This window comes from Ailuropoda melanoleuca, chromosome 11 (assembly GCF_002007445.2).
Source record: "Ailuropoda melanoleuca isolate Jingjing chromosome 11, ASM200744v2, whole genome shotgun sequence".
Taxonomy (NCBI): domain Eukaryota; kingdom Metazoa; phylum Chordata; class Mammalia; order Carnivora; family Ursidae; genus Ailuropoda; species Ailuropoda melanoleuca.
In genome coordinates this window covers 89,219,695-89,363,873 of record NC_048228.1, presented here as the reverse complement: position 1 = coordinate 89,363,873, position 144,179 = coordinate 89,219,695, and the positions used below count along the sequence as shown (strand labels likewise).

The 144,179-nt window shown below is 41.2% G+C and overlaps 3 long non-coding RNA genes across 6 annotated transcripts; all 3 read left to right on the top strand.

The window, feature by feature from the left end:
- The first annotated feature begins 62,636 nt into the window (after positions 1-62,636).
- LOC109490404 lies at positions 62,637-121,291 on the top strand. 4 transcript variants are annotated; one of them, XR_004628913.1, is made up of 7 exons: positions 80,522-80,679; positions 88,848-88,995; positions 89,631-89,745; positions 90,650-90,781; positions 102,377-102,476; positions 102,637-102,887; positions 120,871-121,291. It is a non-coding gene; the product is annotated as an uncharacterized LOC109490404 (long non-coding RNA). The 4 variants fall into 4 exon arrangements; XR_004628912.1 differs by having other exon boundaries at positions 90,650-90,785; XR_004628914.1 differs by lacking the exons at positions 80,522-80,679; positions 102,377-102,476; positions 102,637-102,887 and adding an exon at positions 62,637-62,680 and having other exon boundaries at positions 90,650-90,785.
- Positions 103,540-107,583, top strand: LOC117804451. Its single transcript, XR_004628915.1, has 3 exons — positions 103,540-104,524; positions 104,674-104,878; positions 104,995-107,583. It is a non-coding gene; the product is annotated as an uncharacterized LOC117804451 (long non-coding RNA).
- A 12,326-nt stretch (positions 121,292-133,617) lies between the features above and the next one.
- LOC117804450 lies at positions 133,618-137,442 on the top strand. Its single transcript, XR_004628911.1, has 4 exons — positions 133,618-133,721; positions 135,293-135,425; positions 136,125-136,248; positions 137,033-137,442. It is a non-coding gene; the product is annotated as an uncharacterized LOC117804450 (long non-coding RNA).
- Positions 137,443-144,179: the final 6,737 nt, after the last annotated feature.

Here is a 144,179-nt window from a genome sequence, read left to right as displayed (position 1 = left end):
TGTAAAAACAAAGAGTTGTGTGGATCAAAATAAACAAGAACCGACAAGATCAAGAATGTCCTCACACATTCGAGGCCCCAAACTGGGCGCCCCTGTACAACAGGAGCTTCAAGAAATCCACAAAGACTTGGTTGCCCCAGATTTTATACCTTGTCTTGTTCCCAGTGTTCCTGGCTCAGGCACCAGAAGGTAACTCTCCCCTAACTGATGTTCTTCTCCACTTCCCCTCCAAGAACAATAGGGCTTTCCAGCAGGAGGTGCTTCCCCTGTCAGATAGGGAGTAGGATGGCCAGGAGATTGTATGCTTATCAAATCACATGCCAGCGTTTCTCGGGGAAGGGTTGTTGGGATATGCTGGCCAGTTTATCCTCCCCAGCTTACCAGGCAGATACAGCATCCCATTCCCCTTCCCATCAGCCTGTCTTAAATAAATTTGGGTGCAGGGGACCCCCCAATAAAACTAATATATACTAATGGAACTCCCTACAACATGAAAGGAAACATGAAGAATGGAAAACAAATATTCCTCCAGATATTTTATAAAAGGACTTCAATTTTTTAGGCATCTGCTCCCTTCCATGATCATGCGCTCCAGGGGATGCTGGTCCTGACCTGGGGTGGAAAATCAGTTTGGTCTAAGCCCATCGTGATGGTGCTATTCTAGTGGATGAGGATTGATTTAGGTAGATGTCGGCTGATGAAGATAATACCCCTCCCCCATCCATTGCCACTGCGAGGACTGAATCCTTCTAGTCTGGATGTATATTTCTAATGATGTGTGTTAATTTTTCCATTTCTGTTATCATTATAGTTTTGTTAGCTCATGCTGAACTTGTGTAAAACTAATAACCCCTAGATACTTTTTACATGAACAGTTATCAAACCAGATTCTTGTCTTCCACATTAGTGCCTGTGATTTTGTTGAACTAATTCCAGGTATGATGGTCTTTCTCCAACTTCAAAATACACTAAAATGGAGTGAAATTTACTTCTATACACCTGTTTGGTAACCACTGGATTTTCGGTTTCAGAAAAACAGAATCGTGTGGATTGTGAGTCACTTTTGCCAGAGATAATTAGAAAGACAGAAAATTGGGAATTGGGAATAGGAAACAGATGGCAGAGGAAGGATACAAGTTTTTGCAGTGAATCCTGGGGTAAGACAAAGGAAGATGAAGCACAGTAAACAGAAGGATATTCAGGTGACATCTGTGAGGAGGAGTCGAGGAGTTGAGAGCCTAGATGTGAGAGGATTTGACAGGCACGTGATCTGGGATGGGGTAGGAAGCATCTTCTGAGTCATGTAATCAGGGAGGCATTGATCATTTGAATGGAGAACCAGGCAAAGAAAAAATAAATGGAATTTACAAACACTTCTCTACAATCATAAGAAACTCTCAAAAGTTTCAAGCAAGAAAGTTGAGTGGAAATGAACATTTTAGTATCCGTTATTACTAAAGTAAGATCATTATAATGTCTTTATTCTTGTATTTTTGTGAACACAAAATATATTTTAAATTATATTCAATTCTGATGTCAGCTCCTCAAATTCTATTTTTATACTATCTTAAATTCTCAACCTCAAAATCTCTGACAAGGATGATTTTCTGAACTTCAGTTCTGAGTTTGATAAGGGATGACAATATTTACATTTATCCCTGCTAAATTTCATCTGATTAGAATCCCTAAAAGACAGATTGATAGATTTGATCACTTAAAGCTATAAACTTTTGTACACAAAAATGTATCATAAACAGAATTTACAAATCAAGGAATAGACTAGGAGGGAATATTCACAACACATATGAATGACAAGGGTTAATATCCCTAATCTACAAAAAGCTCTCTCAGATAAAGGAAACAACATGCAAGTCAGCTGAAAACTAGGTAAAGGCATGAATTGGTAACTCGGAGAAGTGATAATATGTAGATGGTAAACATGAAAAGCTGCCCAGATTCGTTGATAATTATGGAAATACAAATAAATGGGATGAGATAGCCATACTGATCAGTAGATTGGTAAAAGTTTAAAAAGTTGCCAATTGCTGGGGCACATAGGTGGCTCCGTCACTTAAGCATCTGTCTTGATTTCCTCTCAGGTCATGATCTTAGGGTCGTGAGATGGAGCCCTGCTTCAGACTCTGTGCTGGGCATGGAGCCTGCTTAATATTCTCTCTCTCTCCCTCTTCCTCTGCCCCCTCCCCACTTTCTCTCTCTCTTGCTCTCTCTTTCAAAAGAAAAATAGTTGCCAACTGCTGGTGAGGATGTGGGGGAAATGGGACCTTGACTATATTGCCAGTGGGATAATGAATTGCTATATATTATTGAAATGTACTTGATTAAAAAAAATGAGCATATCCTTTGGCCCAGAGATCTCCTATAATCTCTTGGTAAGTCATCCGTCAGAAATAAAAGTAAACAGTAATTGAAGATATGTGTACAAAAAAGTTTATTGCAACATTTTTGCAATGGAAAAACATGGAAGCTTCCTGGATGCTCATCAGTTAGGGAGTAGATGAATGAACTATGGGACACCCATATAATTGAACTTCAGTGAATTGTTAAAAATAATGATGTGTTTCATGAACATATTTTGCATGTTGCCCCTAGAATGTTCTTCATCCAGATGGTTGCATGGCTTACTTTCTTACTTCCTTCAAGTCTTTGCTCTATTACAACCTTGTCAGAGTGGTCTTTCTTTTCTTTTTTTAAAATTTTTTTATTATGTTATGTTAGTCGCCATACAGTACATCTTTAGTTTTTGCTGTAGTGTTCCATGATTCATTGCTTGTGTATAACATCCAGTGCTCCATGCAATCCGTGCCCTCCTTAATACCCTTCACCAGGCTAGACCATCCCCCCATCCCCTCCCCTCTGAAACTCTCAGTTTGTTTCCCAGAGTCCATAGTCTCTCGTGGTTCATTTCCCCTTCTGTTTACCCCCCCCTTCATTCTTCCCTTCCTTCTCCTACCGATCTCCCTGCTATTCCTTATGTTCCACAAATGAGTGAAACCATACGATAATTATCTTTCTCTGCTTGATTTATTTCACTTAGCATAATCTCCTCCAGTCCCTTCCATGTTGTTACAAGTGTTGGGTAATCGTTCTTTCTGATGGCTGAGTAATATTTCATTGTATATATGGACCACATCTTAATCCATTCATCTGTTGAAGGGCATCTTGGCTCCTTCCACAATTTAGCTATTGTGGACAATGCTGCTATGAACATTGGGGTGCATATGGCCCTTCTCTTCACTATGTCTCTATCTTTGGGGTAAATAAACAGTAGTGCAATTGCTGGGTCATAGGGTAGCTCTATTTTTAACTTTCTGAGAGACTTCCACACTGTTTTCCAAAGTGGCTGTACCAACTTGCATTCCCACCAACAGTGTAAGACGGTTCCCCTTTCTCCACATCCTCTCCAACATTTGTTGTTTCTTGCCTTGTCAGTTTTTGCCATTCTAACTGGCATAAGGTGGTATCTCAATGTGCTTTTGATTTGAATTTCTCTGATTAGCCATCAGAGTGGTCTTTCTTGATCACTGTATCTAAAATCATTGTCTGCAGCACTCTATTCCCTAGTCCTGCATTAGTTTTTCTTAGTTTCTCTTTTTCTTTATTTTCTTACTAATACTTACAAGACCCTGACCTTGTATCATATTTCTGTGTTTGTTCGCTGTCTTTCTTTCCTAGTAGAAGGAAAAGCTCCATGTGGGCAGGGACCCAGGAGACTTTGGTCACTGTTGTGTCATCGATGGTTAGAGCCTGGCACATAGTAGGCTTTCAGTGAATATTCTTTCCATGAATGAATCTGTAATATTGGCCTAGAGAACAATGCTTCCTTCCCTTCCCTTTCCTCCGTGTTGCTCCTGAGGGCACTCTCCAATACACTTCCTCCACACTAACCTCCGTCTCAGTTTGCTTTCCTGGGAACTTGCTCTGAAACAACATGTACACACATATATTAAGAATGTCTTAATATAAAAATGCAATAGTATATTTTTCTTCTCCTCTAGTTGTTAGCCTGAAGGACCGTCTCAGCTCCAGAGCTCCCTGTGGGGTCAGCTGAGACTTTGGTTGAAACTTTATCATAAGCCAACTTTTCCCTTTGCCTACTACTATTGCCTTCTCTTCCCTTCCACAGATGTGGACTTCTCAGGACCAATATATACCTTTATTGCACATCTCTTCTGCCTATTTGCTTGGGAGGAACCAGTAGGCAGATGCTTTCTTCCATTATCAGCCTTCTGGCCTCTACTGACAAATAATAATCATAAATCACTCACTAGCGACCTCAAATTTGAAACTGCCGGAGTAGAGAGAAAGTAAAATGTGGGGGGAGGACTGGGAGTAGGGAGTTTGCTAAAGGAAGCCCAAGGCCTCATGCAGTGTGGGTGGACACGGGTGGGTGGCCATCCGTTTTTTACAGATGGCTCTATTTTACTTCTCTGTTAACGAGCATGCAAACAGACAAGGAAATACATTATCTGTATTGCGCATCACACCTAGGTCAACTATAGATGTTGTTTCTGTTTAAGGCCTGGTGGAAAGTGAATAATTGATCTTTAAGTTTTCCTAATTCTATTCTATTTTCTTGGCCATGTTTTCTACCTCTTTTTGGGGAAGGAGGGGGGTTAAGACATCCTAAGAAGCTGAGCCACATATTCTGCTGGTATTTGACTATCCAGCCAAGACAGTGAGGCAGGAAGGTGGAAGGACAGAAAGTTTTAATAGATCAGTGTAGCATCCACTTGCATGCGTGCCTAATAAACCGTCGTATTGTTGTCTTGCAAATGGCAGCGCTGTGTTTACACTTACAAGGAGAACACTGCGTCAGCATATTGTTAATTAGGACACTACCCGAGGCTAGTGCAGATTAATCTCCTCAAATATGCTTACTGTATGGAGTAATCATGATTAATTAGCACATCAGATTGGTCCAAAATAAGAGGATTTGAGGGGAGTCTTGCTTTGTTTGTCTCCTCTTGGATAAGCAGCCGAGAAGCTTCCAGCTGAGGCAACCTTTACACGGAGTCTACTAGCTCATCCTAATGGGAACCATGGTGTTAGGTGATCAACAGATGATAAATAGACAGGCAGTAATACCCTTTCAATTACACTTGTAAAGCTGCTACTTAGAGACCTCAAGGGTATTGGATCAAGACACCAGCAGGCTAATGGGCAAGATGCCTATGCAGAGAGCTTGGCGCTCAGGAGTCCAGGAACATAATTCGCTCTAATGTCTGACCGCTACTTGGTAGTGCCGACATTTCTCTGTTAATTTTTAGAGTGCTTGCCTAAAGGTGACCCACGGTGGTTTCCTGGGGAGCAGCGAACTGCTGTTGGTACTAGGTTGATTTTAGTTTTTAGTATTTCTGCAGGCTTGCGCATGGCTTGGGCACCGCTCTCGTGTGATGGTATGAACCGAACCTGCTGTCGGCCCCGCGGTGCGGGCCTGAGCCTTCGCAAGCTCTGGTTGCCTGTGCTCTTCTCCGTGTCACCCGTTCGTCTCAGGTGGTGTTCTGTCAGATGACGAGGAACAAGATTTACTTCTAGACATCGGCAGCCCCAAGGGTGACTTTGGGAGGGAGGCTTTATTGGCCCCCTAATGTCCACCCCTAATGTCACCCCTCTCAAAGCCATCCAAAGTAAACATAAGTGAGGGTTCTCCGGAGAAACATAACTCATAGGATATCTATTTATTATCTATCTATCTATCCATCCATCAATCATCTAACTACCTATCTATGTACCTACTTACCTGAAAGGGGATTTATTACGAGGAATTGGGTCACGATTATGCAAGCCGAGAAGCCCCATGCTTTGCCATCTGCAAGCTGGAGACCAGGAAAGCTGGTGGTATAATTCAGCCTGAGTGTGAAGCCTGAGAAGTAGGGCACCAATGGTTTAAATCCCAGTTCTGGGGACTGAGAAGTTGAGATAAAAGGTCCAGCTCAAGCAAATGGACAGGGAGCGAAAAAGGGAGAATTCTTCCTTCTCTCACTTTTTGCTCTGTTCAGGCCCTCACTGGATTGGGTGATGCCCACCCACATAGGGGAGGGCAACTGACTTTACTAAGTCCACCAATTCCATTGCTAACTGATTCAGAAATACCCTCACAGACACACCCGGAAATGTGTTCTATGGGCGCTCCATGGCCAGCCAAGTTGGCACATAAAATTAACCATCACAGAGTAGAAGTAAACACTGGGGGTTTGCCAAGCCAACAGCTTCAAGCAACTGCAAATAAACACAAAACCCAAGTAGCACCCGTGTGCTTGCTCCACAGATGGGACTGCAAGGTTAGTCCCCAACCTCTTTCCAATCAGATGATCAACCCCTGCCCCCCCACCCCACCTGCATTTCAAGAGCCTCCACTGGGCCCTTACAGGAATGAAAGTCTGGTGGAGGAGGCAGGAGGCAGGCAATTTCTAAACAGCCTTAGTCAAAAGCAGAGCGTGGAAAGGACTCGAATTTAGGTATGAGGTCAGTGCCGTGAGAGAAGACAGTGGGTAAAGAGTTTGGACTTTTGTAATAGATAATATTCAAGAGTGGGTATACCTATTGATCCATAGTAGACTTTCCTTCTGGAACAAGAAAAGGGATCTATAATAGAGGCTGATATTTTGCTGACTCCATAGGAGAGCAGCACAGAAACTCGCAGAAGTTAGCTTTAACTAAGCCTCGAGGAGCCTGAACTGCATTTCATCTTGGAGCACCCAAGGAGGGCTCAGCTGCCTGGGTCAAGTTAAACCAGGGGTGCAGAACTTAAGCCTGAGGTTGAGGCCGCGGACTCATTAGTTGGGAATAAAGCCCAAAAACTAAGCTGTCTGTGCTCGGTCTGAAGTCCTGGCTTTTGACAGCAAGCTAATAGACTCTCCCCATGCCACTGCCAAGAAGGGCCTTTCCTTCAGTGAAAATGGGGGATTATGTCCCTGGGAGGTTATAGAGCTTCTTTTAGGGCAGGAAGTAAATCAATACTGATCCTGGCAACAGAATCAGAAAATTCGGCTGACTTGTAGTGGTGTCTCAAATATTATCCCGAGAGCCATGGAGATACCCTGGATGGAGCGTGGTGTGTGTGCACGCACCCAATACGTGAGAGCTCTCTCTTCACCTTTCTTCTGGTTTCCAGAGTGGTTTGTGTGTGTGTGTGTGTGTGTGTGTGTGTGTGTGTGTTACTCCACTGTTACCTGTACTGAAGTCATTTGTGACCCCNATGGAGATACCCTGGATGGAGCGTGGTGTGTGTGCACGCACCCAATACGTGAGAGCTCTCTCTTCACCTTTCCTCTGGTTTCCAGAGTGGTTTGTGTGTGTGTGTGTGTGTGTGTGTTACTCCACTGTTACCTGTACTGAAGTCATTTGTGACCCTCAAGGTCTCACTGGACCCTGAGCACCACAGGAGCAAGAAAAACAAGTTTTCGACTTGCTTTATAATGCTCACAGTGGCGATGAGACCGTGCACTGGATAGGCAAACAGGATTATAATGGCCATTCAGCCTCTTCTCTTCTCACCTCTGATTAAGGTGATAGTGGTGAGAAACAGTAAGTATGTTTCTAAGATAGATGGATGTAGCTAGAGTTACAGAGGGATATGGGAATTTTACAAAGCAATTATAACAGAGTCACCCATGTAAATCCCCTTAGAATTCAGATATGTCCCCGTAGCTCTTCCCTGTTCAGTCATTTATTAAGTCTGTGTTCATTTATAGATGACAGATACTATTTCACTTTATAAAGAAGCTTGTGGCAACATTGCTCTGATCTCTTGGTGTTATGAACTGAATTGTGGTTCCCCCCCAAATTCATACGTTGCAGCCCTAACCCCCAGCACCTCTGAACATGACTGTTTTTGGAGACAGGGCTTGTAAACAGGTGGTTAGGTTAAAATGAGGTCTTTAGAGTGGGCTAATCCAATGTGACTGGTGTCCTTATAAGAAGAGAAAGAGACAGCAGGGATGCCATGGGAAGACGTGGCAAGAAGGGGGCCATCTACAAGCCAAGGAGAGAGGCCTCAGGGCAAACCAAACCTTCTGACACTATGGTCTTGGACTTCTAGTCTCCAGAACTGTGAGAGAATGGATTTCTGTTGTGTGAGCCTTCCAGTCTGTGGTATTTTGTGATGCAAAGCCTAGCAAAAAAATACACCAAGTTTTTTAATTTACTATTATTATAGAAGGAAACAGACATGATTTGGAGCAATTAGCAGGTAATAATATTTCCTATTGATCATTTTGGCTATCTATAGATACATAAGAAACTACCTTAAAACTTACCTGCCTGAAATCGCAGTTTATTATTATTATTATTAAAGATTTATTTATTTATTTTAGAGAGAGAGTGGGGAGGGGCGGGGGGAGAGGGAGAGTGAGAATCTCAAGCAGACTCCCTGCTGAGCGTGGAGCCCAATGCGGGGATTGATCTCACAACCCTGAGATCATGACCTGAGCCAAAATCAAGAGTCAGAAGTTAACTGACTGAGCCACCCAGGTGCCCTGAGATAGAAATTTATTATTTCTGTTGTTGTTTTTTGTGGGCTGACTGGGCTCAGTTGGGCAATTTTTTTTTTTTAAGATTGTATTTATTTATTTGACACAGAGAGAGTGAGAGAGTACAAGTAGGGTCACTGGTGGAGGGAGAGGGAGAAGCAGGCTCCCTGCTGAACAGGGAGCCCAATGCAGGGCTCGATCCCAAGGTCCTGGGATCATGACCTGAGCCGAAGTCAGATGCTTAACACCTACTGAGCCCCCCAGGCGCCCCTCGGTTGGACAGTTCTTGATGGGGTTCTCTGTTGAGGTTACAGCCAGATGTCAGTGGGAACTGCAGTTATTTACAGAGTCATCTGGGTGAGGTGTCCGAGATGACTTCGTCATTCACGTGTCTTGGCTACAACGGCCAGAAGGACTGGGGGTGGCTGAACATGTCTTTTTGTGTGGCCTCTCTGTCTGCTTCTCGCGGGGCTTTCTCATGTCAGCCTGGTCTCCGAATAGTCAGGGCTTCTTATATGGCAGTTGGCTTTCCCCTAGATGCATGTTGCAACAGACCAATCTAGAAGATGCAAGGTTTCCTCTCACCTAGCCTTAAAACTCACTTCTGCCACAATCTAGAGCTTATGAGTGAGGAAAGGGCCAGTCCAGATTCAGGGGGAGAGCACTCTACAGGGCATGAGTCCTGGGAGGTGAGGTCCATGGGGCACCATCTTTAGATACTATTATTGTGTATTTTTGACTGGGCCATTGTAACCAGATCCTAACCAGTTAATTTCTCGGCATTCACATAGTGATTCTAATCCATTCTTCACTTTGCATTTAGATTGGTCTTCTCAGCACATCGCAATGGCCACTTCACTCAAAACCCTTTGATCTTTCCCATCTATTCAGATCCCGGATGATCTACAGCAGCAGTTTCGATCTCACGTACGACATACTATGACAGCGTATGTTGTGCGCGATTTCTCCCTAACAAGAGTCAAAGAATAGGAGTTTGGGATTTTTATTAATTTCAGAATTCAAATGTATTAGAAGAGAGTCACAATTTTCTCTTACAACAGTATCACTCTCACTTGTATTGTGACATCCTCCTGGAATCAGGAATAATGGGATGGAGCAGCAGAGAGGACAGAGAACAGCTCACAACCAGCAGGTTTTCTGTGTCCTGCCAGCATACATGGCCGCGACTGATGTGGCATGAATAGCTGTGCTATTAATTACTATGTGGCATTATTCAGGGCTCCGTTTTGCATACAGTGGTCAGCTGAATGCTGTTTAGCAAGACGTTAATAAAATTTCTACAAATAAATTAAAAATAACCTAATTAAATAAATAAAAGTTTAAAATGATGGTCTGGGGCACCTGGGTGGCTCAGGTCGTGATCCTGGGGTTTTGGGATGGAGCCTCACATAGGATTCCCTGCTCAGTGGGGAGATGCCTCTCCCTGGGCTTGTGCTCTTTCTCTCTCGCTCACTCTCTCAAATAAAAAAATTAGATCTTTAAAATAAATAAACAAACAAACAAACAAATAAATAAATAAATAAGATGATGGTCTGTGTTCAAGTAAATATAGGCTCCCTGCTCCGTGGGGAGTCTGCTTCCCTTCTCCCTCCCTTCGCCCCTCCCCCCATACGAGACCCTGAGCACGCACTCTCTCTTTCAAATAAAAAATAAATAAATCTTTTTTTTTTAAAGGATACCAGTCAGATTGGATTAGGGACCACCCTAATGGTCCCATTTTAACTTAATTGCCTCTTTGAAGGACTTCTCTGCAAACACCGTCACATTCTGTGGTCCTGGGGGTTAGGGCTTCCAGGTAGGAACTGTGTGTGCGTGGGGGACACAATTCAGCACATACCATTATTCATTTCGGTTTTTTTGGTAAAACCTAGGGACTTCCTGAGCGTGTGGCAGGAGGGAAAATCCTGGGCAAATATAATGCGTGGGCACCTGTTGTTTCTTCCGTCTGTAGTGTTAGTTCTTCTGATAAAGCAGCTTTCCTGCGGGCGCAGCCAATCAGAGTTGGAATGACTGGCTCACAGATGAACACGTGCCCCTAAGCATGGGCCCCAATCAGCCCCATGTTTGTGTTGGAAATATTTGGGAAGGTCCTCTCTCTTTTTTCTGGAGTTGCAAAATTGGTAGAGTACAAACTTGGATCTGCTGATGAACACTGTTTAGTTACAATATGGTGAGAAGCAGCTGGTGACTAAAACCAAAGCAGAGGAAAATAGATACGAGAGTAGAATAGGTAAGAGTCTTGATCATGTTATTTAAGGCCCTGGACATGCTGTCATCTTAAAGTCTAGCTTATGTTGAAATTCCCCAAGTATGGGAGCCGTAAATTCCTTACAATCTTTCAAAGGCACCTGAGTGGCTTGGTTGGTTAAGCATCGGACTCTTGGTTTTGGCTCTGGTCATGATCTCAGCCCTGTGTTGGGCTCTGTGCTCAGCACAGAGCCTGCTGTCCCTCTCCCTCTGCTCCCCCCCCCCAAAGAAATAAATAAAATCTTAAAAATTCATTCATTCATTCATTTTGGGTGAGGGAAGAAGGATTAAACCAGGTTTCTGTTACTTGTAACCAAGAATTCTAATATGGGAGCTCTGGCCAGCCTGTTTTGGGTGTGGCCCATCTGAGATTTTAGCAAATAAATTTTACCTAAGTGACTTTCACCCTGGCACAAATTCAGACCAATTCAAAGCGCATGTCCCTTTGATTACTGTGTGCCTGACAACCTTCCGTTCTGTGTGATCAGGTTGCAACCAAAAGTAAACATCACCTTATAATATTCAACTGCTGGAGTTTAATTCCACTAAAATGACGTCATGGGACACAGGCATTATGAGAGATTAGTAACAAAAGAAAATAGATCTGTACTGGATTCACATTCGCATTTCTTTATTTAATAAGGGATACTTTCAACTCATCAGGACTACTGAAAAAATTAATGATGCCCTTACTCCATGGATTTAGGAACTTTTAAATCCTATGAAAAATTTTAAGTGACCCTAACTCAGGAGATAGGTGGAAAGTTCCATTGTCTGACATTTAAGTTATCCGTATTCTATTCCTGACTGTTTCCCTAACTTCTGTTAAAATCCTACGTCAAGGAATGCTACAGCTAAACAGGGCTATTTCCCATTTCCAAGAAATGACATTTTTATTGCATTTTTAATCTTATTTATAATTTTTTTCCAATTAACATTTCTTCGCCCTTTCTCTTTTTATCTTTCTATTTCTATCCACTCCTTAAGACAGATAAAGATCTTCCTAAAAACTTCTCTAAAAGTCTTGTTTGGGGTCATTTTCCAACATCTGGGTTTCTGTAACTTCTATCTGTCTTAACATTTTGGACTGTGGTTCTCCTTATAGCCCTGGAAAGAGCAGGTTCTGTAAAGTGCAGGCCGAACTTTAGCATCATTTGAACCTCTGTCTTCCCATCGTGTTTATGATCTTGGGCTCACTTTCCTCATCTTTGTACCAGTGATACTCATACCTATTGCATAAAGTTTGTGTACACATTTCATGAATTCATTTCAACTATCAGCCACATAGAAGGCATTCATTCAGAGGTAAGATTCCTTATTTTTTGTCTTACCTGTAATGCTCAGCACTGTGCTTTGGAAAATACATATTCGACATATATTTGTTGAATGACTAAGGGCGTTATTAGAATATGATTGTCTAAAGGTTTTTCAAATAGGATAGACTTGAGTCGGCTTTGTCCTTCCCTGATTAATGACTTCCCTACGCCACGGTAGAACTAAAAACCTTCTGTTTTTTGTGAATTAAAAAACCCTACTAAACTCTATTAATGTCAAGGACAGTATCTGCTGTAGTTTGTGCTTTAATGAATACTTAGTAACTGAATGAACAACTAGACCATTGAGTCTGAAACCTAACAGCTCAGCTCGCTCTGGTATGTAGGCTAGTGGCATCATTAAGAAAAACATTTTAAATTCATGACAACTTACTCTTTTTTTTTTTAAAACAGCTTAATTGAGGTGTAATTGATACACAAAGAACTGCACATATTTAAGACGTCCAATTTGATGAGTTTGGACGTATGCAAACACCCAGGATACTACCACCGGCAATTAAGCTAATAGCCAAATCCAGTGCCTCCCAATGTTTCCTTATGTACTTTATCCCCCCCTTGAGTCCCCTGATTTTTGGTGGTAAGAATATTTAACATGAAACCTACTCTCTTAACAAAGGTTGGAGTGCACAATACCGTAGTGCTAACCACAGGCACTCTATTGGACTGCAGATGTCTGGAACTTACTCCTCTAGCATAACTCAGACTTCAGGTCCGTTGAACAACTCACCATATTCCCCACCTTCAGCGCCTGGCAACCCGCTACTGTTTTCTTTGCTTCTCTGCGTTTGGTTATTTTGGAGACCTCGCATAAGCAGTATCATGCAGTATTAATGAAAGTTTATTCTCGATGCTGCAGCGACTGCTAAGCAGTATGATTTCACGCACCATCCTGTTCAGCTTCTGTTTGAAACGTGCGGCTTGTCAGCCTGACTTCCACTCCTCATGGGGTCCCCCTCCAAGCCTCACTGGAGTGTGAGTCCTAGCGAGACTGAGTTGGGGGGGTGGGTGCAGAGCTGGGAGGAGCGTAGTGGGCTCCGACAAAGGAAGACAGGGATATGCTTGATAAAATGTCTGCTTTTGCTACTGTTTTATTTTTCTAAGTTCCTATTTCAGCATCTCACCCTCTCCTGTTCAACATTCTAAAGTTATTTTTAGCCCATTTCCCAGCCCCCACCGCCTGTCTCCAGAGATTCTACTCATATTCCCACTTGCTTTGAATGCAGTTAAGGCACGATAACTCACACATATGGTGCTTTCTTTTCTGCCTGCGACTTTTATGTGTATTATCCTGTTTAGTTATCATGGCTATGCTAGCTCTTATAACCCTCTCTGGGTGTGTTTTATTATTATTCCCATATTTCAGATGAAAACACAAAGATACAGAGAGGTAAAGGTGATCAGCTGAGGGTCTCAGGCCAGTAGAGAGCAGTGATATCGGAATTAAATCTTTTTTGCTCAGAATTGATTGTCTGTAAATTGCACTATTACATTAAGGGTAATGGAGTTGGTGTTCTCTCTCTCTCTCTGTCTCCCTTTCTCTTTCCCTCTCTTTCTTCTAGTTCTGGCTTTCTGACCCAGTTAGTCCTGGTTGTTATTTTTGATAGGCTGTTTTAGATATTTTTCTTATGGATTTTTCTTATTAGAATATCTTTCAGTTTCTCTCCCAGAACGGGCTAGTTTCCTGGAAGACTGCGTAGGTGACCCGCCTTCATTTTTCTCTCCGTGGTTGTTCTCTTTATCTGAGTTAACTGGTACACCATCCAAGTGCTTACCCAAGCCCGAGTCCTCAAAGTCGTATTTGAGTTCACAAGAAGAACAATTCTGTTGTGTTGGAAGATGTTAAACAGCTGACAGAGTGAACGACGTGTGCGTCCTCTATGGGCCAGGCTCTGCACGAGGCATTGAAGTGATATAGTCATGAGCTACTGTGGGACAGACTGCCAGTGTGGCTGCTTCCTATCCTGGAGGAGGTGGCATCTGAGATAAACCTGGAAGGAGGAGAGTTTAAATAGATGAAAGGGGAGGTCAGCAAACCAGGAGAAGTGCTCAATAAGGGACTAAGAACCATGTAGCAATTAATGGTTGCATTTCCTGTGTATTCACGACATATGTTTTGTGATTAATTCCTATCTCAGATAGGGTAATACCAACGTGCTGCAACAGACCCCTAATAAAACAAGGACCTAAAGAACAAAGCAGCTTATTTCTCTTATGAAGCAGGCTTGATGTGAACAGTCCAGGTTGGCAGGGTAACTACTTGCCAACTTGCTAGTCTGCGGCCCCCGAGGGTGTGCCATTGTTTTCACAGTTGAAGCTGGATCGGTGATTCGTTCAGGTTCCAGCCATTGGGAAGGGGTGAGGACATATGGAGAAGGCACATGTCACATCCTACAACACAGGTCAACAGGTACAAAATGAGCCTAGGAATGTAGTGTAGCTATAGCCTTGTGCTTACATTCAATTCAATTCAATTCAGTCCAATTCAATTCAATTCAATTCATTCAATTCAATCCAATCCCATTTGGGAGGTTGCAAGAATGGATTTGGTGGGCAACCTGCAATCCTGCTGCATTCTCATGATTTCCTCTTTTTGGAGTTTGTTGGGAGGGACAGTGAGCTTGCTGGGAGCAGGGAGGAGTACGTGGCAGGCCAGAGGAGGAAAGTCTGTGGCAGCATCAAGAGTGGTGGCGTGAAGCTCATGTCATGCTCCCTCTGACCACACTGGACAGAGCTGTTCTTCTAGAATGAAACAGTGAATGGGGACTTTTTCTAATTCTCAGAAACAACACATTTTTAGCAATTTGATTAGAATGTTTACAACTGAAGATTGTCTTCTAGTAAGTTTTCATTAAAACTTTGGCACCTCCTAATGCTTAAATGCAGATAATGTGAAAAGATGAGAAAGGAAAGTGAACGCATGACACGAAGACTGTATCCAGAGCATTTTGATGCAAAAACTTTCCCAGAAGCAGGCAGTCTCTTAGAGCAACAGTTCCTATTTTAATCCAGGGGCCTGTGTGTTTCTGTTTGTGATTTTACTCTGCATACATATCATGGAGTCATGTTTCCTGCCAGAGAAAGCATTTCCCATCTTGTAAGACGGAATTAAGCACGTCATTATTTTGTGCATGTGGTCAAACCCCGACGGCTCCTCCACCTGAGTGTGTCTGAGGACCGTTTGTCTAGGGGACAGGGACAACCTGCTGTTTCATTTGCTTAGCATCGTCCCACCATCTGCCTCTGATGCCAGGTGACGGGGGTGCTAGATACATCCTTAGAAGTGCTGCTAGAATCCGCTCACAAGCAGAAGAGAGGGCACGTGTACACACACACACACACCCCCACACGCTTTAATACTTATGTCACAGTCCAAACGGCGGCTGTAGGGTGAGCCTGGCCACCAGATGCTTTGCTCCTACCTTCTTCCCCAAAGCACATGCCGGTTCATGGCAATTTGAAAGTTTGTATTTAAGAAGCTTAATTTTTTTTTTTTTCCAAAGAGCAAGACTCATTGGGGCTGTCGTCTTCTTCAGATGCAGCCTGGTGGGAAGGAATCCCTGTAAAAATGAGAACCAGACCATCTCTTATCATGCCTGAGAGGGTCAGGAAGGGGCACTTGGCTGCTCGGCCTTGTGAAGTTTTCCCTCCAGGTCCCATCTGCCTCATCACATTGTGCCTCTGACTCACGGACACCAGCCCCCTGGGAGTTATTCTCCAGATCCAAAATCAATAAGCGGAGCTGTCAATCCCACCAGGCTTCCTCAGCTGCCTCTCTGGACTGGGGGTTTGGGGAGAGGCCCAGAGCTCCGTCTTCAGAGCAGCTCCCTTGGTTCCCAGTGAGGCTGGATGATTCTCACCACGAATTGCCTCATGAATGGAGGAGATTCACACAGTACGTATGCTTTTAGCCAGGTTGTCAGATAGCTTTGAAAGGGTTTAATGTCAATAAAAGTTTCAACACTGCCGTTAGTTTAGTTAAATAAGAAGTTAACAACTCCACTTGGGTGATTATCGCTCTGGGAAAGGACCCAGATAGGTTATCTGCTCATTTCAATACTCTGCAGGGAGAAGAACTTGGATTCAAGTGTGAAGAGGTTGCTATGTGAGCCTGGGGAAAGTAGGGGCAGCCATGGAAAAACGAAAATGAATACAACCTAGATCAAACTTGGACTTTACCAATGTTTACATAGCATGCAAGTAAGCATGCCATCTGGTTTACTAAGTAATTGGTTCAAGTTTGAAAGCTTCAGTACTAGAATTTACTGACATCCTTTATTACCTTGTTAATATCCTTCCTGCCTCAGGACATTTGCATCTCTTTTCTTGCTACGTGGAAGCTTTTCTTCAGGTCTTTGCAGGGCCCCTTCTCCCACTTCTTTCAGGTTTTTGATTTAAATGTTACCACCTTAGGGACTTCCTCCATCTCCCCAGTAAAAATAGCTCCACCTGTCTTCACTCTAGCCCCTCTCAGTCTTTAATACCCGGCATAGTTGTATGTGCTCATTTGTTTACCGTCTGTCTCCCCTCTAGAGCAGAAGGACCAGGTTTGTCTCGCACTGCTCTATCTCTGGAGCCAGAAACAATTCTTGGCATGTTATAAGTGCTCCATAAATATACGACAATGGAATAAATGAAATACTAACAATAGCAATAGTAATAATAATAAGAAAACTTCCCAAATACTCTCAACCAGAAATAAACATCATTCATATTAGGAAACATCATTCCACATATTCTTCTATACATATTTCTGCAACAATAGGAAACAATGAACTATCGGTGCTATTTTAAGAGAGTTATAACTTTAATTTCATTTGAATTGAACAGAAACAAAAAGTGAAAATAAAGGAAAAGTTAACATTTTAAATGCATTTTTTTGTTGTTGCTGTAAGAGCCATTATTTCCTCAAAGATATTGCTAAAGAGATGATGGAAAACATGAAGAAGTTGGAATCATTTTTTATTTTCTTTTTGTTGAATATATAATTTCTTTTATGATGTCCAGGGTAGACTTCCGCTTGGGCATCTGTAATCCAGGCAATGATTCACTATTTGTGTATATTTAAATGGAGTCCCTACCTCTGGTGGTCCTTTTGTTGTGGTCTTCCATTCCTGAGGTTTCAATTTTGAGGAAACTTCTTATTCCACTGAATTTCATTGGCATTTTCCCAGCAGGCCCATTGGGTGGCACTGTAGCATTGCTGTTAGAAAGAAGTTTCTCATGTCACCACCTGGGGTTAACATCTCCCCTCCCCCCATATCCTAGCTGTGTGGCCTTGGCAAAGTTACTTACTTTCTCTGTATCTTAGTTTCTTTATTTGAAAAGTGGAGATCTCATAGAACCGACTCCACAGGACCACTGAATGGATTCGACGGGATAATTCATGCTCGTCCTGCAGACCTGGGGACAGAGTCAGCCTGCCCCCCTAATTCCCTTTGAGAGGGATCTCATGGCTTTCCATGTTGTCTGCCCAAATATCTCTGCCCCGCCTCAGTTGTGGAGACAGACTGACCAAAGGCTCTTTCTTCCTGAGACCTCACACTTAAATTACACATATAATATCGTTTCCTTAGGTCCAGTTCTCTCCAGTGGAGACTTGCAAGTTCAAAAGCTGTGGTCTGAGACACGTATGGCCATGGACATGAATGGCAGGAGGTGAAGGCAGCCACGGGAGGCCGTGGGAGGCCGTGGGAGGCCGGGTCAGGTGAGGCCCTTTGGAATCATTCTCAGGAGCCAGCGCCCCAGAGGAAGTCTGTAGCTGGGACGTAGCAACAGCCGGCATCTGACAAGTTTATTTCCACAGTTGGATGTGATTTGCCTTAATGCCGCTATCCCTCCTGCCAAGGTGCATGCTGTTTGCTCAGATGTTGGTCACATTTTGATAATCATTTAACCTTTATTTATTCTGCACACCCCACGGTGTAGATAATCATTTCTGGCTGCCGGAGGAGGAGATCCGCGCGAGTCAATGTGGAACTGGAGGACCCTTCCCGCCGGGATTCTTCTCAAGAGATGGATATGTCAATTTAAATCGCAAATCCCTCAACAAAACTGATTTGTAGACAGAACTGGCATTTTTCAATTTCTAGCTAGTGGGAAAAATGGGGAAATTTTCTTACTTTTCCGCTTTAGGAATTCTGAGGAAGCCCTCTGTTTCTTTCTTAACGTTTTGCTTACCATTATGCTTATAGTTTGGTCATTTCTCCATCACCTAACCCTTGACTAATTCAAATATGCTTGGGCTCATCTATTTCCATAACTGGATTAGAGAGATCAGAGAATTCAGAAAAGTAAAATAGTGCAAAGGATTTTCAAATTTCATTGGTGAATCTCTGTACTTATCATGAATGACATTTGACATTTTAAATTTAATTTGCATTATCTTTTACCTTTGAGATCTTTTTAAGGCTTTGATGTAAAGATTATGGTGGCTTGATAAAAATAAATTAGGATGCTTTCTCTGTATTCTTTTGTTTTCTGTTTAGACAGTATTTAAATAGTATTAGAATTATGTATGATTTCTATTTGATTCATGGGTTTTTAAAAATTAATCTTTTTAATTCTAATGAGGATTTTGTATATTTTATTTTTTTCCCCCAGAGACCTAGTTCTTGGATGTACTTATCAATTTTCTACCACAAGACATTCAAAATATATGAATTACTCTTAATCAAGAAAAATATTACTTGAACTTTAAGCTCTTGACTATGAATATCATCTTCTTTTTTCTGTGAGTCTAAAACTCAGGCAAGGGAGCTAATATAGACAGAAGGTAGAGGGGTCCTTTTGTTCCAAATCATCAGAGAGCAAGGTGAATCGACATCTTAGCCTTGACTTTTTTGCTGAACACTGAGTTAGACTTTGGCATTGTGCCCTTAGCTTACACTGAAGAATGTCCTGAAGAAATCAAGTTTTGTAGGGTTATTACTGAAAAATATTATATTCTTTATTACTCAGTATCATCTGTATGAAGACCTAGTTAAGATCTTTTATTTAGACCCTGTACCATATGGCCACTGATCCCTTGAAATATGGCTAGTGCAATGAGGAAATAGATTTTATTTAATTTTTAATTAATTTAAATTTAAGAATTAATTCTACCTGTGTGACCTTGGGAAGAATGAATATTCAACAAAAACTTTTGGAAAACTTTTTAAGTATGTTGAAACAATGTGGGTATGTAAATCTACTTTTTCTACTGCACATTTTATGCAATCTAAATATAGATCAAGTTTTCTAATGAAAATTTAGTGCTTTTATTGAGATGTGCTCTGAGTGTAAAATACACATAATATTTTGAAGGTTTATTACGTAAAAAAACCTCATTACTATTTTTGTATTGATTGTATGTTGAAATGATAATATTTTGGACATAATGGGTTAAATGAAATGTTATTAAAATTAATGCCACTTTTCATCTGGGTGGCTCAGTTGGTTAAGCATCCACTCTTGATGTCAGCGCTGGTCTTGGTCTCAGGGTGGTGGGATCAAGCCCGCACCCGGCTCTGCACTCAGTGTGGAGTCTGCTTGAGATTCTTTCCTTCTTCCACTGCCCCTCCCCCTGCTTGCTCTCTCTTTTCCCCTCTCTCTAAAATAAATAAATAAAATCTTTAAAAAATTGGTGCCACTTTTTTTTTTAACATTTTAAAGTGTGGTTATTAGGAAATTTGAAATTGTATAAGTACCTCACATCATATTTCTATTGGACGGCTCTGGTATAGGCTAAAACTCCAGGAAAAACTTTGTTTCTCCTAAGGATTTATATATGGATATTACAATCACAATTTATCTACAAAGTTAAATTCTTGGTCATTGGAAGCTCACAGTTCTACTTTTGCCTCAGTGTTATTTCCTTTAAGAGTTTATCACTTTTATGTCTTCATTTAATTTTCCTTCCTGGTTTTATCTTCCTTCCCTTGCTGTGATTTAATTTAGTTTACAATTGTCCAATTTATCATGTTCTCGTGAGCAATGCCGAATCATATTATGGAGAACCCGTGTGCCTTACGTGCTTCCATGTGATCCTGCCCAAGCAATCAACATGGCAGGGCATGAACAATGGTATGATCAAAGTCTTCCTTTTGAAAGGAAAACATAGAACTACAAAGGGATTGGCATTTTGAAAGCTCAAAGCTCCACACGGTTCAACACAAGTCTTCTGTTTCTAAAAGCCACTTAGGTTTGTGGTCAGTTTCTGGAACTCTAGAAATTCTTCCTGGAGAGTTTTTAATAGAAGAACCTAGCCTTTCCCTAATTGAATGTTGCCAGTTAACTGATAATGTCAATGTTGTTGAATGTACTCATAAGGGAGTGATTTCCTACTGCTGGATAATGCTGTGGTATAGCTTAAATATATGAGTACAACATTAAAGATATTGATACTATGGCCACATAATGCTTCCATGATTGATTGGCTATTATATGGAATTTATAATACTTCAATCTTTTTTGCCTAGTGAAACCTAGCAGGTTTGGGTTATATTGATTACATTTGGGGCAACGTTAAAAGATCAGCTAGTCTTATAAACTTGTCTATGAAACTAAAAGGACCCTGAACTTTGAAGCCACGAAGACCTAGGTGTTCGAAGTCCAACTCTGCCCCTTCTTAGGTAAGTGACTTTTGGTAAATTTCCTAAGACCTCCATGGGCCTCATTCTCTCATCTTCGAAACGGAGATGGTGTAGCAGTCTTTCATGGCTGCTGTGAAGTCATGTGTCAGTAGAATCTGGGGCAATGCCCAGCACTTGGCAGGTGCACAAAATCCCATACTTCTCTTGTCTTCCCACGTTACTCCCTGTTATATTCCAGGCCACCAGCTGTTACGTCAGGCGCATGAATTTCTGGACTTCCCCCACCTCTCCCGCCTTCCATCTCCACCATCCTTTTCCTAGTAGCTGACATCTATTGAGTGTTTACTCTGTGTCACATCCTTTACTCTTATCTCCTCACACAAGCTTTTGAATAGATGAGGACAGCAGGGCTTAGGCAGGTTAAATAACCTTCTTATGGTTAGAAAGAAAACCAAAAATCAGAAGTAAGTCTGTCTGACTCCAAAGCACACGAACCTTTCATCATCTACACTGATTATAATAAGTCAGTGACTTCAGATCTCGGAAACGTTGAGCACTAAAAAGGTTCTGGAACTGCAGGACAGGATCTCTAAAGAATTTTGGCTGCATTCAGGGAGCAGCGCCCTATGATTGGCAAGGGTCAATCGGGCTTGAACTTACTTCTTTCTGGTGAGGACTGCAGAAAGAGTGTATCGTTTTTACGAGATTATTCTTTTTATTCAGAAAGAGGCATATAAATTAATTAACTTTATCACAAACATAAAATACTTCCATGAGAGTAAGGGTTAAAAAATATAATCTTTCTGGGGGGCACCTGGGTGGCACAGCGGTTAAGCGTCTGCCTTCGGCTCAGGGCGTGATCCCGGCGTTCTGGGATCGAGCCCCACATCAGGCTCCTCTGCTGGAAGCCTGCTTCTTCCTCTCCCACTCCCCCTGCTTGTGTTCCCTCTCTCGCTGTCTCTATCTCTGTCAAATAAATAAATAAAATCTTAAAAAAAAATAATCTTTTTGAGCCCTGGCTTTAGGACTGTGTTTATAAAATAACTAGCATAAGCTCCCCTCTTTAGATATTACTTTAAAAAGTCAAGGACAAAATCCTTGCTGGATTCTTCCCTCTCCAGCAAGCGTACGATTGCTGGTTTGCAAACTGGCCTCTGAACATGGAGGGCAAGGAGAGAGGGAGGGGTAGATCACTGCAGGTTGGCAGATGGCAGGCTTAATAAACGAGGGAACTTATATACAAGGCTTGTGGTGGGCGACCACAAGACCAGTAGATCTCCACACCGGCCTGCCAGAATCTTAAAAGTTTATCTAGAAGCCTTAAGGGGGTTGTTACATATACTGTCCAGACGGTCTCAACAACACATCGCTCTCTCAAGGCGGGGTGTTTGAAAATGGCTCCCACTATAAGAATTGCGGGCAGCACACACATTTCAAGGACAGGGGAGGGGGTGAGGAGCCTCCAATTGCCTGGGTCCAGCTCATGGGGCAACCAGTGGTCATGTGCTCTTGATGAGCTCCTCCAACGCTGATATCATCACCTATTACAGACACTATGTTGTTCAGTAAGCACCTCTTCCAATGCATCGCTTCCATCTTTTCATAGTCAGAATTTGACATGGCCATAGCAAAGCAAAGCAAACCATGCAAAACTAAAACCTGGTGCAAGAAACAATTTTGTTTGGCTCTAGATTTTCCTATCCTAGTCTCCTTCCATTCAGTGTATGGCACTTGACTAAGAAGAAAAGACCCTTATACTTCGGAGTTATTTTGTGAGCAGATCAAGTTTGTTTATTCCAATGGACATAGGAAATTTTATTCATATATTTATTCATCAGAAAATATGTGTTGATCATTCTATTTGACTAAATAGATTATAAACTTTAGGACTGTGAGCCATACCCTGCTCNCAACGCTGATATCATCACCTATTACAGACACTATGTTGTTCAGTAAGCACCTCTTCCAATGCATCGCTTCCATCTTTTCATAGTCAGAATTTGACATGGCCATAGCAAAGCAAAGCAAACCATGCAAAACTAAAACCTGGTGCAAGAAACAATTTTGTTTGGCTCTAGATTTTCCTATCCTAGTCTCCTTCCATTCAGTGTATGGCACTTGACTAAGAAGAAAAGACCCTTATACTTCGGAGTTATTTTGTGAGCAGATCAAGTTTGTTTATTCCAATGGACATAGGAAATTTTATTCATATATTTATTCATCAGAAAATATGTGTTGATCATTCTATTTGACTAAATAGATTATAAACTTTAGGACTGTGACCTACCCTGCTCTAGGCACTAGAAATGAAGAACGACTGGATGCTAGAGCTTTTTTGGGAAATCAGGTTTCGAGGGAGGAGAGAATAAGTGGCCATACTGAGGTGAGGGGTGGACATGGAGGGTCTGAAGAGAGGGGACAGTGTCGTACAGACAGTGTAGGGAAAGATAGAGATACCAAGAAAAGACACCTCTTCTTCCAACTGCCTCAGCTCTGACAGATTCAAAAATTATTTGTTGAATCAATAAATTTTGTCGAGAATTGGTTCCCCTCTAAAAATGGGCCTCACAACAGGCTTATCATCGAAGGGCTTCCCAGTCCCATCGAAGGTGTGGTGGGTAATGGTGGCGTTGGGAACACTTAGGAGTCTCTCTCATGAGAGGCTTGAATATCGTGGTCAAGGGTAAATGAAAAGAGAGGTTGAGAAGGTTCTCAAAATGCTCCTTTACAAAAACTACGAACATAAATATCAGTTTGACTTGCCTCTTGTTTTAAGTCTTATTTATTGTTTGAAAGTGTAGATTTTGAGATCTGTGTGTAAAGGACACTTGTCAGAAGTAAGTCTTAATAATTCAGTGGTTTCCTCTGTGGGGTGCTGCTTATACAGTCTGGGGCACCAGAAACAAAGTTACTTCCTCCTCTACCACGTTCTGTGAAACGCTCGCTGGCATTTGTGTATATGGCTCTGTTGTTTCCAGGGGTTTGCTTACAGCTGTTTTCAGTTCACTGCATGTGGACTGCATAAGGTACAACGTTGGGCTTCAAAGTCTCATCATGCATTTCTAGGCCATTTTTATTTATTTTATTTTTAAAGATTTTATTGATTTATTTGAGAGAGAGAGAGAGAGGGAAAGAGAGACAGAGAGAGCAAGCACATCAAGCCGGTGGAGGGGCAGAGGGAGAGAGAGAACCAGGCTCCCCGCTGAGCAGGGAGCCCAGTGCGGGGCTCGATCCCAGAACCCTGGGGATCATGACCTGAGTCGAAGGCAGACACTTAACCAACTGAGCCACCTGGGTACCCCACTAGGCCATTTTTAATCTCCCGTTATTTTTTTCTAGGTAAGTCAATGTTTTGTAATTTTGAGAAGGCTTTTAAGAGTCTAAATATCCGCTCTTACTTATTACTATTGCTACTTTATTGCTTAGGGAAAATTTATGTAAGATATTTAAAGAAAGCAGACTGACCCCCAAGAGGAAAATTACGTTTTGCTATGATGGCGATCAGGGGATCCCCAAAACATGCTACTTTGGCATACTGATAATTTTGAATTGAGTTACTTAAGAAACAGCTGGTGCAAGAAAGACACTCTGACCCTCTCTGTCCCCCTGAAAACAAGAAGTAAATTCCCCTTGGGAAGGGTACTCTCCCCGCGCCTGGAGGGGAGAATGGAAACTTATCATGAGAGATAGGGAATTCAGGGCTGAGCAGGCCGTGTAAACAAACCCTCTTACTTCTTCATTAATTTGCTACCCCAAGCCCCAACTTCTTCATCTTGTTAATTCTTCCCAAATTTATTGTTTCATTATCTAAGAGGTATAGAAACTGCGTGCTTTGGTCACTTTTTTGGAGTGCCATATGTTTTTGAGCACCCATATGTATGAAATTCAATTTGTTTTTCTCTTGTTATGTCAATTTAATTATTAGACCAGCCAAAGAACTAGAAGGGGAGGAAGGAGAACTTTTTTTCCACTATAGCTGTAAACCATTTTCACTACAAACCTCGGAGTGAATTTCTTGTGTTTCCTTTACCCTCAAGGTTCTTCAGTGAATTTAGACTATACTCATGGTAACTTGGTGTTTGTCCTTTCATAAGATGGTAGCACTGTGGCTAAGGTTTACGCCCTTTTATCATGAAAAAAAATTACAAAAAGGAGTAATTTCTGCCGTGTGTCATGGTGCTGCGTTCTATGTAAGGTGGGCAGGAAGTGGGTGATGAAGGAGTTGCCTATTAGACCCTGTAAGACCACAAGGATTTATTGGGGTCCCACAGCACATCCATCACCATGGTGATGTGCTTCCACTGGTTAGAGCAAGTTGATGCAAGAGCTGTCGGAGTTGGAGAGGGCAAAACTCATTGATTTTTTTTTTTAAATAATCTTTTTTTAGTGTGGTAAAATATAACATTTTCCATCGTAACCATTTTCAAGCACACCATTCAGTGGCATCAATTATATTCACAATGGTGTGCAGCCATCCCTACCATTTCCAAAACTTGTTCATCACTTCCCCCCACAACCACTAAGTAGTAACTTCCAGTTTCCCCCTCCCCCATCCCCAGTAACCTCTAATCTGCTTTCTATCTCAATAAATTTGCCTATTCTAGATATTTCATCTACGTAGATTCATGCAATATTTGTCGCTCTGTGTCTAACTTATTTTACTTGGACTAATGTTTTCAAGGTTCATCCATGTTGTGTAAAGTATTGGAACTTCATTCATTTTTATGGCTGAATTATATTCTATTGTATGTATATACACATTTCATGTATCTCTTCATCTTGTGATGGACTCTTGGGTTGTTTCTACCTTTTGGCTACTGTGCATAATGCTGCGGTGAACATTGATATGCAACTATGTTTGAGTATCGGTTTTCAGTTCTTTTGGGGTATGTAACGGGGAGTGGAATTGCTGGATCATATGATGATTTTGTTTCACATTTGGAGGAAGCACCAAATTGTTTCCACTTCAGTTTCCACCAGCAATGTATGAGGATTCGGATTTCCATGTATCCTTACCAGCACTTTTTCCATTATTGTGATTATGGCCATCCGAGAAGGTTTGAAGTGATGTCTCTTGGTTTTAATTTGCATTTCCCATGTGATTAATGGTGCTGAGCATTTTCTCATGTGCTTATTGGCTATTTGTGTGTCTTCTTTGAAAAAAATGTCTATTCAAGTATCTTGCCCATTTTTAAGTGGGTTATTTTTTGTTGTTGTTGAGTTGTAAGAGTTCTTTTTTTTTTTTTTAAAAGCAAACGAAATCTTTTTTTTTTTTTTTAAATTTTTTTTTTTATTTATTTGACAGAGACAGAAACAGCCAGCGAGAGAGGGAACACAAGCAAGGGGAGTGGGAGAGGAAGAAGCAGGCTCATAGCAGAGGAGCCTGATGTGGGGCTCGATCCCATAACGCTGGGATCACGCCCTGAGCTGAAGGCAGACGCTTAACCGCTGTGCCACCCAGGCGCCCCAAGAGTTCTTTTTTTAAAAAATATTTTATTTATTTATTATTAGAGAGAGAGACAGCCAGAGAGAGAGGGACCGCAAGCAGGGGGAGAGGGAGAGGAAGAAGCAGGCTCCCACAGAGGAGCCTGATGTGGGGCTCGATCCCAGAACGCTGGGATCACGCCTTGGGCCGAAGGCAGATGCTTAACGACTGAGCCACCCAGGTGCCCCGTAAGAGTTCTTTATACGTTTTGGAATTAAACCTTTAATGAGATATATAATATGCAAATACTTTTTCCCATTCTGTATTTTTTTCCCACTTTCTTAATAATGTCCTTTGATACAGATTTTTTTTTTAATTTTTATAAAGTCCAACTTACCTTCTTTATCTTTTGTTGCTCTTACTTCTGTTTTTATATTTAAGGACCTATTGCCAAATCTAAGGTCATGCAGATTTACCCCTGTGTTGTCTTCTAGGAGTTTTATAGTTTTAGCTTCTATATTATATTTACATCACTGATCCATTTTGAATTAATTTTTGTATATGGTGTGAGGTAGGGGTTCAACTTAATTCTTTTGCATGTGGAAATCAAATTATCTCTAATCAGTGATTCTTTACTCTTTTCACAATTTTTTTCTTTCTTGTCCATATTTTTAAAACTTTAAAAATTGATTTTAGCCAACACAGAAAAATAAGACAAAATAAACTTCTTATTACCTCACACTTTTAGAGTTAACTCCATTTCTGACATTTATGTGTCCAGAGAGAAGCAATACCCACAAACTGCTCTTTCTCAGTAGGACCAAAAAAGTGCAACTTCCTTCTCTGAGGGGACTTATGTCTGACAGACAGCTTGTTATGGAATTATAACCTTTTATGGATAACTTGAAATAGAGATTTTCCTGTGTCCTTTAGGGTTAGATAGTCACCTGTACAGTTCCTTCAGAATGTCAGAAATAAGCTTGACCTGGCTGTTTGGAAACTACTGATATCATGAGGTTATTTTAGCATCCAGAAGATAATCAATACGTGTGTATACTGACTGATGGGCTCGAGGAGAGATGCCTCTGGCAGAATCTCTGTCCCATTTTGATTTTGACAGCTCAGGGTCCACAATTGTGTCTGTTCATCTTTCAACAATTTTCTTTGCTCAAGGAAATGTGTGGCCTTTCTTTTTCAGTAGAATTTTTTCCTTAATGAAGGCTTCTAGTGCCTATAGAGAAGCTGCAACTTTCCCAACTCATTTTATTTCAAGAAAATGTAATGAGCATCTGTTATGGGTTAAGTGTTATGCTAGGCATTGGGAATTCCAAAAAGAATAAGAAACGATTCTTGCCCCAGGGTAACTGAACAATACAGCGAGGGAGATAGATATGTATGTAGTACTAAATTATTGAAGACTGAAGATAGTACTTCCCAGATGTATACGAGCTGTGATATTTTGTAAGGTGGGCTTTGGACCCAGAATGTCAAGATTCAGATACTATTTCTACACCTTGCTAACTGCATGTGGGGGAGCTGGTTACTTAACCTCTCCGAGTCTTAGTTTCCATTTATAAAATGGAGTCTTAGTTTCCCTCTCATGCCAAACTGAGAGGATTACAACAAGACGAGAGATTCAGGGATATGATAGGTCAATATTTCTGTTTGGCACACAGTCATCACTCAAGAGCTAATGTTTACAGAGTGCCCCCATGCAATTCCAATGTCTCTATGGAATTATCTTAAACAACCTATGAAGCAGACACTAACCCCATTTTAGGGTTGACACTGAGACTTATGAAGGCTAAGTTGTTTGCTCCAAGCTCCATAGCTAGTGAGTACTGATCCCAGAATTTGAAGCCAACCCATCTATTCACAGAATTTATATCCTTAGCCACTGTTATATAACTCCTTTCCCTGAAAAAAGTAATGTCCTGTAGTCATGCACTTGAAGGACAAATTTTTGAGAGTTGGGACAATCATGGAAGGCTTCCTGGAGGAATTAGACCTCGAGCTTTGCCTTGAGGTATAATAGAAAAACCTTAGTTATTCTTTCTTTCTAAATTCCAGTTTAAATGCACGGTGTTGTGTTAACACTGTGTGGATTGAGAACAGTATTTTGATTTTTTAAAATGCCCTGGGGTTAAAACTTATCTGCCAGCTTCCTCCTGATATTTATGAAACTCGACGAGGCTGCATTTCTCTAACCATCACATTTCACTATTCAAGACTATGAACGACAAGCTCCCACAAGGTTGTGGTGCCAAGGAGAGGATAAGGCTACAGTCCAGGGCCTGTCACTCAGGGTTAGAGCTGTCCTCACCCTCCACAGGATGCATCAATCTTAGGCTAAAAGGGGGCAGAAATGGAATTGGCTTCTTCAGAGCTCTCCCTAGCTATCCAGTAAATACTCTTAAAATTGGAGGAATGTCAAAAAAAAAAAAGCCCCCAAACTTTGCAATCTGATAAAAATGACAGCTTATGCCGCTCAAGTGAGAACTTTTCTAAGCTAGAAGTCCATCTGTTTACTTGTTGATAATGTGCGTAGCTTGCGATCGTGGGAATTAGCCCCATTTGTACCCGCTACGACTGTGTGAGCATATTTTTCCAAAATGATTGACAGCACATAATATATCAAGATCTTTTCATTCCCTGTATTAATATAATATGAACTGTGAGAAGATTAAAGTCTCATTTACATAACCTGAGATAAAAGGAGGTGAGATATTGTAATTATCCTTTCGAGCTAAATTTCACTGCTATTTAAATTAACCTATGTGAAGAGCAAGTTAACCCCAAGGAGAGCTTTTGCCCCACGAAATCTACTTGTGAAATCAGGGGCGTTTATAAGCTGGTCAATCAATTAGCTATTTGCTGTGGAGATGCAGATTTCAAGTTGAAGATGAGGACAACGAACTCGGGGCTGCTCTGTTGTTCTAGGGCATTTAAATTTTTCTCTGATGGTGTTCCATTTTTATTTTGGCAAAATGGAGAAGATTATCACAGCTGGCCATACTGTTTTGATTTTTCTGAGTAGTGAGATGGAAAGAGCAATGATCTGGAGTCAGAAAATATGGGTTTGGGTGTGCGCTCTGCCGTGCACAAATACTATGACCACATGGGGGTCACTACCCCTCAGAGCTCAGCTTGCTTAGATTTCCACAGGTCTAGATGATATCTGTATCTAAATGCTCAAAAATGCTATGATTGCCAAAGAAATCTCATGGATGCCTACCAGAGAGATATATAGTTAAACAGATATTTTAAAATCTGCTATGTCACGTAATCCTTAAAATCTAACATTACTTGAAAAAACTCTGAAGTTTCTGAGTTATAAAAAATCAGAATGTTCTAACGCTTGTGTTCATTTTAGCATTAGAAGAAGTAACAGGGAAAAAGGAAGCTAGAGCTTGTCAGATGCTTGGAATCTCATTAAAAATTACATAAGTTATTAAAATAAAAATTAATTATTTTTTATGATCCTGAAAGTTACAGTGAAATCCTTTGGGGCTTTCCAAGAAAAGAAGTTCAAAAGACACTTGCTTTGGTTGTGTATTCCCGGGTAGCACATCACCCCACTGGTTAGTGCCTTAAAATACAAACATTATTTCACATGGATGTGGGGCAGGAATCTGGGCGTGGCTCATATGGATGTCTCTAGTTCAAGGTCGTGCTGTTGGCATCACACTGTGCTGGAGCCACAGTCTTATCTGAAGGTTCTGGAAGGGGAGGGCTCACATCCATGCTCACTCCTGTGGTTGTTGGAAGGATTTAGTTCTTCGCTGCCTGTTGATTAGAAGCCTCCCCTCTCAATTCTTTGCTTTATGGATGTCATAAGATAGCTGAAAACACAGCAGCTGGATTCCTCACAGTGAGTGAGAGAGTGAAAGAAAATGAACACCCAGGACAGCAGCCACAGTCTTTCTATAATCTGATCTTGTAAGAGACATTCCCATTACTCGTGCCATATTCTATTAATTAGAAGCATGGCAATAATCTCAACTCACACTTAGGAGAAGGGATTGTATAAGGGCATTAAAACCAGAAGATGAGGATCACTGGGGACATAGTAGAGGCTGTCTGCTACACCACTAAATATTCTTTCTCCTTATTTATTTCAGGAACACGATTATAGATCTAGAAAATGCTTCCTCTGTGTCTTTTACTGGAATGGAAAACAATAATCTTTACAATTAGATGCCATTATTTAGGGAAGGTAAATTCCAGCCCTCCCTTAAAAGATGTGAAATATTGGTAACTTCAGTGACTGTAGAGGACTATGGATATACGATTATGAATTATCAAATAACATCAAAGTATAAAGGAGAAGCAAAGGTGGATCACCTTGCAAACTAAGGTAAGTCCTCTAGGTTGGCTACGGGTAGCTTGTAATCATAGTTCATCAGTCTTTGCTCAGGAGTCACATGAAAGCTGGTATCTTTCAGCTTGATTATTACTGTAGCCTTTTTATATACTGGGCATCGTGAGGAGAGATGTTATTCTGGGCCAAATAGCTGAGTGGACACGATTGTCTCTCTGCCTTCATTAACTGTATCTTTCCCTTTCTGGTACTCTCGTCATCTCTGCCAACTCCTGCTGGCAAGAAAAGATATGAAACCAGCATTAGCTCATCTAGTGATATTTGCATTTTAAGCCTGACTTCGTGGAATGAAAGGCTCTGTCCCCTGGTGAAGGAATTTCAGTAAACAGGTGGGAAAGATGTTTTCTCTCCTGAGGGTGTCTGCAGAAGGAAAATGCCTCACTTCTCATTTAGGAGGCAGTGGCCCATCCCTCCGAAAGGTGAAGTCCTGTTTCTGTTTCCAATCCAGGATCATGGAGCAGTGGGCTGAGCTGAAGGTCATTATGTTTCTGGGGCACAGCAGATATAACCTCTGTTTCCTGGTGTTTAGCTCTGATGCATTGTGAAGGGGAGCAGGAAGGGACAATATTTAATTGCTGGAGGAGAGTTCTATTCTTTCTTTTGTTCAGCTGAGTGAAGATTCCTGAGAGAGACAGAAGCTGTGGGAAATAGTGGATACGGCGGGTTTGGCGACGGGGCTAGGAAGGAAGGAAATTGACATAAATTGTGTGTGGTGTATTTCACTATTTTTTTTTTTTNTTCACTATTTTTTTTTAAATTTTCCTTCTTGAGAAGTTGGCATCATTGTTTCTAATTTTTAAATGAGAAAAATATGTGCTTAGCAAAAGCGGGTATTTTCTGCATCCTTAAAATGGGGATAGTGCTGGCCCCTATCTCAGAGGGTTGCTATGAGGATCAAACGGATTAACACGTAAAATGTCAGATAAATGCTTGTTGTTCTCATTACTATGATTGCTGTTTCACAAGGTCACCTAGTTAGGAATTAGCAGGGTAAGAATATGAACCGGGGTACCTTACGCAACCTTTTCTGCTTCCTCTAAAATGAGTAATTTGATAGTTGGCGGTGGGAGGCTGGTTCGGGTGGGGGCGGGAGCAGGGAGGGAAGGTAAAGAATTGCAAGTGGTAGGGAAAGAGGCCGAGAGGTGGTTTATGTGACAAGAGCAACTGAAGAGTGTGGGAGTTGATGTAGGCAGACATGAATTGCTGGAGGGTTTTAAAGGCAACTGTGATTTATTTGAATTTGATATGATATTGAATGCCAAGGGAGGATGTTGGGGAGGGTGCATTATTTGGTCAAAGCAGGGGTGGGGGAAAAGTTTTAGAGGTGACATTCTCAGCCACTGATAAGAAAGGGAAGACAGAGGACGGATGAGAGGCTCTTTTTAAAAATACGCTGAGACCCGGCATAGGAGGGAATAGCAGGCAGACAATAACTTAGAGTGGGCTAAAAAGCATTGGGCTGCAGAATGTTGTGTCAGGTTTTGCGCCCCCCCCCCCGATGTACCGTGGGCTCCAGAGAGGTAGTGTGGTTGGCACCCGGGACGCTGCATTAGCACCGTGGGAATGAGTGGTTCATGGAGCCAGAAATCCAGCAAGGCTTGCCAACACATCTCCCGGGTTTTATGTTTGCCGGGAACGAGCCCCAAATGAGGTGCGTGTTCCTGCAAAAGGCTGCGCGGATGAGCTTGCAGAATTGCAGAAGCAGAATTAGTCACAGGGGCAGGGCGGTTGCCCGCCTGAGAGTGTGGCGCACAACCCTGATTTGTGGCTTCATGACATGCACGGGGCTGAGACGGATTCATGTCAATGAGAGGCAGGGGAAAGCTCTGTGATGGGAGGGGGGGTGCCTGCCGTCACAGAGCGTTCTAGTCTCGAAGGGGCCTATAAAGTAAGCTATGAGTTTGGGCTTTGTTTTGGGGAAGAGAGCCGCAAACGCTAGGCTCCTGTTCTCTGTTGAGCAGAGAAATGTCAACTCCAGCGGGTGAGAAGGGGCGTGGTCTCCCCTCTGCAGGGATTGTACTAATTGGGCCCTTTCCAAGGGGGACACCACCTTCTTTCCGCAGGGCTGCAAGTTTCAAGACGCTAGGTGGTGGGGGATAAGTATTATGTTCACCCGTGTCTTCCCGAGAGTCGGAGACCCCTCTTCCATCCTCAGTCCCATCCAATTTCTGAGTTAATCCAGACCTGGGTAGAAAATACCTCGACAACTCTGGCTTCCCTTCCTGGTGGGATCAGCAATGCATCTTGCTGCTTTGGACACAGAATCATAAGCATCAAAGATGAGCCCATCCTCACTCCCTCCGAGGGACCCGTCTGCTGTTTCTCTGGCTGGGTGTCCTATGAATTGACAGATTGTAAGGAACCTGCTATAACCGTTGAAATTGTTTTTAGTGGAAGTGTTCATTTTGTCACTTGTTGCCCCATTGGATACTTTCATAAATTGGCAGCTACTTGAACCACTTTATTTCACGTATATTTTCTTAGTTCTTGACGCTCCAAGTTAGGGTTTCTTGCCAGTTGCTGGGTTCAGATTGTAGAAATTCAGAAGAGAATGACAAGGGATGGGAAGCGCTGGCCCCCGGGCCTCCCAATCCCTTTTATATCACGATAATTCTTGCACTGCTTGGACACAATGGGATCAATGAACTGATATANTTATGAATTATCAAATAACATCAAAGTATAAAGGAGAAGCAAAGGTGGATCACCTTGCAAACTAAGGTAAGTCCTCTAGGTTGGCTACGGGTAGCTTGTAATCATAGTTCATCAGTCTTTGCTCAGGAGTCACATGAAAGCTGGTATCTTTCAGCTTGCTTATTACTGTAGCCTTTTTATATACTGGGCATCGTGAGGAGAGATGTTATTCTGGGCCAAATAGCTGAGTGGACACGATTGTCTCTCTGCCTTCATTAACTGTATCTTTCCCTTTCTGGTACTCTCGTCATCTCTGCCAACTCCTGCTGGCAAGAAAAGATATGAAACCAGCATTAGCTCATCTAGTGATATTTGCATTTTAAGCCTGACTTCGTGGAATGAAAGGCTCTGTCCCCTGGTGAAGGAATTTCAGTAAACAGGTGGGAAAGATGTTTTCTCTCCTGAGGGTGTCTGCAGAAGGAAAATGCCTCACTTCTCATTTAGGAGGCAGTGGCCCATCCCTCCGAAAGGTGAAGTCCTGTTTCTGTTTCCAATCCAGGATCATGGAGCAGTGGGCTGAGCTGAAGGTCATTATGTTTCTGGGGCACAGCAGATATAACCTCTGTTTCCTGGTGTTTAGCTCTGATGCATTGTGAAGGGGAGCAGGAAGGGACAATATTTAATTGCTGGAGGAGAGTTCTATTCTTTCTTTTGTTCAGCTGAGTGAAGATTCCTGAGAGAGACAGAAGCTGTGGGAAATAGTGGATACGGCGGGTTTGGCGACGGGGCTAGGAAGGAAGGAAATTGACATAAATTGTGTGTGGTGTATTTCACTATTTTTTTTTAAATTTTCCTTCTTGAGAAGTTGGCATCATTGTTTCTAATTTTTAAATGAGAAAAATATGTGCTTAGCAAAAGCGGGTATTTTCTGCATCCTTAAAATGGGGATAGTGCTGGCCCTTATCTCAGAGGGTTGCTATGAGGATCAAACGGATTAACACGTAAAATGTCAGATAAATGCTTGTTGTTCTCATTACTATGATTGCTGTTTCACAAGGTCACCTAGTTAGGAATTAGCAGGGTAAGAATATGAACCGGGGTACCTTACGCAACCTTTTCTGCTTCCTCTAAAATGAGTAATTTGATAGTTGGCGGTGGGAGGCTGGTTCGGGTGGGGGCGGGAGCAGGGAGGGAAGGTAAAGAATTGCAAGTGGTAGGGAAAGAGGCCGAGAGGTGGTTTATGTGACAAGAGCAACTGAAGAGTGTGGGAGTTGATGTAGGCAGACATGAATTGCTGGAGGGTTTTAAAGGCAACTGTGATTTATTTGAATTTGATATGATATTGAATGCCAAGGGAGGATGTTGGGGAGGGTGCATTATTTGGTCAAAGCAGGGGTGGGGGAAAAGTTTTAGAGGTGACATTCTCAGCCACTGATAAGAAAGGGAAGACAGAGGACGGATGAGAGGCTCTTTTTAAAAATACGCTGAGACCCGGCATAGGAGGGAATAGCAGGCAGACAATAACTTAGAGTGGGCTAAAAAGCATTGGGCTGCAGAATGTTGTGTCAGGTTTTGCGCCCCCCCCCCCGATGTACCGTGGGCTCCAGAGAGGTAGTGTGGTTGGCACCCGGGACGCTGCATTAGCACCGTGGGAATGAGTGGTTCATGGAGCCAGAAATCCAGCAAGGCTTGCCCACATCTCCCGGGTTTTATGTTTGCCGGGAACGAGCCCCAAATGAGGTGCATGTTCCTGCAAAAGGCTGCGCGGATGAGCTTGCAGAATTGCAGAAGCAGAATTAGTCACAGGGGCAGGGCGGTTGCCCGCCTGAGAGTGTGGCGCACAACCCTGATTTGTGGCTTCATGACATGCACGGGGCTGAGACGGATTCATGTCAATGAGAGGCAGGGGAAAGCTCTGTGATGGGAGGGGGGGTGCCTGCCGTCACAGAGCGTTCTAGTCTCGAAGGGGCCTATAAAGTAAGCTATGAGTTTGGGCTTTGTTTTGGGGAAGAGAGCCGCAAACGCTAGGCTCCTGTTCTCTGTTGAGCAGAGAAATGTCAACTCCAGCGGGTGAGAAGGGGCGTGGTCTCCCCTCTGCAGGGATTGTACTAATTGGGCCCTTTCCAAGGGGGACACCACCTTCTTTCCGCAGGGCTGCAAGTTTCAAGACGCTAGGTGGTGGGGGATAAGTATTATGTTCACCCGTGTCTTCCCGAGAGTCGGAGACCCCTCTTCCATCCTCAGTCCCATCCAATTTCTGAGTTAATCCAGACCTGGGTAGAAAATACCTCGACAACTCTGGCTTCCCTTCCTGGTGGGATCAGCAATGCATCTTGCTGCTTTGGACACAGAATCATAAGCATCAAAGATGAGCCCATCCTCACTCCCTCCGAGGGACCCGTCTGCTGTTTCTCTGGCTGGGTGTCCTATGAATTGACAGATTGTAAGGAACCTGCTATAACCGTTGAAATTGTTTTTAGTGGAAGTGTTCATTTTGTCACTTGTTGCCCCATTGGATACTTTCATAAATTGGCAGCTACTTGAACCACTTTATTTCACGTATATTTTCTTAGTTCTTGACGCTCCAAGTTAGGGTTTCTTGCCAGTTGCTGGGTTCAGATTGTAGAAATTCAGAAGAGAATGACAAGGGATGGGAAGCGCTGGCCCCCGGGCCTCCCAATCCCTTTTATATCACGATAATTCTTGCACTGCTTGGACACAATGGGATCAATGAACTGATATATCTGGAGATTCTGGTCACCACCCTGGAGGACCAAAGGGATTAATAGTGTGCTAGGCTTCACACTGGTTAAGGAGTTGTGAAATTAATATGATGTTATATGTCCATTATATCTCAATTTTAAAAAGATAGCTGTGGCTGAACTTATCATGGGCAATATAAGACTTATTTAAAAGAATGTGGCCTGAGGCCCCTAAACACTTTGTCCAAGTGAGCGTTTATATATGTGGGGCTGTGGAACTTTCTCCCTGTTTTGATCACTGCGGTCTCTTTTGCTGAAGCCATCTTGCTTAGTTCATTCTTCTTCCTCCTGCTTCTTTAAGTTTTAGTTCTCTCTCTCAACACACTCCCTCATCTATCTTCCAACTCCTAGGCCATTTCCACCAGTTTCTGTTAGGAGTACATTCCCATGGACTGGAATGTTCTCTGCGAGCACATCTTGGTCTCTTGGGGATTTTTGGAGAGCAGTATGGGGGGTAAAGCTTGGCGCAGTTGAAACAGATTTTGAGTCAGACTACCCAAAATTTGGATCTTAGGTCAGCCACTTTTAGCTTGCCCTGTTGGATCCTTTCAGATATTGGCAACTGCTTGAGATTGCTCGTCGGCAAGGAGGGAACTCATTGGAGGGAGGAGGTCCAAGGAGGGAAGAGTCAGAGAACCTCTAGCAAAGTTCTGTGAGAACTGTTCAAACCGTGTCTTAGTCTGTTTGGGCTGCTGTAACAGAATACCAGAGGCTGGATGGCTTAAGCAACCAAAATTTATTTTTCGTACTACTGGGGGTCAGGAAGTCCAAGATCAAGGTGCTGACAGATTGGTGCCTGGTGAGAACAGTCTTCTTGGTTTGTATACAGTCATCTCCTCGCTGTGTCATCACATGGTGAAGAGAGATTATCTCGCTCGTGTCTCTTTTTAACGGCACCAGTCTGATTTATGAGGGCTCCATCTTCAAATACCATCACACTGGGGATGCAGCATAAAAATTTGGGGGAAGAGACACAAACATTCAGCCCATAGCAAACTGAAATGATAGTTTTGGCCGTAGAGCATGCTGAGACTTCAGTGGCAGACAATCCAGAAAGAGGAACAAGTTGAGACCAGATGAGATTAGTGCTCGTGAAAATGTGTCAGTATCTAAGCGGTATGGAAACATAACCGAGTTTTTATATTAATTTTGCATCCAGCAACATTGCCACAGTTTCTTTATTAGTTCCAACAATTTTTTAGTCAAGTCTTTAAGGTTTTGTCTATAGAGTATCATGTCATCTGCAAATACAGACAGCTTTATTTCTTCCTTTTGGATTTGAATGTCTTTTATTTCTTTTTCTTGCCTAATTGCTCTGGGTAGTACTTCCAGTACTATTAAGAATAAAAGTGGTGGGAGTAGATTTCCTCGTCTTCCTCCTAATTTTATTTTCTTTATTTTTAAAGCTTTTATTTATTTGGGGGGGAGGGGCAGAGGGAGAGAGATAGAGAGAATCTCAAGCAGACTCTGTGTCGAGCACGGAGCCCAATGCAGGGCTCAATCCAATGACCCTGAGATCATGATCTGAGCCGAAATCAAGAGTAAGACACTTGAGGGCCATCTAGTATGATATTAGCTGTGGGCTTGTCATAGATGGCCTTTATTATATTGAGGTATGTTCCCTCTATATCTAGTTTGTTGAGAATTTTTATCATTAATGGATGTTGTTCTATGATCAATTAATTTACAGCAAAGGAGCCTATAACATACAATGTGGAAATGACAGTCTTTTCAGTAAGTGGTGCTGGGAAAATGGGCCAGTCACATGCAAAAGAATGAAACTAGACCACTCTCTTAGAAAATCAAGTCAAAATGGATGAAAGACTTGAACGTAAGACCTGAATCCATAAGACTCTTAGAAGAAAACATAAATGATAAGCTCCTTGACATCATTCTTGGTAATCATTTTTTGAACTTGACACCAAGAGCAAAGGTGACAAGAGCAAAAATGAATAAGTGGCTCTGCATCAGAGTAAAAAGCTTCCACACAGTAGAGGAAACCATCAACAAAATGAAAGGCAACATATTGAATGGGTGAGAGTATTTACAAATCATATATCTGATCAATGGTTAATATCCACAATGTCCTAAGAACTCGTACATCTCAGTAGCAATCCTCCCCCCTCCTCTGCCCCCAACAATCTAATTAAAAAATGGGCAGAGGAACTGAATGAACACTTCTTCAAAGAAGACATGCAAATGGCCAATGGGTAAGTTAAAAGGTGTTTGCTATGGTCAATCATCAGGGAAATGCAAATTAAAACCACAATGAAATCTTGCTTCATGCCCGTTAGGATGGCTATAATCAAAAAGATAAGAGAGAACAAATGTTGGCAAGGATGTGGAGAAAAGAGAACCTTTGTGTACTATTGGTGAGAATGTGAATTTGTGTTGCCACTATGGAAAACAGTATGGAGATTCCTCAAAAAATTAAAATTGAGCTATCATATGATCCAGCAATCCCACTTCTGAGTATACATCCAAAGGAAATGTAAACAGGATCTCAAAGAGGTATCTGTGCCCCCATGTTCATGGCAGCATCATTCACAATAGCCAAGACATGGAAGCAACTTAAGTGTCCATCAATGGATGAATAGATAAGACACACACACACACACACACACTGGAATTTACTTAGCCATAAAAAAGGAAATCTTGCCATGTGAGACAACATGGATGTCCCTTGAGGGCATGATGCTGAATGAAATAGGCCAGACGAAGACGAATACTGCATGGAATCACTTAAATGTGGAATCTAAAAAAAAAAAAAAAAAAGAGTCAAACTCATAGAAACAGAAAGTAGGAAAGAAGGGGTTGGTGGAGGCTGGAGTGGGGGACATAGGGAGAGTTTGGTAAAAGGGTGAAGCTTTCAGCTATAAATAAATAAGGTCTCAGGATCTGATGTAAAACATAGTGACAGTAGTTGATAACGTTATCTATGTGCCTTACGTTATATGTTCTTATTACATAATGTATTATGTTATTTTATTATAGATGAGTGGAATTACATAATTAAAGTTTGCTGAGAGAGGACGTAAATGTTCTATCTCTCTCTCTCTCTCTCTCTCACACACACACACACACACACACACACACACAAGATACATATGCTGGGTGATGTATGTGCTAACGAACCAGATGGTGGAATTCTTTCACAATGTAATCCTATCTTGTATCACCACGATGTACACTTTAAATATCTTATAATTTTGTCAGTTATACCTTAGTAAGGCTGGAAAAGAGTCCAGTTCCTTATTGCTGCATCACACTGTCTCCCTGGCTGTGGCTGAGCCATCAGAAAGAAGTTAAATTATGTCCATGAACTCTGCTCCAGAATGTAGGCAAGGAGGTAATACACTTTGGGCATATTTAAACAAAAGCCTGACACTTAATCATGTAAGCCTTAGCTATCGAAAAAAAAAATCACTTAGGTGGAGTAGACAGAGAGAAAAGAGGAGCCACTGTAATACTTTGTCATATCAGGTGGCACCCTCAGCTATTACATCAAATACCGAACAGTCCCTTTTAATTTTGTCCCATGAGCGGTGATATCAGCCTTTGGCTTCTCTCTCTCGGTAGAGATCTGTTCCCTCTGTCCTGGATCTTTGAAGAATCTCTCAGCTCATGGTTCAGATCTAAAATTGACTTTGTGTCCACAGTTTGTGGGCTTTGAAGTCATGATGCTTTTTCTTAAAACAATATCAAGGATATTAAAATTTCAGTAAGTGAGGTTTCACAGATCCAGATAATGTGTTTTCTACAGTACAAGGAGAATGCTTTTAAAATCGATCTCAGAACTGTTTTACAACTGTGTCCATTACAAGCTCATAGACACTTATTCTGAATTTTTTTATCTGATATAGGTTGGTCACTTTTGTTCTCTCAACATGTCTTTTCCCCCTTAAGTTGTATACTTTTTTTCCTGGCATAACATCAATTTCTTCAGCATTGCATTTTTTATGTGTCCATGAAATAAAGGCATGTGCTTCTCTGTATAATCCTCCAGAATAATTTTTGCTTTTTGTATAAAATGCTTTGATTGTTTCTGAAATCATTCTGAAGATCTATAATGTGTCCATTCCGTTTTCCCATTGACACTTAAAGAACTTTCTGAAAACACTGAATAGTAAGGATGGTTACAAACCTATAATTTGGTCTTAAAGCCAGAATCAAAATACAAATTCTGCTGAGACATATTCTAAAGAGCATTTCTATCGACTGTTAAAACAGCAGAACATATTATTTTAAAAACAGCCACTTTGCTTTTGAATGCTGTGTTTGAACAATTTTCTAAGTCCTCCTTTCCTCCCTTCCTTCCTTCTTCCTTCCTTCCTTCCTTCCTTCCTTCCTTCCTTCCTTCCTTCCTTCCTTCCCTCCTTCTTTCCACAAATAGTTATCAAATATCTACCCTGTGGCAAATTTCGTTCTAGGCTGTGGCGAGAACCAGGAAGTCAATTTGGCTGGAGCTGAGTGAGCAAGGAGGTGACAGTAAGAGATGAGGCTAGAGAGATAGCAAGGTGGCAGGCGACAAGATCCTGCAGGGCCTTGTGAACTGTTACAAAAATGTCAACTTTTGTTCTGATGAAATGGGGGCCACTGGAGGGTTTGAGCAGAGGAGTCAAGTCATCTATAGCCTTAAGGGTCACTCTGTTAGTGTGTTGAGATTAGACTGTAGAGGAAGCAAAGATAGAAGCCAGAAGACTAGTTAGGAGACTTTTATGACAATCCATGCAAAAAGTGAAGCTTCTTGGGACAGGATGGAGGTAGAGAGCATCGGGCAGATTCTGGATGCATTTTGAAGGTAGAATCAAGACAATTTACAGGTAGAGTGGATATGGGGTATGAGGGGAAGACAGAAGTCAGGGGTGATTCCAAGGAGTTTGGTGTCAGTAACCATAAAAATGGAAAGAATTGCTATTATATGAGCCAGAAAGAATATAAATTTTGGGTTTGGACGTGTTGGGCATGTGAGTGAAGATATTATCTATATATGGCATTTGTGACTCTAAAATTGATGACTGGGTTTGGACTGGAGATACAAATTTGGGAGCCTTCCATGTGTAGTTGGTATTTAAAGCTATGAGACCGGATGAGATTTCTAAAGCAATGACTGATTGGGAGAATAAGAGGTGCAAGGACTGGGCTGTAGGGATATCTGTGTTTGGAGGGATATACAGAGGAGCTGGCCAAGAAGACTGAGAAGTGGCTGAGTAAAGAGTGTTTCAAAGAGGAGAAAGTCACAAACTATGCCACGTGCTGCCATTAGGTCTACTGAGATGAGGACTGAGAGCATCCTGTTGGATCTATCTATGTGGGAACAGGTAGCAATGGCAAGAATTTATCATTGCATGGAGGTGTTTTGCTGGAAAGAAGTGCAGAAAGATGGGGCGGTTGCCGGAGGAGGGAGAATTCAAAGAACATTAATATTTAATGTCATCAAAATGAACTACAGGAGAAGGTGGAAATACAAGTGACCCAGAAGGTTTCCACTGCCTTTCATGTTGTCCAAGAAGACGAATATCCTAGACACTGTCTTTGTTAATCCTCTGAGATTTACTGATCATCGAACTTGGACTCTCAGGTCTAGAACGTTTGGTGATGAAGAAACCTTGCGAAGAGAATATTTATGTGGTTAATTAGACCATCAGAGCTCAATCTAATTAGGGCCCTGATAAGAAGCATTAAATATGTTACAGCTATTTTGATTGATTTTTTCATTAAATTACTAATACATTTGTTCAAAATATTTACTGAGTATCCACTGTGTATGTGTGAGTCAATTGCTAAGGACAGAAAGATGAGTGTGCTGTAATCCTGAAGGGATAAACATGTAAACCAATAATGACAGTACAAATTGACTTGGGCTATAATGACGGTACGTTCAAAGAGCTGTAGGAACAATAAATAGCAGAACATAGCAGAAAAAGTAGCTGATTTATAGGGCAACTGAAAGGAGAAAGGGGATTTGGACCTCAAATAGGGGGTTGAGAGGTCCTTGAAAATTTGTACTGCAGGGACACAGTGAATACAGTCCTCTCTCCAAGCATGAGGAGCCAGGCTCACATACCTATGGAAAAAATATTTATTAGGATACTGGAGGGGAAAGAGGTGTGCACTCTTGTGCCAGTTAACAGGGTTTGAGTAAGGTCAGCTGATGCTTTACGAATAGCTCGCCGCTGGTTTCCCTTGCCCTTCCATTGTTTACAATAAAGAACTTAGATATATATATATATATTTTTTTTTTCTTTCTTTCTTTCTTTGATGTGATGATGCTTTGTGTGTTTAGCTTTTACCTCTAAAACAGAATTAAATTGTTTGGTGACCTGAAAAATTGAAAATTTTCTCTCTACCAAAAAAAAAGGATAATTTCTGGACTGAGCATGAGTAAATGTTTCCTGGTTATCACTTTCGTTCTTCACCAGTTGAATGTCAGAGATTTGTATTTTCCAGATTAATTATTAGTCTAGGCAAAGACTATGTGCTGTCATGCTTCACAATTAATACTCAGACTGTTTTGAGAAAAGATAATTTGGTGTTTTGAAAGGGAGATAATTTTGTGTTTTCTGGCTCATTCTTCAGGGATAAAAATAAAGTAGAGAATACGCACTTCTAGTCTTTATCGCAGCGGAGACAGCAGTTGATTAATTAAGTTGTCACCTAACTGTAAACAACCCATGTCAGTTATTTTACAACTTTAATAAAGTTTTTAGAAATTTACATCAAAATTTTAATCAACATTCCATGTATTATTTATAATACCCGGGTAGTATCAGTGCGGTGTATTTATAAGCATTGTGCACCGGTGCAGAATTTCAAACTCGACTCTTCATTAAATTTTAATTCCCGAGCTTCACTCCTCTAGGTGAGCACAGATAGGAAATAGCAAAGTCCTCACCCATCTTGGAAAAGAGAGGGCTTCCCAGGCTGTTCGGGGCTTCATGGAGCCTAGAGGGGACATGCCTAGCGGGTGTCCCCCGAATCCACTATAACTTTGACACTTTCTTTCCATTTTGCCTGTTGAATTGCTAAATTTACCAGTATTCCTATATGCTCAGCATCATCCCAGCTAACTGGGGGTAAAAGGACCTTATAAAAACACCAAATACCGTGGAGGAAGTAGATTATCCCAAGTCTAAGGACGATGGGGGAGAAATGCAGAAAACAGCGGGAAGGGATCCAGTAGGTGGAGGAGGGTATCTGACACATAAAAAATTCATGCTGAGCCTTCCTAAGCTGCTCAAACGAAAAGTGATTAAGGCGAAACTAATGTCTTCATGTCATTTAGAGGAGGGAAGACATACTTTTTAGAGCTGACTTTAATTTTATTCTTAGAATTTATGTGAAGGGAAGGGAACATGGGAAATGCAATTAAAATAAAATTTTTGTTCAACATGTGCTGTTTAGATTGGCACTCTTATTAATTCAAAGAATGGGATGATTATCATCAAATATTTAGCATTCTTTTGTGTGAGTATAACAAGTTCAGTAAACACAGTTTCTAACTTTTTGGAGTTATCTTTCGAAGGCAGAATTAAGATACGGTATGCAGAAATTGGACCATTTAGAGGCAGGGACCATATTCACTATGGTTTGAGATAAGCAGAATAAACAAATCTCTACTTAGGCAGGAGCTAGGTTTGCTAGTTTAAAAAGCAGAACTTTTTAAGCCTGAATGTATCTTAATCACACTTCCTGTGGGATAACGGTTCTGTTCATTTTTAACAGCTTTGGAGTGACTAAAGCCCCTTTTCAAAGATTATGAACACCTTGATTAATATTGAGGAACCAGAAAAATATTTCTCAAATTTGCCAATGGGCAAATGGTTTTGCTTTTGGCTGAAACTGTGAATGCATTCCCTAAAAGGGTACAATGTGAATAATGCTCTCTCTCTTTGTCCAACTTAACTGATTGGTAACCACCAAATGCTCTAAGGATGTAACACTTTCTTCAAATTTCCCCTGAGGGTCTTGCCTGTATATTGACAGCTCGCAGGCCACATGGCCTTGGGAATAGAGTTTATTTAGCTTACAAAGGACTTCTGCTGATTTTCTTTTAAAACAAACCAACATTAAGAAATTGGGAACTTTTGTCTAAATACCTAGATGATTGATGTCTTTTGAAAAATATGGCCACACCGTATTTTCACACAGCCACAAGTCTGTTGGAGCTAAGAAATGATTGCCCTTGGAGATATCTAAGTTCTTCAGTTTCCTGATGTTTCTCAACATTTTTATCACTTTTGCTTTCCTAAGGAAAGTTTAGAGACATTTCCCCCCTCCTAATGGTCTTTCCATCTCCATATAGTTTTAATAGCATGGATATACAGTTTATCTGTTTGCGTGCTGTGGCCTCTGGAGGACCACAAATCAGTGTAAATATTCAAGGCTTTTGCACCCTGAAGAACCAATTTTTGTCCCCTCAGGAATGGCGTCACCCCCAGGAGAATGTGTGCTGCTCTGTGGGTCTCCAACACTGACATGAAGTGTGTTTTGTGGGCCTAAAAATAAAATATATGTGACAAAATTGAAACACCGTAAATGCTTCTCCTCCCCTATTTTACTCTTTTATGTGCCTGGCTCATGTGGGCATTTAAGTTTGCAGTCCCTGATATATTTGGGATAAAAATAAATAATCTCTGAGACCTTTAAGGGATTTGAAATCAGACCGTGTGGTAGAGAATGCCCTGTGCTAGATGGCTATGGGCTTCTAGACGGAGGTACAGAGCGGCCATTTTCGTCAATGGTTTCCTTAGGTGAAAGCAAGATGGGTGCTTTTTATTTCTGAAAGAAGATAATTGAGAATGTGTTCTGCTCTTGATCTAATGAATTTCTGCATTTAACTGGTAGCTGTCTGTGCTCAACAAAGAGTTACTGAAACTTATTTTTATGCCAGGCACTGTGCTAGGATAATGACGCCACCGAAATGCTAGGTAGGCGTTGTGAGCTGAGCACAGTGGTTGTATTTAATCATGAGGTTCTTCCTATGCTTCCCCAGACGAACTGTTTGGCTTTGGGTAAAAGTTAGTAGTGAGTGATTTACAATAACCAACCTTCAAATGCTGAAAATAGAAATATCAGCAAAAGTAGGAGAGACCTAAGAATTTGCTAATCACTGATGCAGTTAGTAATTTGATGTGATTTGTCTGTGATAGGTTTTTCCTCACAAATGAAGCTTGTATGTTTATTAGCACAAAAAGATACATAACAATAGAAATTTAAATTAATTTAGGACTTGAAGGATTAATCCAGCTGGAAATTGACCAGCTTTCTAAACTACCTGGTACTAGCATATTTTGATTCTTGGCGTCTGTAAAAAAGAGGTAGGCAATACTATTTGGGAAGGGGTTTTTTTCCTCCTTGTGTAAACATCTTAAGAAATATAGGTGGTCTGAGGGGCGCCTGGGTGGCTCAGTCGTTAAGCGTCTGCCTTCGGCTCAGGGCGTGATCCTGGCATTCTGGGATGGAGCCCCATGTCAGGCTCCTCCGCTGGGAGCCTGCTTCTTCCTCTCCCACTCCCCCTGCTTATGTTCCCTCTCTTGTTGGCTGTCTCTCTCTCTGTTGAATGAATAAATAAAATCTTAAAAAAAAAAAAGAAAAAGAAAAAAAAAAGAAATATAGGTGGTTTGAGCTCAGCTTTAAACAGAATAAGTTGGGGCACCTGGGTGTCTCAGTCGGTTAAGCGTCTGCCTTTGGCTCAGGTCATGATCTCGTGGTCCTGGGATTGGGCTGTGCATTGGACTCCTTGCTGTGTGTGGAGCCTGATTCTCTCTCTCCCTCTGCCTCTCCCCCTGCTTGTGCATGTGTGCTCTCTCTCTCTGTCAAGTAAGTAAATAAAATTTAAAAAAATTAACAGAATAAGTAGAGGTCAACTGGTACTGCAATTAAAAACCATATAAAGACTCATTTGGTTGTTGGTAGCAGAAAATCAATTTAAATGACTCGAGGGAAAAGGGGAATAGTTCACATTCTTGGAAAGGAGAGATTTGGCATTAGGTTCTGTCTTCCTCTATCTTTCAGTTCTGCTTGCCTTTGTGATGGCTTCATTCTTGGGCCACGTCTTCTAAGGGTGGGGAAAAATGGCCTCCAGCAGGTCTAGGTTGATAAACCTACTGGTTCAGCAACTCCAGGGCACAGAGACTTTCTCTTTCCCAAGAAAGCCAGGGAAAGGGCCAAGGCAGGTTCTCATTAGCTAGATTGGGTCATGTGATGAACTCAGAGCAAAACCACTGTAACCATGGGAATCTGACTTTGACCAGCCTGGCAAGGTCGTATATCCATTTTTGTGGTTTGGGGCTTGTGTCAGCACAATCAGAAATGCATGGGCTTTGAATAGGGGTTGTCCTTCAGATGATAATAGAATATAGTTGTCAAAAATATGGAGCACAATTGCAGGGCAAATAAATCCCACAGATGTTCACCCTAGGTACCATAAAATAGGACCAAATATCATTATCTGTGAGTTTTCTGAGATAATAAAATCCACCTTTAATCCTTAGAGAACTTAATAATGTATGGGTAGGTAAGACTAATTTTATTCTCCTTTTATTATCATTAGTGAAAATCATATCTGAATCCTGTATTTTCTTGAGGCAAAATAAAAGTTTCTTATTCCAAAACAATGACAAACTTACTCTAGGCAGCTGACTTTGTACCTGAAAATATTTTTATCATCTTCCTGTTGGTGATTCCTGAGTTAGAAGGAAAAGAGAATCTTTCTCTTTTTTGCAAGATGATCAGTATAAATCCTGAAAAGTCTGACCCTTAAAACAAATTGAGAGCCGAGAAGTCAAGAATGTCAAAGCCTAGAAGATATTGAGGAACCAAGGAGTGAGACTTGGACACTTATTAAAAACTCTGCAAAGATGAATAATAATAATAATAATAATAATAATAATAATGATACTAGCCATTTGTTCAGGGATGAGAACAGGGCAGTTGAAAGACAATGCTAAGAGAGAAAGTTCTTCTGAATATCTTTTTATATTTTTGGCATTTTAATCATTACTATTTAATAATTTATAAGTAAAAATTTACAAGCTCTTGGTCCAGGACAAAACAAAAAAATCTTTCAAGTCATCAGGTAAGCAGGACATGACCTAGTGTCTCTCCTGCGTCGATTCTGATCATGCCTTCGTTTACTTCCTAACAAGCCGTAGCTTCCCCAGAGCTTCAGACCGTCCCTCGTCAGCCTGGAATATGCCTGAAACTTCCGAGTTAGCCTTTCCAGGTGTAAATTTCCAACCCCTCAATGATGATGCTTTCCTCAAAGACAAGAGCCGACATAGAAACCGAGATGGCAGGCTGGTGAGTTACTCCACACAGACAAGAGAAAAATGACATTGCCTAACGAGTAGATCAGAAGTTCTGTTAAAATGTTTGAGGAATGGGGGCGCCTGGGTGGCACAGCGGTTAAGCGTCTGCCTTCGGCTCAGGGCGTGATCCCAGCGTTATGGGATCGAAGCCCCACATCAGGCTCCTCCGCTACGAGCCTGCTTCTTCCTCTCCCACTTCCCCTGCTTGTGTTCCCTCTCTCGCTGGCTGTCTCTATCTCTGTCAAATAAATAAATAAAATCTTTAAAAAAAAAATTTGAGGAATGTTTTAACATACAGCCATCCCTGCTTTCTCTTATGATGAAATTCTTCCTCTTCCCTATGAATTTCTCCTGAAGAATGCAAACTAAAGTAGACAAAAACTCAGAGCATTGGGAGATGCTGTTTTAAAACCAGATTTTGGGAGAACTGAAGCCCACATAAAGGGTTAGCTCCTGCGTAACATACAGTTATGCAGAAACTTGGACGAATGGAAGGATTCATTTGGGAGGATTCCAGAAACCGAGGCTTTGGGAGCAGGGGTGTCATTGGGGGGGGGTGGGAGGGGTAAATGATGTGGTTTCTTGGGCTTCTCAGATGTCTTCTGCCTTTGAATTTTTGGCATTTTAATTCTGTAAGGTCACTTCCTGACTGCATGTTTTCCTTCACTTTCCCCTGATATCAGGTCCTAAGAACCAACAAGGCAAATTGATAAATAAAACTAATGCAATTTGGTAGAAGAAGCAAGATAAATCTCCAACCCAAATTAAATCCGTGTTTGAAAAAGATACTTTGCTGAGGAGGGACCCGTCTGCTCTGAAATCTTCTCGGAGCTGTGCTGACAAAGGATTGAGTTAACCTTGCTTTACCTTTTTGAGGCCTGAAGAAGGCCTCATGGTTGAGAATTCATATCTAATTTTATTTTCTATTCAGAGCTGATACCCCTCTCTCCCCTGTCTTTATTTTGCAGGCTCTCTGTGGATCTGGCACAAGTGTGCAGGTTTTTTAAAATGATGATGTTATCTGTTTACTATTCAAATGCAATTTTAAATGGTTTGGCTCAGCACATTTGAATCAAAAATCCTATTAAAGATGCAATATTCCTCTGCTACCTTTTCGCCAAGTGCATTCACATGACATTCCTTTCTCAATCGGAATATAATACTGTGTACCTGTTCAGAGTGATGTGATTTCCAGCATTGAATTTGTGGTCGTTAAACAGGCTGTTCACCTTCCTATCATGGAAATTTGGTATTCATGCATAATATTCTCCCCTACATTTACAAAATACATTATTAGCCACGTGATCTTGCCCTTGCTCTGCTTTATAGCCTTTTCATCTGAAATCTTCCAACTTATTATTTTTGCTCCTACCATCTGATAGAAATCATGAAATTGCTGAGTTAAGATAAACACCCTCTGTCTCCCCCCAGCCCCCATTTTTCCCCTAAGCATGATTGGAGATGGGTAGGAATGAAGAGAGCGGGATAAAGACAGAGGAAATTGATCATTTACTCTAAAAAGTTCTGACCATTGAATCGATGAGAAGCATGTTTAATTTTAAATATTTTGCATCTATTTAACTGCCTAATTGCATAGTTAAATGAGCTGTAAGAGAAAGAATGTCCTCTGAAACCTCAAATCAATTTCAGCTAGCTCTAGAACACTGATGGTAACAGGAGGCTGTGTTTTTCCTCTGGTAAATTTTAAACTTCTTCAGAGGGCACTGTTTATTAAACAAGGCAGGCTTTCTGCTTGGGCAGCACTTTCCAATTACAGAGCCTTCCCTGCAGTATCTGGAAATGGAATCAGAGACCACACATGAGTTCCAGGCTACGCCAGGCAGCCCAAAGCCGGCAAGTCCAACACTCAGCTTCCCCGTTCTCGGTGTGCTGCAGCCTAGGGTTGTTTCCAAGTGCATTTGACATGTTTTCTGTGTGGCAAATGTGAGGGAGCAGGTTGCCTGCAATAATTGGCCAGCTGGGATTGCTTTGGTGAAGCTCCTGGAACTCACCATCATCAGTTGCATGAAATGAAATAGTTACGCTGCTGTTGTTCACCAAGTGTGTGTATGTGCCCATACATGCACGCCGTGTGCTCATCGTCACACACGCACATCTGTGGCTACTGAGAACATCGTGTTTTGATTTTGTTCTTTTTTCTGATTTTTAAGGTGGATATTTAGAAACCTGGGACTAAATCATAAAGGCACACTCACTGGGAAAGAAATCTAGCGACATGCCTTGGAAAGTGGCTACCATGAAATAGGCTGCTGGTGCGGGTATTCGAGATTCTTTAGGTAATAGCGAAGCAGTGTCAGCTATGGTATTTATGAGCAAAACAGGTATAGTAATACAAGTAATACAATAATAGTAATAATAGCGACAACAACAACAAAACAAGAATGACGACAGCTAACACTTGGTGAGTGTAATCTGTGCCAGGCTTTACTATGCAATGCTGAGAGCACTGATTCTCGAGTTAGGACCTGAATTTGGATCCTGCCTTTATCACTTACTGGTTGCGTGATTTAGAGCAAATTGATTGACCTCTTTGTGCTTCAGTTTTCTCCACTGTACAAGGGAGATGGTCCTTATACCTAACTCCACCAGAGGATCTGCTGTCGGCTTGATGCGTCTGTACTGCCGTCTAAGTCTCCCGTGCGTGGCCAAGAAGCCAGGAATTACCATTTCTAAAATATCCTTTCATGTATGGCTTTGGGGAGAGTCTGCCAAGGAGAGGCACTGATGTGAAATCCTCCTGGCAGGAGCGGAATGGCCATTAGGTTCCAAAGGAGGCAGTTATGGGCAGACGTGTGGGCAGGAAGATGTAAGTTTCAAAGTGGCTTCCGGGTGAGCCTGTTGAGAATCCCCATCCCGGAGTGCTGGCCTCACAGATAATGAGAGTGTCCTGGGGGGCCCCTAGATGTGCGGTAGCCTAAGCCGGGGTTGAGCCTTCTTGCCTAGATGCAGCAGATCTTGGTGGCTTTCTTGAACTCCACTGCCCAGCCTTTCCGGAAGACTGTGTAAGCCCCTAATTCCCTACATTGGAGTTATTGACACTTGGAACATCCACAAAATAACTTCTGTTTTCCTGACCGAATGCAGACCAACATACTGTCTCCTAGTGTGGTTGTAAAAGTTTCATGAGCTAAAACAAATGCTTAGAGTAGTACTTTTCTACTCAGATCGTAGTCCGTAAGTGCTTGCTGTTTGGTCCTTACCTCAACTCCAAGGGGTGGTGCAGGGGGGCGGGGGGTGAGTGCTTAAGAGTCTGGCTTCCAGAGCCAGAGTGACCAGGTTTAGAAAGTCCAGTGCATTGGGATACGGGCTGCCACACACTGGAAGAGTTTGTACGTATGTTGGTGATAGGAATAGCACTTGCTTCGTGTGATGGTTGAGGTTAAGACAGTGAATGCCCACGAAACAAAAGTGCCTGCTACAGAGTAACCCCTAATTAGTAGCACTGTGTCTTGACAATTTGTCCAGAAGACTGGGTTCGCAGAAATTAGAGCTCCACGCATCTCCCCTGAGTCATGTGGGAGACTGGGTTCTTGCTTCTGCAGAGTGTATCTGGGTCGCCTGTAAATGCTCGCACGGTTGCTTCCCGCTGATGGTCACCTTCCAATTAGACTGGCCTACGGTCTGCCCTCACCATCTGATCCTCTTTTCTGGACCTTCCTCGTGTTGGGTGGCCTGTCTGGATCATGCTCAAGAAGTGCTCCAAATTCATGGCACTGCTGGCCCATTTGAACTTCCTCTGGGTTGTCTGTGGTGTGCTGGGATTGGTCAGAGGACAAGGAAAGGCTTTTTATCTCCCACAGACCAGTCACTAGTGCATTATATATCCTTCAAGGGAAATACTTGAACTGAACAAGCAAGTTAAGTGAATTTTTTTCCCTAGCTGGGCCTTGGGCCTCAGAGCCAGGTGTGGGACACCTGTAAGCCTAGCTGGATTGTGAGGAGGATGCTTTTTTTCTTGACCTGGACTTGCTTATGTGGCCTGGCACCAATGCAGGCCCAATGACCACACTAGAATTTTGGATCATTATACTCCAGTCTGGGGGAAAGGCAAGTATACTCTTCATCTCAGCTGCCTCTTTCATGATGAATCCAGACAAAGGGAATCACCACCAAGGCTGATAGAAAAAGATGGCTGACCTTTGACTGATAAGAGATAACACCAGGTCAAAGATGGAGCAGAACTTCAAAGAAGAATTTTTGACAGTAACCTAGAATATCAGCAGATCTCTTCCTAAAAGCAAAGCTAGAGATTGATATTGTGGGACATTGAGAAGTGGAACATTTGGAATCAGACAGATACAAGTTAAAATGCTGTCTTAGTGACCTCACTGAGTGTGCTAACCTTTTGACACTTCACTTTCCTCATCTATAAACATGTCGATCATTGTATTTATCTCCCAGAATTGTGGTTCAGCACTTGAAAGACAATATCGTGAAAAAGCTGAGCATATAGTATGTGTTGAATAAATTTGATCTCCTGTACTATTTAAATAGCTTGTCCAGATATCCTCTTTGACAGTCATGGGGAACATAGGCTTGATTTGAGGATTAACATATGTGTGTACATATGCTTCTAAGCAGATCTTGGAACATCAGAAGTGCTACATATGTGTTAGCTAAAATAAGCATTTAACTTTCATCATTAAAAGAGAAATCCATTTGACAATAAGATGTAGATGATTCACAGTTATGCATCTTAGAGGTTTAGAGATAACTCTTGTGGCTTGACTTGTGTGACGTCAGTAATGGTGGAAGCATTTCTAAATTATATATTTTTTTCTAAAAATAGAAAATTGAATAAATCCTCCCCCCAAATGGAAACTTTACAATTATACTTGAAGAATTTTAGTAAAATCCTGTCCTAAGGCTTCCTTTGAACCAGGTCCACAATTTTAAGGATTCATGGATAGTTGTGGAATTTACATCATGGTATAAAAATTCAAGATGGTGGCCCGGCACAGAGGATTCTGTGCAAACTGCTGAATTTTTGTCATTTGCGGTGGTGACATTTTTCAAGTGGCATCCTTGTAAATACTGAATAATAATATCCCAGACAAAGCCCTCAGGGGACAGGAGGAGAGAAAGAAAATGGAACAGAATTAAAACTGACAAGAGCGAGAGACGGCACGTAAGATAAACAGCAAGCGTGGCTCTGTCAGAGGAACACGGGCTGCAGAACCACTCAGATGATTGCATGACTGATGGAATCAGTTGTGGAGGAAATGTCCAGTAATGTAGCACCAGATCAGTATTGAGAGATAAATCATCCTGCAATTGTATGCCGCTATCTCAACACTAATGGGGTTGAAAAACAGTGCAGTTTTGAGGGATGTCCTGAGATAATTGTTTTCTAACAACCTGTTCCCGTGTATTGGCAAGAAAGTTAAATTAAACTCAGGATAGCCTTGCAGTACCACTGGAATAAGGACGGGGAGGGCCATAGACTTTGGTCATCAACTTAGAGTCTCAACAGTTCTTGGGCTATTTGCCAAGCAAAAGGCAGGAGAGCCTCTTTTGGTTGCAAATGCAATTCAGATGCCCATGGCAAACGGCAGCCTTCCTCTCTTGTCTTTCTGAAGTTTTACTGGTAATCCCCAAGGAACATCTTGGCTGCCAGCCCAGAGCAGGTCTTCAGGGACATCAGGAAAACCGTTTTGTAAAGAATGCTAACCACGGCCTCCCTGAGCTAGCAATTGCATAGGAAGGAGAACAAGTAGGGGGGGAAGGACACTGGCATGTATTGAGTGCCTAGTGTGTGTATAGTGGGCTCAGGGCTTAGTTCATATTAATTTCAGGAATCCCAAATAATGCCATCTAGATAATATTCTAGAACCAGAAGACATGTAAAATAAAGGCACAAAGGATTGTCTTCGAAGCATATGAATTCTTAGCTCCTGACCGTGCTCAAGCAGGCACTGGGAGGGCATGTCTGGGTTAGAGAAGGTGTCATCAGAGAAGGGGACTCTTGAGGCCTTTCTAAGCATGGGATCCTGTGGGTTGTGAGATAGTCTTTGTTGCTTTTTCTCCACAGCAATGTAAGGGTAAATGCTGGTCAGACACATGGAGGGATCTCAATGACCTCTCACTTGCTGTTTTAACCTGGGTGACTGTTTTGGGTTAGTGAAAAAAAACCAGAAGCAGTCTGGTAGGATTTGAAGGAGGTAAATCGAATGGTTCTGGAACTTCCTCCTTCACAATATTTTCTTCTAGTTTTGCATAGCATTTTTGACACTTTGAAATGCTTTTTAGATCTAATGATGTGAAGGCGCAGACTAGGTCTTCTACAAATGTATGTAGATATACACAGACATATTATATGTATATAATATATACATTATATAATACATAATATAATATATCATATAATTTCAACTATGGCTCCAAAACAGAGTCTAGGGTTGGTTTTCTATCACAGCTTCTGAGCAGAACATTTTCTGTACTGGGCTATGTTTACCTAGCACTGAGTGGAGAATGGTGGTACTTAATTGAAAGGAGTGGCTTAAGTTTAGATTAAATGATTGTAATTATTGGGACTGTGTCAGGATTTCAACTTGGTGTTACTTTTATTTGTGAACAGAGATTTGCAAGAAGTTCCCTATACCTTTAGACCATTTTAATTCTAAAAAGGTGTTAAATTCACTCTTAGAATATTCAAACTGGAAGATAATCCTTAGAGATGATTGAATGTTTTTAAATTTAATTTTATTTAAATTCAATTAATTAACACATGGTGTTTATTAGTTTCAGAGGTAGAGGTCAGTGATTCATCAGTTGTATATAACACCCAGTGCTCATTACACCACGTGCCCTCCTTAATGCCCATCACCCAGTTAGCCCACCCCCGCACCCTTCTCCCCTCCAGCAACCCTCAGTTTGTTTCCTATAGTTAAGAGTCTCTTATGGTTTGTCTCCCTCTCTGATTTCATCTTGTTTTATTTTTCCCTTTCTTCCTCTTTGCTCCTCTGTTTTGTTTCCTAAATTCCACATATGAGTAAATCATATAATTGTCTTTCTCTGATTGACTTATTTCACTTGGGAAAATACCCTCTAGTTCCATCCACATCATTGCAAATGGCAAGATTTCATTTTTTTGATGGTTGAGTAGTATTCTCTTATATACATGTACCACATTTTCTTTATCCATTGAGATGATCTAATTTTCCACCTTTATTCTACAAATGTGTAAACTGAGACCAAAGGTTTTTGAAAAGTTATCAAAGCTCACACAGAAGATTGTCAAAGGCCAAATCTAGCCATTTAATGGAGGATTTGAAACTCTGACTTAGTTGTGGTTCCAGGTCTCCTGCCAGAGTGACCACCTCCATTCCTATTTGCCCAAGACTTTCCCAGTTTTGAAGCTGAAAGTCTTGTGCCTCAGAATCCCCTGATTTCTGGGCAAATTGAAATAGCTGGTTACCCTACCCAATGCATGCCCCAAGGTGTCAGTTTCTTATTTCACTGGCATAAACGCAAAATGGACAGGGTTGGAGGGGAATCACATGTTGCGGTTGTTGATAATATTCTAGAACCAGACAGACCGATTCCAAGTGTTCTGTTTGGACTGTCTGGCATGGAACACTCAACAAACATTTGTCACATCAGTGAATGGATGGATGCAAGCCCCTTAAAGTAGGAATATTGGCAGTCTATTTTTCATCGTTGTCCTTCTAATCCCATTAAGAGGGTATCAGTGATTTTTTGCTTTTAACCTGCCCGGATTTTCTTCTGGAGTTACTGGGTAAGATTAAGCCACGTGTAACCTATAGAGCCGCTGTTTTGCAGGCGACCCTTCCCAAGGTGTTTTGCACAATGTTTTTGAACTTCCCTGCCAATACTTCAGGAAAAGTGGCACAAAGGAGAGAAAGCAAAGCTATTATAATGAGAAGTGACAGGAAGGCAGCTCCCTCATAGAGGTTGTCAGGGAAAGAATTGTTGAATAATTCAAATAACAGATTTACTTATTCGAAGCCATTTCACATCCCAGCTTTGGAAACGTCTGTGGAATAGCTCTGGAGTAGAATGAGCCAAGAGCGGATTTCAGTGCAGCCCGGGCAGCAGTTCGAAGGGACAAGCTCCTTCAGGTGGCTTGGGGAAATTGCTGTGGTTTGAGGTCACTCACAGAATTTTCTGGGTTGGCAGGCCCTGGTTATTTCTCCCTTGCTGCAGGAAAATGTAGGTAGGGCCGGCATCCCATAGGTCTTTGGGTACAAAATGTGCTGAGCTTTCTCTCGGATAGATCAACAATTTTTATGGCAGCTGTTCCAGCATTTCCTCTAGCTGTTCTTTGTTTCTTTGAGGCTGTATCTGGGCATGGATCGAGGTGGAAACTGGCAGTGAAACTCACATAGGTTATGAGTCTAAGTTAAAGTAATCTGTCTCCATTTAAGGAATTTCTGCAAAAGTTTAGAGATCGTAAATGGTGAAAGTTATATTTTTGGATAATCTGTGAAATTCGTTTATCCATATTATCCCTGGCCTTGTTATCACAGGTCACTGAGGTTTGGCTATACTTGTTCCTTATCTGCCCCAAGAGGAATCAGGGAGGATTTATTATCTCTTCCCACTAAATCCCTGACCATATGTGTATCAATTTGCCAAGCAGCCTCACATACGCTCGGAGACATCCCTGAGAGATGGGCCTGTCATAAGAGTGTTTCCTAAGTGCGTATTATTACAAATGCCACCTCACATGTGATAAGCTTTTGCTTTTTTTTCAGAGTAATTTCTCGGGTATTTCATTTTTATCCACAAACTCTTCAAGGGAGGTAAAAGAGGCATTAATATCCCCATCCTCTACAGATAAGATAACTGAGCAATAGAGGAATGAACGGATTTTTCAGAAGCTCTTCCTGTCAGAGCTGGTCTGGGAACCCAGGTCCCCAGCCACCCAGCCCTGTTTGCCAAGTTTCATGTGGGTATCAGGAATTTAAAAGTTGGCCGTTTTCCACTGTTGTTTTCAAGCTCTCCTAATATGACCCATTGAATGGCAACCATTTGATGAGATGGATAGGAAGGAAGCTCTTTGTTGGACGTTCTTACTGGAATAGTCCATTACACTGAAACAAAGACTAGCGTATTTTAAATCTGAAAAGTAAAGAACTATTCAAATTAGGCTGAAGAGCTTGTTTTCTTTAAACACTACTGGCTGCTAGTCACTGTGATCAATGCTTCCTATACGTTAGCCCCAGTAATGCTTGTGAGGTGTTTGTGGCAGTGCTTGTTCTAAGATGCACAAGGGCTACCAAGTGCAAGGTGTTGGAAATGACTTGGTTTGAGTACAAATATGTATTTGTACAAATACATATATTCTCAACTGCTAAGCCAATTCAGTTTAAATCAAATTCAGTAGATGTCACCGAGGAACTCCTCATCCTGCCGGCCACTGGATGAAACATAACCCCCTTCCCCAAGAAATTTATGGTCCAATGAAAGGGAACACCAACTAAAATAGGGCCGAAAAGATNGACTACGGGGGGGGGGGGGGGGGGGGCGCCTGGGTGGCTCAGTCAGTGAAGTGCCTGCCTTCAGCTCAGGTCATGTTCTCAGGGTCCTGGGACTGAGCCCCACATGGGGCTCCCTGCTCAGCGGGGAGTCTGCTTCTTCCTCTGCACCCCTCCCCCAGCTCATGTTCTCTCTCTCTCTCTCTCACTCTTTCTCAAATAAATAAAAAAAATCTAAAAAAAAAAAAAAAAAGACAATGCAGGGCCATGGATGGGTTAGAAATAGTCCACAAGAGGGTAGACATCACAAGGCAGGAGCCATGATTGTATTTACGGCCATGTCCCCAGAACTTAGTTGTTTCTTAGAGTTGCTGAAGGAAAAAAAAAATGAGTGAATGAACAAATCAGTATTCTGGAGAAGCATGTTGGGAAGAGACTCGAACTGTTCTAAAAGGCCTGGGAAAGCTTTCACAGGTGAGGGCTGAACTTCATATTAAAAAGTGAGCAGGATGTCAATATATAGAGTTAGGAGTTTCCGGAAGAGAAAAGAACTAACAAGAGACATGTTTGTAAGTGCATGGAGCACTGGGGACTGCAGAGGTGACAAATAATAGGCCTTGTGGGTGGGCTCTAGAAGGCCAGAAGGGATGAGGCGGAAGTTTGAGAGGTGTAACCGGACAGGGAGGAAGTACCAAGCCCAGGCTTTAGATTAGTTTGTGCTGTGAGGAGCCATCATGTACTTCCAGCGGGAGAGCAGGCTCCCATTCACGCTTCAGTGAGACCACCTCTTTCTTCTGTGTGTAGGAGAGATTGGAGGTGGGGGGCCTGGGGTCAGGCCAACCACTTACTCACTTAAGAGGTAATGAGATCTTTAATTGCTTTTTCAACAGTAATGGGGAAGAGAGGCGGGGGAGTAGACTGCAAAGTCATTAGAGGTAGAATGGGTAGGGTTTGTTGACTCACCACATGTGGGTGGGGAGGAGAGGGCGGAGGAAGGGATGACTAAGGTTGCTAGTCAGGCACTTGGGTGGATACACTAAAACTGCACATTGACATAGTATGTAAATTTCTAAAAAACCCAATGATTTTAAACCCTGCCAACTAGATGGGACACTCTTAAATTAGAAGTACAATTTCAATCCCAAATTCATGAGTATTTTCTCTTACAGCCTTGCTGTCTTTGGTTTCTATTAGTATGTATTAAAAAGGGGTCAAGATGATGCCTCTTCATTTTGTGAAAAAATTAGAGATGATTACAATTTTGTTTTGACATTTGCACAGTTTAGGCATGCCTCCTCGCTAGATTTTTTGGCTTCAATAAGTAATGCAGTGACCAGAAGCCCCAAAATGGGATTTAGAAATTTCCAAATGATACCCAATTAAAAAGGGTTCCAGGGAAAAAAGCAGCAAAACTTGCTTTGAAACGTACTCACAGTTCCATTTCCCTAAGGTAAGGAGGGAGCTCAAATCCAGCCAGATGTTAATGCTAAAAGCATGTGACTGCAGCTGTAATTATGGACAAGTAAACTATGAACCAGAATTAGGATTATTGGCGATTATATCGTATGACTCAAGGCATGATGGGTTCATGGGTTTCTGTCAACTATTTTGCTGGAGGCACAGAGATAGACAGAGTGCCAGACTGACACAATTCAGCGCTGGAGAATAGACTGGGAAAGAAGTTGCCTTCATGAACTACTCGAAAATATAAAATCAGGTTTGTCTAAGGACAATGAGTTGATCACCCTGGCTCTTATCATTAAGACCGCATTGAGTAAATGAGACACTGAGTCAGAAAAACTTAAGTTAGGATGAATTTCAAAGTTAATTTGTTTTAAGCATTTTATTAAGGAAACTGAGGCTCAGAGAAAGAAGGAAATTTGCCCGTGGTCACATAACTGGTTGGTCGTAAAACTAGAATGAAAGGGTGGGCGTTCTAGATTGGAGGTACGAGATTTGTCCAAAATGGTTTATCGAGTTTTATAAAACATACGCAACGCACACAGGTGTGACTGCTGTTGGCATGGTTTATTATTGTTGCTGTTAACTGTGGTAGGAAAACATATAGCACAGGATCCTTCCCCTTAAAATTTTAAGTACCCAGTGCAGCACAGTATTTTTAACTATATGCGCAATGCTGTCTAGCACATCTCTAGAACGGCTTCATCCTGTATGACAAACTCCATAACCACTGAAAACCAATTCCCCATTCCCCCCTCCCTCCAGCTCCTGCCAACCACTATTCTACTTTTTGGTCTGTGGGTTTGATGGCTTTGGATTCCTCATAGAAGTGGAATTTTGTAGCATTTGTCTTTTGGTGACTGGCTTATTTCACTTAGTATAACGTCTTCAAGTTTCGTTCATGCTGTAACATGCGTCAGAATTTCTTTCCTTTTTGGGGATGAGTCGCCTTCCTTTGTAGGTAGGTACATTTTCTTTATCCATTTCAATCTGTCATTGGACATTTAAGTTGTTTTTACCTCTTGGCTAATGTGAATAATGCTGCAATGAACATGGAGATGAGAATACTTCTTCAAGACTCTGTTTCCAATTCTTTGGGATAAATACCCAGAAGTAGGATTTCTGGATTATACGTAGTTCCATTTTTAACTTTTTGAGGAGTGTCTGTACTGTTTTCTATAGGAATTGCACCATTTACATTTCCACTAACAGCGCATAAGGGTTCCCATTTCTTCACGTCCTCGCCCACACTTTGTGTATGTATGTTTATAATGGCCATTGTAACAGGTGGGAGGAGGTATCTCATTGTGGTTTTGATTTGCATTTCCCTGATGACGAGTGATGTTGAACATCTTTTCAGGCGCCTTCTGGCCATTTGTATGTCTTCTTTAGAGACATGTCTATTCAAGTCTTTTGCCTATTTTTTAATTGAGCTATTTGATTTTTTGCTACTGAGCTGGAGAAGTTCCTCGTAGATTTTAGAGATCAATCCCTGATCAGATATATGGTCTGCAAATATTTTCTCCTATTCCAGAGGTTGCCTTTTTATTTCTTTTGATGACCAGAAGATTTTGGGTTTGATGTGGTTTTTTGGTTTGATTTGTCTAGATTTGCTTTTGCTGCCTGTGCTTTTGGTGTTATATTCAAACCATCATTGCCAAGGTCAGTGTTATAAAGCTTTGCCCCTGTGTTTTCTTCTAGGGGTTTCATAGTTTCAGATCTTACATTTCCATTTTTAATCAATTTTGAATTAACTTTCGTGTGTAGTGTAAGATAAGAGTCCAATTTCATTCTTCTGCATGTGGATATCCAGTTTTGGCAACATCAGTTGTTAAGGAGACTATCCTTTCCCTTTCCTCATTGTGTATTCTTGGCACGCTTGTTGAAGATCAGCTGTGGAGTATATGCAGAGATTTATTTCTGGACTCTACTCTGTTTCATTGGCCTGTGCATTTGTCTTTATGCCAGTGCCATGCCATTTTGACTACGGTAGATTGTGAAGTCAGGAAGTATGAGGACTCAGCTTTGTTTTTCTTTCTCAAGATTGTTTCAGCTATTCAAAGTCCTTTGTGGTTCCATATAAATTTTGGGATTGTTTTTTTCTAATTCTGCAAAAAATGCCATCGGATTTTGATAGGGTTTGCATTGAAACTGTAGATCATTTTGGGTAGTTTAACAAAATCAAGTGTTGCATTCCATCAGCCTGGGATGTCTTTCCACTTTTTTGTGTATTTGATTTCTTCAACCAATGTTTTATAGTTTTCTGCATAGAGGCTTTTCACCTCAGGGGTGCCTGGGTGACTCAGTCATTAAGCTTTCAGTTCAGGTCGTGATCCCAGGGTCCTGGAATCAAGCCCCGCATTGGGCTCCCTGCTAGGCGGGAAGCCTGCTTCTCCCTCTCCCACTCCCCTTGCTTGTGTTCACTCTCTCACTGTGTCTCTCTCTGTGAAATAAACAAAATCTTAAAAAAAAAAGAAGCTTTTCACCTCAATGTTTATATTTATTCCCAAGTATTTTCTTCTTTTGATGCTATTATAAATGGGATTACTTTCTTAATTTCCTTTTCAAATTGTTTGTTGTTAGTGTGTAGAAATGCAACTCATTTCTGTGTGTTGTCTTTGTATCCAGCTACTTTGCTGAACTAAATTGTGTGTGTGTGTGTGTGTGTGTGTGTGATATGAGATTATGTCATGTGCAAATAGGGCTAATTTTACCTCTTCCTTTCTGATTAGAATGCCCTTTATTTCTTTTTATTGCCCTATTTCTCTGTATATGAGTTCAGTACTATGTTGAATAAAAGTGGTAAGAGTGGGCATTCTCGCTTTGTTTCTGATTTTAGAAGAAAAGCTTTCAACTTCTTACCGTTGAGTACAGATATTAGCTGTTGGATTCTCATATACTGGCTTTGTTAGGTTGAGGTGTGTTCCTTCCATATCCAATTTGTTGAGTTTTGATCTTGAAAGTGCATTGAGTTTTGTCAAATGCTTTTCCTGCATCTGTTGAGATGATCATGTGATTTTTATTCTTCATTCTTTTTATGTGGTATATCACGTTTATTGGTTTTTCATATGTTGAACCATCCTTACATCTTAGGGATAAATTCCACCTGGTCATGGTGTATAACCCTTTTAATGTGTTGTTGAATTTAGTTTGCTAGCATTTTGCTGGGAATTTTTACATCTACGTTCATATAGTGGGTTTTTAAAAATCCATCCAACTACTCTATTTCTTTTGATTGGAGAGTTTAGTCTATCTACATTTAACACAACTGCAGTAATGGAAACACTATTGCCATTTTGTTAATTGTTTTCTGGCTATTTTGTAGCTTTTTTTTTTTTTTGAGAGAGAGAGAGCACACACATGCAGATGCAGGTGGGGGGAGGGGCAGAGGGAGAGAATCTCAAGCAGGCCCCATGCCCAGGGCAGAACCCAATGCAGGGGGCTTGATCTCACAACCCTGCGATCATGACCTGAACCAAAATCAAGAGTCAGATGCTTAACCAACAGAGCTACCCAGGCGCCCCAGTGTTGTAGCTTTTTTGTCACCTTTTTTCTCTTTTGTTGTTTTCCTTTGTGTTTTGATTTTTTTGATAGTGACATGCCTTGATTCCTTTCTCTCTCTTTCTTTTTTGCATCTTCTATAGGTCTTTTTTCCATGGTTACCATGAGGCTTCCATTAAAACTTCTTAGGGTTATAACAACCTATTTTAAGCTGATAACAACTTCAACTGCTTACAAACACGCTGCTCATTCACTCCCCTCTCACAGCTTTAGAAAGATTACTTGCTGAATGACTTCTGTCCAAAGCCTGAACATTACCACTCTCATCAGAACAACTGTCTTTTTGCTGGGCTCTTGCCATAGCTTCTTTGGTGGCCTTCCTGCTGTCCTCTCTGTTCCCCTCTCTTCCACTGGCCTCCTCACTTTGCAAGTTATTCTCTACACAGCAGCCAGAGGGGTCCATCTAACACTAATTCAGATTATATCATTCATTCTCTTATAACCTACCAGTGGTTTTCTATACCATAGGGGAAAAAAAAAAGCGCCAAAGTCTTTTCAGTGGTTAGGTGGTCTCTGTATAATCAGTTCCTGACTCCTCACCCTTGAGGTCACTCAATTCCAGTGACACTGGCTGATTTGCTATTATGTGATCATGCCTAATGTGCTTTCTCCTTAGAGCCCCTGTATTTGCTGTTTCCTCTCCCTGGGAATGATCCTTCCCATATGCACATGGTTAGCTTTCCCGTTTCCTCCAGGTCTCAACTCCAATATTGGCTTTTCTGGCCACCCTGTAATTCTCTACATCTTCTTCACAACTTCAGTTTCCTTCATAGCTATTATGATTCTCTAGTCTAACATTATTATTGTTGTTAATGTTATTATTATTATTTTTTTAAAGATTTATTTATTTATTTATTTGACAGAGATAGAGACAGCCAGCAAGAGAGGGAACACAAGCAGGGCGAATGGGAGAGGAAGAAGCAGGCTCATAGCAGAAGAGCCTGATGTGGGGCTCGATCACATAACACCGGGATCACGCCCTGAGCCGAAGGCAGACGCCCAACCGCTGTGCCACCCAGGTGCCCCTGTTAATGTTATTATTATTTGGTAGTTCATTCTCACAGAGAATGCAAGCTTTATGAGGCCTAGTATTTTGTTGATTACATTTATTGCTATAGCCCCAGTGCCTAGAACAGTGCCTGGCTTCCAATAAGCATTTAATCACTCAATAAATATGTACTGAGTAAATGAATGAAAATACTAATCCATGGATACAGTTAGATATAAACGGAGGGAGCTCAGGGCAAAGCAGCTGGGTCCCAGGATTCCAAAAGTAAGAAATTGTTGTTGATTTTTAATTGTAGTTAATGTTCCCCTCTTACTACATGTGTGGAGCCTGGAGAAGAGGAAGCCTGGTGAGTGGCTTTAAGTATTTGAAGGACTGGTTGGTGGAAGAAGAGGTGAATTTATTCCATGACTTCCAAAGACCAGAACCTCAACTCACAGGAAAGGAGCTACAGGGAGACGTGTTCCTTTTTTTATTTTTTATTTTATTTATTTATTTTTTTTAGATTTTATTTATTTATTTATTTATTTATTTATTTATTTATTTATCTATTTGGCAGAGAGAGAGAGACAGCCAGCAAGAGAGGGAACACAAGCAAGGGGAGTGGGAGAGGAAGAAGCAGGCTCCCAGTGGAGGAGCCTGATGTGGGGCTCGATCCCAGAATCCCGGGATCACACCTTGAGCGGAAGGCAGATTCTTAATGACTGAGCCACCCAGGCGCCCCCAGGGAGACGTGTTTCTTAAGCAAAAGGAAGAGAGAACTCTTTAACAATTTGTACTTTCATGGAATGGACCATTTTGTTATAAGCAGTGAGATCCCCATGATAAGAGGAGATCAAATGGAGGCTGGATAAGTAGTTAGTGGGAGGTGGAAGTAAGATCCAGAAGCTTTGAGGCTTCTTTAAACCTTGAAATTCCGGAATTTTACAAACACGAGGGAGGGAAGCAAGAGTGTCTCTAACAAAGTGGCTTACTATAGTGTGATGGCTATTTATTGCATATTATCTACTGTAACAATCTTTCATAGTTGGAGAGTATTTCATTACATGGAAAAATAAAAAAATTAGCAAACATCTGATGTTGGACATTCAATTTTCCCCATTAAAAAAAAAAATTTACCAACATCAGTCCTGCATTGCCCCCTGCCCTAGCTGGATGTCCTGACAACAGTGGTCTGGGGGACTCTCAAGGACAGCTCCTCAGAATGGGCACAGACTCAGGCAAAACTGAGAGTAAGTCTTTAAAGTCTTCCATTTTGGTCAAACCCTATTCTGTGTTGAATATCATACATCCAATGGCTAAGCCCCAGATCTATGATGAAATAACAAGGAGAGGAAGATATTTGGGGCCCTGAATTTTTCCCAGATCTCCTATGTGCAAGCAACCACTGGGTTTTATTTTGTTTTGTTGTTGTCAAAATGAAAATTCTAATATAGTACGTCTGGTATGGGGTCTGAGTTTTGGTACTTCTAACAAGCTGTTGAGGGCAGCGGACCATTTTGGCGAATAGCAAGGTCCTAGTTCATATTCCGTAAGGGGCCATCTATGAAATTGCCTGTTTTTGAAGTCAGAGGCAGCAAATCTCATCCCAAGCCTAAAAACATTCTGAATCATTATAATGTTTACTGTGCATCAAGAAAAGCAATGACAAGTGCTTACTAATGAAAATAAGCTGTTGAAAGGAACTGCCAATTAGATAGAAACAATTCAGCTTGCATCGCACTATCAAGGACAAAATTAATCATCCATGGTATTTCCAATAAAAAAAGTGCTTTAAGTAAATTATTCAGTATTTATATTTTGTAGTGGTGCATGCTTAATAAAAATTAGTGGTGAAAGTGGATAGTTATAGTATATTCCTGGCATCACCCAGAATCTAGCTCTGTTTTGTGAATCTTGGTGCTTGAAAAATCCTGGCCCTCTGTGGAAGGGACAGAGACTTTCAGTACGTTTTCTCTGTGGCTTTCCAAGGTGTGGTTGGGCTATTTGCAATTAGTCCAATCAGTCTCTTTGCTTGTGAAAAGTGCATGCTCTCAGGGAATCCTGTGCTCACCTCTAGTCTAGTGGTGAACCACCATATATGACAAGTGGCTTTTTATTTGTCTCTTTCTCCCACTCTGTCTTGGGAATGACGCGGGCAAATATCAGGGAATGATATACACGTCTTTTTGATGAAAGAATGAAACCTCATTTGGAAAGAAGATCCATCTGAGAGCCCCAGTCCTGCCATTGGCTGCCCTGTGGATCCCGTCCTAAGCTTCCTCCACTTACCGTTCTTCCTGCACCTGCTCCAAAAGGCCTGAGTCTTTGCCTTCTCACCCCATGTGGGCATTAAATGAGGAGACTATATATTAAAGTACTTTGAAGAACTGAAAGACAAATCTGAGAAAGAAAAACAATGACAATCCTTGGGATATGTGTGTGTGTGTGTGTGTGTGTGCATGTGTATGCATTTTTAGATGTTAAGAAAATACCATGAAGGTCTTTGTAATTAACATACTATAACTAACTGTTATAAGCCCAAGAAACAGACCTAAGTATTAGAGAGAATGGGTATAATTGGATGGCTTAGAAAAAAATGGCTATTTGGTACAACGACTAAGTTAAATCTGCCTTTCACTTTAAATGCTAAAGTAAACAAAAAAACTGGATGTCTTAACTAAAGAAATATTAACGAAATGAAACAAGAAAATATCTAAAAGACAATATGAATAAATGTACTTTTGATGTTGGTGTAGGAAAGGCATTATTTAAAAAAGAAAGAAATCAAAAAAGGAAAAGGGGTAGATTTGAATACATAAGAATTGAACACTGAATTAAAGAAATTTAAAAAAGATTTTCATGTTTGAGACAATGCTGGCGAATTTCTACTGTTGGTAAGTGTGTGAGAAATAGAGACTCTCATATGTTGGTTGGATGGATTGTGAAATGTACTTACATTGCCGGAGTGCAATTTGACCAAAATAGATCAAAAGGCTTTAAGGCTTACATACTGTTTGGCACAGCAGTTTAATTTCTAGAAACCAATCTTGAGAAAATTACTTCAGATGTAGACAAATACTTATTTTTTTAAGAAAATAATTAAAAGCAATTAAGTATTCAACGAATAGGGGTTGACTAAGAAAGCATCATGCAGCAATGTGATGAAATACTATTTAGGCATTAAAATGATAGAGAAGAATATTTAATAATGAGGAGAAATGTTGACAATACATTGTTAAGAAAAGAAGTTCAGAAAGTTGTTCAGAAAATGTGGGTTCCCTTGTTCATTTTCTGTTTAGATGATCTATCCATTGATGTAAGTGGGGTGTTAAAGTCCCCTACTATTATTGTGTAATTATCAATTAATTCCTTTATGATTGTTATTAATTTTTTATATATTTGGGTGCTCCCATGTTGGCTATGTAAATATTTAAAATTGTTATAACTTCTTGTTGGATTGTCCCCTTTGGGATTATATAATGCCCTTCTTTGTCTCTTTTTACAGTCTTTGTTTTAAAGTCTACTTTGTTTGGTATAAGTATGGCTACTTCAGCTTTCTTTTGACATCCATTTGTGTGACAAATGTTTCTCCACCCTCTCACTTTCAATCTGCAGGTGTCTTTAGGTCTAAAATGAGATTCTCATAGGCAGCATATAGATGGGGTCTTTTTTTTTTTTTTAATCTGTTCTGACACCCGATGTCTTTATCAGTGCATTTGGTCCACTTATGTTCAAAGTAATTATTGATAGATATGTATTTATTGCCATTTTACTATGTGTTTTGTTATTTCTGGAGATCTGTCTGATCCTTTCTTGTCTTTGTTGCTTTTGATCTCTCCTTTGCACTTAAAGAGTCCCCTTTAATATTTCTTGCAGGGCTGGTTTAGTGGTCACAAACTCCTTGAGTTTTTGTTTGACTGGGAAACTCTTTATCTTTCCTTGTATTCTGAATGATAGCCTTGCTGGATAGAATATTCTTGGATACAGATTTTCCCCATTCAGCATATTGCATATATCGTACCATTTCATTCTGACTTGCCAAATTTCTGTTGAGAAATCTCCAGCTAGCTTTATGGATTTTTCCCTTGTAAGTTAAGGATTACTTTTGTCTTGCTGCTTTTAAGATTTTTTTCTTTATCACCATATTTTGCAAATTTAATTACAATAAGTCTAAATGGGTAGGGGACATACCCTAAATTAACAGTTGTTATCTCTCAGTTTAAGGAATAGAAGTAATTTTAAATTTTCATTGATGTTTTTGTATTTTTATATTTTGTTCAATAAACATATTTTACTTTTGAACCAAAAATAAGTGTTAAAAAGTGAAAAATATCTCTTACAGATAAAAACATTGTTGTAATTATTAAGAATGAGCAGATGCCAATATTAACAACTGCACTAGTTAAAATCATGCTTACTACGTCCTGTTGTCAACTATTCTTTTTCTCTGTTAAATTAGGTTTTGAAAAAATTTTTAACAAAATTACACGAAGAAACATATTGAATAATACTTGAGTAGTACAGAAAAAATGACTTTTAGTAGCGATAGGCCCACGTATGCTGTGATAACAAATGACCCTAAACTTCTGTTTCTAGTACATAAAGACTTATTTCTCATTGAGGATGCGTACTGTGGGTCTTTGAGTGGGAGGAAGAGTAGGAGATCTGCCCATCTTGGGGTCTTACAGATCTTTACCTTGACTGATTCAGATGCTGTGACAGAGTCAGAATGTAGGAAAATCTCAAATGTGTCAGAAGTGACATATAGTTTTGCTTACAACTCATTGGCCAGAGCTAGTTATGTGCCTCCCCCAATCACAAGTAGCCAGGAAGATGGAAAATCAGGAATATTTGGCAAACAGTACTAATGTCTTCACCCTCTTCTTTTCTGATCTGGGCAGGTGCGTTTAGAGCTAAAATCTGAAAGCTAGGAGGGTCATGAGCTGGCAATTACCATACTCCCGGCTGAAAGGATTAACGTGAGCAAAAGAACAGGGATGGGACAGAGAAAATACTGAGCACGTTTCAAGAGGAGCTTAAAAAAAGTTCTGCATTTCTCTTTTCTCACTGTGATTAATGTGGAATTCTAAAAGTTGTTCTTTGATAATGTGAAATGATTCTGTGATTACAATTAAAAGTTATACAGTGGTGGGTTTTGTTTTGTTTGTATTTTTTAAAGATGCTCCTTTCCCCCTGTTCACCAGCAGTATTCAATAACCTTTAATCTGGTAGCCATTCAATTAACTCTCTTCAATGAAAGAATAAATTTGAATTCAAATCTTGCCTCTATCATTAGCTGGGTGACTGGTACACCTTGTATTTTCTTTCTTCTGTAAGAAGATTAAACAAGATATTTTCTAATACTCCTTTCAGCTCTGAAATTCTGTTTCCCAAGTGCCTATATTCTATATCCAGTAAGAAAATATCCCAGATTTTTGCATCTATCCTGTGATTCAGATTTAGTTAAATGCATCCCCTGGTAAATTAGAAAATGAAAGGTTTTGATGTGGCTTCTGATATGTAGCTTTTCATCTAGGTTTCTAGTTTCTTCATCTCTAAAGTAAGGGGTTTTGATTTCTGGGACACTACAGCCCTTCATAGCTTAAAAATTCTGTATCCCATGCATAATGGAGGAATACTAATAAGAACTAACTAGGATTTTGTACCTTTTGTGGGATTTGTACTTTTCCAAGTTATTTCTTGGGATTATCCATTTGTTATGTGCTGAATTGTGTTAGGTCCAAAATTCATATGTTGAAGCCTTAACCCCCAGTATAAACAGAATGTGACTGTATTTAGAGAGAAATTCTTTAACATGGGTATGTTAGGGTGAGCCCTCATCCAATACAACTGGTGTCTTCAATCACAAGAGATGGGGAGGGGGGAAGGGAGAGGGAGAGAGAGAGAGCACAAGTAAGCAGATACATGGACACCTAGAGAAATGACCATGTGAACACACAGCGAGAACGTGACCATTTGCAAGTGAAGGAGAGAGGCCTCAATAAAAATAAAATCTGCTGGCACCTTGATCTTGGACCTCTGGCCTCCAAAACTGAGAGGAAATAAATTTATGTTGCTTAAGCCAATCTTTGGCAGCCATAGCAAAGTAATACATCATGTAATACATATAAAAATCCTATGACTTTGGTAGTTTTCTTTTTTTTTTAAAGACTTTTTTTTTTTAAATTTATTTGACAGAGAGACAGCCAGCTAGAGAGGGAACACAAGCAGGGGGAGCGGGAGAGGAAGAAGCAGTCTCCCAGAGGAGAAGCTCGATACGGGGCTCGATCCCAGGACTCCGGGATCATGCCCTGAGCCGAAGGCAGACACTTAACCACTGAGCCACCCAGGCACCCCCGATACTATTTTCTTATCCAGTTACAGATGAGGACACTGAGCTTAGTGAAATAAACTGATTTGCCGAATTGATACAAGTTGCTCATGGTCCTACTACTCTACCTTAGTTGAAGCAGTGAACGTAGAAGTGAAGTAAGAAAGCAAGTGTTTCACCTAATAATAGCTGACCGTTTGCTGGACATTTGGTGGCATAATTGTATACACTTTATAAGAATGCATTTGTCATAGCAATAGTCATTAACTACTTCTGTTTAACAAAGTTATCACAAAGCATAGTTGCTTTAAACAATAAACATTCATCACCCTACAGTTTTCTTTGGTTCGGGAATCCAGTCAGCTCTTGGCTGGGTGTCTCACGCTCAGGGTCTGTCACAAAGCCACATGGAAAGTATCAACCGGGACTAGGGTCCTCAAAGTCTTGACTGAGTCCAAGCTTATTTTAGTGGTTGTGGAAGGGATTTCACTCTTTGAAGAGTGTTGTACTGAGAGTCTCAGGTCCTTGTTGAGTGTTGGCCAGAGGCCCTCAAGTTCTTCGCTATGTGTACCTCTCCATATGGTATCTCTCAACATGGCAGCTGGCTTCCATTAGAGCAAGTGAGAACAGGGAAGAAAGAGAGATGAAAGTCTCAGTCTTTGTACAACCCAATCTCACAAGTGATGTCCCATCACTCTGCCATATTCTATTCACTAGAAGCAAATTATTATGTCCAGCCCACCCTCAAGGAGAAGGGATTATACGAGAGCGTGATTGCCAGAAAGTGGGGATAGTGGTTACCTACCATGAATGAGCAAACAGAGGCATGGAAATGGTAGACAAGTTGCCCAAAGTTACACAGAGTCAGGATTTGAGGCCAACTAGTTAACCCTAGGGCCTGTGCTTTTAAGCTTTATGTGATAATAATACTCACTACCCATAGCAGATAAAACGTTATCAGAAAATATGTCTTCAGACCTCTTTAGACTAGAGGAGACAGGCCAAATCCAGAGTCGTGCAGTCCTATACACAAAAGTTGGTTACAGTGTTTTGAGGGCCGAGGGGTCCATTATTTATGTCAAGGTCAGCAAAACAGTTTTTGTAAAGAGCCACATCGCATTTTGAACATCGTAGGCCTTGTGGTTTCTACTGCAACTATTCAACTCTGCTACTAAGCATGAAAACAGACACAGATACTAGTTAAATGAGCATGGCTGTGTCCCAAAACAATTTTGTTTACAATAATAGGTAGCAGGCTGGATTTAGCCTGCATACTACCAGGTGTTAACTCCTGGTCTGAATCACTGTGGACACACTGGTGGACCAAGGAATCCTTAACATTGTAAAAGCTAGTTACTTGCTGTGTTGAGATCTCATGAGTCATTGAACCGAAAGATGGAATAGAAGCCATTTTGAAGCAGTAGAAATAGAAAAAGCTCATGTGTTTTTCCATGGTCCCTAAGCCAAGACACCAATGCATTCAGCCATCACCATTCCTTGTGGAATGACTTGTTTCAACCTGGTGAAAAGAACACTTGCTTGAATTTGTCTTCGGGCTTTCATTCTGCTGTATTCTGGCTAATTATTTCTTCTTTCTGCCTGAGTCCTTTTCCTTTCTTATCAACTCCCTGATCTTAAGCCCAGTATTTTTCACATTGTTGACAACCTCACATAATTCCATGTCTTCTCTTGTAGTTCCCGTGATGTTCTCTCAGGTGAAGGGGCATCATGGCCCCCGGGAATTCCGTAAAATGGTTACGTTCCCTCACTCCTGAACATAAATACTTGTGAACTCCAGGAGAAACCCTGGGTGGGGACTCATTATAGAACTTTCTTAACATTAATAGTTAGCTCTAGACTCTACTAAGTTCTAATTTTGGAAGTTGTCTTTATCACTACAGACAGGATACAGGAAGCAAGAGGGCAAAGTGCTTTGCCTCCTCAAGGAAGCAGGTCCAAGAATGAGAAGTTTCCTGAAGTCCACAGCAACCTCGTAACAATGTATAGCCTTAAAACAAATCTCTAGTAGATTTACAAAACGTAGTTTAAAATGTGAAATACTTATATCGGGATCTCATCAAATAGCCAACCAGCAACTCTATTTTTAGTACGCTTTCTTTCTTACTGGAGAAAATTATCCGCTAGGGAAAAGAAAGAAAGAAAGAAAGAAAGAAAGAAAGAAAGAAAGAAAGAAAGAAAGAAAAAAATATTTGCAGCCTCCGCTTCAACCTTTTAATTCTAATGCTGGTAACAGTTTCAGTAACAATCTGACCAGCAGTTCCCTAGCCCTTTGCCTAGGGCATCGTTAGTCTTTTATACATATTTATTTTATTTTGTTTTATTTTGTGTCTTGGACCTCCTGACACTTAATAATATAATTTACCTTGATTATACTGCAGATGGGACTCTCCCTGAGTCAATTTAAAAAAATTAATGCATTTAATTTTAACAGAAGTGTGCGACAAGACACCAGGTGACTCAGCTAAGTGAAAGAAGAGTTCCTAATTACACTTCTAAATCAAATTGTGCTCTGAGTGCCCCTCTGGGCTTAAATTCTGCAGAAGTCTAGGGTAATTGACGATTGCTGACTCAGTTTTCCCAAAGTGTAAAATGGAGGGTGGGGGGTGATGTGTATTCAACACACCTTGAGGTTTCTAAATATTTAAAATTAATATTCACTACTCTTCCTAAAGGACAGTGTTTAGAGATGCTTAGTAATGAATGAATCTCTTTTTTTTCTCCCCTTAGACAGTTTTCCGAATTCCATTTGGCATCACCTGCTGTTTTATTACACATTTTCTTATAATTGCTTTTGTGAAATCAGGGTTTGTGGAATAAAGAAAAAAATGACTAGTCTTATCTCAAGATGTGGAATCCAGGGTGTACCCCAGCATTATTTTAGGATTATTTAAAAATGGAAGAACTGCATGCCTTTCTTTTTTCTCATAGCCATGTAGTCTCATTAGAATGGATTTATTTATCACATTTCTTTTTATGTTAGTTTGTGACATGTGAATGAATTAGAGACCTTTTCAGAGGGACTTTTTAAAATGAGTAGATGATGCTTTCTCCCCTGTGCCATTTGTTAGTGTCACAGGGATGAAGAAAGCAATTTTATAATGATTTTTCTGAGATATAGTCCTGGGAGGGGTGTGGATCATACTGTCAATAGGCCAGGTCTAATTTCTAAACTTCAAGGAGGAAACAATTGAATTGAGATGAGGCCTTGACTTGATCTATTTTGGTGGAGATGGTGATTTAGAGGCAACTGACTTGGTCATTGCAACTGTTTCAAAAACCTTCCCGCCATTCAGTTGAAACAAGTTTAATGGGTTGGAATCTTTGAATTCTGGAAACCTAGGTAGGGAAATCAAAGAATGAATTCAGAGATGGGTGTGAGTTGATCGTAAATGTTCTGAACTAACAAAGTAAAAAAAGCTTTCACCTAGACGTTTCAAAGCATGCTACTGACTTAAAAAGTGGTCCTGAATAAGTAATTAACATTGTGTTGTAGGGAATTGAAAGTGGAATACAGAGATCATATGGAATTTTCTAAATAGAAGCCTCAAGAGTCGTTGAAATGGGAATTCAAGAAAGGAAGACAATAACGGATCTTAGAATACTAGAGGTTCCCTGTGATCCTGAAAAAATGATGATAGTTGAAAAGGTATAAAAAGAGTTTTGGTCCATTATGTCTTTTTTTTTTTTTTTTTAAAGATTTTATTTATTCGACAGAGATAGAGACAGCCAGTGAGAGAGGGAACACAAGCAGGGGGAGTGGGAGAGGAAGAGGCAGGCTCATAGCGGAAGAGCCTGATGTGGGGCTCGATCCCACAATGCCGGGATCACGCCCTGAGCCGAAGGCAGACGCCTAACCGCTGTGCCACCCAGGCGCCCCTTGGTCCATTATGTCTTGATGCCCAGATTGCACTCCATGAACCAGCCCCATCAACATCACCTGGGAGCTTATCAGCAAGGCACCGTCTTGGGTCTCACCTGAGACTAATTCATTTAAACAAGATCCTGGGGGCGATTTGTGTGAAAGTTCAGCTTTGGGAAGCTCTGCTTCAAGGTAAGACATTATGACAATTTTCCCTTTACCAACAATGCTTTTGTAGCATGGGATTCCACTTCCAGCTCCATGCTTGGAGCCACATTATTTGACTCATATGTTGAATAATATTTGCATAATCATAATCATAAAAATGCTGTTTTATAATTTTAAGTGTGTGCATTAATATATAGGCAAAGCCTGCTACACTTGAGATTAGAATTGCAGAATGTAATGTCAAGGTGATAAAACTTGGCGATTTAAAATAACACCAAAAAACAAAAAATAAACGATAGAGAAAGGAAAGACAGGTGAAAAAAAAGAGCAAATAAAGGGAATAATTTTTTCATATTTTATTTCAAGGAGTCAACAGATTGTTGTTAAAAATTATTTGTTGTATTTCAAGTCACAAAAGAAATAAATGTAATAATATAATCAACAAAATTTGGGGAGTGAGGCAGGGAAGGAAGGTGGAAGGCAGTGTAAATGAACCAAATTCTTTATCCTTCACAGCAAGGAGCTAATAGGTGCTATCCAGGGTTGATAAGTCACAAAATAAAGGCAGTAGCATGTAGCAAATGTGGATGACTTAGAAAAACCCAGCTGTATGAAAAATGTCATATTACTTTATTCCTTCAAATCTGGTTAAATAGAACTCTACTCCCTACCCTGTCAATTTGACAAGAATTCAATCAGAGGATTAGAAATGATCTCCCCCACCTATACCATGCAGTTTTAGATTAGGTGGAATCCACCTCCTCGTCCCCTGGGATACATGGCTAGATTGTGTTTCCCAGGCTCCTTAGCAAATGGTCATGGCTGTGTCCCTGAATTTTTGGCTATTGGAACATGAAGGCCAGTTCCCCTCATTCCTCTTCCCTCCCTGCTGATTGAATCAAGGGGCCACTCAGTTCCTTAAAAAATCTTGTATTTATTTATTTGAGAGAGAGAGCGAGAGAGAGAGGCAAGAGCAGGGGGAGAGGTACAGGGAGAGGGAGAAGCAGACTCCCTGCTGAGCAGGGGGACTGATGACATGGGGGGCTCAATCCTAGGACCCTGGGATTATGACTTGAGCCGAAGACAGGTGCTTAACCTACTGAGCCACCTAGGTGCCCAGAAATACTAAACTTCTATCCTTTGGCCTCAGAAATCATAAAATTATTTTATAATTACATTTGCCTATTTGAATAAAACAAAGAACATGGGGGTTTTACACAAAGCTGGATTTTGGAGGAGTCACTCTTGCTTCTACCCACAAGTCATCATGGTCCTTGATGTCAGCTATTTCACTGTTTTCATGCCATGCTAGGGGATGGACATTTTTGCTGAGGTGGAGAAACCCAGGGACTAGGATCTAAACTGCAGAGGGAAAACCTGAGAACAAATTGCTACCCTGGGGGACCCGGATAGCAAATGGAGGGAGAATGTTCCCTTCATTCTGTGCTTTATTGTATGCATTTAAAAAAATGAAGTGCATGTGATATTTTATGGGATTATCCTTAAAAATACTTCTCTTGTCTCTAGTCACTGTAATACTTTGAAGTTTAAAGAAATCCAACAACAAGGAGATAGATTTGTGAGCTATAAATGGAAATGAGGTGTTGAGATTCTGATTTTTAGCTTAAAGTTTTTTCCTGGAGGAAGGTCAACAGCTAATAACAAGGGTCAAAGAAGCAAATGACAACTTATAGAAGAATTGTACAACGAGGGATCTTGTCTGCGAAGGTCCTTCTACTTTTCTGAGCCTCAGCCTCCTACCCAGTGTGCTGGTCATGCCACTTCTTGCCTCGCCCCTTCCAGGACAGCCATGAGGATCCAATACCATTACATTTACAGAACATTTACTTAGGACTTCATAAGAAATTGGCATGAAAATAGAGACACAGAAATAAAAACCATACTTCTACTCACAGAGAGTGTAATTTCTAGTGGGTGGGATAGGAAGACATGTACAAAAACAAACAAATCTAAGTATTTAAAAGAATTTTGAAAACTGAAATATGATTGTAAGATGTTATTAGTTTTCTCTAACATCATCTAGCTGCAGACTTTCTAGTTGTTAAGGAGACAGAACAATGGGTCCATGTAAATCTCCTAGTTCATAATCAGACGTGAAAAAAAAAGTTGCTGCAATTTTGGCTGCTCACAGAATGAATCAATAGTTCAGGAATGAAATTCTCTTGAAGACAAAGGGAGAAACGTCTTAGTCATTTTTTTAGAATCCGTGTGTTCAAAGCACTTGCCACCTTGTCCCCCTCCCCTCGACTCAGTTCAGAATTAGTTTTTCTTCCTTTCCATTTAGGGGAAAGATTTAATCTTGAAATTGTGTTCTCATTTACTAGCTGAAAGAGACAGAAAAAAAAAAAGACATCATCCCTTTGCCCTTTTAGGGCCTTATCTTCTTCTTCAGGTTGTATCAATGGAACATTTTTTTTATTTTTAAGGTGCCAGGCCTATGTTGGGTCTTCATGCCCATTAACTCATTCGATGTCGTTCAAAATGGGGTTGGGAATGCAGGATGATGCGAGGTGGGGCCAGACAGTGAGGGGCTCTGTGTGCTGTGTTCAACAACATGCTTTTTATTTTCTAGGCATTGAAGTGCTTTGGAAAGTTTTCGGGACTTACTTGTTAGGGAGATGCAAAACATATTCATGAGAGAGATGTGAAGTTCTATTCCAAATAGGCCCCAGGAGCAGTGACTTACAGGCTACGGGTATGGGTTTCCTCTCACTGTACATATTCGGGGGCAGCTTGTTCTATGGGGTCCCTTAGGGTTTGAGCTCTTGCTAAGCCATTCCTTCTTCATCCCCTGAGCATTGTCTTAGCCCCATTAACTGCTGCGTTCTGGGTTCCAGGGAAGAAGAAGGAGAATGTGGGGAAAGCATACACTGTCTGAGCTCTCAGACATAGGAGTGGCCCATGTCACTGCCACTCACTTTCCTTCCACAATAAGATAACCTTGTGGTCACAGCTAACCACAATGTGGCTGGAGAACCAAGACCTGGCCACAAGTCTTTTATTAGGTGTGACTATGGTGGACATCAATAATTGGTTAATAGATAGATAAACCCAAGACGAGATTTGAGGGCCATCTCATCTACTTAAGTTGGCATGTAAAGATCCACAGACGGCACCTGCCCAGTGACGCCTCCCTCAACACAAAGGAGGAAAGGGGCTCCCGAAAGTCTGTTCTATTTTGTTACTGGCATGTCTGGGAATTTATGTCGTGAGACAGAAGGGGAAGATTCAAGACCCAAATCAAGAGGTTGGGAAATGATACAGTGTGCTATTCTTTCTACTGCCAGAAAAGGACTAATAATAGTTGCTATATTACATTTATACTGCCACAGTTTGCAGGAAGGGATTGTCTGTGAAAGTCAAAATAGGGTTTTTCTTCTTTTTAAAGCACTCTTTTTCTTCCTTTTTTCCTTCTAATCGTGAACCAAAAGAGTGTGTGGTAGCTACAAGCCTGCTGTAGTGGGTAGGAGTATTTTCTTTTTCTTCTTTTTGCTGATATTGTTCAGAACAGCTGTCCCCTGGTAATAGTATAAAGCTGACTGACTTTTAGTCAGTTTTTTTTTTTTGTTTACCATTTAAAAATTCTCTGTACCATGTTACTGCTTGCACCACAGCAGACGTCTCACCTCTCCCCTACTCCTTGGTATACCACTCGTTCCTTCTTCCTTCCTTCTTGTTTTTCCAGTCTCCTTTCTTGACAACAAAGCTCTTTGAAGATTTATCTATTCTCACCATCTCCTTCTCCTTTCCCATTTTTTTCCTAAAGCCCCACTGGTCAGACTTTTCCTCCAACCAATTCATCCAAGTAGGTCTTGTCAAGATTGCCAATGACCTCACTGTTGCTAGATGCAGCTGTGGGTTCTCAGTTCCTGTCTTACTTGACTTATCAGCTTTTGTCATGCAAGTTCATGTCTTCCTCCTGGAAACTCTTGCTTCGCTTGGCTTCCACGACACTGTCCTTCCCTGAGAAGACCTAGCTGGGCTCTCTTTAACATCTTTTTTTCTTCTTGATTTCCACATGTTGGACTGTTCCAGGACTCAGTTCTTGGTCCTCTTTTTTTCTCCATCTACACTGACTTTCTTGGTGATTTTATCTAGTTTCAGGACTTTCAATATCATCTATAACCTGACAACTCCAAAGTTCCTATCACTAAGCCAGACTTCTCCCAGTACTCCAGATTCACACATCTAACTCTTCCCCTTCCATCTTCATTGAATAGACACCTCAGACATTACAGGTCCACAGCCTGACTCCTCATCTTTCTTCATTTACAGTCTTCCCATCTGAGTTAATGGCAACTCTAATGACTCAGGTCGACAATCTAAAGAATCATTTGTGACTCACCCTTTTTTTTCCTTCCATACCCATATCTAGCTGTTTGAAAATTATGGAGGATCTTTTTTGAATATGTACTAAGAATGTGACAGTTATTACCATCTGCACTGCCATTACCAAATCAACATTATCTTTCATCTTTCAACAATAAGTTACAGTAGGCTTCTAGATGTTCTCTACATCCCATCCTTTTCTCTCACGTCTGTCTATACACAGAAGTGAGGGGGTGGAAGTCAGATCAAATCAGTCTTCTGCTCAAAACCTTACCTCGGTTTTCCTTTTTACTCAATGGAATTGCCAAAACCCTACGAGCTGTAGCTCACCAGACCTTTCCAATCTCATGTCCCAAATCATTTTCCCTCTGTCACTGTTTCAATCGTCCTTGCTTCCTTTTTGTTTCTCTGCCCCAAGCACGTGCATTGGCCGTTCTCATTCACATCATTGATCTTCCTTCAGAAATCTGCCTCACTTGCTTGTTCAACTTTTCAAGTCTTTGCTCAAATATCGTCTCAGTGAAGCCTTTCATGATCACACTAAAAAAAAATGACATTTCTCATTTTTCTCTGCTTTTCAGCATTTGTCACCTTTTTGTGTAGCACGTGCTTGGCTAGTTTTTTACATTTATTATCTGTTTCCCCCACTGGAATCTAAGCTCCACGAGGGCAGGGATTTTTGACGTGGTATCCCCAGTGCCTAGACAGTGCCTGGCGTATGGTAGGAGCTCAGTAAGCATTTGTTGGATAACTGAATCATTTTCCTGCTTCCTATCTGCTTGCCAGTTCACCCCCCTTCCAACTCCTTGCCTTCCTCCAACACTTTCCCTCCAATGATGACTTGGTAATTTTTCTCTCACCAAAAGTTTAATACTTTCTGTTCGCCATCCATCTATCTGTCTCTACAAGAATTATTTACTGAGTGTGTTCTTTGCATACTGAACTGTGCTGAGGCTCTAAAGGGAGTAAGAAACGGTTTCCATTTCTGTCAAACAGTGGACTGAATCCACCATCTCCTTATAATTGTCTGGAGTCATTGCCGCAAGTGGGTGTGCAGGAGCTTATGGCTGGGTTAGGAAGAAGGGCTGGAAACCATTTGTTTATAGTAGTGAGGTTCCTTTGGGAAATGCATGATCGGCTGACTCGAAGCCTCACCATCATCATCTGTTACCTTGGCCTGTGTGGAAAAGTTGACAGGGACTCCCTTGCATTTTTGGTCAGGCCAGGTAATCACGTGTGTGCCCCTGCTGGGTGTGGGCCTTTGGGGGAGCAATACAAAGAGGCCCTTGTTTGTCACAAGAGGACACTGCTGTTCCCTGAGCAGCAGGTCCTGTAGAGATGGTAGAGCCCAGGCTAACAACGAGGACTCTTCTGTTAGGACTCAGCTCATTGGTCTTCCTTTCTTACCAGCCCAGGTCTGATTCATCCCTGGAGGCCAAGGAGCCTGTGATATGTGGACTAGAATAGGGAGCTTCGTGCAGGGTCAGTCAGCCCCCCACCCCTGTATCTGAGCATCCACCATCCAAAGGCCAGCTCTTCATTCCTAGGGGAAGGAACATGAGCTTTGGAATCAAACCTAGGATGGCTTCTTGGCCTTGCCACTTTCTAACTCTTTGGTCTTGAGCCAGTTAATTGTTCTCTTTGAGCCTTAGTTTCTCCATCTATAAAATGAGGAGAGCAACAGTTGCTTTGCTGTCGTGCTGAGAGGATTCAGTGATTGGATGCTAGCAAAGCACTTACTTCGGGGCCTGGTGTGTAACGGTCATGAACTATATGATAGTTATTATTATGATTGAAGAAGTCACTAGTATTTCACTAATTTGAAAAGTGAATAGTTTTTGTTGTGTCAGTTGCTTTTAGAAGTGTCTCAGAAACACAGAGCTCAAAAATATTACCATTGCCACAGAATAAAACAAGAGTAAGTCATCCTAACAGGGTCCCCAGGCTGACGCTGATTTTGGATCCTTGTGGCTGTGAAAAGGAAAGAGAGGGGCCAGCAGACCCCTTATTCTCTTGTGGTTCCCCACCCTTCCCCCCTCAGCAGGGCAGGAAGCTTCTCACATTTGACTAAAGAAAGGATCGTGCTTGCTGGCTTCTGTTCTCCCCCCACCACCCTGGTCCTCTCCAAATGCCTTCAGCTGCTTTGCACACGTAGGAGACAGTCTCTGGGCATCCTGCCCTATTTACAGTGCCAGTTCCCCAAATGGGCCCAGATATCTGAGTAGAGCTCAATCCCTGCAAAAGCAGCCTTCAGAGCTCAAGGAGGAGGAGGGCCATGGGAAACCTCCCATCTCCTCACTTCACCAATGCCCGAGTCCTATCCTTCTTCCCAGTCACCAGAATCTTCCATTCTAGCTTAGAGCAACATTGGCTCTGAGATGGTGCTGTTAACTGCCAGAGACCAGAAGTCTTTGTGTGTTGTTTTAAGTACCCTGAAAAGTTGTTCAAGGGAGTGCAATGTGGTAGAACGTTTTGTACGGTAGCATGCTTGGGCGCTGACTTAATTCCAGCTCTGCTGCTTTCCAGCTGGGTTTCCTTGGGCAGATTCTCAACATCTCAGAGTTCTAGTGATAATATGTGCCTTCAGGATTGTTTAAGGATTGGGTAAGATGGTTTATTAAAGATCTCAAGAAATATTAGCTACTTTCTGCTATTTCTCTGTGACCTTCCGTAAAACTAAATTCCTTTGAAGAGGAGGGAACACAGGTAAGCTAGAATAATGGCAGAGGGGAGGCGAGTACAGAATCAATGTAGGTGTTATATTAGTTCCCTAGGGCTCCTGTCACAAAGTGGCACAAACCGGGTGGCTTTAAACAACAGGCATGCATTGTTTCATACTTCAGAGGCTAGAAGTCCAAGATCAAGGTGTCAGCCTGCCACGTGGTCTCTGAAGGCTCTAGGGGAGACTCTTCCCTTACTTCTTCTAGTTTCTGGTGTTTGCCGACAATCCATGGTGTCCCTTAGCTTGTGGATGTGTTACTCCGGTCACGTGGCCGTCTTCTGCCTGTGTGTCTGCACATCATCTTCCTCTGTCTACATTTCCCTTCCTTATAAGGACACCAGTCATATCGGATCAGGACCCACCCTAATGACCTCATCAGAACTCGATCATCTACAACGTTTTATGAGATGTATAGCTTTTGAGTGGTAGGACTTTGTTATGTCTTTCTAGAGGGTACGGCTCAGCCCTGACATTGTCAGAAGGACAGAGCTAACGTTTTTTCGCAATGCCTGCATGACGCGTCTCACTTCATCTTATCACACGGGCATTTTATCCTCTCACATCATCATCAGAAGAAGGGTGAGTACAGTACAGTAAGAAATTTTGAGAGAGAGACCACATTCACATGCTTTTTATCACAGTATATTATAATTTTTCCATTTTATTATTAGTTACTGTTGTTAATCACTTACTGTGCCTAACTTATAAATTTAACTTCATCATAGGTATGTATGTATAGGAAGAAAATAGTGTATATTGGGTTCAGTACTATCTGTGGGTTCAGGCATCCATGGGGGGTTGTCCTGGAACATACCCCTGCAGATAAGGGCGGACTGTTGTGTTTTATTTCCTTCGTTTTGTTTTCAGAGTAATGTAACCTTCTTTTCTTTTTTGTCTACTCTCTTTCCCTTGGCAGTGCGTTTTATTTGCTCTTTCTGGGAGGTAAAGAGACTGACCCCTTAATTAGACTGTTGTATTTCAGTTTCTCTCTCTCCCTCTCTGTTTCTCCTCTATCATCTATCAGCCATCTGTATCTATGTATCTATGTGTCTATGTTTCTATGTACCTATCTATCAATCATCTATCAAGCTATCTACATAAAATTTTTCTTTTTCCATTTGGAACTTTTCTTCACTGGTGACAGATATATGTGTGAACTTTATGAAAGATTAACATGTATTATACTGCACTTACTGGAGGGTGAAAAGACACTAGAAGTAATAATGATAGTTAATTCCACTGGAGAAAAATATGCTTTCCTTAAATAGTGAAAGATTCTTTCCATTTACAATATTGTCGCCTAGTGAAAGAAACAGCTCTATCAGTTGAAACAATGTTACTTGTGAAGCAGATCGTTGGGCAGCGTTTCCTGGGCCCGCCAATAACATTGGGATATACACAGCAAATCATTTCAATTTACCAACTGTTCTGAAATTATCTGACCAAGCAGAAAGCATTAATGCGAATCCTGTTACAAATGGACATTGAAATAGGGTCATGAACCTTGGGGAAGATGAGGAAGAATCATCTCTCTTGATTTGGAATGGCCTCTTTTATCATTGTTCGGAGTTTTTCCTCTTTTTATTTGTAACTAATGGCATACCGCAGTTCAGGTCTGCTGGTCGTAATCTACAAACTAGGCCATTAGCAGCCCCAGTCTGCATGATGGCATACCAATTAAAATTAGGAGATTAAAGAGTAATGTTCCTTGCCTGAGACCGTTTGCATACCAATGACAATTACTGCAGCTATTGAATGAAGAAAACTTAAACAGCAGTGAATATCTTTACATTTAGGGGACATTGAAGAGTGGGAGGGGGGCCAGTCTGTTAGAAAACTGAGAATTAAAAGCCAGAGACAGGCGTTTTAATACTTGTTTTGCTATTTAACATTTATCCATTTATTTTGATTTTCAACAGATATTAAAACTCCGTCTAAATTAAAAGGAGGTCAGGCTGAGGGAAACGATAGTCAAATCCATTTTTCTCCATTCCAAATAGAGCTTCAGAACTCTGGTTTCCCTCTCTGTGAAGTAAGAACAAAGGGAACCTAGCTCTGTTTTGCTGCAAAGGTGGGGGGATGGCATGGAAATGAGATAAATTCAGGATTCAGTCTTGGAATTTAAAAGAAGATATTAAAGGAGGGTTCAGGAACAAGAAATGGGCATTCACTGAATTTTGCCTAAAAAGTGGAAAATTTAATATGGGTTGAACTCCTATCAAACCAGGGCCCTGAGATGCTGTGTCTCAGTATCTAGTCATTTCTATGCATCAGCATAGTTTGGCATCCAAAATATATCAAATAAGAAATTATTTCCTCGGATCTTTTGAAGATGATTTAAAAGAGTTTTATTTGTAAACTATAACAACATTGCCACAAATCCTCTATTTGTGTTGACCGTCAGCCCTCTCCAAACTCTTTCACTTCAACAAACTAATTCTAGAACACTTCTTGACACCCAGTGCTTCCAGAATTTTTTTCTATCTTAGTCCATGTTCTCTGGCTTCCTCCCCTTCCCCCTTTCTGATTCAAGCAAGAATTCTTCCCAGTTCCCTCCCATCTTGTCAGAATTTCACCTATGCTTTCAATTGGAAGGAAAACTAGTTAGCAAAGAGATAAATGTCCTTGAAGTACAGAGAAGGGAAGGTAATCAAAAGAGACTGGGTAGATAAGAGGGGATCGCTCAAGGCATCCGCGTGTTAATGCTACTCATCTCTGATGCCCTTGGGTCATTGGGAAGCTCTCAGGAACTGGAACAATGTCAGACAACGACTGCTTCAATCTCTCTTGTTCTTGGGTATATGGTCTATCATCTGTGTATAGATCTGCTGGGTTTTTATCTGACGGAAGTCCAGGTTCTCTGTCATTCATCTGCCTGCATATGGTTCTGCACAATAGATCACCTCAAAATGGTGGCCTGAACACTTAGATTTTTATAAACTTTTAGAGTGAATTGCTTTAATTAAGCAATTCCCAAGGGAGAGAATCTAATAGCCCAGTTTGGTTCAGGGATTTACTTCTGGTCCAATAAGCCATGGTCAAAGAGGCAGGGATCATGTGGCATGTGCATTAGGACATGATATTGGGGGTAGACTTGGCAAGGTGGAGGAAGGGTATGAGGGAAGGTAAGTGAGGTGGTATGCCTGGTCCAGAGTTTTTACTTAAACTTCCGTAGAGTATTAGGGCTATTTCAAACTCATTTTAGTCATCAGTTCATTGGGCTTTGTGCTAGATCCTGATTCTATACTGACTACCTTTGGACACAGACATCTGGTTTACTTGGACTTAATTGAAAAGTCTGTTTGGAAGTTTCCCTAACTCAGGAATCAGTGACCTGTCACCTTCTTCCAAGATTATGAAAACTCCTTGTGACAGTTGCAGGAAATTCATTGTTGGAGGAAACTCTCGGCAGGAGAAGACAGGGTTAGAGTAATTGGAATAGTACCTAAAATCAGGGAAAGCTCCTAGCCCCCAGTGGTATGTGCTCTGGAGAAACTAAAAATTTTATTTCTCATGGTCTGGAGATATTTCCATTTTGATCAGCAGGAAAGCATAATTCTCAAGCTATAATTATCAACTTGTTGAACTAACCTCAACTTAGTTATGATATAGGTACTTTAAATTCAATAGAGCACAAGTGGTACTCTGAATTCCCTTTCACGCCCAAAACAAAACAGAAAACACTCCTACTCTGCATTTATTTACATGATTAATGCTATCTAATTATTCAGGATAGAAAGTGATGAAAGCAATCAGAAAGTAATTATCCAAGATCCAGTGAAGCTGATGACAATGAATTTTGCTTGGACCATTGCAATAGCCCCTTAACTTTTTCACCTCCTGAAAATGTTCTCTCTTTGTGATCTGTTTCTAACACAGACCAGAATCGTCTCTCTGAAATTAAAGAATAAAAATTCTACGTCTCCTTGTTTTTTAAAGGACAATGTCAAAATTGCTTCCTTGATCTTACCTTAACCTACTTTAAGAGTCTCTTAAGTCTCGTCACCTTTTCTCCTTGTAGTCTTATTCATTGCAATATCCCCAGAGCTCAGGACAATGCCGGGGACATGTAGGCACTCAATAAATGTTGTTTAATAAATTCCTTTTTACCATTGCCATTGTCATCCTCTTTCCTTTTGAAATTGATCTTTCCTTTTGTTTATATCAGTCTTTAAGGCCTTGTCTTCTTCTCTTAATTCTCTATATGTATGTGTTGATTCATATTCTCCCTGTTTTTCCAGTCCACGTACGTGTGTACCTTTACTTCTGACAGCATGATGGAACCCCAATAAGAAAGGATTTGAGTCTTCTTTTATATTCGTGTCATGAAATATGGCCAGAAATGTGGCCACATATTGATTTTAGTAAGAATGACCCTGAAGCTCAGGCTAAGAGGGCTGGGCTCTACCACTGATTGATGAGAGAGTGGACATTTGTCTACTTGTTCTGAGCCTTTCACGATCTGGCCTCTATTAAAGCTCCCCTGCTTTACCCTGGCTAGTTTCCATTCCCCTGCCCAGTGTGTAATTTGTTACTGTGGTTTCTCTGGCTGCTAAGCTTGTTCTCAACATGGTGGTCATCTTGCTGGTGCAAGGAGGTGATTTTGTTCCCCGTCAGTGTAGCTTTATTCTCTTAGTTTTTTGTAGGTCTCCAAGTGTGACATTTTACGTTATTACCAAGAGACTAGTCTTACTTTTTCATTTCCTTAGAGTCCCCACCATAAGAATCCCAATTCCTATCTCTCATGCTTGTGTAGAGGTGACAAAGTCTCTTCTTTTTTTTTTTTTTTTTAAGATTTTATTTATTTATTCGACAGAGATAGAGACAGCCAGCCAGAGAGGGAACACAAGCAGGGAGAGTGGGAGAGGAAGAAGCAGGCTCATAGCAGAGGAGCCTGATGTGGGACTCGATCCCATAACGCCGGGATCACGCCCTGAGCCGAAGGCAGACGCTTAACGACTGCACCACCCAGGCGCCGCAACAAAGTTTCTTCTTGACCAGACTTTAGTTTGGTTCCTGTGAACCGTCTTTCAGCTAGACCTTGACCTTTGGATGTCTGCGTCCATCTTCATATCAGCCAATTTCAGTAAAAGTCCTGCTAAGTGAGTTTGGAGAGAAGCCCCCACCCTTGATATCTGACCGCAATGTCTGATCATCCTGCATGATTCCTCAGGTGACACTCATCACCCTGGTCTGCCTTTACCAAGAAGCCTATGAAGTCTATTTAACCAGGGTCCCCCTCATCTCTAATATTTCCTCTTAGTAATTTTCTCTCCACTGACGCCCCACCCTGCTTCTTGGCTAGACGAATTTATTTTCTTTGTTATATTTGGAATTGAGGCCAATTCTATACTGGGGTGTATTTTCCTGTCTTGCAGTAGTTCCTGAATACTATTTTTACCATTTTATCGACTTTTGAGCTCTGTTTTTTGTTTTTTGTTTTTTTTTTTTCAAAAGAGGATACTTGTCTAATACTTTATGTGGTTGCATCCAAAGATACCCTCTACATTTAGTCAACCAGAGTGGAGAAACTAAGCCTCTCAGTTACCTCAGGGCAATTTTCTAATCCCTGTGAGACAATCCGTGGCTGTTCATCTTTCTCTCTCCTCTAGGGTTTGACTGGTGCATGGAATCTTATTGATCTAGGCCCAGTGATTCTTTCAGCCGTAGGAATAGAAACTGCTGTGGCTATTTTTTAGCAGAAAGAGGTTTAATGTAAGGATCTAGCGCTCGAAAAATCTTTGGAAGTGCTATAGGTTTCAGATGTGGGCCGGGCCTTTGAGAATGACCTCCACCACAAGCATACTAGACTGGCTCTCAGGGAACTTGCGCCTTTTGTCAGGAATATGGGGGATCAGAAGGCTGCCACTGGAACCATACTCTCAGCAACGCGTCACCTTGCCTGTGATTTGGGCCGGCTTCCTGACTGCTCCTACCGCCACTCACACGGGGCTAAGGGGTGGGCATCAAATTCTGCCACAGTAAATAAACCCTAATATTTCCATGGCCATATTTGCAACAGCAAATCCAAAGCGGAAGGAAGACCGCCACCTCATGCTCACCTCCCAGAAGTTCATGAGAGTGCTTCTAACTTAGTGGAAACCAGTTTATATCCAAAATCTCTCTTCAAGGGGGTCTGAAGAATACAGCTTTTAGCCGTTTGCAGTAGAAGGACATTGACATGAATGGTGAATGAGCTCATCCATCAGAGCACATTGGAAGCTAATGTCAAATATCAGGATTATAATTCTGGTTCTTACTTGGATTCCAGAATTCAAAAGTGTGGCTGAAGAGTAGGCCATATTCTTTGCACGTGGAACTCTTATGTCCCATGGGACCCTATCTCCTAGCTATGGCTGAGTGGGCCAGAGAAGAATCTCTAAGCCAAGGCTAGTGAATTCATTGTTTTACTAGTAGCTAATCAGATTGTTTCTGTTGGGACGTTGAACTAAGCCACCCAGAAGGAGGGTTGACTAGGAGACCCAGTGTAACAGAACAGAGCTGAAGTCCCCATTACACGTCATGTGTAAGGTGAGTGAACAGAGAATCTTAGGAAGAGAATCAAAGAGGACAGGACACATAAACAGAGATAGAGACAGGCCTCAGAGAAACAGAAAGGGAAGACTCAATTTTTGAATTTACAATTTCCAGAGAAGCCCTGATATATTTAATTTTCTGATGTTGGATGCTCAAAGAATGCCTATTGTGTCCTTGCACTACCCGCTCCCCCCATTTTTCTCGAGCTAGTTTGAGTTTCTGTTCTTCACAATAGAAAGTAATTTAGAGCAAAAAAGTACTCCTCAGTTTTCCAGCTTCTTCTCTCAGTACTCCCAATGAGAGGGGAGATTCTTGTTGGCTTAGAGAAATCTAGGTCAGTCTACACTCCTGACACCTGTAGAAGCCACAGAGGCCATGTGAGAGAGAAAGATTTGGGCCTCTTGAAAACGTCACTCTTGGTGGCAGATGCAGGTGAGGGAAAAGCGTAGGGAAAGGCAGCGGGCTTTTGGTGCTCGGGTGGATTATGATGGGTTTGAAGTACTTTGTAACAACTTCGGTAGTTGTGCTATGTTTCTTTGCAGTGCTCTGATTGAGCCATGTGGCTGTGCAGATTTGTAAGAGCTGCTTCCACAAAGATCACACATTTTTATGCAAATATTTCTGGTATATTTTGCCTATAGATTACTATTGGGATGTAATATTCACACACACACACACACACACACACATGCATGTCAGTGTTCTCTTCAAGGTAACAAGAATATTTAGGAAGTCCCTCTATCCCTCCCCGTCATCCGTGGAACATTGACGTCACATTGCTTTGGTGACAGATTGTGGGGAGCATTTGTCTAGAAGGTGTTTTGTGGTCTATCTACAATGATGGAGACTGTTCTGCAAGAGAGGCCTGGTTCAAATAACTAAACTGGCTTTGTCTATAAACATGATTAAGTTCCATAATAACCATGAAAACAAAATTTTCCGTAGGAGTTAATTGTGGCTTGGATAGGGATAAATGTTAGTGACTGGAACAGATGATCATATCCTTTTAAGATAAATGCTTGTACGAACAATGAGCAAGTACACCTAAAAACCATTTCATGAGAATTTTTTTCACTGACTCATTGCCTGGTTTTAATAAATATGGTGATTTCTATGTGTGTGTGTAGGAAAATTGAGATGAGGCTAGAGTCTTTGGGATAGAAGACAACAGGATTGCTTTTTGATATGTTGGCGTGAATTCCAAGCAGAAGTGTCTGGGGAACCATAGCTGTGGTAATTTAAGCCATGGAAGCAAGTGAATGCCATAGAACTGGATGAAACATAGTTAGAGAAGTAGGAAAGAGATCTAGAATTGAGTTTGGGGGAAGATATGTGGGCAATGCAAAAAATATGTGTAGCATATCATAGATTCTGCTTATAAGAGAATCAGAAATGAAAATGAGAAAATGTTCAGTAAATCAAGACTGAAAAAATTAATTATTATTGTTTTTTGCCATTTTAATCCTTCCTTTTTACTGATAGCTTTCTCTCTTTTATTTTTCCTTAACATTTGGAATACATGATACATGATACCTGTTTCTTTTTCAAGGCAAAGCAGTTGATAGTTAATGTATGAAATAGTTTGTTGTATTCAATAAAGTAAAATAATGAATTACTTAATTCTTTTATCCTAATGCAAATAGTTATTGTACAAATTTTTGATCCATAATTTATGTCTTTGTCTGTATCTCTACATAAAACTATAGAGATCTAATACTATGAAAATCAGATTTCTCATACATACTTAATACCCTACTAAACGAATGGTTTTTAATTTTACCAAATTTACTTGGTTCTTTCTAACCAGTCCTTTAACCATCATTTTACTAAAAATTACTGGATAAGTTATGACAATCGAGCAGGCTTGTGAAATGGATTTCCTGCCTTGAGATGTTCATTCGCTTGCGTGACTTTTACCTGTCTTGAAGGCAGATTAACAACAATTAACAACCTCAAAAGAAAAGTAAAATAACTAATAATGAATTTAAACAGATGACAATATAGCTAAAATGTGTGTAGGAAGCAGAAGGGACTGGTACTCAAGAGGAAATAATTTTGAGACACTTTATTTCTCTCGGTATGTTGCATAACTGAGGGACTCTCATGATAGACTTTGATGAAATCCTCTTAGTTTAAAACCTCTGATAGGAACGCACAAGTGGGTTTCTTTAACCACTGACTCCGAACTATATCTCTTGGTTTTTCTACAGAAAAATATCAGTAAGGATTTAATAAAAAAGAAGATTAGAAGAAAGTATTTTCTGACACAAGTTGTTTTAAGCGAACGCGGAGAAACGGGGTTCAGGTTGAGGAAAAGTAACCTTCTATTACTCTCACAAATGTGAAAAGTTTCCTGAGGTACGTGAAACATGAGTAGAATTACTGTATTTTTAAGGAAAGCAGATTGTGTTTGAATGTGTTGTGATAGTTATTGGGTGGAAATTTTCCCTGGGAGGTTTTCCGATGTGTGTGTGTGTGTGTGTGTGTGTGTGTGTGTGTGTATGTAAAGAGTTTAAAAGACCGGAATTTAGTCAACACTATTAAATTAAACATTATAAAAAAGATACTTTGCTTACTAGTAAAGACAACACAGTTTCTTCTTTTGATTCCTTGTGTGCCCAAAAATAAAACAGAGAGCAATGGGAGAGGCTCAGGTAATGTTAGAAACAGAATGTAACATATACAAACTGTTATTTTCCGATGTGTTTTTTTTTTTTTTAATTTAACAAGTATTTAACAATTCCCAAGCGTGACTCCAGCTCTAATTCTGAGCGTCCAAAACTTGCATAAGAATTCTGGGTTATTGAGCATGAAAGCAAAGACAGCTGAGAACATTTTATGTAAACTAATTTTGAGAATGTGTTTTGAAATATCTTCCAATAATAAGCTGAAAAGAGAACTAGTATCTATATTTTGGCCTTCAGGTTAAAACAGTTTAGTTTTCTTATTTATTTTTCCTCTTTTTTCTTTCTGGCCTTGGATGTTGATGGAAGGGTGTTAACAGAGAAACGCTTCGGCCTCTCTGACTGTCTCAGTTGATTAGAAAGTTGAGCTGTACCCATCAAGAGGAGAACGACGGCAGAGATATCTGTACAAAGACCTCTGGAGGTTAGTACGAGTCTCAGGGTGTGGAACCATTCACATTTGGAGAAGCTGCTTCTAAGGATTTTTGAGAAAAGGAGAAGAAGGAAGGTTCCAGGCAGAGCTTGGAAGCTATTGGATTAGGGGAACGCATACAAAGGGGAGAACTGGGGCTTTGGAGCTCATGTGAGTTGCTGAAGGAACCGACATCTAGTTTCAGAAGTACCAGAAGGATCAGAGATAAAAAACTAAGGAAAGCCACATGTGACTTGGCATTGTGTATTACACTTTGAAAATTTAGGAAGGTCTCTGAGAGCATCTAAGCCTATATCATTACTTCATGGTTCGGGAAACTAGGATAAATTTAGACTTTGGGCTTGAGCGTAGGTCTACTGGCAGATCCCACTTTGCAGTGCAGAATTAGGGCTGAAGGTATGGACCGTTCAATAAAGTATTTCTACATATCCTGAACCTGATTAAGAGCAGCAGTTGTGCCCTAACTGAAACCAATGGAAGAAAGGTAAACTCAAAGAATTTCAGCATCTGAAAACCTTGTGTATGGGAGTTCAAATGATAATGAGGTCTCTAGAGAACAAGAGGCCATAGAAAAACAAGGAGTAACCAGTTGTCTGAACTTCTAACATTGTTCAGATTCAAGGTGATGCTTGCTTGCTGGACCCAGGCAGGGATTCTGGGAGTTCTGGAGGAGTATAGGAATGGAGCCAGACAAATCTGAAGAATGAGGAGCTGAGAAAGATCAGGAATTTGATATCCTTGGGTAAGAGAGCTCACACAGACAGAATACAGTAAAGGCATTGGTCTGAGCAGTAGAAACTGAGTATGTGGCAACTGGGTAGAAGCTAGTTGCCAGAGATCAAAAGAGGCTAGCTTAGCTGGAAGATTATAAGTTGACTGTGCATTGACATTCCAGAGACTTTCAAAGAAGAGCCTGATGCCACATCAGAAGGTGGTGAGAGAAATCTTGAGCGCGCTGAACCAGTTTGGACTCGGCTATCTGTGACCACTTAAAGGAGGCTGAGTCATGAGATGGCGGAATGTGGCAGTGAGTAAGTATCTTAAGGTTTTCTTTGATGCCTGACTTGGGGAAATGTCTTCCGCCCACTGGGTAGGCGTGAGTCAAGGTGGTTAGAAAACAAGATGGTGACTGGGAAGAACTGTTGACTGTGCCTTTTTCATTCAGACAACCAATATTTATTGAGCACCAATTTTGTGCCAGGCAATGGACATACAACTGTGAACATGACAGGCAGGGTCCCTGTCTTTATGACATTTTTTATATTTAGATACCTGAATAAAAGTAAGTACAAATGTGCTATGAAAGACAGAAATAATAGAGTGTCATATGGAGAAAGTTCTTTAAAGTAGATGGTTTGAGGAGGCCTTTCTGATAGGTTGGTGTTTAAACTGACCAGAAAGATTTACCCATCTGGAGAACTGATGAAAATCATTCCGGGCATAAGGAAGAGCATATGAAGAGAAACTGAGGAAGGAAATATTTCAGGGTATTCCAAGAACTGCCAAAAGGCCATGTTACCTTTTATTTCTTTTTGTTGTCCGATTGCTGTGGCTAGGATTTCCAATACTATGTTGAAGAGAAGCAGTGAGAGTGGACAACCCTGTCCTGTTCCTGAGAGCTTTTCCCCATTGAGTATGATGTTCACTGTGGGTTTTTCATATATGGCCTTTATGATGTTGAGGTATGCTCCCCCTAGATCTGCTTTGTTGAGGGTTTTTGTCATGAATGGATGTTGTACTCTGTCAAATGCTTTTTTTTTTTTTTTTGCTTCTATTGAAATGATCGTATGGTTTTTATCCTTTCTCTTATTGATGTGATGTATAACATTGATTGGCTTGTGTATATTGAACCAACCTTGCATCCCAGGAATAAATCCCACTTGATTGTGGTGAATGATTTTTTCAACGTACTGTTGTATTCTGCTTGCTAGTATCTTGTTGAGGATTTTTGCATCTGTGTTCATCAGAGGAGATATTGGCCTGTAGTTCTCTTTTTTTGTGGTCGCTTTATCTGGTTTTGGTATCAGAGTGATAGTGGCCTCACAGAATGAATTTGGAAGTTTCCCTTCTATTTTTTGGAATAGTTTGAGAAGAATAAGTATTAACTCTTCTTTATTTATTTTTATTTTTATTTTTTGTAATTGATCAGTGAGTCTATTTTTTTTAATTACTAAATATTTCAGGCATACAGAAATGCAGATTACAAAAACAAATACCTTTGTATCCACTACTTAGAGCTTAAGAAATAGAATCTTACAAACCATTGGTGTCTCACGTCCGTCCCTCCTCATTCCACCCCCTCTAAGAACCTCTATGAGAACTGAGGGTTGGTCTGTTGGTCTTTCTGTTTTCTACCACCCTCTTATTTACTTTAGAGTAACTTACTTGGAAACTCCTCTCTTTTTTATACACGTAGAAAGCTGCAATGCTAATGAAATATCAAAGCTATAAACTGTATCATTGTGCTTTACACTTGGAAACTATCAAACTGGAAAGCTACTTTAAAGTGCTAATATTTTAACTCCTGTATGTTAGCTGGATCTGAAGATACAAAAACTATGAAAATCATAAATATTTAAAATTAAATGATTTACAGATAAGCATTTTAGAAATTTGGGGGGACAGTCCAAAAATTTTGCATTTTTGAGTACCAAAGCTCTGAAAATTTTTTTTTTATATTTAATAGACAATCTCCTGATTATTTTGAGCAATAAATTGAACTCTTCTTTAAATGTTTGGCAGAATTCACCTATGAATTGATCTGGTCTGGAACTTTCATATGTTGAGAGGGTTTTTTTGTTTTTTGTTTTTGTAAAGATTTAATTTATCTATTTGAGAGAGAGAGAGAGAGAGCACAAGTGAGAGTGAAAGAACACAAGTGGGGTTAGGGTCAGAGGGAGAGGAAGAGGGAGAAGCAGACTTCTTGCTGAGCAGGGAGCCCGACACAGGGCTCTATTTCCAGAACTTGGGACCATGAGCTGAACTGAAGGCAGATGTTTAACCAACTGAGCCGCCCAGGTGACCCTTTTTAAATTTTTGATTACTGATTACCCCTTGCTGGTAGTTGGTCTGTTCAGATTTTCTATTTCTTCCTGCCTCGGTTTTAGTAGTTTATATGTTTCTGGGAATTTATCCATTTCTTCTAGCTTGTCTAATTTGTTGGCATATAGTTTTTCATAATATTCTTTTATAATTGTTTGTATTTCTGTGGTATTGGTTGTTATTTCTCCTCTTTCATTAGTGATTTTTCTGAGTCCTCTCTCTCTCTCTCTCTCTCTCTCTTTTATGAGTCAGGCTTGAGGCTTATCAGTTTTGTTGATCTTTTAAAGAACTGGCTTCTGGTTTTATTGATCTGATTTACTGTTTTTTTTTTCCAGTTTCTATATCATTTATATATGCTCTAATCTTTATTATTTCCATCCTTCTGCTGGTTTTGGGTTTTGTTTGTTTTTCTTTTTCTAGCTCCTCTAGGTGTAAGGTTAGGTTGTTTGAGATTTTTCTTGTTTCTTGAGGTAGGCCTATATTGCTGTAAACTTCCCTATTAGAACTACCCTACAATCCAGTAATCTCACTACTAGGTATTTACCCCAAAAATACAAAAACACTAATTCAAAAGGATACACGTACCCCTATGTTTATAGCAGCATCATTTCAATAGCCAAATTATGGAAGCAGCCCAAGTATCCATTGATAGATGAGTGAATAAAGAAGATGTGGTGCACACACACACACACACACACACACACACACACTGGAATATTACTCAGCCATAAAAAGAATGTGGTCTTGTCATTTGCAATGACGTGGATGGACCTAGATAACGCTAAGTCTAATGCTATATATAAGAAGCTAGTATAAGACTAAGCAAAATAAATCAGTCAGAGAAAAACTTGATTTCACTCATATGGGGAATTTAAGAAACAAGAAAAAGCAGCAAAGAGAGACAAAACAAGAAACAGACTCTTTTTTTAAAGTGAAATTTTGAAAAATATTTTATTTGTTTATTTCAGAGAAAGAGCAAGCGAACGAGCATGAGTCAGGGGAGGGGCAGGGGGAGAAGCAGACTCCCTGCTGAGCAAGGAGCCCGATGTGGGGCTTGATCCCAGGACCCTGGGATCATGACATGAGCAAAAGGTAGATACTTAACCAACTGAGCCATCAAGAAATAGACCCTTAACTATAGAGAACAAACTGATAGCTACCAGAGGGACGGTGGGTGACACAGATGATGGGGATTAAGGAGGGCACTTGTTGTGATGAACACCGGGTAATGTATGGAATTGTTGAATCACTATATTGTACACCTGAAACTAATATAACACTGTATGTTAACTGTACTGGAATTAAAATAAAATAAAATTAAATTAAAAAAGAGCCATGTTGCTTAAGCATAGTTTGCATGAGACCAAGGCAGGAAGATATCATGTTGGGCATTATGGGCCTTGATAAGTGTGGTAGCAAAACTCCAAAATGACTCCCGATGATACTCTTGTGTGGTCCTTTCGTACATTGCGGTGGGGTTACTCTGTATGACCAACAGAATATAGCAGAAGTTGTGGTTTGTGACATCTGAGATTAGTTATGAGACATTGTAGTTTCCATTTTGAATGTGTGCTCTCCTTCTTTATCCTTCCCTCTTTTGTGGGTCACTTGCTCTGGGGGAAACCAGCTACCATCTTGAGAATAACATTACGATGAGGCTCTCAGGGTGAGCAAATGAGGCCTCCTGTCAACAGCAACATGAGTAAGCTTGGAAGTGGGTCCTCTAGCCCTAGTCAAGCTATTAGGTCACTGCCGTTCTAGCCAACGGCTTGCTGCAAGCCCTTGAGGGACCCTGAACTGGAACTACTCAGCTAAGCCATTCCCAGACTTCTGACCCTTAAAAACTGTGTGAGATAACAAGTAATATTGTTTTAAGCTGCTAAATTTCAGGTCATTTTTTTATGTAGCAGTACTATTTAATACAGTAAGGAATTTGGGTTTTATCTAAATAAAATGCCTTTTTGAGACAAAGGAAAGGGGTGAGGGTGCTCTTAATAACTATAATAGCTTGTAATAATTCACTGGTGTGAAGGGTGATAGAGTCATCTCTTGAGATTACTGCTCAATGGCTATTTGCTGGACCTCTTCCCTACAGACAGTGATATATTCAGTCTCCTTGTGTTTAGGAATTAAGTACCAATAAAATAAAGAAGTCATTTCTATTTGTAGTCACCTTGAAAACAAAGAAAGGACTACATTTAGAGCTTTTATAAAACAGTATTACCCCTTCAGTGCCAAACTAAGAAAAGGACATTTAGTGTATCGATGTTGACCGTAATTCAAAGCAATAAACATCTGTGGAGCAACTTTAAGGAACAGTTCTGTACTCTGCACTGGGAGGCAAGGGCTATGCCCAGAGTCCTCTAGTTACTCACCATGTAGGGTAGAGATGGATTATTTTAGGCCTTGTGGAAATTGGTGGTACCTCTCTTCTCCTGACCAGAGAACACTTGATTCTTGTGATGATGAGGAGACTAAAATTGTAAAATGCTAAAGGACAAAGACTGGTAAGGGTTTTCCCCATTCCTGTTTCCTAACAAATGCCAAGTATTATTTGTATTGCTTCAGAACTCTGTGGAAACTGGGACTTCTTTGGTCTGAAGACTGTTGGACCCAGGTGTGGATAAGGTGTTCTTGCTGTTAAGATGGGTGCTGAGAGTGTTGGCGACATCCAATCCCTATTTTGTATGATCATATTTAGGTTATAGAGAGACAACTTTCCCCCAGTTTTACATATCCATAAAGAACAAGCAATTTGGGTTTAAAAACAAAGGGGCCTTGGGATTGGGATAGGCCGGTGATGGGTATTAAGGAGGGCACGTATTGCATGGTGCACTGGGTGTTATACGCAAGTAATGAATCATGGAACTTTACATCAAAAACTTGGGATGTACTGTATGTTGACTAACATAACATAATAAAAAATTATTATTAAAAAAACCCAAAAAAACCCAAAGGGGCCTTGAGAATTTACAAATATTGCTCTTTGTTGCAGACAGTCTATCTCTTAACGATTTACAGAGGCCTTTGTACATCTCCCCCCAGGCAAAGAGACAATAGCCATTGTACTTAAATTCTTTCTGATCTCTGGGAGAAGCAAAAACCATTACCTGGCAGTGACAGGGGGTGTCGGGCTGATGGTAGGAACTATTTCCCAAGGGCCTCCTAAAACACAAACATACCCAGAACAAACACCAATATAAAATAAAGCCTGATAGAAATGTCATCAGAGGTGCATATTTCAAGGTGCCTTTGAGATTTTGAGACTTCATTTTAGCATTCCGAGCAGTCTTAATAAGCAGGTCCATCATCTCTGTGAAGAAGGAGGTCAGCTGGGTGCACCGAGGTGGAACTGATTGGCTAAATTGCCAATGGCCACAGAATGATCCAGCAAGAGTCTGGTGCCAGGAGGACCGAAGCAGCTGTGTCCAAGCTGCACTGAAATCTGTCTCTAATTACATCCATCCAATAAAAGCTTGGTTATTTACCATTGGAAACGGGTTCATAATGGCGCTTACATTTTTCATCTTTCCAAATAATTCTGCCAGGTTTTTTTTCTTCCCCTAGTTTTGAGGCGCCAAATGTTGAGAAAGCACATTTCCAGAATGTCCTGTTTCTTGCCCGATGCAATGTAAAATCATCTAGCGATTACCAAGGGTAGAGTGGTGTCTACGTCTTGAAAAAGAGAGGCAGTCCGTTCACCGGGGCACTGCTTTCTCTGTGGTGTTGCCCTCAGAAGGTTCACCAGCCAAAGTTCTTCATTGATCTGATGGCAGCCAGCCCAGGTTAACTCTGTGTTTCTGGGTTCGTCCTAGTGATTGCCATTGGATACAGGTTTCCACAGTTCCATTGTAGATAATGTACTACTCCGTCAACCCTGGGAGTGACATTAACAGGTCAGTAAAGGCCTCATAAAGTGTTTTATATGCCAGTGTCAGCCAGTACATAGCAGGACACTGTTAGTCGTTAAACAGGTTGGGTCTGCTGAATGGTGTTCATTTTCAGAGACTTGTCAGTATTATGTTCCTAAACAGAAGTGTTACTGTGACACATGGGGATTGTATTGTTTTCTGAAGCTTCAGTCTTAGCCCAGCTGCCTGGCTGTAATTTGAAAAATGACATTTAGCAGTTTCTGTATAGCATAGTGGTTCCTATGTTTAGCTTTGGAACCAGACAGACTTTCTTTCTTATGTGACATAAGCACAAGTTCCTTAATCTTACTGAGCCTTGATTCCTGTCATGTGTCATGTGGGGATAATGATACAAATATATAAAAGGGGGGTGGCTTTTCACCATTCCTGATTCCAAAGGAGATATAGTCTTGGCTTTGATAGAATATGCAAAATGTTTACCCCATTGTCTAGTACACACTATGTGTTCGAGAAGTGATTGTTACCATTATTGGAAGGAGTTCTGACCCTCGGTTTACTAAAAGGGATCTTGAGGAGTGGCTGATATTATCTCTGGTAACTCTGTGAATTCACTTCGAGGGGAGGGTTTGATGATCTAGTTCTTTCTGTCTGGTGTGATGTGGTTTTCATAACCCTTATTTGTCTTAGATGGTTTGTACTGAAAAGTTCTATGTAGGAGGAATCTTTGCAGATTTTATGGTAACAAAACAGATAGGACAAATTTCTTCTTTTTCTCTCAAAGTAAGTAGCTTGCATAGGCCAACCCACCCACTCCATTCTTTCCATCCTTCCTCAACCCACACAGGCCTACCCTTCATTGCTACCGCCCTTGAGACTGGAGATTTTCAGCCAGCATCTGTTGACCTCAAATGCTCTCGTTTTCCTTCATTAGGACAGAATCCCGAGAAACATAATTAAAAGGAGAGTAGTAATAAAGCACAGAATGTGCTTCTTTTTTGGTTTGCTGCTTGATTCCTTTCAAACTCATTAAATATGTTAGTAAGTCCCATAAATGGGTGATTGGGGTTCCATTTACTTCACCAACTTGGATCAACTGACAATGATTTTCTGGAGCATTGTCTTCTGAAGGCTTCTGATAATGTGTCCAACAAAACAGTGAAAAATGACAGTGGTCAATTTAAAATGACTTCCATGAGAAAATGAAGGAGAGGTAGTGGATGCCATCTATGCCTTGAGATTTTGGGCCAGTCACAATGCTAGAAGCTCTTAGAGTAAGCATCATTGTTGATCTATCTTCATACATTCAATGCTTTGCACTTTGCTTGTCAAACTTACATATTTATTCAGCAAATATTTGTTGAGTGCCTACAACATTCTAGGAATCTGACAATTCAACCAGAAAAGTGGGTTCTACTGTCAATATAAAGGTGTATTCAGTTCTGAAGCTTACCATCAACTTGTTCTATTTCTTCCTCTTCCTTTCATTACCACTGTCTCAGTGCAGACCCTCATTATCTTGACCTGGATTGTTATTACCATGGTTTTCTAGGAAAAGGGAAAAACACTCCACTCCACCAACTGTGCAACTGCTCAAGGTGTTAAAGCATACTTCTGAGTTCTCCCGAGGGAGGGATGAAGCAACGGTGAGGGAAGAGAGACAGAGAGCAAGGAGAGACATATGGCGGAAGCAGGTGGATAAGCACTTCTACTGAGAGATTACTGGGAGGAAAAAAAGGATAGTTTATCTGAAGGTAGTTTTCAAATAACCACAGACATCAAGAAAGACAAATTTTCACTCTCTTGGAATTTGGCAGTTGGACACATGCCCCTTCTTGTCTTTCGTTGTAAGGTTGTAACAGCCTATAATTGCTACGCTCTCTTAAATGCTGTCCTCAATATCATTTTGCGCCATTAATTCCATCCACCTCATTGTTCCTAGGAATTTTTTTCTAACGTTTGCTGCAACATGGACGGCACTGGAGGAGATAATGCTAAGTGAAATAAGTCAAGCAGAGAAAGACAATTATCATATGATTTCTCTCATCTATGGAACATAAGAACTAGGAAGATCGGTAGGGGAAGAAAGGGATAAAGAAAGGGGGGGTAATCAGAAGGGGGAATGAAACATGAGAGACTATGGACTCTGAGAAACAAACTGAGGGCCTCAGAGGGGAAGGGGGTGGGGGAATGGGATTAGACCGGTGATGGGTAATAAGGAGGGCACAATTGCATGGTGCACTGGGTGTTATACGCNTACGCAACTAATGAATCATCNAACTTTACATCGGAAACTGGGGATGTACTGTATGGTGACTAACATAATATAATAAAAAATCATAAAAAAAAATAAACTTTGCATCTCTAGTTATGTCATTCCCTTGCTTTAAATTCTTTGATGGCTCCCAGTGCCTGTAGTAAAAGTTCTTTGTCAGGACCTATCAGTGGTTTAGGATCATTTGTAAAGTGTGAATTGAACGTCTGCTACTAACTGAGTTAAGGAATTGAAGATTAGCAGTGATTTACTTTTTAAGTTGGAATCTCACAATTTTGGCCTCCAATATTCTTTTCTGAATAGACTTGAAAGAGATGAGGTTATGTGTAAGCTGCAGCCGATCTTTTTTTTGTCATGGGATACACCGTGTGACAACCANGATTAGCAGTGATTTACTTTTTAAGTTGGAATCTCACAATTTTGGCCTCCAATATTCTTTTCTGAATAGACTAGAAAGAGATGAGGTTATGCGTAAGCTGCAGCCGATCTTTTTTTTATGTCATGGGATACACAGTGTGACAACCGTCGTTAGGGATGGTGATGTTGTCATTGTTATTTCACTCAAAATCTGGGATTGTCCAAGGATATATAACAATTTCCATAGGTTTTATAGGGGAAAAGCCCCTAGCCCACCAAATAAAGTTCAAATACCATGAAGACTATGTAAGGACTTCTCTGTTATCTTGCTTATCTCTTTAGACAAATCTTTGAGAGCATTACCCCCGTCCCTGTCTACGTAGTCAACTCCTCTCTGCNAATAAAGTTCAAATACCATGAAGACTATGTAAGGACTTCTCTGTTATCTTGCTTATCTCTTTAGACAAATCTTTGAGAGCATTACCCCCTGTCCCTGTCTACGTAGTCAACTCCTCTCTGTGTCTGAAATGCATTTCATTCCCTATTACAATCAATCTGGTAAACCCCTCAAATATTTTAAGATCACACTTCATTTCAAGCATTACTTCCTTTATGAAGTCTACCTTGATATTCCCTCCCAACTCGGGCTGGAAGAGTGAGGTCTTTTCCCGACTGCACCTCTCTCTTTTCATTTCTTATTCATTTCATTTGGTCCCGGTAGGAAGTATATATTGTAGGCGTAAGGATAATTCAGGACCTGCTACGGAAACAGACAACTCCAAAATCTCAGTGGCTTGCAACAACGAATGTTTATTTATTGGTCTCAACCATGCCCGTTGTGAATTGCCTGGGATTTCTTTCTACATCATCATTCAGAGACTCAGGGTGAGCAAGCAGCCACCACCTTGTGCCTGAGGGAAAAGAGAGGGTCTCCCATAATTCATTAAATCCCAATGTTACTTGTATTCCTGATCCATTAATTATGACGAATAACATAGTCCCATCAAAAAACACAGAAAAGCCAGGAATTGCAAGACTACCTTGTACATGTAAGGCAGAGAGCCAGAAGTATTTGACTAATAGCTCTAATTATGATCATATGTACCCAACATAAAACCAATCATGATTATTTCCTAGGTTATGGGAGCGGTCTATTTTCCTGGCATATTTATATGACATATCTGTGTGCAACTGACATTTCCCTAGCAAGGAGAAGGGGTGCGGGTTGGCTGTTGGATAGAAAACTAATACTGTCTATCACACTTTGTTCCTTTAACTCCTGCACCTAAGTTCTGGGGTTGGAAGGGCCTAGGAGCTCCACAAAGCACACAGTGTTTTCAGTTCCATGGAGAACCTTGGAAAGCTTTTCATAGCTAGAAACTCTTGGTGAACCGTTGTTTTGGGAGCTTCCTATATAACATCTCACTCATAGTCCAACAACCCTATTAGCTGGGCATTATTTTCCAGATGGGGAAACAGAAGACCAGGCAGGATAAACAGTTGTGTCAAGGTCACCGGGTGGAATCAAATTTAATGTCCACCTGCCTCCTGATCCTAGAACTCTTGATCGTTTCTTTATTTCTCTGGTATCTTATATGGAATCCCTGAAATTGTATTAAACTTTTTAAAATTTGAACATATTTTTAAGCTATACCCAGTACCATCAGGGGATATTCTAAGTCTTGGGTTTGTTTCTGCTATGTAAACCACATGTCTTTTTGTTTTAAACACTTCTCTATCTACAGCTTTAAGAGAGGGTATCAAGGGTTTATCTTCTTACACAGTCCTGTTTTGACAACATGAGGGCATTTTGTAGTGACAGTGTGTTTTAATTCAGAAAAATGGATGGCACACTGCTTCTCCTGCAGTAGGAGATTTATACTTATTTCCTCCTCTCTGTTAACAGGATTTATTCACAGGCCCTGAACAACACATGCCAAACCTGCCCCCCCCCACCCCGCCGCCATCCCCCAGAAGAGCTATTGATATTTAATAAATAATCATTGTTATGACTTGAAATGCTTGCTGTAACCAGGTCAAACACGGCAATCAGGTTTTATTTTTTAAAGCAATGAAAAGTACTGCGTTTATTGTGTCTCTTTCAGAGAGTTTGGGTGGGGGTTTCAGCCACAATGATGCCACTTTATTATGAATTTCTATTAGTTGAAATAGACTGAAATTAACATTTGATGACTTCTTCATTGATATCTGACATTTTTTTCCCAGGCAGCCTCTAATAAAGAAGTCAGTTAGAGCTATTAGACATATTTTAGGGGAATTTTTTGATGCATATCTTCACTTAGATTAAGAAATTTAAATCATTGCTGCTATCAGTATGAATACTAATGATATAGCCTGCCAGATGGAAACCTTTCATAAATTTTCACTTTTCTCTTGCAGTTGGCTGTAAATCTTAAGTAAATGACTTCTTGGGTGAACTATGTTGATGTCAGCTTTAATGCCTTATGTCCACACTGATTTCAATGTCATAAGTACCTGGAAGGCAGGCAACTCTTAATTAAATGTCATTTTCTTTTTCCATTATTGAACTACAGCAGAGTGCAGACTCCCCTTGCATTGTCTGTGGCTCCCTGGCAAAGAGCTCGGCTCTGGCTTTGTCACAAGTGCCCTTTGGAGGTTCTTAAATGCTTTGGTGTCATGCGTTTTCTCCTGTCTTCACTAAAACTGTCTTCTCAAAGTGTCTTTCAGAGAGTAAAACACCGTTTCCTTAGCCCTTTTTTCTCCATTTCGACAAAACACATTCTGTAGGTTCTTGCCTCATTTTAAGAATATTTTTTTCCTCCAGAAATTGATGTTTTAGTTCTCTTCAGGCGTGCTAATCTCCATACAAGAACTACACTGCATAAAACTTCCTTTTCCCCTATGGGTTTATACATCAGTATTCAGACCATATCTTCCAAAGGCCCTTTCTTACCAATTATTAGGAGCTTCTGGTAGTAACTTGTGGTTGCTTATCCCTTAAATTCCTTGTGCAGTTTTTTCTTTTATTTTCTTTTTTAAAACAGAGCCAAACTTTGAAAGGTATTATTACTTTTTTTTTTCCTTTTAAACAAAACAGGAGACAAAACAAAATAAAATTAAATGAAAGATTGTTCAAACTTTCTGGGCTTTGGAAACCCAAAGGAAAAAGATGATAAAATCTCAACAAAAATACTTAGGTGAGTCAATAAATATTCCTGGTAGAAATCTTAGAAATCCTACAGGTAAACAACTTTTTCCACTTATTGAGTTATTTTCTCACCAGTTGTTTATTTATTGATTTGTTTTGCCATTAAACCTATGAACCAAGTGATAAATGTGCTTCCTTTGTTGTTACAGTGTAATGCATTGAGCCTTCCTTGAAGCTTCATTAAAATTATATCTAAAGCACCGATTATAAGAAAATGATTAATAATACAATAACGTGGAACAACTGTTCTGCAGAGCTGTTTGGAGTTGTGGGCTTTTCCATCAACACTCTGTTTTGTTCTCTGCTTCCATCCACACAGGGAAGCAAATGCCCGTCACCAATTTTTTTTTTTTTTGTTCTTCTCATCAGCAATAAGAACCATCATTCGGTAAAAACAAAGGTAACAACAAAACATTCTAAACCATTAAAATAATTTTCCAACATGGTTTCAGTAATTAGTGTATTTCAGTTTCAACAACTGTAATTAAACCTGACCTTTAAGCTAATTATGTCTTGACATTTATGATTTTAAACTGGCCTTCCCTGCGGTGATGGCATGTTATATGCAGGTTCTAATGAATAGTTTTGTAGTATTTACCTGTTGTCCAAGGGTCTCTGTTGTGAGTTGGAGGGGACCACTCCACGCAGCATCCTGTCATTGGACACCTGATGGTGCCACTCTGAAGGAGCGTTATCTGCTATAATATCAGTCTGATGTTTAATTTTTGTAAGAGTGTTTTGATATAATTACAGGTCCAGCAAAATCCCTGCTGGAAATTTTATAGAGAATAGGCCGAAAATTAACTAAGAGTTTGAGTGCAGATAAAGTGGGCTTCCTTGGGATCTAATAATTTGTGGCAGGTCTGTAGGATGAAACTTCCTAACTGCCGTTAAGAGAAAAGCTAACTCAAAGAGGAATTGGTGAGGGGGGAGAAACCACGGTGGTGGGCCCGGTTTTGTTGGCTTTCATTAAGCTTGAGCAGTGGTGGAGTTCTCCCTGTGTTTTGTTTTGTTTTCTTCTGTGTTCCCCTAGTCTACTTCTNTTGGTTGGAGAAGTCCAGCCTCGGGAAAATATTTCTCCTTTCATGAAAGGACAGTCCATGTGTGGCCACTCACTCCATTGTTCTAATCGCTGTCACTATTCTGATGCCTAAGGGGAGTCAGCTTAATGAGCTGTGAAGGCTATAACCCCTCCAAGAGAGCTGATCCGTGTTGCTTGGGCATCTTCTGTTCCCATCAGTATGAGGACAAGGCAGCGCAGCTGGCTGGTGACCCCAGTTGCACCTACTGCGAGGGAGGACCCCCGACCACTCCTGTGGTTGGATTACAGAGGAACTAGGTGGATGGACCAGTGCTTAATCTGTTCTTCCTCTGAGCAGCCTTTATAGCCATGGGTCTGCTGCTATTCAACAGCACCTCACAGGATAGACAAATCCTATCAGCCCACACGTGTTTCATGGGTTAGTGTCTAACATGATCCCTGTAGCTCTGACTTCTGGTGGATTTATTATCTGGGTCTTACAACTCCTTGGTGTCTTAAGGACCATAATCTGTAAAATGTGTGGTGGGTAAAACAACTAGCCAGATTGCCATTCCTATTGTGTTATTGGCCATAACTCTGCCAAGGGGGCTCAGAAAGCTGTAAATCTGACGTGAATTTATAGCATCAGGCTGAAGTAGAGCCAAAGACAAGAAATCCCCATCGCTTACTAACAGGTGATGGCCAACATGCCAAAACCCTCAGAGCTGGCTTATTGTGAGTTAAAAGTAACATCCAGTTTCAACTGGCCTTAACCCAGCCCAGTTCTAAACATTCAACGTGCATTTATTTGCCTCTACAGCTCAGACCCTACCTGACCTAGATCTTTACATTTCTGTGCTAGCAGTTCATTCTTTATCACTAATGATCTTTCTGGAGCCATTTGATTTGTCTGTGCAGTGACACATGCTATTTGGATAAACCACGATTTATTCCCTCGCTGGCTCTGCACGTGGAGTTTGGTGACATGTTTCACAGGAGATCACCTGTGTTGAAAGGTCAGTGGAAAGCTGTTCAAACAGAGAGGTTTGGCCTCGAGGAGCCCATCTGAACCTCAACTCTCGACCTGTTCATTGACCGTGTTTGCTAATTGGGTCTTCAGTGCAAAACAGGAAACGATGCTCAGCATTGCTAACTGTTTGTTTAGCCTGAACATGAAAATCAATCTACCGATGACCAAAAGGGCAGAGCAAACAACATCCCTGTGGAGTTGGTGTTTTTGGCCTTGCCGTTCAACAGATGTGATCCGAGAGCTCCCACAACCCATGCGAAGATGTGGTTCACATAATTAATGCCAGGTTGGCTTCTTGCATGTAGGACTGCGGAGATGGAGAGAAAGCGGGCAGCCCGAGGTTAGTAGGAGTAAGTGACCTGCGAAGGTTGCTTGGATTGAGTAGACATGATGGTGCATATTCTCATGTCATTCCACGTATTCTTTTCTTTAATCACTTCTCACTGATCTTTGCAGCTTGTAAAGGGAAATAAACAACACAAAACAACAACAACAGCAAAAACCGTTTCTCTGAGTAAATTCTGTGATTAGACTCTAAGGAACCGGCTTGTCTGGCTGGCTGGGGACTGAGGAAAAATAAACCTGGCAGCTTCTGGGTCCTGAAGTTTCCCCTCGCAGCTCTCCTCTTGTCAGCATTTGAGAGAAAGAAGTCAACTGATGTCATCTGAAAATCACATGGAAAGTAGGCATGTTTTCATCACACGGAAAATGAAAAAAACAAGCTCTTGACTTTTCTCAACTTAATGCTGTCAGATCCAAAGGAAATTAAAGAAAGATATGTTTGAATTTAGGAACCTGATTAAAGAAACACCTTGGAAAGTAGCCCCTTTGTGCTGGACTTTCTTAGGTAGAATTTATTAGAAGCATCCCAAGTGGCAGGCATCCCTTTTATTTTCTTTTTCTCATGTAAGTTGGGAAGCTCTTTGTTTCTTTCTCAGATGCTTAATGCTAAAGGAAGTACAAAACAGGAAAGCTTCTTTTAATCAGGGGGCTATTTTCAAAGCTTGCAACAGTATGTTACATTGTATCTATCCAGGAAGACATTAAAAAAAAAACAGCACTTCTTTTTCCTGCTGTAACTGTTGAAATTCATCTCCAACCAATCCAACTTCACATACGTTCTTTTTAACAAAGGAAGGAAAGAGAGAAGAGAAAATAAAGAAGGAATAAATCGACTGTAATGTGGCAGATGCCTTCCTCGCTGCTTATAATTGTATAAAGAAACAATATGATGCAGTAAAACTCGGAGGATTTTATTTGGTTTATTAGCTCTGACTGCATCCCAAGCTGTCTCAGTGCTCCAATTTTAGACAACACATGACATCATAATTGCTTCTGGCACTTTACAGTAATAGATACTGGTGAGAGTTTTAAGCACCCCTCCCCAACTTTATGAGTACTTCTTTGGAGAATAGCAGCCTCTCATCCTTCTCATTTGCAGAGCATGCACATTTTGACGGAGGTAGCTTTCCACTATGTTGCTTGCAAAGATATCTGCCCTATTTAAGTTCGAAGGCAGCTTTCTTCAATCCACCAAATAGACTCTCAGGGTTTCACATAACACCTACCAGCTTACCTGGTGCTATACACCTGGCCAGGGTCCTGAGGTGGGCAGGTTACCAAAATTAGCCCCGACCAGGGCAGCAATTAATCTATTCTCAGAAAACCCAGATCCCGAAAGTAATACCCTGGACCACTTTGTTGTAGTCCTGAGATAGTATTTAGATCCTCAAAATATATGGAGGGATTTACTTTCCTTCTAGCTTGGATGACCTATGCTGTGGGCTTAAGCCTCAGCTAACGAGCCAGTGGCAGGGAGATAGCTAAATGAAGTTACCGACACAAATGTGAGTTTATGACTGACCCAAGCACTGGATGATAAGGGCATCTTTATAAATATGTGAAGCTGATGTGGGCTGTGACTGCCACACAGCAGATTAGCATTGTTAAACTGTGTCGCAGTCCACACGGTGCCTGGCTTGAATATTTATTACGTTCTTTAATCTTGCTGAGCAAACAGGCTATATTTATCAGCAAAGGGAAGGAGCTCCCCTTTCAAGGGTCAGTGTGTCCAGAAAGGCTTCATAAAGACATTCATTGTTAGAGCTGGCAGGGTTGGTGATCATTTAAGCCCCTTCTTTATATGTGGGGAAAGAGAACCAGAAATGGTAAGTGACTTGTCCAAGGTCACGTAGCTATTATGTAGTGGTGGCGAGACTGGTCTTCTGCTCTTCTGATTTCTAGGGAATGTTCTTTTCATTGACCCAAGCACCCTCATAGCTGGGGAGCAGCCTATGAACTTACAAATAGTTTCTGCTGTCCTGCAAAATCACATGGTGATGGCGATCTTGAGTTATTTTATGTTCTCTCTCAGATGTCGCTTCGCACTGGCCTCTGGGAGGAACAGAACAAATTTCTCCAGTCATCCCACTGCCTGGGCCGCAATTAACATGTTGTGACATGACCTTCTCTTCGCCTCATTGAAGTTCATTTAAGGCTCATTTCTTTAAGACCCTCTCCTCACTTGTGGCTATGAATGGTGCAGCCATAAATAGTTACATGTTGCAATGTGAGGCCAGAGCCAATTGGAAATAAACCCTCTTCTGGGTCCAGGACTCTATATGTGTCTTTTATGGTTTTTAACACTTTCTACTTTGAATCACCATCTTATGTTCTCATATAATACTGCTCTTTACTATATTGCAAATGTCCAAGACTGGTATTACTACCTCTGTTTTACAGATGAGTAAACCAAGAGTTTAAGAGACTTTTGTAAGATAAATGAAAACAAATTAGCCGAATGACTGAGGATCCAGTATGAAAACCAAGATATCTAATTCCTAGTCGGATCTCATTTCTACCCCCACACAATGCCATCTCCCTCCAATGTCTTGCACATAAACAGGCGTTAATACATTTGTTTTGAATAAATGAGGCAAATTCTCACTTCCAAATGTTTCCAAGTTCATATTTAGAGATACCTTAAACTCAGGGTCCTAGAATGAATTTATTATCTTCCCCTACAAAACTGCTTTCCATCTTTTGTTCCTTATTTTACAGGAGACATCTTGCTTATCTCTCTGCCGAAAGCAAAATCCTGCAAGTCATTCAACACCCAGGGAATCATCCCCCAAGTCTGGCTAATTCTCTTCCCTTTGTATCTTGTTTCCCATTCTCTCCCACCTGCTGCTACCATCCTAGATCAGGTCCTCATTATCTCTGAGCCGCACTAATGCAATAATCTTCTTAGAGGACTGTCTCCCGAAGGGCTTCCCTTTCCTCTAGCTTGTTCCGCACAGACCTGTCAGTTCTAACTCATGAATCTGATTATGGCACTCTCCACCATCACGGGTCCCCATTTTTCCAGGATCATAATCTTAAACTGTTTACGGGGCATGCCTTACCCTTCATGAACTGGCCACTGCTTGCTCTTAGGGAGTTCTCTCTTGCCAGTCCTAACTCCTTACTCTGTACTCAAGCATAGTTGAATTCTTGTTATTTGTCCCACATGCTCTTTCATATGTTCAAGTTTTTGCATGTGCTGTCTTCTGGGATGTCCTCCATCTTTGACAAAGTTGTACCTAAATAAATGATGTTGTGAAGGCATGTAACCAGTTTTTCTACCACTGCAGTTCACGTTCTTTTCACAATGTTAAGGTGGCATTTAAAAGCATCTTGTGGGACTTTTGCATCAGGCAAATGAGATACCACTCCTACTTGCTAATGGTTAAAATTAAAAAGATGGACTATATCAAGTGTTGGTGAGGATATAGAAAAAGTGGAACTCTCATATTTGCCAGTGGGAATGCAAAGTCATTCATTTACTTTGGCACTTTCTTTAGAAGTTAAGCATTTATCTACCTGGCCCTTCTATTACTCAGTATTTATCCAAGGAAAACTGAAGCGTATGTCTACACAAAGGCTTGTACACCAATGTTCGTAACAGCTTAAATATTATAGCCCCAAACTGGAAACAACCCTAATGTCCATCAACGGGTGAATATATAAAGAAATTGTGGTCTCCCCATGTAATGGAACACAACTCAGTAATAAAAAGGAATGGACTGTTGATATACTCTACACTCTACAATAATATAAAAATACTTATGGTAAATGATAGAATCCAGAGAAAAAGCAGGGCATATTGTGTGGTTCCGTTTACATAAAAATCTAAGAAGTACAACCAGATGCATAGTCAGAGGCAGTGTGTGTGGAGGATAGCACCAGAGGTGTTGTTTAACCCAGGGCTGGAAGTGGTGAACCTCACTTTACCCAGATACCCATAGCCCATCGGCCAGAAGCCATCCTCCAAACCACTCCCAATACGAGCTCTGTGTCTGGGAGAAAAGGGAAAGAGTTACTAGTCTGTATGACACTTCTCAATATCATCGTCACCCCCTGCGTTTCTTAGGGAGCCAGCACCACTATTTGAACAAATACACTCATTCATTACTTAATAAATATTTTTGGCCTATTTCCTACGTGAAAATACACAGTAGGCCTGGTCCCTGTCCTCATTCTAATGACAGTGTCACAAGGGAATATAGCATACACAAGGACAAAGGAATATTAAAAAGATACATTTATAAATGATTCATTACAATTAAAGTATTACAAGAAGAAAGATCAGACAGCGTCCTCAGGGTCTCTATAGGAAAAAGGTGAACATTCACTCAAGCAACTCTTTTTCATTAAACACTTACGTGTGGGGCACTGAGCTGTCATGATGCAAAATGTCCAGTCATCCTTGCACTTCTGGAGTTTACAACAAGTTGAGGAAATAAAACACCTATGCAAGAAACTCTGAGAAAAAGTGCTATAAGAATGTAGAGTGATGACAGCCAGTTATCCACAAGATCTGCTTCCCCATCTTCTGTTGAGAAGCTACATTTTCCGGCTGTGCTGGTTAATTTTATGTGTCAGCTGGGCTAAGGATATCCAGAGAGCTGTTAAACATTATTTCTGGGTATGTCTGTGAGGGTGTTTCCAGGAGATACTAGCATTTGAATGGGTAGACTGAGCAAAGAGTGCCCTCACCAATGCATGTGGGCACCATCTAATCCACTGAGGGCTTGAATAAAACAAAAAGGCAGAGGAAGGGCAAATTTGCACTTTTTTGGCTTGAGCTGAAACTCCATCTTTTCCTACCTCCATGTACTGGGCTGTCTGGTTATCAGGCCTTTAAACTTGAACTGAATTACACCACTGTCTTTCCTGGTTCTCCCACTTGCAGACAGCAAATTGTGGCTATCTTGGCATCCATAACCACATGAACCAATTCCTATAATGAATTATCTATCATCTATCTATCTATCTATCTATCTATCTATCTATCTATCTATCTACCTACCTATCTATCATCTATCATCAATCAATCATCTATCTATCCCATTGGTTCTGTTTTTCTGGAGAACACTGACAAACACACCATCCTTCTATGCAGTTGGGTATAGCTGTGAGACAGTTTTTACCCATGGAATGTGAGCAGAAATGATATTTTCAAATGTTGCCTCTTTTGTTTAAAAGAACATCACCGGGGGCACCTGGGTAACTCAGGTAAGCTTCTGACTTTCGATCTCAGCTCAGGTTTTGATCTCAGGGTGGTGAGTTCAAGCCCTGCGTTGGGCTCCACACTGAGTGCGGAGCCTACTTAAAATAAATAAATGAATAAATAATGAATAAATAAATAAATAGATAAAAGAACATCATGGGTCCTAGATCCCTATTTCTTTTTTCTCCTGAGCTGTGCCTGTGACCCAACTTCAACCAAGTGAAAAAAGACAATGACTGAAAGTATGGTGGGGCCAAAAGATGGAAGAAGTCTGGGTCTCTAAATGGTGGGGACTAACCTGGACTGCTCATTTCAGGGATCTTTTGACAGCCATAAACTTTCATCTCTTTCAAGCCTCAAGATTTTTGTATCTTTTTGTTGCAAGAGCTTAGTCTTTACTCCTAAGTCATTCTGAGAAATACAAGAAAATAGAATGACTTTCAGAGGAAAAAGATTCCTTCCTGCAGTGATCAAAGGATGTTTCATGGAGAAGGTGGCATTTAAATCTTTTTTAATTGGTGGAGGAAAGAGGGATTCAACAGAGGAGTGTGCCTAAGCAAGGGGATGGGATTAGTAAAGCATCAATTAACTACAGAGCCACATTATCACACACAGCTAGAGACAAATTCACCCGCTTTTCCCTCCCAGCATACAGGATGTAGAGTTCTCTAATATTAGAAGCCCTTTTTTTGTTAGTTCCAGTCTAAGGATGTTCAATAACCTGTAGGGTTGGCAACATACTTAAAATTATTTTTAGACTTTTTTGGTGAAATTTGCCATTATAATTAATCTTCTTTTCTAAGACTGCTCATAATCCCTGAACTATCACTGTGGTGAAATGAGGATAATCAAGATAATTGGCTGTATGATGCAGCTTCAAGTCTCATGACAACCTGGGTGATCTGGGCTGTTCAGAATTTGGGGCATACATCCTCTGGACATCTCCATGTCACCTACATGTATGCACTTTTTAGAAAAAAGATATATTTATTTATTTTAGAGAGAGAGATTGAGAGAGAGAGCACAAGCCGGGAGAGGGGCAGAGGGCGAGGGAAATAATTCTCAAGCAGACTCCCTGCTGAGTGCAAAGCCAGACATGGAGCTTAATCCCTGGACCCTGAGATCATGACCTGAGCTGAAATCAAGAGTTGGATGCTTAACTGACTGAGCCCCCCAGATGCCTCTACTTGTACCCACTTTCTGTGGGGCAGTGGGTATAGCTAATACCTCCTTTAATTTAAAGAGATTTTCTTTGTTCTGGGCTGAATTGTCACTCCACCCTCAAATTCATATGTGGAAGCCCCAACCTTACAGGTTGTATTTGGAGATGAGATTCTTTAAAGAGGTGATTCGGTTAAAATCAGGTCTTTAGGGTGGTCCCTGATTCAATTTGACTAGTGTCCTTAAAAGAAGAGGAAATCTGGATGCAAAAGGAGACAACAGGAGTGCATGCACACGGAAGAAAGAAAGAGCTAAGAGGCCATCTGGATGCCAAGGAAAGAGGCCTCAGAAGAAGCCATACCTTCTGACATCATCGCTCTTGGACTTCCCAGGCTCCAGAACTGTGAGAATATACATTCCTGTTGTGTAAGCCACTCAGGCTGTGGGAGTTTGTTATGGCAGCCTGAGCAGATGAATGTATCCTTCTTCTTACCCTTTTCCCAACCTTAATGTTGAGATTCTATTTCCTTGGAAGTCATGATCAAGAGGGTTTTCTCTATAGTTTAGAAGGTGTTTCTTATATATATGATCTCATTCCAGTCTGGGTAACTGTGAGGTAGATTCCGGGCTGGCATCATTATCCCCACTTTATAGTTAGGAAAACTGAGGTCCAGAGAAGGTGACTTGTTTGTTTGCCTGAGGTTTCACCAACGTATCATTATGGATTCAGGAATCAAACCCAGGTCTCTTGATGTAACTCTAGGGCTTTAGATAACAGGCCTTCTCTCCTTATAGCTCGTTGTTCCTAGAAGACTGCTAACAACGTGTCCCCTGCAAAATAGAGAGGTAGGTGTTGGTCTGGAGCCATACTGCGTGGGGCTAAATCTTGGTGTGTCATATCCCAGCTGCGTGACCTTGGGCGAGTTAATCACTTTGTGCCTTAAGTTCCTTATGTATAAAATGAGGTTAAGAACAACGCCAACTTCAAATTTTGGTGAGATTAACCGATTTATTATATGTCACATGCTAACTAGGTATCAATTGTTTTATTATTATTATTACTATCATTAATTATTGTTATTATTTCCTGCTCTATTCTGATCATCTAATTCCTGATAGTTCAAGATTAAATCCATTCAAGTTTTTAGGTTGTAAATTTCAAATGAGGACCTCCTGGGAAATTCCAGCTTCTGTTAAGTTTCAATACTCCTTTTTGAAAGAGGAACTTGTAATACACAGTAGAAACCTTAACACCTACAAGACTTCAATTCTTCAGAACCCAGTGACACCAAGCCCTAAATCAACTAAAATTTCTTTTACTTTGTGTTTTGTCTTTGAGAAAGAATCAGGAGAAGCAGTTGACATTTATTCATGCAGTAAATATGTAACGAGCACCTCCTCTGTGTAACCTATTCTGTTAGTCGCTGTAAGAGACACAGGAGAAGACTCAAATCTCAAATGCTTAGTCTGTCCTCATGCTGTTGACAGGCTAGTAGCTAAGATAGGACATGGACATATAAGTTTAATGTGAGGCACACATAGTGAGAGCAAGGAAAGGGATGGAAGTATTTCCCCAACATTGTGGAAATCTGGAACTTAACTTTTTTTTTTTTTAAACAGGCAGGTCATAGGCTCAGTGACTTTTGGGCACTATCTTTTACTGTCTGTACAACAAAACTACTGTTAAGAAGGTGATTCCTGAGGGCCAGCTGGAAGCTCACTTATTATTGTAAGATTTACTTATGGTTTTTTGGGCTGATGTAGAAAAGGTCTGGGGCAAAGAAACAAAACAAGATTTTATCCTGCACTGCCCAGAATCATGTCACCAGGATGTTCTGTTCCTGGCTAGGAACCTCCCTGGCCCCCTGCAGGCCAACAACATATTTTTTTAGTGGCTTCAAAAGTTCTCAGTGTTTTGGGGATTTTGAGGAGGAAGTTACAAAAAGTTCTTACTGTTTGACTAGACAGATAGGAAAGGAAAAAAAGAGAAGTGCTAAATAAAAATAATTAATTCTTACAATGATTTAATAGTGGGGGCAATATTACCACCCCATTTTATAGAGTAAGACACTGAGGGACAGAAAAATCCAGCAACATGCCCTATATTACATAGTTGATAAGCACTGGGGCCAGGATTTTAGCTAATTCCAGCAGTATGTGGAGAAGTCATGCTTAACCTTATGTTATACTTTTTTAAAAATAAAGATTTATTTATTTATTTGAAAGAGAGAGCGAGACAGCACATGAGTGGGAGTGGCAGAGGAAGAGGGAGAGAATCTCAAGCAGTGAATTTAAATTAAAAAAAATAAATAAAGTAAGAGGAAAGCAAAGAGGGAGGCAAACCGTAAGGGACCCTTAACTATAGGGAATAAACTGAGGGCTGCTGGAGGGGAGGTGGGTGGGGGGATGGGGTGACTGGATCATGGGCATTAAGGAGGGCAGTTGATGTGATGAGCCCTGGGTGTTATATGCAACTGATGAATCGCTAAATTCTACCCCTGAAATTAACACACCATATGTTAACTAAATCGAATTTAAATTAAAATTTTTTTTTCTTGGAAATGTGATTGCAGGGCAGGGATGAGGAAACAACTCATAGAAATGAATGGAATCTTTTTCTTCAAGTTTTTGTATTTTTGCTGGTGGCAACAGACTTCGCCATCAATTAGAAATGAGGGTCTCAGGCAAACTCCAGATAACAGTCAAAAGATACCAATTCTTTCTGCTATCTCTGCTGCCTTAGGTGCCCTTTCCTGCATGTGAGATTAGTTGAAAATTCATGTGTGTCTGGCTTCATAAACATTTACTATCCCCTATCCATCTCATCAGAAAACAGGAGGTTAAAACTGTGCTTACACCCTCTGACCTCTCTGAAGTTTGGCTTTTCTTTTATTGAGCAGCAGGCTTCTTGAAGGGGGAGTAACGACATCTGACCCCACAGATGCGCATGTCCAGAGATCACAGAACATACTGCTCGGCTTAAGAGCATGACATTCAGAATTCATGCTGTGCCCAAGGAAAAGCCATTTTAAGGACTAACATCCTTTTTTTTTTTTTTTTAGATTATTTATTTATTTATTTGACAGAGAGAGAGACAGCTAGCAAGAGAGGGAACAAAAGCAGGGGGTGTGGGGGAGGAAGAAGCAGGATCCCAGCGGAGAAGCCTGATGCGGGACTCGATCCCAGAACGCCAGGATCACGCCCTGAGCCGAAGGCAGACGCCCAACGACTGAGCCACCCAGGCGCCCCTAAAGACCAACATCCTAAACAGATTTTGTTCAGTCCTCACCCACCTAAACAGCACTCTGTTTTTTCTCAGCTCTTTACCCTCTCTAATTCTTCCCATTGAAAGTGTTTGGTCCTGGCATTCAGATGATTGGATTGACTTATGTCGTGTGTGACTTGGGAAAATCACCTCAGCTTTCTCAACTCTCGTTTATCTCTTTGCAAAATGGGGATAATGGCAGCATCATCGGGAAGCTGTAGAGAATTGACGTTTGTTGAGTCCTGACATGTGCCATGTATTTTTCATTGTAGGGATTTTTGTCGTATTTCTGTCCCCTTGGATGATATGTAACATCCATTCTTCTTTCCTCTGATAGCATTCAGTTTCCTCGGGGGGATCTCCCTCTCCCCTAGTGTGGGTGCTCTTGGAGGGACTGCAGATCTAGGAGCCCCCTTTCTCACCATTGCAGTGGATGGGGTCCTTTTGCCAGATTGGTTTTTTTTGCTTCACCCAATATACCTAAAGGGAAGTCACATACTCCACATATGGTTAAGCAGACTTCCAGGCTTGGGGATCTTAAATATTGAACAGAGTAACTAGAAGATACAGATAGAATTCATTCCCCAGAGGAGCAGCTCTGCTGTGGGGCTACAGGGCGCATTGTGCCATGAACACTCTCTGGGAGTCTCCGGGTTCTTATCTGGGGAGAGCCCTGTCCTTCACTTTCTCTTTAATCCTTTTACTTCCTCCATATTTTCTCCAAATCATTTCTTTTCTTTGAGTCTTTTTTTGTTTGTTTGCAAACAAAAAAAATCCCTACTTACCAACACACACATTATTTTATTTGATCCTGACAGTAATCCTAGAGGTGGGTACAATAATTGCTCCCACTGTTCCTGAGAAAACTGAGACTCCAAATGTCAAGTCATTTATTCGAGTCGTATAGTAGGAGGAGAAGCGGGAATTTCAACCCAGATGAGGAGAGAAAGATTAAATAAGATGCAAGCATTTGAAGGCACCTTGCGTAGTCCTTAGCACGCAGTAAGCACTTAGCAACGTTAAGTAATTCTAAAATTAATTCTGAGTCTTTGTGGTCAGTGAGAAGTGACTGCTGACTGTGAGGGAGACAAGTGACATGTCCAGGATGAGAACATGTCAGACAAAGCGTTCCGCAGCAAGCAGCGGCCCCCTCCGAGCCTTCTGACTATCCTTGAGAGCATAAAGCCCTCACAGTCAGGGAAAGGTTTCCAAGCTAACTGCTTAGCAGAAATTCCACAAGATAGCAGTGACTATTCACCAGGTGTTTTAAACTGGTAGAAATCTAACTGCATGGCAACCATTTCGATAAATGCTGTTATTAAGTTTTATTTGGACTTCCCTCTGTGTTTCTCAAGAGGATGGTTTGATTTCTTTTCAGGGATATTTTCATTCAAGCAATATTATCAGATTTAGATTTATGTTTTGTATATGCCTGGTGCTGTACCGATCCACAATAACACCTTGGGCCCTTGAGTGTCCATCGTACATGAAACAGTTTTTAATATAATGAATTCCTAGGAGAAAGTCGAACAGCGCCTGTTCTTTACCCTTCCTTCTTGAAGTGTTTTCTACTTCTCTTCTCTCTTCTCTTCTCTTCTCTTCTCTTCTCTTCTCTTCTCTTCTCTTCTCTTCTCTTCTCTTTTCTTCTTTTCTTTCTCTTTCTTCTCTTCTCTTCCCCTCCCTTCCCTTCCCTTTCTCTCCTCTCCTCTCCTCTCCTCTCCTCTCCTCCCCTCTCCTTCCTCCAAGACTAACACAGAATGGACTCCAGGCTCCTTGTGGATGTTTGTGTAGAGTTAAATCTGACCTCTTCCAAAAGGTCACTCTGGTCATCAGGAAACGATGGAAGGAAGACCTCTCTGGGGCCTGGGCTCATTTAGTACCATCAGCATCGTGCTCTCCAGCTTCCTTGCAAGGATATTTTCCACTGCAATAAAGCGTTGTGGATTAGGAAGACTCAGGGATGGCCTGACTTTCTGACTGTTTCATCTCCATCAATATGTCAATAATCAGTGGGGGAGCCCCCACTGTGGAACTTAACCCCTGGTCTTCGCACATACTCACTCTTCAGCTGAGTCCCTGATCACGCAGGTTGGGGGGTCCAGCTTTCACAGGTACCTCTTGTTAAGCTTGTGGCTATGTTTTAAAGTATGAGACAAGCTTGAACGGAGTGCTCTGGGGAGGGAGCAGGCTTCTCTGGGGTGGCGCTCAGTGACACTTGGGCGAGGGATCCGTCATTCTTACAAAGTTCTACTCTTGGGATTTCTGGGATTTCGCCATAGCCTGACCTGCCCCAAGTGCTGAGTGTCTCTTCTGATGGGGGACAGTTTTCTTTATTGGATGGGTGTCCTCAAATGTGGTTCACAGGTTTTCCCGGAGGATCTGCCTGCTGAATCATGACATATATGTGTCTTCTGGTTAAAGGAACCCCTTTAGGGAGGACGTGTTCTACAGAAGACTGCGCCCAGATGAACTTGAAAGAGGACTTGAGGTGGTTGTGTTCATTTTTCATATAAAAAGAAGTAACATTCCCTCATAATGATCAGCATACTGAAAACATGTCTTAAACCAAAATACATTGCTCTCAAGAGCTCCAACGTTGACAATCTTTCTTTATGTGGGGAATTGCAAACATAGAGTTTGTCAGTATTCTTGAATGTTAGCTTATGACTTTGAATTTAAGGTGCATTTGTAGGAGTTAAAGGGAATAACTTTTGTAACTACGACAGGAAATATAAAATATTCTTAAAGCACTTAGCATAGTAATCACATAATGAATGTTTGTTATTTTTGCTATTGATCTCTTGAAAGATAGAATTTTTGGAGAAATACAGTTGAATTCATTGCTTTTAGATATTGAAAGGATACATTTTGATACATTTTTGAATCACAGCGCCCTCGATGTTAAGAATTGACCAAAGCCAATGTGGAGGTTTCAAAAATCATGTTGTGAATCATTGACTCTTCTCCCATCAAGAAGTAGAGTTGAATTCCTTTTTTCTTGGATAGGGACAGGCCTTAGTGGCTTGCTTCTACTGAACAGAGTGCAGCAGAAGTGAAACTATGTGACTTTCCAGACCAGGTGGTATTAGGCAACACAACACATCTGGCTGTCTCTCCTACAGCGCTCTCTCCTGGAATCCAGCTGCCCTGCCGCAAGAAGTGCAAGCTGCGTGTCAGTATTTGGCCAACACGTGTGCTGTGCTGAAGTCCCAGCTAAATGCCAGTGTCAAGAGCTATGCGTGGGAGTAAGGAAGACTTTAGGATGACTCCAGCCTCAGCCACCATCCGACAGCAATCGCACTGCACCTGCACAGGACCCATTTCCCGAGTCCTGAAACTTCCAGAGAGGAGTTGCTCAGAACTGATTCGTGTTGTATATGCCACCAAGTTTGGAGTGGTGTTTAAACAACCAGGAGATAACCAGCACACATAATAGGAGCACCAGAATTAGAACCCAATCTTTTTGACTTTGTCCATTGCTTTTATGACTGCATTAAAATAATCTCTTGACTTTCATTTGGTTTAAATTAGAATTTACAACATGCTTATATTTTAGGTATACTGAAGGTCTTAGTTAATTTTTGGAAAATGAGATAGCTGGGAGGTTATCAGAGATTATTTATTTGAACCTCCTAATTATGCAGACATATAAATTAAGCCTCCGAGGGTTCATTATTTAGGACCATTGTAAGTGGTGAGATGCAACGCTTATTTAAAACTTGTTAAGTGTCTAAATGCTGCATGGTAGAGGGCAACGATACCAGTCACAGGCAATGGCTCCAGACCAAGTTGTCCCCACACACAATTGACCGACAGTGCGTGGTTAGTTATTATCAGGTTCGCTTGATCAAATAATTTGGGCTTCCGCTTGATTTTGGAAGGCCTGAACTACGCCTGAGGAATACATTTATTTTCTAGTATCCACTTCATTTTGTGCTTTGTCGACAGAATCAAAATACTCCCTTAAATGCCTCCAGAAGTGCACACACAAATAGTTATCCATTTGTATGCTTTTACATGATGCTTTGAAAGGTTTCTTCCTTTTCTCTTGGAAGCTATTGGAAGAAATGGATTAGAAAATTGAAAAATATAAAAGACAGAATCAAGGTGTGTGAATAGCTATGTGTTTACCAAAGAAGACAGTCTTCTGGGCTTCAGGGGAGGGATACACATCGCCACCATCGACCGCATAGTGGTCTCAGAGAATCCTGGGGGAAGAATGTAAGAAAGTGATGGGGAATTTCTATTTTTCGCTTCTGCCCACTCTGCATATATGTGCCTGAGGGATAGAAAGTGAATCTCAAGTTACCCAGATTTTTTTTTTTTTTTTTTTCTGCTGCTGCCAGTGCTCTTCAGCGGCTGAGGCTTTTCCAGTTCTCTGAGGCTGAGTGAAGGATGAGGCCTGGGGAGGCCCAGCGGTCGCACCGGCTGCACGTTTCATACATTAAACAAAAGCCCCCCTTTCTCCTCTACCAAGGACTCAGCCATCGGGGTGCAATTTTATTGGTGCTCCTTCCTTACATTTTTAAATCTTTTACACTTTCAAGTGTCATTTTAGTTGAATTGTTTTGGGCTTTTAAGTCCCGTTTGTTCTGATTTTGGGGTTGGGCTGTTGATGGATGGATTTGTGATTTTCACGGATTGTATGCACTTTCCCACCCGCTCTCGGGAAGGAAGCGTTTTCCCTGAGAAAGAGGATGTCATAACTTCTGGATTTGTCTGAGGTCTTGGCGTAGAGGAGGGCTTGGTGTTTTTCTTCTTTATTTTCTTGGTCATTGGCTCAGAACCTAGTAGACACGTCTCAGATTATGAAGGGAGTGAAACTAGCTACCTTTTCTCTGGTCCTATGATTCAGAGAGTTGACTCTTATGAGCAAAAGCCACTCTGGTGTCGGGAGACCAAGGTTCAATCTTACTTCCATCATTTAGGAGACTAACATGTATCATTTAACTTCCTGGAACCTCAGGGTCCTCTTGCATAAAATGGGAATAATAGCAATCACTTTATCAATTACTAAATTATAATTAGCAGTTTATCAATCCAGGATTTGGATTTTTTTTGCTTTGTTTCTTCATAACATAACTCAGGCCAAAATTTGAATTTAATGTACTGATATTCAAGTTGAGAAAGAGAAAATAGGATAATTCCATTGTCATTTTATATGTAAAATAAAGCTTCAAGTTTAAGAAATTTTCGCTCAAATGAAAACTGAAATTTTATCGGTCTGAATCTCTTCTGTGTTAAAAGTTGTGTTTCAAAAGTCTCTAAGTTTTCTCCTCCCTTCTCCCCACCCATGGATAATTTCCTGGGAGATGCAGTGCTTTAACCCATTCAGGATAAGTGGGTTTCAGATAAACTTGAAACACGTCCTTCTGACAGCAGTATCACTTTCATAGCAGGGGATGAAAGCACATTACTAATGCTATGCTCATTTTTTTTCAAAGAAATGACTCCCGCTGAGTTCTGCAAACACTATATTCCATGTAGAGAATGCAGCCAGAGTCTTGAGACTGAAGGTTTAGTGCCCCAAGTATGAGATGAACACATGTGGTTGTTAGGATTGGTGAAGCAAGGGATAAATAGTTGTTTTTTTTTTTTTACAAAAGGTTACAATCTTTTAAATCATGAAAATACAATCCGATTAAATTTATGGGTGAGAAATTAGAAGGCTTGACCTCTAGCATTACAGAAGGAAGACTAAAGTTTCTTTTTCTAGGTTACACTGAAGATCCAGGGAGGAAACGTTGTTCTAGAAAATCTAAGAAACAGAACAATGGAGTTGCCTAGAATGTGAAAATCTCCTGCTGTTAAGATTACACTTAAAAATCCTTAGGAAGGCAACTCATTGGAGGCTGCCATCTGTGCCGGGAAATCCACGGCAGCCAGTTTCTCTTCCAATATTGGAGCAGATGGCTCTTGCTTTCGTTGGGCACCAGGGGAAGATGTTGGCTTGCATTTGGGGGCAGCTGTGTGAAAAGCAGTTTCCTGTTAGTTAGCCTTACATTCACACTCATCGTGGTGAGGTGAGAGCTCATGGTGGGGAGACACATGGGAATCTCCTGAAGGGTAGCAGAGTCATGGCCCCATGTCACTTTCATTCACAGGAGTAGGGGTTAGAGAATTTTGTTTGGAATCAATTACATTCCATGTATAGTTATTTCTCTATCCCTCTGTCTCTCTGACTTTCCTTCTCTCTCTTTACCTGAGAGCATATATTTAAAGCATAGTAAGTTAAATGTGCATATAATGGAACTCCCTGAATATGCATTGAACTTCTGTCATGATTTTTGAACTCCTCTGTTTTCAGACTCAACATTTATTAATGTTTCTGATTGACTTCTTCTTTTATCCCCAGAGCTCAGAGTCACCGAAGCTGATAGAGGATGATGCAAGTTTGCTGAATGGCTGACGTATAGTCTCGGTTCTCTGAGACATCGATCCCTACTGGTGTCTGCTCAACTCCACAGGGGACCATGGAGCTTTCTTAGGTGGTTGAGGACTGTCTCTTTTGTTCAAAATGTTCAGGCTTTTACTCTGTCATAGTGAATAATTTATTTAATACAGTCAACTACAGCTGGGCGAAAAAAAAAATCATGTGCGTTTCATCAAAGCAGAGACAAACTTTCTATTCATTCTAGTAAAGATTTTTTAAATCAGTGCCAATGAAGAGAACTTGTGGTTTTTGGTTCAGAAACTGGACATCTGATGATGGAAGTTGAGCCTGTGAACTCTAAAGTTTTGAAGTAACACGGAGCAGAAGGATTTGTAGGCGCACTTGAAAAGCGTGNACAGAGCAGAAGGATTTGTAGACGCACTTGAAAAGCGTGCAGGACTTGCAGCCAACTGAATGTCACTCATGTGCCAGGCTTTGGGTGATGAGACTGATACTATAAGCCAGATCCTGTTATAAGAGCTTTTCCTATATTAGCTCCTCCTCAAGCTACCCCCAAATCCTATGAGGTAAGCCTACTGTGTTTCTCTCCATTTTAAAGTCACGGCAACAGAGGCATAGAGAAGTTAAACAACTTGCCCCAGTCCACCCAGCTAGGAAGTAGGAGGGCTGGGAGTCGAACCCATGCAGTCTGGCTCAGTGCCTGCGTATTGAACTGCTGCCTCCCTGACTCCCCTCTACTCTAGTACTCTACTCATCTAGTCCTCGTAAGAACTCTGTCACGCAGCCCATTACCCACACTTCACATGTGAGGTTATAAAACGAGCTCAAATTCACCTGCTTATAAGCTGACGATTCAGGCCTTGGGTCCAGGTTTCTCCAAAAAAGCAGAAAAAAATATCAGAATCCTGTTTTAAAGAGGCACCTGAATTTAAGCTGTGGTTATAATGGCTCATACAAGCTCTGGGACCTCATGTCAGGCCTTTATCCTTCTGGAAGCTCGGTTTCCTTATCCATAAAGTGGACATGATGATACAGGTCTGCCTGCCTCATGGGTCTGAGGACAGGAGCGGGTGAAGTAACAGAATAGGTGAAAACTTGTTTCTTTCCAGTGTTCTTGACATTGAACAAGCGAGCCTGTTTGGATCATTTCCCTCTTTCATTTTCTGAGAGACAATATAGTGAGCTGCAACCTGGAAGAGTTACTGTCCCTCCTGAGCATGGAAGTTACTTCCCAGGAGGGACTTGAGCGCTGAGGTACTTGGATCTTCCTCATCAGTCTGTGCGCTGGAGGGTTTTCTAATTTTCCTGAACTTGCTTGGGAGCCCAGGCTCAGGTAAACCTGGAGGAAGAGAGGAAGGCGCTTAAAATAAAAGCAGATATTTATTGCAAAAATTACAAAATACCTTGAGAAAGAAAGGTGTCTCCTCAGAGAAGCTACTCTGGTGGTTCCTCTTGATGAAGGGTTATTCCCATGACACACGTACAACTTTATCACCTGGGAGAGTAGACTACAGAAGGCCCAAGGATGTATTTGTGATGTCATGTAAGGTCTGATGTTACTTCAAAACTCATTAAAATGGACAAACATAAGATAAGATCCTCATGGTATGATTTTGGGAGACTCGGGTGGAGGCAAGTGAGGGCAAAAGTTGGACTATGATTTTGAAGAATGGGATTTATGAGAGAGAATCCAGTACCAGTGGAGGGAACTAAAATGGCAGGCTGGTTAGATGGGGAGGTAGGCTGGCTCCAGGCACTGGAAAGGGTCAATTCAATTGGAACTTACCCTCATCTCTCAATAACTCCTGGGACTCTGCTTTTACTAAATTCCTATTTCAATTATCTATTGCTTTGTGATTATTCTGGGATCTGGCTGGGTAGTTTTCTGCTGGGTTTGCCTGTGCTCATTCACATGGCTGTACTGAGCTACAAGGTTGACTTGGAGGTTGGGCTCAGCTGGGACAGCTGAAATGGTTGGACCTTTTTCACTCCATGGTCTTTTATTTTCAAGGAGGCTAAACTGTGCCATAACGGGGACAGTATTATAAGAGGACAAACCCCAAACTTAAAAGTTCCCTTCAAACCCCTATTTCTGTGATATTTGTTGATATCTTATTTCTGTCATGTTTGTTGATACCTTATTGGCCAAAGATAAACATGTAGTCAAGCTTGGAGTCCATACAAGGAGACTCAACAGAGACGTGGGTACTGGGAGGTCTGATTCATTGGGGAGATCAATTTGATAGTCTATGATAGTCTGCTCTCCAGGCTTTCCCATATTCAAACACACTCATCCCTTCTAAGACCCTCAGAGTCTCACCTAGTCCTTTGGGTGCAGCTCTTCTTCGTCTTGAGATCCATGAACTAAAAAGATGTTACCTGACCCCTACACCAAATACACAATGGTGAGACGGAGGACAGAGTCAAGATAACCAGAGTTGAAAACCTAATTCAAAAAGGACAGCTAGGTAGGATGTGAGGCTGATCTGGCTCTGACATTTGTCAACCTACCAATCACCAGGGTTGATCTGGCTGCTCTGGCTGGCAAGGTGGGTGTCCCCTTCCTCTCCTACGGTTCCTTCTGTGTCCCTCCCAAAACTGTGTGCTTGATGGAAGANCTCCTACGGCTCCTTCTGTGTCCCTCCCAAAACTGTGTGCTTGATGGAAGAGGATGACCTTCCCCAACAGAAGAGAGTTGTTCTTTGGTCAAGGTTGGATGTATATGAGTAGCTGTGTCCCCGTGCCAGACCCTCCAAACAAGCTCTCAAGGTCTGTTTGTAGGAGAATGTAGGGTGGTCAAGCTCCCAAGACTCCAAACACATCCAAATGAGGTACTGCACGTGGCGGTCTGCCCTTCTTAGAAAAACAAAGCAAAAGAAACAGAACAAAAAATAAAAAAGAGAGAAGTAGGAGGAGGCTCATAACAGTCGCTGGTCCTTAACAATTCTGAACTCCTGCCAGGCACACAGCACAGGAGCTCCTTATTCTAGGAAGGAAGGGAATATTCCCTGACTAGGGCTCAGTTCTTCTCCATGGGAGTGGCTCCCCAGTTCGTTGTTCTCTGTGGACCCTGCATCTGTCCGTTGGACTTGCCTTTTCTAAAAGAGATGGCCTGTGTTTGCAGCTAAGTAGCTTTCTCAAGTTGCTCCCTGCTTGTAGAATGTTGGGGGCCCAGAGCCTCTTTTCATTTTGAACTGTCTCTGCCCCTTTTAGCCCAAGCTGATACAAAGCTTTTACATTTGTCCACTCAGTGGGAATTCTATGAATCCGACTGGGTTCACCTCATGCCCCTTAAGTCACATCCATAATTCTTTTTGAGACAGGCCTCTCTCTATTTTGGGCTAAGTGTCAGGGTGCTGTAGAAGATAGCCTTTAAGATTTTTAGAAACTCTTTATTCTAGTTGAGAGGGTCTAACTAGGCACTCTGCTAAATCTTTCTGAGGTCTTTAACAAAAGGTCTTATAGATAAACTTTTGATTTGATCTCAACCCTGAGGTCATTTCTTCATTTTTGAATCTTTTACTGACTAAAGATAGTGAAAATGTTTTCCAACCCAGTACATCCTGGTTCTTCTATATTTCCTTGAAATTCTGCTTGCAGACTGAACGGTTCTGTCTGTAGCTAATCTCTTTCTTCCTTATAGAACACAGCCTGTTGGCCCTTTCAGTGCTCTGCCTGGAGATCACCTTAGTAAGACGTACAGGTCCATTTTCTCTTTTCCAAATTAATATAGGCAATAGTTTCGCAAGTTGATTTTTCTAAAACCAGAGCCACTAACTTTCTAGCCCCCAATGGCAGTTTCTTCACTGTGATAAACAGAATAATGACCCCGTTAAGATGTCCATTTTCTAATCCTCAAAAACTGAATGTTATTTTACATGACAAAAGGGATTTTGCAGATGTGATTAAGTTAAGAATTATGAGCTAGGGAAATTATCCAGATTATCTGGTGAGCCCAATGTAATCACAAGTGACTTTGTAAGGGGAAGGGAAGAAGGAAGCAGGTAAGCAGAGGAAAGGAGATGTGATAATGCAAGCNGGGGGGGGGGGGGGGGGGGGAGAGGGAGAGAGAGAGAGAGAGAGAGAGATTGTTTTAAAGACAATACCCTGATGGATTTGAAAATGGAAGACGAGGCCACAAGACAAGGAATGCAGACAAGAATGTTGGAATAAGCAAGACAATGTCTTCCCTGTAGCTTCCAGAAAAAAATGCAGCTCTGTCAACACCTTGCTTTAGTTTCCTAAGATGCTTTGGACTTCTGCTATTCAGAGCTGAAGATCATAAATCTGTGTTGCTCGAAGCCACTAAGGTGGTGTGTTACAGTAGGTGATTGGATCCAGCCCATGTAATGAGTTCAAGTAGACAGAAGTCTGAGTTGAGAGATTCCCAAGAGCATCCGGACTCAGAGAAATGCAAGTGGAATTGTATTTTCTTTTCTTATTTTAATTTTTTGAGCCCAAGCAGCAAGTTGGGGTTTCTGAGTTTTTATTAGAATGGGCATTTGGCAAAGACAGTGGTTTAGTATTCTATTAAAGCTTTTGTGAGCTACTGGTCATTCGTAGGATATTTTAAGCATTTTCTACACATGTTGGTCCCTATTCAATTCCTCTTTTCCACTAACAGAAAACAAAAGACTCAAAAAAGATACTATTTGGTAATAGTATCTCACAGAGAAAGTATTAAGAGAAAGTATTAAGATCTATGTAAGTTAGCTTAGCTAAAATTTGTATTATCTTAACCATGAAATTTTAATGAATCAATGAACAAACGAGATCGGTGTGATAGAGTCATAACCTGAAAATCTTTTGTCTGTCAGTTTCATGCTTGGGTGATTATTAATGATGGCCATTTAATGCATTCCTGTGGGAAGATACTGATTCATAGCAGGGAAGCGGCAACTCTCACTTAAGATCTAACTCTGGGTTTTCTGGAATATGAGCCGATCAAATCACTTGAGCACTAAATGTTTACTGGGGGCTGGACATCAGGGATACAGGTACATATAACCAGAACATCCCAGGGAAGAGTCACAGCTCTTCTGAAAACTGTAGTTTGATAAATGGACATCGGAGCAATTTATATGTGAGCTGCTCAAGAGTTCCTAATTTAATTTCTTATTTTAACTACTGTGAGAGTGCAGGGTGTCAAAGTGTCTTGGGAATATTAAAATGAAAATGAGAATTATAAGTAGAATTTCCATCTTTTCTTAGGATAGAAGAAAATGCCTATCATTCGTGAGTCTGAGATTTGTCTTTTATTAATTAATAAAGAGCTACTTCTTGAATGTTCCAAAGAGCATGTGTGCACACTGCTCTAGGGGACTGCGGTCAGTAGAGGTGAATTACTGGGCTGTGGGCAAGGGCATGGAGCAGCGAGGTGTTGGTAAATGTTTAACAACTGGCTTTCAGGAAGAAAAAAAAAAAAAAGAATCCCTGATTAGTAACATTTGCCATTCTCCGTGATGTCAAAACTCCTACTGGGACCAGTGTCAAGCTCCCTGAGTATCACTGAATACGGATTTGGGAAGAGATGTGCCCTGTTGGCTTTCATCAGCTGGTACAATGTGGCATCAACAGTCACATCACTGCAAAGGGATTTCAGGGACAGAAGCCACACAGAAGCTGCTTCCCCCTGGGGCTCTTCTAGACACCTGCATTTGGACTTTAAAACATTGTAAATACAAGGAAGGTGAGCAACATAAGGATGTATCTTCCATTATTTTCATTTCTGTTTTTTAGTTTCCAGACGAAAAATACTTTAAAATGCACTGATCACATGAACGACAGTGCTATTCATAGTCTTCTGGGTATGTCTTACATTAAACACCACAGAGCCCAAGTCCTGACCTGCCTCAAGTGTGGGGATGCCTAACCAAGCGGCCACAGCAAAAGGCAAATCCATCGAGGTGATTGGAACACTGCTGGATTTTTTTTTTTTAATTGAACCGTGATTCCAGTTTTAATTTTTCAGAGACATGTTATGTGGAAGATTAAAGGCCTTTTTTTTTTTTTTTCCCAGTGACTCATTTAAATCAATTATGAATAAGTCGACATCCCTGGGAAGCCGTTGAATATTTTATTATGTGTACTGATGGCACTTCTAATTGGAGATAGTTATACTTACCGACTCCAGCTCCCTCTTTCCCAGTTCAGGCTCCCAACCCCATCAATCTTAAGCTACTATATTAAAAATTATTCTAAAATTATTCAAAACAGAGTGGGAATAAGAGAACCATACGACATGATCTCATTGTTCTGAATTCCTTAAAGTGGATGCTGGAAGCTTCTGTTCTGACCTAGATTCATGATAGGTTGGAGTGGAGTTCATCTGAGGAGTCCCCCCTTGGGCTGTGCTTAGTAGGCTTGACTCAGCTGCTCTGTCTGGGGGAGCACACGCTCTGTGTGTTCCCCACAAAGCAACTATTCAATCATAGTTTGAGGATGACGATGGCGTCTGAGCTTCTGAGGGTACCTAGAATGACCCAGCTTCTGGAGGTTTATTGAGTCAAGTGTGTGGCATTGTGCTTTCCTTTACCACAGGCAACAGCATAGGCCTGCATCGTCTGTCATAATCTAGCATTGAAACTAGGGACTGGGATTGGAGGGATGATTAAGCCAACATGCCCACCAGGATGTTTAGAACAATGCATTAACAATGAGTGTTCAAGAATGCTCTTCTCAGCTGCTTATAATAGCTAAAAATTTGGACACAATGTAAATGTCCTCCAATAGGAAACTTAAAAAAAAAAAAATTATGGTTCAGTAATACAATGGGATTTTATGCAATCACTAAAAATATCAAGGTAGATGTATACGCATGTATTAGTTGGGGTTCCCTGGAATACTTTACTTAAGACATATATGATGAGATGGAGAGACAGAGAGAGAGATTATAAATTGTCGGTTTATAGGATTATGGAGGGTGAGAAATCCCATGATCTGCCATCTGAAAGCTGGAGGATTGGGAAAGCCAGTGGGAGAGCTCTGGCCAAAGACTGAAGGCCCGAGGACCAGGGGAGCCAGTGGTGTAAGTTCTAGTCCTAGTGCAGGAGAAAACCAACCTCCCAGCTCAAGCAGTCAGGCAGGGAGAGTGAATTCTTCCTTTCTCCACCTTTTGTTCTATTCAGGCCCTCAAAAGATAGGGGACTGGCCAATGCCCACCCACAGTGGGAAGGCAATCAGCTTTACTCAGTCTTCTGAGTCGGTGCTAATCTCATCTGGAAATGCCCTCTTAGACACGGCTAGAAATAACATTTAGCCAAATATCTGGGCCCTCTGTAGCCTAGTCAAGTGGACATATACAATTAAACATCACCATTTATTAGTCCCAAATGAATGAATAATGTACATAATTAAGTAAAGACCATTTACAGTATAGCTCATGTACATAAAAGATGCATATACATGTATAGGAATATAAATGATGAGAAAGATTTGGGGAGTTGGGGTTATGGATAATCTTTCTTGTATTTTGTCTCTCTACCTTTCTCCATGGAATGGACACCATACACTAATGAAATAATAGCAAAAGTTTAAAAATGAAAAAAAGAAAGTTCTTATAAAGTTTAGGAGAGATGTTGATGAGGCTCTGGCCATAGCTCTGTCTTTCTGGACTTATTCCAACTTCCCCCTTCCCTGTATGTCTCCCATTTCCCCCACCTTGAATTCTCCCTATGCGAATGCAACACCAACCCCACATGGAAGATTGAATGGTTTTACTTCATACACCTAAGGGTTTTCCTCGGGACCACACTGGGAAGGTGAAGACCAGGATACCAGAGTTTTTTCGTGATGGTCAGGGAGGCAGGCACTATTTTAAACATTCCAGCGGGGAAGGGAGCCGCTCTGGAATCCAGCGGCTGGCATGCAGGTGATGGACAATCCAAGCTGACATCGTCACTGACTCAGACACCCAGGCCTTGTTCTCAGTTTCTCTTGGCTTCTCTTCTATTCCTTCCATGATGCGCTCCTGCCAAGAGAGCCTGCGGAGCCTGGAGGAATCTTCAAGTATCAGTATGCAGCTGCCTCGCGGCTCAATCCTACTTAATGTCTATGTCAGCATCTCTCTCCCTTCCTAGGTCTCAGTCCTCAGAGCTGTGTTTTCAGCTTTCCTAAATGGAAGCACATCTCAAGAGGGGGATTAGCCAATTGGCTAAAGAACAAAGAATCAATTTAGTTTAAAATAGTTCCTTTAATGGTGGTATTTTGCATCCACAGTAACTTTCCAAGGCACTGTGTGCTTTTGTTTGAAATCCTCAGGGAGCCCAGAGTGGGTTGCCTTCCGCCATAAGGCAGGGAGGGGCTGCAGTGGACCTCCAGCTCGCTGTGGGAGTGGAAGGTGGGGCAGAGAAGGCTATCACTTTTAAACCATCAGAAATGTGATGGCAACTGCCTAGGGTGTTTCTTGGGTGTTTTATCCTTAATAAAAAAAAGGAAGAAAATTATCAAAACCTAGAGGGAGAGGACAGCTAAAGAATTTATAGCCTTGCCTATACACGCACTAATTGATTATGAGAAATGATCTAACAAGGTCCCCTGGCACTGAAATATAGCCTGAGCAACATAGGGACTTACAACTGATGTTTTAAAGTAAAAAGTCTCTCATTGCGTGGTTAGCCAAATAATTAGGTCATGTATCTCATTTGAAGTAGAAATCTGAATTTAGGCAACACTATCTAATAACTGAAATCAGGAATAAAGGCACGCTTTGAGATATATGAAGAAGGTACTGGTTAAATGTCCCAACAAAAATTTACCTTCCCCACAGGTTTAAATGACACATACAATTCTACCATTTTTGTTTTGCTCTTCAAGAGTTTAAAGTGTAAAGCAATCAATATGTTGATAAAGATGAAAAAAATACAAATTTCTGAGCAGCTACTAAGTGCCAAGCACCAGATATAAGTTATTTCTTTTCCAGGGCGCCTGGGTGGTGCAGTCCTTAGGCGTCTGCCTTTGGCTCAGGGCGTGATCCCGGCGTTTATGGGATCGAGCCCCACATCAGGCTCCTCCGCTGTGAGCCTTCTTCTTCCTCTCCCACTCCCCCTGCTTGTGTTCCCTCTCTCACTGGCTGTCTCTCCGTCAAATAAATAAATCTTTAAAAAAAAAGTTATTTCTTTTCCATACAATAATTGTGAAATGTAGACAAGATTATTCTTCCCACTTATTGGATTCAAAAACTGAGGCCGAGGAGTTTCATCTTACCCAAGACCTTCCAGCCAGGCAATAGTTGAGCCAAGTGTTGAATTTGCTTTAAAGGTGCCTGGCTTCTGATGAGCCACGTGACCTTCCAGATATGTAAACAGCATCCACATACAAAGAGAGAGTTGTGTTTTAGACACCCTAGAGTTGCGAGTGAAATTATCGAAGAAGGATTTGTTGGACTGCAAATGTCAGGTGCATGAAGTATGTAGGCTGAGACGAGGAACGGGTCAGGGTAATAGAGTCTATTGAGAACCCTGCCGAATGTTAAAGCATCTGACAACTTATGGAGAATGTCAAGGTTCGATGATGAACAGAAATGTTATTGTGAGAACCAAGACAAGGGGGTTAGTCATGAGTTCCTTGGAGGACGTGGAACAGCCAGACTATTTCTTCAGTGCCCAGCAGAGATTTTCTTGTATAGTCTCCATATTCTGTAAAAAGCTCTCAAATGAGGGAGTGGAGTACTTCAGGACACGGATGTTGAGGGCCCAGACTAAGGCTGGAATTACCAAAATATAGATTCCAGAGAAAACACAGCTGATCCCCAGAAAGAAGCTGATCCAAGAGGGAGAGGGCGTTGGGTTCAGTGAGCCCCTGAGTCCCTTCAACCTGTGCTATTTCTTGGCCTTTATTGTTTACTTGAGTCAATGACTCTAATGCCCTCCCCCAGCCTCCATGCTCTGCTTTTCCAAAAGAGCTGGTTAGTGGGGTGCCTGGGTGGCTCAGTCGTTAAGCGTCTGCCTTCAGCTCAGGGTGTGATCCCGGCCTTCTGGGATCGAGCCCCGCATCGGGCTCCCTGCTCCGCTGGGATCCTGCTTCTTCCTCTCCCACTCCCCCTGCTTGTCTCTCTCTCACTGGCTGTCTCTCTCACTGGCTCTCTCTGTGTCAAATAAATAAATAAAATTAAAAAAAAAAAAAAGCGCTGGTTAGAGCCAGGTACCTGTCTAGGCTCCCGGAGTAGCTCTTGACTAATACAAAAGGGCAAGAGCAAAGTTAGCTATTCAGTAAGAGAAAAGACAACTGGGACACAGGTGACTTTTTCTTTTTGTGTTTTTTTCCCAACCAAAAGAGAAACGGAAGAAGTCATAGAACTTTAGAGAGAAGGTAGGTGGCAGGCATCCCATGGGGGCTTCCTGCTAGAAGAGAAGAGACAAACACCCTTATCTTCACAAAATTTGAGGTGCGCATATACTCGTAGACCACGGAGTACCCAGAAGTTTGGGGGACGCACTCCAATGCAGTGCAGTGTTTAGGCAAATGTCTGCTCCGATGGGCTCTAATCCCTCAGGAGGGGGCCACAATTGCAGCCATGTACGTGTGTGTTTGTGTGTGTGCGTGAGTGTATGTGTGTGGGTGGGTGCATGCATGTGGTGGGGGAGGCACTGATTACAGGAAGCGACAGCTCTTGGGGGAACAGCCATGGTGACAAGGAGAGGTCTCAAGGCAGAGAGGAGCACCTGTGAAGGAGTAACTGCTGAAGCCTGGTGCAGCAAGAAGAATTCAGGATCCATCCCTTTCACTCAGTTAAGAAACTAAAGCTTTGGGGGCTGGGAAAACTGGGGGTCCATCAATTATGCTGATAGCAGTCTTATCAAACAGATTGGGTTCTGTGGCCATAAAAAGAAGGTTACATACATCTTTAGAATCTAAGGCTTAGATCGTCTTTTCGTCCAGGGAATAAATGTTACCTAAATGCCTAAGCTAAAACCCTGAAGCTGTAGTCAGGGCTTCTGCACGTTTGTGGGCACGTACACGTACGGATATGAGGGCTGTTATATATGTATATGGCATCTACATATCATGTATCTTGGCACCTACAAATATATACATGACTTGGTCCCAAACAGCTTCTTCTCCCCTCTGCGCAGACCATCATTTCATAAAGCTAAGGTTGGAGTGATCTGGGAAAGGCTGCGTTTTATGTATTTTTCAGAATAAAAATTTGCCCTCTTGGAGGCAGAGCCCCAGGGTCTTCTGAGGAGACTTCATTTTTAAACAACTGATTTTAGAATAAATGATTACGAAAGTAATGAATGTTCGTGTCAGGAAATCTGAAAAAAAGTGTATAAAGGCCAAATGAGAAAATGAAAATCACCTGCAAGGAGACCTTTCGGAGAGGAAAGGGATCCCTTTGCTATTTCAATATAAACTCCTTTGCATTCAATTCCATTGGAAAAGCATCCCCTGTGCCCTGCAGACCTGAGTGCAGGGCACTGCGGGGCGGGGTGGGGGTGCGCACTGGAGTAGCACCGGCCCTCTTCAAGGACCTGGTAATCAAGTAAAGGCTATAAGGACGCCGCTTTATGAAATGCTGAGCTGCCTCAATGACTGTATAATGAGGTTCCAGCCTAATCACACTTGTCATATTTGCCAAGCCACTGAGGGCTGTGGCGAAGAAAAGAGGCCTGTACAACTCCAATAACAGGCTAAATAGAATGTGAAAACAGCCTTTTATCTTTTGTTTCTATCATCAAGCTCCAAATGATGAAGTTCAGGAGCCAAGACAAGACTGCATTGCAGTAAACATCTCGTGGCAGAAGTGCACTAACTTGCCTTTGCGTTTGAGTGACGTGGGGAGGAGGCCATTGCCAGAAAGATCTGATGCAGATTGGGGCCGACTATTAACCAGCTGGGTGTACCCCACGTGTGGGTTGAAATCACCCTTACCAAATTGCCTGAGACAGGTTGTACAGAAGCTATCAGGGCTACTAGCTTCTGACTTGCCGCTGTTTTTTTCTAGTCATTTCTTATTATTGTCTTCGTGCACAAACACTTCTGTACAGATGACTGCATTTATTCTTTGGGTAATGCATATTCGGGAGGAACTTATATTTTCAGGGGACAGTTTGGGGGCACACAAGGTGGGGGTGGGCGGTGTGGAGACTACAAATGAGTTGAACAGTTATAGGTGTGCGCAAGGCAGCCATGTTTACAAATGATTCCCAGAAATCGGGTGGCATCTGTGCCTCCCGGAGGTTGTTTTACTGCCTCTGTAGGGGGATCTCTGCGTGGAAGTTGATGGGGCCATAGGTGAGACAGGTGCAGTGTAAATGTTGCCATGTGTGCTTCCCCTCAATGTCCCACAAACCCTTCATCAAGCTTGAGCAGAGCAGTCAGAGAAGGGAAAAAACACAACATGACACAACAAAACAAAACACTAGCACAGAGTCATGAAGAAAATACACAAGCTGGGGAGCAAAGAACTATACTGCTGGGTTTTGGGTCAGCTGTGTGTTTTAAATTAAAATCTGAAAATAAATTGCCATCACTTAGGAAGAACAAAGTAGCTCCTTCTGGGTTGTCCGCAGCTGCTTCGATGCTGATTTTCTTTTCTGCAGGCATTCTGGGGAAATAAGCATGGAATAAGCCCCACCGTTTAGAAGCTTCCTTTGGTACATGCCACCTTGTCTGAAGGGCATGGTCACTTCAGACGGCTTACTGGGGGGAGGGGATTTAAATATCTGGGCCTTTTACCTGTGTTTACTGTAGCCTTTTTGTCACGTGTAGGTCAAAGGCCAGGAACTTCAGGAGACCGAACGCGTCTTTCTCCTTTGAAGATTCAGGGTAAGAAGACTCCACAGCCGCCCACGTTCCTTTTGACCACAAGAGTAAGTTTGATCTGGTGGTGGTGGTCTGTGGCCTTGGTTCAAAAGAATCCACTCTGGAACTCTTATCTTATTCCAGCATCTCTTCCAGAATGAAATCCTCCTGACTTTTTAAAGATTTTGTCCCTGCCAGCTTCATTTGGGGTCATCGACTTTGAACTAAGTTGTGGTAGAGATATTTTTTTCACAGTCCTTGTTCTTTGTCTCTCCCCTCCATCTCATCCCTTTCCAATCTTGGCTCCTTCTGTATACACCCTCCTACTTGGTGCATCCCGGTTTTTGATGGCGTGCCATGAGAAGTCAGCAATTAGGAACGAGCAATGCTCCAGGAATCAGAACAGAAGAAATGGGTTCTAGTCACTAGTACGCTGCATCCTATCACCTTGGACAACCCCTTTAAGTTCAAAGCCTTTAAAAAAAAAGACAAACTTATTTGTAATATGGAGCTGATAATCTCCATCACAGGGATTGTGAAGATCAAATATGGTAATGAATTATTTAGAAACCTATGAAGACAGAAGTCTTCTGTGCAATTGAAGTACTATGTCTCGATTGCCTCTGCTTTGACCCAGTTTGGTGTTAGAAAGAATGGGGATTTTTCTTACAAACAGATCTGCACTGTTAGGGTTTTGGTTTCAGGTTTTGGGTTTGAGCTCAGTTAAAATGCAGGCTGTCATTCACCTCTAGACTCCAGATAATGCCCTTGGTTGTGTATTTCTGTGGTATCCTCCCATTTTCTCCCATTATTGGAGCCCAGTAAAAAGAAAGCTGCGGACTGAGGGCAATTTTTTATAGAGTGAGCTTCAGACAGCTCAAAATCAACAGTTTTCTTTGTTGAAGGCACCCAGGAAAGTAGAGCACAAAGAATCATAGGGTTTTACTATTGTTTTTTGAGGCCAATGGCAAACTTTACGGTATCCTCATAAAATGCATGGCTGAGTACAAGGGAAATTGTATTTCATTATAGTTTATCATTGTCTGATGGTGGATAACACTGCATTTTGTAACACTTGACATTTAGTATATCTGTGGTAGAAGGACTGAACTCTGTTTCTCTCCTCCTGGTAGCTTAGGATTTATAAGGCAGCTAGAGGACCTGAGGGTGGGATTGATGAAGGGGGTGAGACTATGTGAAGGTGGCTATGGCCTTTCAGAGACCCAAGGGATCCAGAAAAAAATTTTTTTAATGAATGCACTTGATATAAAGATGAGTAGTGGTAATACTGGTAAGACTAGTAACAGTATTAGTAATGATAATGCTAATAAAAACTAAAGCATACTTATGGTGCACTAAAAGAGCCCAGGCTTTGTACTTATCATTTTATGGGCATTATCTCATCTGAACCTCACCTCACATCCTCCCTGTGGGGCAGAAGAAGACTGGCCACTCATCAAACCTGTTTTTGCTTCTTCTTGGTCACACACGTGGGCTGCATTTCTCAGCTTCCCCTGCAGCTGGGTGTGGCCACGTGACTGAGTTCTAGCCAATGGGAAGTGATGTGTGGAAGCCCTACTGGAACTGATCTATACAACCAGCCATAATCTATTCTCCATGTTCTCTTTTCTTGCTTGAGGTCTGGATTTAGGGGACTTCTGACCTCAAGGGGATGGCAGAGACATAAGACTGAAGGAACCTGGGAACTTGAGTGACCACGTGGGGGAGAGCTGCCTGCCAACGGGGAACATTAGCTTCCTAAATTCAACCGTGTAAGTTAGAAATACGTTTCTATTATGTTATTGAAATATTGGTGTCTATTGGTTACAGCAGCTTTTTAGAATCTGTCCTTAGTCCCCCATCAGTATATACCTGGGAAAAGATATCCTATCAAATAGCACATTGCTCTTTACTTTCATGTATTGTTATTGAAAGAGTTTCATTTGCGAGGAAAAACTAAACCAACAGATCTTACATCTTCAATGCATATGGTGACTGAGAATCCCATGACGTCTTAGTCTGTTGGAGCTCAACAACATGTTTTACTACAACATACCTTCCACCTTTCGTTCTATCTTTCTCTTCTCCCTCCTTTCTTCTCTTCTGTCCTATTAAGTGTCTATGGTGTTTCACCTACCATGATGTGTGGGGATGCAGAAACTAAAATAAATTACTGTGGCGCCTACTCTTAAGGAACTCAGAGCCAAAGTGAGGGTCAAGATATACAAGTATGTATCTTGCTACATGCTATATGCGACAGTGAGGTAAGGACAGAACACCTGTACTGTGGGATCACAGAGGAGGGGTATGTGACCTGACCAGGGAGGAGTAAGAAAGGCTTAGAGAAGGTGAAGACTTACGGGGAGTTTTCTGGGATGTGGGACTTTCGGTGTAAACCTTAGAGATTTTCAGGCAACTCCAGATGAGTTAGTCATCCTCAGTGGAGGTATTGTCATTATCTCTTCTTAAAGGATGAATAGGAGTTCGAGGAGAGCATTCTAGATCAAAGGCGGCATGAGCAAAAGCAAGGAGGAGAGAAACGGCATGAGATGTTCTAGCGGAACTGGAAGCAATGCAGAGTCGCTGGAGGATACAGTAAGAGACAGCACTGGGGAAAATGAGGCAAAGGGTCAGGCAGCCTGGGAATGGTTTTGTAAATCATCTTATGGAGGATGGGAGCATTTTAAGCAATTAAGCAACTGATGGCAAACACTGAAAGCCCCAAGATAAGTAAAGACGTCAGTGCAGAAGTCCAAACTGAATCAGAGTAGAGAGGAGAGGCAATGTTGAGAAGTATTTAGAAGACAAAAAAATTCTACTACCTGGTAGTGATCTAATGGAGAGACCTAGAGAGAGAGCATAGCCCAGAGATGGTTTGCAGGCTTTTAGAATTTCCAAGTTACTAGAAATTCAGCAGAGAAGCTTCTTTTCTCCAAGTCTATGTGTTGAGCTGCCTGAGAGCCCATTGTCTCATGGCCACCCCTCTCCACACACCCACCCCCCCCGGGGTGGTGGAGAGAGCAGCTCACCCTTTGCTGTCTCTTTGGGGGGCCTTTCTACAGCTCCCCGCCCATGGTGCTCGTGCACAGTGACCACTGAGCTCACTTAGTGAAGGGGCTGCACAGCTACCTTGGAGAGATGGGCTAGTGCTAAGAAAGTGAAGAGCATAGTAAAAGAGAAATTGATATTTAGAGTAGAAATTTACAAGAGCTTGGCTTCAGGAAAAACAAACTATTTTGGCTCTTGCTTTATCCTCCCAAAGACTCCACTTGGAAAAGAAAATCCCCAGGACTTCTCCTCTTTTGACTCTGTTATATTCCCAATCACCAGCCACAGTAACATTTCCATCCATCACTTGGGAAAATTTTTCTCTTCTCAGGCTTCCAAGTGCCTGCCCTGGGGGCCTGATTCCCACCATCTTCTGCTGGGACAAGTAGAGAGCTTACTCTTCGCTGGGCTTCGGACAAGAAAAGAAAGCAGCCTTGGTCACCAGTTGCCTAACATCATCTTAAGGATTCCGGTGGTGGAGAAACGAAAAACTCTCTCCCCAAATTTCTGAGTTTTCCAGTATTTGATCAAAGAGCTATTGTAATCCATCACATTCTGTTTGGATAAAATAGCATATTTGCACAGGAAAGTACTGTTTTAAGATCTAGTTTGGTGCAGAAAAGAAAAATACTACCCAAGTGCAAAGAAAACTGAGTAGGAATCGCGAAAAGTTATGTGTCTTGTTACATGACCAAATGAGACAAGAAGCTTGTGTTGTTGGGGCATTATTTATTTGCTATGGCTGTGACTGGAGCCTGTCCTGATTTACTGTTGTATGTTCAATGGATCCAACTGAGTCTGGAAAATAAATGACAATATTCTGGATGAATTCAATCAGTTGTTTAATAAAAAAAATATTGAGTGCCTATTGTATTTATAAAAATAAGTTAAAAAGGAATCAGAGAAACAAGACAAATATCTTGTGGATACTGGCCTTGAGAAATACACATTGTAGTTGGGATTTTAAAGGAGGCAATGCATTTATCTAAAAGTTATTTCTCTTAATTTGTCTTTTATTTTAAAATAAATTTGAAGGGACAATTCACATGTTTTGTGGATGGTGGTTTTGCTATGTGACTACATTATACAATCATGGTGATCAGGAACTTTTAGGCATACCAAATACAGTGAGGAGATGGAGACAGAGAGAAAATGGGTGATTTACCCAAAATATGTATTAGAATAGAGGCCAGAACTTGTTTTGTGCAAATCTAGATTTTCCTCAAAGTCCAGTCACAGCAGGTAAACCCTGACTAGCATTGAAAGTGATCGGCCATCTGCTGGAGTGTGATAAAATGTTTGTAATGAAGAAGTGTGTATTACTATCATGTTTCTTGTATTGTTATTAGTCTTTTGCACAACCTTACAAGTGAAAACAAAAAATTATTTTTAATCAATTTCAGCTTATTTCTGACTTAACAGAAACACGTTTTTTAAAAATTTTTTTAAAAGATTTTATTTATTTATTTGACAGAGATAGACACAGCCAGTGAGAGAGGGAACACAAGCAGGGGGAGTGGGAGAGGAAGAAGCAGGCTCATAGCGGAGGAGCCTGACGTGGGGCTCAATCGCATAACATCGGGATCACGCCCTGAGCTGAAGGCAGACGCTTAACCGCTGTGCCACCCAGGCGCCCCAGAAACACATGTTTTAGTGTTCATAGCCATTGTGAGGTTATACCCTACTTTGGAGTACAAAACATCATCATCACCATCACCATCAAAAGAAACCCTACACTATCAGAACTGAAACAAAACAAAACAAAACAGAACAAAAACCAACCTGAGAGTAAATCGCTATGACTTTTGCCAGTTGTAGATTCTTCCTCTAGTTATATGTAATTTTGGTGGGAGTCATCACATTGACTTGTACCTAAATGCAAGTATAACAGTGGTTATATATTTGAAAGATGCAAATTAATCAGTAAGGCAAGTTTCAAATAGGAAATTTCTCTAAATGTGGTTGATTGCAAAGGTGTAAATTACTGATTTGAGGTCAGTGTAGATTGACTAGAAGAATAATGAGATCAGGGAGAAAATCAACGGAAGAAAATGCAGCAGGTGAATTAGTGGATACATTTGTTGGCCTAAGAGGGAACCTCGAAGCCCTTGAGATTCCCTCCTTGCACAGGAGAATGGTAACAGAGTCACACCCTAGGTGCCACCTGTTACAGGGATAGTGCCCCTCCCCACTTTCTAATCATCTCAAGCTTGATCTTTCTCTTTCTAAAGAGGTAGCAGTCCATGAAGAAGTGTGATTAGTGTCAAATCCATTTCAATCAGTTTTCAAGGCCGATTGTGCCTTGAAAAAATATTCTTTAGGTTTCAGTGATTTGCACAAAGTATGCAGTTAGATGAAAACTTAAACGGGTCGAGTGAATACAAACCTGAGTATTAAGCTATGGGGGGAGCTGGAAACCTCATGCTTTTACAGTAAAAAAGGACAAGATGGCTCAAAGAGTAGCAGGGCAATCAAATCCTACTATAGCATCAGCAAGACACTGTGGGGCATTTGGATTAATAGGGGTCACAGTCCACATAACTGAAAGGTCATGACACCCTGTAATATTCCTTCGTGGTTCTGTGCATAATATCCACCCCAGTCCGCATCATTATAACTATGTTTTCTCAATCATTCTTTTCCCTCTCCAGTATAACAGCTTCCTAAGATCCCAACCTCTCATTTTGCCTTTCTATAAATCCTGCCTCATAGCTACTGGGGTGATCTTTCTTAAAAATGGGCGTTTGAGCATGCCACGTTCCTAAACAGTGTGCTTCTGCTCCAAAGTCCCTGCGGTGGGGCAGGGAGTTCTTCACTAAATGATCCCTGTTTACTTTACCGGTCTCATTTTTTTTTACCATTTCTTTTCTCTCACACATGATCCGGCTCTTCCAATGACCGCTACATGTATCATAACATTTGTCAACGCTAGTCATTACAGTTGTCATTGTGTTCTTGTCCACCCAGAAAATTGCCCTCTTCTGGGAAGCTTTCCAATCAGAGGTGAACACATCTTCTCACAGGTCTTATCACACCGCATCTCTCTGGGTTGGGGATGGCCTCAACCCAGGAAGTTCATGGCCTCCTGCCCTGTGCTGGTGCTAATGAGCAGTCCAAAGAGACAAATTAGACATTGCAATGGTGTTGTGTAGTGACAGGTGGTATCTATCCTTGTGGTGAGTGTAGATAGCATACCATATAGAAAATGGTTGAATCACTAGGTCATACACCTGTAACTGATGTAATATCGTGTGTCAACTTCTGTTCAAATAAAAAAATTAAAGAAAAAACAAAACCCCCAAACCCCACAAAGGGACAAATTAGAAAAGTCACACCTCATGGGAACCAGAGCTTAAACTGTTTCACATGGAAAAATCTACCCGTTGCACCAGTAGGGACCGAGTAAGGACTTTCATCATCATCATCATCACGATAATCCTCACCACTTGCTTGCTAATGATGAGGCTCTGAGCTAAGTGTTTTTACAGGGACCATCTCCTTTAATCTTCACAATGCCATTATCTCGCTATCATTATTACCTCCATTTTATACATGATGGAAGTGGGGTTTAGAGAACTTAGATGACTTGTCCAAGGTTACATGGCTAGTAGGTAGGAAAGAAGAAGTTGACACCTTGTTGTCCAACCGTCCTTTTAATATGCAATGCAGCTTTTTATTTTGATTTATCTATAGGGAGGGAGGAACGAGTAGGTCGAGTTCCTTAAAAAGGTATCTATCTGCCTTTCCTATTTAAGTTTATAGATTATGTCTCTTTCACACTCGTATCCCCAGCACTTATCACTGTCCTTAGCCTATATGAGTCAACACTTAATTATGAATGAATACTGGCTAACATGGCCATTCTGCTGGTTAGAGTGGGTAGGGATTACAGATACATAGCACTGTTATTCTAAACATAAAAAGTTTTCTATCTTTAGACAAGAAACCTAGACGAAATGATATAGAGCCCAGAGGGCTTATTTATTTATTTGATCCTAATTTGGTTTTTGATTTCCTTTTTGTCTTGAGACTTGTCAGAAGAATCAACATCTGAACAAACCCAATGTTCACAGGTACCCTCAATATACACCAAGAACTTTTAGGAAATGATGATTTTTCTTTCTTGAAAGGCCTAAGATTTTAAGTTTACTCTAAACTTGGAGTAATTCAATCAAGGAAATGTCACACTGTGGTTCCATCTACCAAATTACTTACTCCCGTGGCAGCCCAGTTAACAGTGTGGACACGGTGCAGGGGAGAAGCAGGCTCACCGAGATCCGAGAGCTCTTCAGTGGCAGGAGCACTTCTTTGAGGAGAGTGGCTTTGAGTGCTCTGTCCTGTAATATAAAATATCACTCGGCAAGCTGCACTCTCTGATAATTTTTATAGCAAAACATAGCATGCTTTTCCAGCAAGGTCAGAAATGTCAATAAAAAGGTACAAATGGACTTGCCTGTGATTCTCAATTCTGAAAACAGTCTGATCTCTTTAGTGAATTGGTGCTGAGGCTTGAAAAGCAAGTATATTTTCAAAGGGACTCTTGAGGCTGCCCTAGTGTTTTAACTGGGGTGCCTGCCTGTGTGGCCAGGGTGTCCTTTGGGGGATAAGTGGTACCTTGACCTTGGGTCAAGGTATATGGGCACCTAGGAAAGAGCAGGTTGCATGGCTGCACCCCCCCATTTCACCGTTGTTGGGGTTTGACAGGAGTAGAAAGGTTTGGGGTGAAAAAAAGAAACTTCACATTGCCAAGAGCCTGAGTTAGTTTTCCACTGATGCATGCTTAACAAATTACCACAAATGTAGTGGCTTAAACCAACCCTCCTTTATCATCTTACAGCTCTGAAGGTCAGAAGTTGGGGCTGGCTTGGCTGGAAACTTTGCTTAGAGCCTTATAAGGCTGAAATCAAGATGCTGACCAAGCTGTGCTCTCATTTGTAGGATGTGGAGAAGAATCCGCTTTTAAGCTCATTTCAGTTGCTGGAAGAATTGATTCCTTGGAGCGTAGGCTTTTTGGGATATAGGAATCCTTTCTTCCTGGTTGTCAGGTGAGGGTCAACTTCAGCACCTGGAAGCTGTTCTCCTTAGTTCCTTCCAGTGGTCCCCTCATTCTTAAAGGCTATCAACTGCACACCGAAACATTTTCACATTTGGACTCTTTCTGACTTGATCTTCCTTGAACAGTAGAGGAAATTTTCTAATATTTAAAGGGCTTGTGTGATTAGATGAGGCCCATTCGGCTATCTCAGTGTTTTAAGGTCAACTGATTTGGGACTTTAATTACATCAGCAAAATCCCTTTATAGCAGTACTTGAATCAGTGTTTGATTGAATAACTGGATTGAGAAACCCTGCAAGGCCATTTCAGAATTCTGCCTACCACAGGACCAATGTGAATCATTTGCTCTGCATATGCTGTTTAATTTAAACCTTTGGACAATCTCTGACACAAGTTAGTGGCCTAAGTCACTCTCCCAGGAAGTGATGAAGGTGCCTTTCGATCTCAGCCTCTTCTGACTCTAAAATTGGGGCTGTTTCATAGCAATAATAACAATGGTAATACAAACAGCACTCTGTGTGTGCCAGTACTAATCTTTCACTTTTCAGGTACTAATTCATTTAATCCTAACAACAACCCCTATTATTGGTCTCATTTTGCGGAGGAAGAAGCCAAGGAGGAGCCAGCCAGTTTATCAACAAGGATCTCATTTGTATAATTTAACGACTCTAGTTACTCTCAGCTTCTTTTTTCCAGTGCAGGATGTAGAAATTCAGAGGATTCAGACACTTTCCCAGCACCTACCGCAGGAGCTCATGGAGCCCCTAGCTGGGGACTTCTGGCTCAGTTGTGTTTTCCTGTGCAATAGGATATGACACCTTTCAAGACTTTTATTGTGTGAAAAGTAAAACTAGCATGGGTCACAGTTTAACAGGCAAGAAAGACTTTATTCCAGACTATTGTAATAGGAAAGAAAGGCCAGAACTCAGTGAGAGTTCATTTCTGCCGAAACAAAGGCCAGGAGAGTTAAGAGTTGGAATAGGGGCTTACAGACCATCTGCGTGCTAACTGCATTCGCCTAAAGGAAAAGTAAACCTTCTCATGTCTTCACGACAGGAAGTTAGGCTACAGAAGTTAAGCTCCTCCCCTTCCACAGAAACTGAGAGATTGCCTTCCTCCAAGATTATGTTTCCAGTGGGTGGCTCCTGGGTTCTGGAGAAATCCTTGGGCTGTAAAACTGGCAAAAGCTTTTAAAAAGGTTTACATCTCGAAGGAGCCAAGAGAGAATTTACAATTACAAGTTTTCTAAAGCAAAGCCTTTTAGAAAAGGGAGGTCGGAACCTAGAGTCAGGAAGAAATCTATCTGAAGTTTAGTCAACTGAGGGGAACTATAAGACCATCTTGGTCAATCGTGGGGACTAAATAGTTTAATGTATGCTATCACACCTTACAATCTGAAAAGTAATATTCAAGTGTTGCTTCCTCCAGGAAGCTCTCCTTGCCCCGGTAAGTCCAGATACTGAGCTCTTCTTCTCTGATTCCAGAGCTCCTGATTCTTCCTCCATCACATGTAATATTATCTAAAGCTGTTAATAGCCTAAGTGCCCGTCAGTAGCACTATAAACAGATATACAAATACATAAATAGCATATGTGTACTCTAAATAGGCGTATAAACAGATACGGTACTTTTTTTGCACAAATGCTATAGATTATGTTGAAGAAATTTAATAACATAAAAATGTTCACAGTACATTGTTATATTAAAATAAAACACCATGAAAAATATGATCCCAATTAAGTAATACAGCAAATAGACAAACCCCCCTGAAGGATATACACTGAATTGATAGTATTTATCTGTGTGTGGTGGGATTCTAAAAGACTTTCTTCTTTCTTCTTTGTGCTTTACAATCTTTTGGATTTTCCTCAATGAAAATTTATTACTTCTGTCACCAGGATTAAAAACACAATTTTACACAAGGAACTATAGACAAAAAAAGTTACAAAGGTTTTTTTTTTTTTTTAATGATTCCCCAGCTATAATTCAATAGAGTCAGACATAGTGCTTTGTACTATTTCCTGAGTAATTTCCTGTCTTTCTTTTGATGCTATCCTTCTGGTGGTCCAAATCCAAGCAGAGGTCAAGGTGACAAAAAGGGCTCTACTCCTGATCCAGTGGTGTGTGCATGGGCTGCCAACCTGCAGGGGAGAGTTTGGGGGAAGGATGTATAACAGGATTGTGACCAGCCTTCCTTGCTTTGGTTATATCTGCATCCTCAGCCTTGACTTAATGCCATTAATTGATTAATTAATTGATGGAAGCACTTATTTCCACCTATGTACCTGAGTAATTCAGAAATGGCATGAGCGACATTGTAAGATAATGAGTTTGCTGTCATAAAAGGTAATCAAGCAAAGTCTGAATGCACTTATCAGGAACGTGGTGGAGAGACCTTCAGCCTCATATAAACCAGCTGGTTA